The sequence below is a fragment of the Neomonachus schauinslandi genome, chromosome 9 (genome assembly GCF_002201575.2).
Source record: "Neomonachus schauinslandi chromosome 9, ASM220157v2, whole genome shotgun sequence".
NCBI classification, from domain to species: Eukaryota; Metazoa; Chordata; class Mammalia; order Carnivora; family Phocidae; genus Neomonachus; species Neomonachus schauinslandi.
In genome coordinates this window covers 4913972-5026379 of record NC_058411.1, presented here as the reverse complement: position 1 = coordinate 5026379, position 112408 = coordinate 4913972, and the positions used below count along the sequence as shown (strand labels likewise).

The following is a 112408-nucleotide window of genomic DNA, read 5'->3' as shown; positions in this document are numbered from 1 at the left end:
CCAGGCTATATGTGGGACAGTTATAGGGTCTGCCTCACTTCCGGGAAACTCCAGGCTGTAGGCAGGGCAATTGTACGGTCACCTCTTTTGCTTAGCATTTCTGAATGATCACTGTCCCTCATTGTCTGATATCCAATGTCTTCAAAGGCCACGTATAATATATTTTGTCTCCATCTTGGCTGAAAGTAGAAGTTGATGGCACTTGAGAAAAAAAGTAGTTACATAATATCAATAAAAAAGGGCAGAGAAAGCATTTTATAGTAATAGCAGTGATCAGCAAAAGAATGTGGGTAGTGGTTAGGACTCAGATGTCCTTTGGATTCTAACCTCAGAATGTTGTGGTCCCACTGTTTGATAGGAACCTAAAAGAGAAGTCCTACTGTGAGAACCTAAGCATTTTCAGTTTTAATGTCTTCCATGAGCCAAACCCCTCTACTGAATTATCCTGAAGACAGACTGCTACTGTGAGTGTGTTTTAGGAGGTTTTATCTTGGAGAACCAATTACATGGCTTTTGCCCCATTTGTGGATTTTCAACCATTTAAACTTTGTTTTTCTGACTTTCATCCTAACAGTTGAAGGACAGGCTCCCATGCAGGGGAATATTGTCTGAAACTAATGGAAACAATCCAGTCTCGAAGATGACCGGCGTTATGGGGAATGGAGCCCAAAGTACTTAAATAGAAACATGTTATAATGGAAATTATATGGAATTTAATGGAAATTAATAGAAAAATAATAAGATAAGGTTAGCTTTTATTTTATTCTTTTTGCTAAATGTTTTAAAACCATCATATCAAATAAAAGAATTTTTTTAAGCTTTTATTTATTTATTTGACATAGAGAGAGAGAGCACAATCAGGGGGAGAGGGAGAAGCAGGCTCCCCACTGAGCAAGGAGCCGGATGTGGGGCTCGATCCCAGGACCCTGGGATCATGACCTGAGCCGAAGACAGCTGCTTAACTGACTGAGCCACCCAGGCACCCCTCAAATAAAAATTTATTGAAGCTACCTTTTTAGATACTTTTTTGTTAAGTCCATTTAGGACCTGACCACATGGTATCTAGATGTGGACAACAAATGTGACAAGTGAATATTGCAATAGTTTCCTTGTAAAATAAAATTTAGATGACAGCTGTAGATCTCTTTCAAGTTCTATGCTATGCTCATTATTTTGTCTGCCCTCCCCTTCCCCACCTCCATATTTTTAACCTTTCCTTTTGAGGTTGGGATTGGCAATCCTGTGTGATTTCCTTCGGTCCTTTTCTTCCTCCTCCCCCCGCCCAGCTGTCCCGGGGACTGGCTACACCCTCCTGCCCTCAGTGCTCCTCACACTGCTGGACTTCAGAGCAAAGGCCAAGTTTTAAAGCACATCACTTCACATGTTATTGGGGGTTTCTTTTCTGCTCAATTGCAGGATCTCTTGTTTGCTTTAAAAGTGTAAAGTGGAGGGGCGCCTGGGTGGCTTAGTCGGTTGAGCGGCTGCCTTCGGCTCGGGTCGTGATCCTGGGGTCTTGGGATCGAGTCCCACGTCAGGCTCCCTGCTCAGCGGAGAGCCTGCTTCTCCCTCTCCCTCTGCTGCTCCCCCTGCTTGTGCTCTCTATCTCTGTCAAATAAATGAATAAAATCTTTAAAAAATAAAAAATAAAAGTGGAAAGTGGAAAAAAAAGAATTAACAACCTTAACGTATCTAGGTCTTTTAGTTTCTGGCAGAAACAAGAAACAAAATTACTTGTAAAGGTAGGGGTGTGTGTGTGTGTGTGTGTGTGTGTGTGTGTGTGTGTGTGTGTGTGTACTGTTAATCCTTTCAGAGATTTTAGGGAATCTCAGAGCTTCATGGGAAGTCTTTGTTGGCTTGATAACTCTGGTTAGGCAAAATGAAATTAGAGTATATTTCAAGATAAAGTAATTAACCCATTTTCTAAATGCTCAACTGGAGAATTCCAAGGCTGTTCTTCCTCTAAGTGATTGTTCTTATTCATCCTCTTTGCTTCATTCATTATTCGTAGTTGAAGCCCAGCAGCTCACCTGAAATCCTGCTCTTCCTCCCTCACCTGTGTTTTGATGCAGGTGTGTCTGGTCCTCACATTACATCTCCAGCTGGGCTTTTTGCCAAGTTTGGGGTGGCGGGAATGGAGCAGGGACTATTTAATTGCTCTCTCATCTGTGTTCCTTTATTTCTGCAATGGTTATTTGTGGCTCAGTCACCTCTGCTAGACTGAGCGGGCTACATTTGGGAAGGTCGTGGTGTTCATTACACTAGAAGGATGCTCAGGAACACTTATTGAACTGGATGGAAAGTCTGTTAGCTTTAAGCTCCATGTCACTGAAATTCCAACCCCGTCACATGATGCTTCTTAGGGTATTAGGTCTTATATGTGTTTTTCTGGTCTCCAACACCACTCTTTCACAACTGAAGACTCATCAAAGACCTTTATGCCATTGCTCTCCAGATTTCGGAGGCTCTTTAATCAATAGGCAGTGGCCACATTTTTATATCAGTCAAGGACAGCTGTAGAATTCTTTCAAAGTCAAGGATACGAATAGCATGAGCATCCATCGAGACAGGTTTATTGACAGAGAGGGTCAGTTCTTGTAATTTTCTAGGAAGTGGTGAATTTCAGAGTCGGAGCTTAGGTGGTAGGTCCAGCCCAGAGATGAGCAAGACTCGGAGTGCCTGACAGACCCAGGCGATCACAGGAGAACCGGGGGTCTGAGAGCAGAAATAAAGCTGGTGCACTTCAGCCAGGAGTGGTGGACAGGGCTGCGAATCTGACAGCAGAGCTGGAATCCACACCTGAAACTGACAGAGGGCACGTGGCTTCTTATACTGACTGTCTATGTTACTTTTGTGATTGGATGCTCTAGAATGGTTCAGAGTAGGACGGTCAGTCTAACATAATATGGAGAGCCAGCTTTTATAGGAAATGTCTGCCTGCAAATTATTGAGTGAAAGACTGTTATTCCTTACTGCTTATATGATCTAAAATGCTAAAACCTGATGAGACATTTTTCTTTTTTTTTAATTTAGTGCTTTTTATTTAAAGCTTTTTTTTTAAAAGATTTTATTTATTTATTTAATTGACAGAGAGAGAGACAGCGAGAGGGGGAGCACAAGCAGGGGGAGTGGGAGAGGGAGAAGCAGGCTTCCCGCCGAGCAGAGAGCCCGATGCGGGGCTCGATCCCAAGACCCTGGGATCATAACCTGAGCCGAAGGTAGTCGCTTAACCAACTGAGCCACCCAGGCACCCCACAAGATATTTTTCTAAATAGTATTTGTCTAATATTTTAGGAGAGGTAAAATAAAACAAAAATTCTGTATATATTTTACTTAGTACCACACAAGTCCCCCTGGAATTAATGCTTGTCATTTAGATGGACAGCACATGTGGGGCAAAAAGTAGATGCCTTCCAGCTCGCCTTGGTGTGCCACTTTCTATCTTTAGAAGATTTAGAAGAGATGGTTGAGAAACATAACTTCTTCCACCTCTCCTATGGAATGGCGACGACACCTAAGTGGGGGAGTATTGTGTGGACTGGAGATAATGCACCCGAGGTAGAGTGTCTGACAGTACTGAGTGGGCGAGGAAGGGCAGGCGTTATTGTTTTGGTGTTCTCCTTATTGTTTTAAATAATTAAAGAAAAGAGGGGTGCCCGGGTGGCTCAGTTGGTTAAGCGTCTGCCTTTGCCTCAGGTCATGATCCCAGGGTCCTGGGATTGAGCCCTGCATCGGGCTGTCTGCTCAGCGGGGAGCCTGCTTCTCCCTCTTCCTCTGCCTCTCCCCCCGGCTTGTGCTCTCTCTCTCAAATAAATGAATAAAATCTTAAAAAGAAAAGATTTAAAAAACAAAGAAAAGAGAGAACATCTCAAGATAAAGGGGACAGATTCTAAGTTAGCCTTTTAAAATTAATAGTCCCCCTTGGACCTCCAGGAGCATTACTCAGACACCAATATTTCAGAGTCAAGAGACTGTTTCTCTCTACATAATGAGAGAATCCCAAGAACAAGCAACTAAGTGTACTTCCTTTGCCTTTTAAAACAGACAAGTTACTTGATCTTTTTATGCCACTTTTTACTGTAAAACGGTAAATAAACCTAAAAGTCACATCCACAAATGGCTATATGAAGATCTAGGGTAAGGGCAGGGCCACAGGGTCATCTTTCTGCCTCTGGAGCCAGGGATGATATAGGACATACTTGGACCTGTGACCTCTCTCAAAACTCAGAAGCTGGCGTGAGGTGAGGTTCTCATGAGAGTCAAGTCAGAGACGGGGCTGTGGATGTAATGCTCAGTCCATCCTCTGGCCACTCATTGTGGGCTGTCATGGGAGAGCTCGTACGGGACTCTGCCTGACCTTAAGGTCAATGTCGTATTTCCTCAGCTTGACCCGAGGCGCTCCAGAGGCGGAAATGGTCCCTTTCACTCTAGTGCAGGCCTCTCTCGTGGACCAAGCGCTGCACAGTACTTGCAAAAATTGCACAGTAACTGTTGTCAATGCTGACTTCACTGAAGGTCTGTGTTTGCTTTTGCTATTATAAACAGTAGTACTAACAGCAATGAACTGTAGTGATATCTTTTATGACTTAGAAAACACATACTACTAATCAAACACTAATTTCTAAACTACCATTCGTGTTGAGCATTTGTTTGCCATCATTGTGTTAGATGTTGGTATACGTCAACATTTATCCTCACAAGAACTTCAGAAGACAGGTGGTGTTACTGCTGGAGCGACCAAGTCCTTTGCCAAGACTACACAGCTAATAAGTGGCACACCCGGGCATTGAACCCTGCCCGATTTGAACTCCAAAGCAGTGCTCTTTCTCAGGTCCCGGGGCCCAGGCAGTCCAGAGCAGGGTTCCCTGAGCGTCAGCCTCCCCGAGGACTAGTTTTCTGAGCCGTGTTTGGACCTTGACAGAACGCCAACATGAGGCTGGGATCCATGGCCCCGAGGAGGTCTGCTCTGGCCGAGGATGCAGAGTGTCTTTTAGAGCAGTTGGCCCACTAAGACATCTGCGCTGCGGGCCTCACACCACCGTGGGCTGGGTTCTACCTCTGATTACATCTTGTCTGTCCCTTTGCCCATTCCGTCAGTTTGTGCAGCCTGATCACTGATGGTTTCCTGATGCCGAGATAAAGGGACTCTCTACTTGTCCTGTGTAAACTGATCCCCGGGCCTTCCTAAGGACGTGAGCAGGTGCCATGGACCCAGTTGCTAGCTCCAGTTCATACAGAAGTTTAAAAAAAACCCCAGAGGGGAAAATATAAAGTAGATGGTCTTTTTCGACGCCCCTCCCCCCCGCCCCCGAACTGCACACAGTGCAATGATGCTGGACAAGAATGCAAAAATTCTGAAAAAAAGATAAAGCCATTCTGTTGTTAACACTGTTTTAATGACATCCATGGGTAGATTTTAGAGCTACAGGAACAAACCTTATTTTAGAATTCATAACTCGCTAAGGTGTTACTCATGCTGGATTCCCAATCGAATAAGTTTTCTCTGATGGAATTTAGAGGCGCTCTCTCATCTTGCGCTATGGAATCCTGTGAGTTTTCCGAGGCTGGAAATGGTTTGTGTTGGTTAGACCGGGCTTTGTGTTTTGTTTTTCATTATGCCAATCCGTTTTTTTGCCAGCTGAATTTGAATTTGTAGAGTCATGTGAACAACGCTGGCCTTTTCTATATGCAGGAAGGTTAAGAACTACAGACAGCTCACACTGCTGCCAAGAAGCCTTCCAGTCTGTTCTTGAGAGTAACGAACCGAGGAGCAGAAGTAGGAGAATCCATTGCAGGTTAGGGCAGGATTTGCAAAGCACGGGGATGATGTCACAGGGACAACTTCAGCAAGTCTTGCAAATAGAGGTTCTCTTAAGCTGACGAAACTTTTCTGTTTTTAATCGCTTGTATTTGAAGGCAGACATTGAGGTGGTTGGGGTTTTGTGCTTTGAGTTTTGGGGTTTTTTTGTAAAATATTAAAAATCGATTTTTTTTTCTTATACAAATTTGGCAGTATAATTAAAATACAGTCTGGCCGATGCACTCTTATGAAAGGCATCTCTAGAGCCAACCAAGGCCATAGTGATGCTATTTTGCATTGTAAGTTTTTAGACCATGGAGCAGGCCTGCCTTGCCTTACTTCATATGCTGTTATAATATTTGCTTGACAATGCAAGGTGTGTGATTCCAGCCGACTTACTCCTTTTCAGTGCCATGCTGGCCCCCACAGTCAGTGCGCACCCTCTCTCGCAGCTGCTGTCTGCTTCAACAATCCCCAAATCCTAGAAGTGCACGATTCTATATGCCAGATTTTTTTATGACTTAGAAAACACATACTACTAATCAAACACTAATTTCTAATTAATTTTCCAGTGCTATTTTGCATAACAGCATTCAGACAACACACATAGGAATTTTGAAGGAAATGTTAAACTCAACTTTGGTGATTTTTATCAGTAATTATAATTAACACTAACAGTGACAGTAGCCCAATTGTACCTTGCATTTATAAAGCATTTACCATATGCAAAAATATATCCTAAGTGCTCTACATACATTAACTAGTTGAGTATAACTACCTGTTGAGGTAGATAACTGTTGTTGTCCCTGTTTTACAAATGGGGAAACTGAGGCACATGTAGATTAAGTAATTTGCTCTAGATCATACAGCTTGTAAGTAGCAAGGCTGGGATTTGAACCCAGCAACCTGACTGTCCAGAGTCCACACTCTCCGTGACTAGAGTATATCCCCCCAGCTAACTTAGTTCTACGATGGCTTCTCCCAATCCATAGATCTCTCCTTGCCTTCTTCCTGGGGCCGGAGACCTTCCCAGGTAGGTCTGCCATGGCCCCGGGCCCCCAGGCAACAGCTGCTACCCAGGCTTGCCCTCCTTCCTTTCATTCACGTGTTAAAAGATTTTATTCAGCTGTTTCCCTGCTTCTCTGGAGGAGGATACCTTTGTATCTCCCCCCTCCTCCCCTCCATTTGGCTTGACCTGGTCAAGTGGTGCTTTCTTGCTTTCCTATCCAGGTCAAAGGACAAATGGAGAAATCACACAGAACTGCTGTCTATATACAAGAAGTTATGTAGAACTTAAGGACGGTCTCTTTCCAGTGAGCAACAAGTATTCAGTTTGGAATATTTCTTTGCTGAGATCTCAAGGTATAATGGCAACCAACCTCCGCAAGCCAAATACCAGCAAAGCCAAGGGGCAGACCTTATCTCCCTTGGACTCTCAAAAAGTTATTTTATTTTTTATGTTAGCATTCAACAAATCTGCTTTTTGGAGACAATTCTATGTATTTTATTTTATTTTATTTTTTAAAGAATTTTTTTTTTTATTGAGACAGAGAGATACAGAGAGAGAGAGAGAGTAGGAGCAATGGGGAGAGGCAGAGGGAGAGGGAGAAGCAGACTCCCTGCTGAGCAGGGAGCCTGATGAGGGGCTCGATCCCAGGACCTGGAGATCATGACCTGAACTGAAGGCAGATGCTTAACGACTGAGCCAGCCAGGTGCCCCCAATTCTATGTATTTTAATACAGTGTGGATTTGTGTAATTATCACCACCGTCAGGATCAAGAACATTTCCATCTTTCCCCAAAACTCCCTAGTGCTGGGCCCCCACCCCAAGCCTTGGCAGCCCCTGATCTGTGCTCCTTTCACTATAGTTTTGTCTTTTGTAGAATGTCACATCAGTGCAGTGACACAGTGTGTCACCTTCGGAGACTGGCTTCCTTCACTCAGCAGAGTGAGCGATCCACCCAAACCACGGTATCAATAATTCCTTCCTGTTTATTACTCTGTGGACGCAGCCTATCCGTTCACCAGTCGAAGGACGTTTGCGTTGTTTCCAGTTTTTACCAAGTATGAATAGAGCCGCCCCCAACTTTGGTGTACCGGCTTTTTATGAACATGGGTGTTCATTTCTCTAGCAAGTACTCAGGATTGCTAGGTCACAGCTATGTGTGTGTTTAACTTTGTAAGAAACTGACAAACGGCTTTCCCGAGTGAGCCTACCATCTTATGTGTCCCCCAGAGACATAAGAGAGTTTCTGTGCCTTATATTCTGGCTGCATCTTGTTTTGTTGGTATTTTGGATTTTAGCCATTCTAGGAGCTGTGTAGTGATATCTCACAGTGGTTTGAATTTGCATTCCTCCAATGGCCAGTGACACCGAGCATCATTTTCCTGTGCCTGTTTGCCATTTGGCGAAATGTCTGTTCAACTCTTTTGCCTATTTTTAAATTGGCAATTTAAATCTCGCTTTTAAATCTCGCTGTTGGGTTTTTTAAAGTTGTTTATATGTCTCCATCCACAGGGAGAGACCAGAAAAAAAAAGATACACTCACCAGTATTCCCAACTGAAACAGAATGAATCCTCCATTTTAGGGGCATAGAGATTGCAGTTGGTAGTTCTTGGAAGATGAGGGGTGTGTGAAAGGTCATTTGCAAATTCGTACCTCAAGTTTGATTTCTTTAGAGAGATAGGTCTGTGAAATGTTTTTAAAAAGTTATACAATGTTTTCTTCTTACGATCGTAGCAGTTTTACACATACATGAATGCTTGATGAGTTCTCTGGGTTGTTGGGAACTCTCTCAGAAGTGCCGTAGACACACTTGAGTAGTATTTCTGTGTATGAAACAATGATCTATTACCTAGAATGTTGACAGAACCTGAATTTAGGGGCACGGCAGATTTATATCCAGTAAGCAGAAATTACAAAATGGTAGATTTCAATTTCAAAGGCCATGATTATCTGACTACTCATTATGCTTCCCTGTTTCCATGTTTTTGTTTCAAGTGTTTCCATTGCCTGAACACTATTCTTCTTGCTTTTCTACTTAGATGATTTTGTCCATCAAGGCCAACCCCTACTGGCTCCTGTTTTGCCAAATAGAATCAATATCCCCTTCTCTATGTTTACTAACCACTTTATGTATTTCTCAATTATATAACTTACCAATTGTCTTAGAAATTTGTGGACCTGTGTCTTCTTTACTACACAGAGAGCTTTTGAAGAATAACTGTGTTAATATAATCATCGTTATATCCCCAGCAACTAATTTGATGCTTGCTTTGTAAGAGATACCCACTTACCCATCTATTCATTCATTTACCAAATATATATTGAGTTCCTAAGAGGTGTTACATAGTGGGAAGGTAGAGCAGTAGACCAGCAGAAAAAATTTCTGCTGTCATGGAGCTTATGTTTTATTGATATTTTCAGAGAGCTGGCTTCTGATTTCATTTATTTTCTTCATTGTTTGTCTATATTTTATCCCATTGATTTCATCTCCTTGTTATTTCCCTTCTTTCTGCTGGATTTTGTTTTAATTTGCTCATCTTTTTCTAGTTACTTAATGCAGAAGCTGAGAATCATTGATATGAGAATTCTCTCCTTTCCTAATAAAGAGATTTTAAAGCTATGAATTTTCCTCGAAGACCTGCTTTGCTGCAACCCAACACATTTTGATATGTTACATTTTCACTATCATATAATTAAAAATATTTTCTAATTTCTCCTGTGATATTGTCTTTGACCTAATGATTATTTAGAAGTATGTTGCTCGGGGCACCTGGGTGGCTTAGTCAGTTGGGCATCCAACTCTTGATTTCAGCTCAGGTCATGATCCCACGGTTGTGGGATAGAGTCCTGTGTTGGGTTCCACACTCAGCACAGAGTCTGCTTGTCCCTCTCCCTCTGCTCCTTCCCTGCTCATGCTCTCTCTCTCTTTCTCTCTCTCAAATAAGTAAATGAATGAATAAAATCTTATTAAAAAAGAAGTGTATTGTTTAATTTATAAGTAGTAAGGATTTTCCTGGTTCTCTTACTGTTTTCGATTTCTAATTTAATGCCACTTTGGTCAGAGAACATACTCTTTTAGTTTTAACTTCATTCAGGTCTGTTTTTTGGGTCCAGAACATGATGTGTCCTGGTAAATGTACCATGTGTACTGCCATTGTTGGGTGTAGCTTTCCATACATATCCAGGAAGTCAAAGTGGTTTATAATGCTGTTCCAACTTTCTATTTCTTTACTGATTTCTTAAATTAATTGTCCTATCAGTTGCTGAGAGAGGAGTGATAAAATCTTCAGGAATAATTGTGGAATTGGCTATTTCCCACTTTAATTCTATTTTTGCTTCATGTATTTTAAACCTCTATTATTATGATTGTCTTATCTTTCTGATAAATTGATCCTTTTTTCATTATGAAATGGTCCTCTTTATCTCTGGTAGTATATTTTATTTGGTATTTATTTTATCTGATTATTAATATTGGCATTCTAGCCTTATGCTTACTGTCTGCATGCTATATCTTTTTCTCCATTCATTTACTTTCAACCCGTGTCTTTGTATTTAAAGTGTATATCTTGTAGATAGCGTATTGTTGGGTCTTGCTTTTTTTTCCCCTGACATTCTTGGACTTTTAATTGATGTGTTGGTTTCCTTTCTTTCTTTTTTTTTTTTTTTTTAAGATTTATTTATTTATTTTAGAGAGAGATGAACACGAGGGAGGGGGAAAGGGCAGAAGGAGAGGGAGAGAGAATCTCAAGCAGACTCCCCGCTGAGCATGGAGCCTGACACAGGGCTCAATCTCAGGACCCTGAGATCATGACCTGAGCCAAAATCAAGAGTTGGGCTCAACCAACTGAGTCACCCAGGCACCCCTTAATTGATTTTTTAATGCAATTATTGCTTTACTGTAACATTTAATGTAATTATTGCTATGATAAGTTTATATTTATCATTCTATTTTTTCCTATTTGTTTATTTTCTGTTCCTCTCTCCCTCTTTTCCCTCCTTCTTTTGGATTATTTGAATATAGAATTTCAATTTAGTATTTCTGTTGGTTTTTTTTAGCTATTCTTGTTTGCATTATTCTCTGGTAGTTCTGTAGGGATTACAATACACATCTTTAACTTTTCACAGGTCCCTTATTGTTGATAATGTATAATATTAAAATCTTATGTAAAATATTAAAGCCTTATAGATCCATATCTTCCCCATCCTTTATGTTATGGTAGTTACATGTCTTATATATACACACTTATGAATTCTATCGGTCAATGTTATAACTTTCATCTTCAATGGTTTAAAGGTTTATAAGAACATTAACAGGAAAATGCAAAAAAAAAAAAAAATAAGTTTTGAACTCACTCAGATATTTATCATTTCCAGGGCTCTTCATTCTTTCCTGAGTGTCTGAGTTTCCATCTTATATAATCTCCCTTTACCCTGAAGAACTTCCTTTGGTACTTCTTGTAATGTTGATCTGCTGGCAATGAATTCTTTCAGTTTTCATTTACTTTTATTTTTTTTTCTTTGCCTTCACTGTTGGAGGATATTTTTGCTGGATATAGAATTCTGGATTGAATTTTCTTCATTCAGTACTTTATTTTTTTTAAAAGATTTTATTTATTTATTTCAGACAGAGAGAGTGCACACACACAAGCAGGGGGGAGGGGCAGAGGGAGAGGGAGAAGCAGACTCCCCACTGAGCGGAGAGCCCAATGCAGGGCTCGATCCCAGGACCCTGGGATCATGACCTGAGCTGAAGGCAGACGCTTAACCGACTGAGCCACCCAGGCGCCCCCATTTAATACTTTAGAGATGTTCTGCTGTCTTCTAGTCTTCATGGTCCTTTCCCAGTATATACTCTGTCCATTTGCTCTTGCTGCTTTCAATAAGTGCACTTCATCTGATTTTCAGCAGTTTGATCATGATATACCTTGGGGTGGGGTTCTTCATGTTTATTTTGCTTGGTGTTTGTGTAGCATTTTGTTGTTTTACATTTCTCTCCTTCACCAAATTTAGGATATTTGGGGCCTTTATATATATATATATATTTTAAAGATTTTATTTATTTATTTGACAGAGAGAGAGAGAGAAGAGCAGGGGGAGAGGGAGAAATAGGCTTTCCGCAGAGCAGAGAGCCCAATGCAGGACTTGATACCAGGACCCTGAGATCATGACCTGAGCCAAAGGCAGACGCTTAACTGACTGAGCCATCCAAGCACCCCTCGGGGCCTTTATATTTTAGATAATTTTTTCTGCCTCATTCTCTTTCTTTTTATATTCCAGTGTAATGTGTGTTGGACTATTTGGGATCATCTAACAAATCCCCATCTGACTTGGTTAATTTTTTTTTCTCAGTTCTTTCCTCTGTGTTCTTCACCCTGGAGACGTCCTCTGCTGAATCTCAGTTTTACTTGTCTTTCCTCCATCACATCCATGCAGCTGCATCCAGTCAGTGAATTCTTTACTCCCAACATTGTATTTTCAGTTCTAGAACTTCCATTTGGTTCATTTTTATTATTTCTGTTTCTCTGCCAATGCTTCCCACTTCTCTGTTGAAATTTTCATTCATTGGAAATATCTCATTTTCCTTATCTGTTAGTTCCAATATTTTGTTCATTTTGGAGTTGGACTCAGTGTATTTCCTTTTCTCTTGAGACTCTGTTCCATTTCTTGATTCTTAGAACGTTGAGAAATTTTGGATTATATCCTGGACATTACGAGTCTTAAGTTGTGGGGATTTTGTCTTCTATTATTTTCCTCTGAGAAGCGTCCTTTCCTTTGTCTTGGTGGCTGCGTTCCTTGGCTGGACTTGAACTGCACACTGCGTCTTGGGCAGAGCCTCCAATCTGAGTTCCACTCCTCTGCTGTTAGTGGCGGTACTTGAGTCTGTTCCATGCAGATGCGATTCCTGGGTCAGCGAGAGCTGGGACAGGCAGAATTTGGGAATCCCCCCTCTGGCATCTTCCCTTCTGGAATTTCCCCACTCTCCTCAGTGCTCACAGTTTTTGGACTTCACTTTGTGGTTTTCTTCAGACAAAATGGCTACAGGGTTTCCCACATGTACCCTCACCCCCTCCGTGTAACACTTAGATGTGGCTAGAAGCCACGCAAAAGGGATTTACTTTTATATTTTTCCAAGTGAGTGTAAACTCTCCCCCCCCCCCGAGTCTATATACCTGTGTTTCCTCTCCAGTACTTTCAAGTAGTTGGGGTTTTTTGGTATAATTTCCAGGCTTAAAATTGCCTTCTGTGGGCAGGAGTGGGGGTGGTGCTTTCTAGAAGGGGTCTGTTATACCTGGAAGCAGCAGCAACTCCACGATGCTTACATTGTAGTTGGGAGATAGCAGATAAGCTAACAAGAGCACAGTAATGCTGTGGAAGAAATAAATAAGGTTGAGGTGATCCAAGTACTGGCCTTAGGTTAGGTTGTTAGGAAGGGACTCTGAAGAGTTCTGGTTGAGTTGACACCTAAAGAACAGAAGAATTTGGTCATGCAAAAAGCTTGTTGAGAAATGTTTCAAGAAGGGGCGCCTGAGTGGCTCAGCCCATTGAGCATCCGACTCTTGATTTTGGCTCAGGTCATGGTCTCAGGGTTGTGAGATTGAGCCCTGCATCGAGCTCCTTGCTGGGCATAGAGACTGCTTAAGATTCTCGCTCTCCCTCTCCCTCTGCCCCTCCCCTGCCTCTCTCTCAAAAAAAATAAAAATAAAAATAAAAAAGGAGATGTTTCAAGTAAAAGCAACAGCACATACCAAAACTCTTAGGGCAGTTGCGAAAGGTCAGTGTGACCAAAGCACAGAGAGTGAAAGGAGGAATGACGTGAAATGAGTTTCAGAGGCAAGGAGACCGTGTGGGACCTGGAAGGCCTTGATAAGGAATTGGCGATTAACGGCTCTATACAAGAGACTAGGCTTGCCTTTGCTGTAAGGGGATGCTTACCAAACAGATTTGACGACTAATGTTGCTTTGTCCGAGTAGCCAGACCTTAGCAGGCATGACTGATACATAGTGTAGTCTTGTTTGTTTGTTTTTAATGAAATAAAAAATTTTATTTGTATGGTCTTAGATTCTGCATTGCCACTAACTTTTATAACGTTACCATCTATCATGTTTTGACTGAATAACAAGATTATCCATAATTACCTGAAGAGGCTATTAAAATACTTCTTTCTTTTCTTCCTTTTCCTACTACATGTCAGCATGAGGTCAAATTTTCTTCATATATTCCAACCAAAATAACATATCACAGCAGATTGAATGCAGGAACAACTTCAGTTATTTTCTAATAAGTCAGACATTAAAGAAAAATTTTAAATACTCAATGTCAATCTTTTCACAAAACTATTTTTGTCTTGAAAAACAGCAATTTTCCATAAAAATGTTTTATTGAACATGTCATGCTTTGCTATTTTTAAATAGGTCATGATTAAATATTTATAAATTGCCTGTTTTAATTTTCAATACAATAGATATTGATGGACATAATTCACAAATAAGCTATTTGTGGTCCTCAATAATTGTTACTAATATAAAGGAGTCCTGAGACCAAAACATTTGATAACTGCTATGTTAAAGCTATTGTACATGGAAAAGATGATACATTAACTTTAAGTACATAGTGAAATCATGCAAAAAGTTTTTTTTTCAAATTTTTATTTAAGTTCTAGGTAGTTAGCATATAGTGCATAATATTGGTTTCAGGAGATGGTGTAGTCGTATGATTATCTGACCACCCTGTCAGCTAGCATCGATAGCACAAAAGCTAGAAGGCCATGCGGTGGATTTCTGCAGTATGTGTGAAGTTGAAGTGGGTACATCCTAGCCGCCCCCCCCACCTCTGAGGTCTCTGACGTCATAGGAAAGAAAATACGTTGCCTTGTGTTAGAATAATATAATGACAATTAAAACCACAGCTAAGGGCGCCTGGGTGGCTCAGTGGTTAAGCGTCTGCCTTCGGCTTAGGTCATGATCTCAGGGTCCTGGGATTGAGCCCCGCATCGGGCTCCCTGCTCCGCGGGAAGCCTGCTTCTCCCTCTGCCCCTCCCCACCACTCATGCTCTGTCTCTCTCCCTCTCTGTCTCAAATAAATAAATAAAATCTTAAAAAAAAAAAACCCTCATAGCTAACAAGAAGTGAAAAGCACAAGCAGCACGAGAAAGACTGTAGCAGAATGAGGTGTAGTGGTTCTGGGTAGTAAGTGCTGTCCCACATGGTTTCTGCCTAAGAGCGGTTGCCTTCCGTTGATAAATACTGTTGCGTTTTAGCCATGTGCGCGTGCATGGGTGTTGGTCTAATTTCTCTGGGGAGTGCTAAAGAGTCACGGGTTCCTCTCCTTTGGTTCAGATGACAGCGCTTCGGCTGCCAGTAGCATGGAGGTGACAGACCGCATTGCCTCCCTGGAGCAGCGTGTCCAGATGCAAGAGGATGACATCCAGCTGCTCAAATCGGCGCTGGCGGACGTGGTTCGGCGGCTGAACATCACGGAGGAGCAGCAGGCTGTGCTGAACAGGAAAGGACCTACCAAAGGTGGGCGTCTTAGATGCGCAGGAACAGCGGACAGCTTGGTCTCATAGCAGGTGTTTGCCCCTAGTGCATACACGACGCACTCCTCAGTGCTGACAGAGACCGGAGACTCAGAGCATCGATGAGCTGGTCTCGGCGTTGCCAGAATCATCACACAAAGCGGGACGGGGTTTTTTCGGCTTGATGTTAGTGAGTTGTTCAGCCCAGGGGTGTACACGTGTAGGTGATCAGTAAATGCTCAGAACCACCCACGGTGGACTGTTGGGAACAATTGTTTATCATAGGATGGAAGGAGCTTGCGAGGCAGAACCTAGAACCAAAAACCCCACGATCCTTTGGGCATCCTGGAGGCTGTTCCAAACTTCTTGATAACTCTCCTCTCTTTCTCTGTACTCAGCTTGTCTGCTACCATTCAGTTCAGCACAGCCAACACTTAATTATCCTATGCCACAGTGAAGCTCAGAGCCAAGAACTGGGGGCCCAGAGGACAGGCCCTTCCCTGAGGAGCTCAGAACCCACACGTTCATCACTCACTGCCCCCCCTTGTAGCTAGTAAGCTCCTCTTGGGCATAGCCTCCTGTTTCTTTCGAATCTCCTGCTCTGCTGTCCAGGAGAACGTAGTCTACTGCAGAATTCCGTACCTAGTGGGTTTCCAGCAAATTTAAATCATTTCATTTCCCTGTGGTGCCTATGTGTGAAACATAAAAAAAGCAATATTTGTGTTGGAAGTAACTTTGTAGTGACCCTCTTCTTAAAATTTGGAAGTACAACGCCTCGTTAAAACTTCTGCCCTACTAGTCATAGTCAGTCCCCTGATGTCTGCTTTCAACCCATATACATTGCTCATCATTTGCCAGGATTTCTGTTCCTTGTGGCTAACTTTAGAAACAGAACTCATCTTGGCTGTTAAATTCCTTTTATTAAAACATTTGAGATCACACTGGCATGTAAATGTCCCTTTAAAATTAGCTTTTTTTTTTTTTTTTGGTTGTTTGGATTTAACAAATTATTTCACAGTTACCATGTTTTTCTTGGAGTCAGGAGAGGGTACTGTTTGATGTTGCATATGTTACTTTTTTCTCAAGTACTTGGCTACATTTTCACATATCCGTGGAGAGAAATCTATTTCTTTGTCCTTCTGGGTAATTATCACCAGCTCCATGTAAGAGATACATGCTGGGCAATGTCTATATATTTTTGTAATTTTTTTTATCTGAGTATAGTTGATACACAATGTTACATTAGTTTCAGGTGTACCACTTAGTGATTTAATATCTGTATGCCCTGCTCACCACAAGTGTGGCTGCCATCTGTTACCACATAACACTACCTCTTGAATAATCCTTTTATTTATTTATTTACAAGGTTTTATTTATTTATTTGAGAGACAGAACACAAAGAGGGAGAGGGAGAAGCAGGCTCCCTGCTCAGCAGCCTGCTGAGGGGCTTGATCAGGACCCCGATTCAGGACCTGAGCCTAAGTCACATGCTTAACCAACTGAGCCACCCAGGTGCCCCTTGAATAATCCTTTTAAATCATGTTTTTTCCTCCTCCTAAGTTACAGAATGATTAGGGTATTTTAAATAGAAACCAGGTAATTTAGGTATTCTTGACCTGCTCAGCTTTCCCAAAATAAAGCCGATGACTACTCTACCCTAAAAGGTACATTCGAAGTTGTTGCTTCGTATAAAACATGAGACTTCCAAAACTTCTGTTTTAAAAAAAATTAGGGAAAAAATAATACAAGAGACCTACCAAGGAGTTTTCTTCTCTTGATTAAGAGTAAAGTTTGGTTTTTATAAAACTTCATCAAAAAGAAAAATTTGTTTTCATAGTGAGCTCTATTTCTGTATAATATTCTTTTCGTAAGTAAAAGTTAATCAGAACATAATAGCAGGGGGTCACCCCAAGAAACAGAACGAAGGTCAGAAGAAAGCTGGTGAGTGGGGTGGCATCCCCTGGATGCAATGGGCCACGGTTTCCCCCAAGCACTTAATTACAGGACAGTGGAAGCGGAGGTGGGGAGGTGGAGAAGGGGGCCTGTCATAAGCTCTGGGTCGCTGCTTCCCTTCTGGGGAGAGTCGTGTGGGTGCACAGACACCTCTAGCTGGATAGCTGTACTCAGTAGCCGCGGCTCAGTTGGGGGATCTTTCAGACAAGATGGATCAGGGGCAAACTTGCTTTGGTTGTAAAAGGCCACATTATTATTATGATCACACTTTACATTATTTTGGCCTGCCGTTTTGGCCTGATACAGACTTGAAGAAGACAGGACACACGTCATTCTAATTGTTAAACATTAAGTGTTGTCGGGCGCCTGGGTGGCTCAGTTGGTTGAGCGACTGCCTTCGGCTCAGGTCATGATCCTGGAGTCCCAGGATCGAGTCCTGCATCGGGCTCCCTGCTCAGCGAGGAGCCTGCTTCTCCCTCTGACCCTCCCCCCTCTCATGTACTCTCTCTCATTCTCGCTCTCTCAAATAAATAAATAAATCTTAAAAAAAAAAAAAAATTAAGTGTTGTCAAAAGCTTAGGGTTCAGTGTTTCGAGCTTCGGGTGCACATCGAGCTTTGGGTGCACACCTGCCCAGTGACAGGGTTGGCTGGCCACCACGAAACAGGCCACACTGGTGGGCAGTGAGCTTTCAAAGCGCTCAGCGTGGTTCAGCTCGGAGACGGTGCATGGGGGCTGCCAGGTCTATGTGCAGTCACCCCAGGCTGGTAGACGGCAGGGGCCACACAGTAGCCCCAGTGTTGCCTGTGAGGCCGTCCATCGTGATTCTAATCCCTTTCCACGACGGAGCTTCGCTTATGTGTAGGAAGTTATCGTGACCTCTCAGCTTTGACTTACTGTATTATTCTTTGTATGACTCACTAGCATAACAATGAGAACTGCAGTCTCGGGAAAATAATTCACTGACAGATCGAGTTCATGGCTTCCTGAGACACGGGGCAGATTGTGGCCGACCCATCCGACGCCGGGCCTGTGGACGTAGAGTTCATGTAGAGGGAGCTCCGTCTCAGACCACTGTTCCTTGGCAACATTCTCCTGTCCCTGGGTTTTTAACCAGTGATACCGCCCTGGGTCTTAGGAGTTACTCAGTCTCTACCTAAGCTCCCCAGACTTCGTTATTCTTGTTTCCTTTTGCCTTTGGTATTTTTTTCTAAGTATTAAGAACTGGTTGCCCTGTCATGCATCTTAACTCAAGAGAACCTTGGCCTGCAGAGTTTGCTTTGTTTATGTTAGATTGACTCTCAGATGGGGAGATTTGGCATTTTTTAAAATTATGCTGAGCTTGGGTTACCATAGAGTGGAGAAAAGAGAATCAAATGGTTTGTGGAGGCACATATTGAAAAAATTCTCAGTAATAAAGTTTTTTCGGTATTGTGGATGGAGCAGGGCAGTCCTCACTGGTCACTAGCAGAATTCAGGGACAAGACCCCCTTATAGATCGCTGTTGTGAGTATAAATACAGAAGAGCGCATCACAAATAAGAGCTCACTGCCACATCATGCGTGGTGGAGGATAAATGGATAGAAAGGAATGGAAGGAATGAAAGCTATAGGGGCATGGCTAGAGAACCGCAGCCCTTTGTAGGCTTGAGTACGGTGTCATCTGTAAAAATGTCTGTGTTATTTGTAACAGGGAAAGTGCTGTACATTGCATTAAGAGTCAAGAGCAAGACATAAAACTGTATATATGGCATAATTCAAGTAAATAGACAAAATCTGTGCAAAAAGATGGGAAAGAGCTATACCAAGAGTTATCATTGATGGTTTTTTGGGTTTTTTTTCCTGAGTGGTAGGATTGTGATTGCGTTTCTTGTATACATTTTAGTTGGTTTCTAAATATTCTTTGGTGTCATAAGCAGAAGAAATTTGTGTTTTAAAAATGACTCCTTTCTTGGGTGCCTGGGTGGCTCAGTCGGTTAAACGTTTCCCTTCGGCTTGGGGTCATGATCCTGGGGTCCTGGGATTGAGCCCCGCATCAGGCTTCCTGCTCAGCAGGGAGTCTGCTTCTCCCTCTGTCCCTTCCCCCGCTTGTGTGCTCTCTCTCTCTCTCTCAAATAAATAAATAAAATCTTTAAAAAAATTTTTTTTAATTAAAAAATAAAAATTATTCCTTTCTTACCCTGAATCTGATCTTCACTGCACTGAGAACAACAGCAGGGCTCAGAGCAAATGTCTGGAGGCTGGAGTTGGCTCACGTGTGTTCTCAAGAAGACAAGGAATCATGGTTTGGAGTTAGATTCATAATAGGCCCATTGTGTACATGCATGGCTAGGGGAGTGCTATAAGATTTTACTGTAAAATGTAGATTAAAATATTGTCATTGTCCCACGTATCTGGGATTGTCTGCTTTGTTATGCATTAACGAGCAAGTAATTCCTATTCATCATTTTAAATTTTGCTTGTGTGTTCAGACCGTAATTCAGCAGCTTGCCTTTTGTGAACTTTAATATACCTTTTGCAGCCTTTCTTATTGGTTATATTCAGAGCCCCATTAATTAACATATCAGAGAATTACTAAATATAACCAAAACTTTCTAGTAGAGATGCTTATATGCAAGTGGGTCCTGCTCTTCTGAGACATCAAAACCTTCCAGTATCAGGACTTAGCCTCCGAGACTGCTGTTGAAAGCAGACTACAGATAACCTTTCAATAGTCTCTGCTATGTTGACACTTACTCCTAATGTTCAGAATGATACTCATAGCTACCATTTATTGATTGGCTGGGTGCTGGACATTGCAATAGATATTTTGGATATATGAGCCCATTTCCCCTCTCCACAGTTCTTTGAGGTAGGTGCTATCATGCCCATTTTACAAATGAGGAAACAGCCTCTAGGAGATTCGATAATTGACCCCAGGTCACACAAATCTGGGACTGGCCCCCAGGGCCTGGCTGGACATGCCTTCTTTCTACCATCTATGTTGCTTTGCTTAGCAGTATTATTTAAATTCACATTATTCAAATCAAGCCAAGTATTTAGGAAATGAGTAACCAAAGGACTTGAAATGAGGGCTCTCTTCTCAAGGTTTAACTTGATTTGCAAAGTGTCCCAAATAGCATAGATCGTATTTGGCACATGATTGTGTGAAATATTATGTATGGTCCCTTCACAAATTTTATTAGGGAGGGACAAATAACAAATTAAAATTTTAAGCTCTGTGCAATGAATGAAAGTAACAAATAATTAGTTCTTTATCCTGTCTAACTGCAGTTAGCAGTTTGTATCCCTCTCTCTCTTACACTGTGTTTTCTCCTTGTCTTTCACCTTACAGATGGCTCTATTACAGAATATAACTTCTGGGTTTTTTTTTTTTAAGACGGAACACACTGTAGTCTCTCCCATTTTTCCCATTAATTGCCCTCCCTTGTTTATTTTTTTTTAAAGATTTTATTTATTTATTTGACAAAGAGAGACAGAGTGAAGAAGGGACACAAGCAGGGGGAGTGGGAGAGGGAGAAGCAGGCTTCCCGCCGAGCAGGGAGCCCGATGCGGGGCTCGATCCCAGGACCCTGGGATCAGGACCTGAGCCGAAGGCAGACGCTTAACGGCTGAGCCACCCAGGCGCCCCGCCCTCCCTTGTTTAGACAGGCATTATTTAGTGAATTCTGGAGAAGGTTTAGTAGATTTATTCAGTTTCCCAGAGACTAAGGATTGTATTCAAACTTTATATTATGATGGTGCGCCTGGGTGGCTCAGTCGGTTAAGCGTCCAACTCTTGATTTTCGCTCAGGTCATGATCTCAGGGTCGTGAGATCGAGCCCCACATCAGGCTCTGCGTGGAGTCTGCTTTTGAGATTTTCTCTCCCTTTCCCTCTGCCCCTCCCCCATTCTCTCTCTCTCTAAAATAAATAAAATCTTGGGCGCCTGGGTGGCTCAGTCGTTAAGCGTCTGCCTTCGGCTCAGGTCATGATCCCAGGGTCCTGGGATCGAGTCCCACATCGGGCTCCCTGCTCAGCGGGAAGCCTGCTTCTCCCTCTCCCACTCCCCCTGCTTGTGTTCCTGTTCTCGCTGTCTCTCTCTGTCATATAAATAAATAAAATCTTAAAAAAAAATAAATAAATAAAAATAAAATAAAATAAATAAAATCTTTAAAAAAAAACTTTATATTATGAAATGTCCCCATGTATAAAAAAGTAGAAAGAAAAATACCTTTTATTTTTTACCTGGCTTCATTATTTATCAACATGTTGCCAGTTTTATTATCCCCCCCCCATGACTTACTTCCCTCACCCCATTAGGATTATTTTAAGGCAAATCCAAGACATTGTATCATTTTATCTATAAATATGTCAGTATATATGATATAAGGATTCTCTTTTTTAAAAATCCATAATACCCTTATCACAAATTTATTATTAAAAAGTAATTCCTTAATATTAAGTCAGCATTCAGATTTTTCCAGTTTTCTAATGAATGACTTTTTTATAGCAGCCTATTGAGATATAATTCACAGAACATAAAATTCAACCTTTTAAACTGTTTTTAGTATGGTTCACAAAGTTGTACAGCCATCCCTACTCTCTAATTTCAGAACATTGTCATCACCCCAGAAGTTACCCCCTCTCATGCCCCCCCGCCCTCCCTCGCTAGCAACCACCAGTCCAGTGTCTCTGCGGATGTGACTGTTGGGGACATTTTGTGTAAAAGGAATCACGCGGCATGTGGTCTTTTGCCGCTGTCTTCTGTCACTTAGCAGGTCTTCAAGGTACATCTGTGTCATAGCAGGCGTCAATACCTTATTTCTTCTGATGGCTGAATAATACTCTGGTGCAAGAGATGCAACATATTGCTTATTTGTTCATCAGTTGACGGACATTCGGGTTGCCAATAAATGACTTTCCATAATCAGTTCATTAATGTCTTTTTTGCCCATACATATTTCCATTATATTGACTATTCAGCATTAGAGGATTCTTATATTACCAGACCCACGCCCAGGAATTCAAATAACCCGTGATACCAGAGAGAGCCTCATCTACCCGCCAACACTATATTAAAACTTGATTCATGTGTAGTCTGATCATTTAAAAAACTTTTTAAAACCATATAAGAAGAGGGGCACCTGGGTGGCTCAGTCAGTTAAGTGTCTGCCTTTGGCTCAGGTCATGGTCCCAGGGTCCTGGGATCGAGCCCCACATCAGGCTCCTTACTCAGCGGGGAGCCTGCTTCTGCCTCTCTCTCTGCCCCTCCCCCCGCTGTGCTCTCACGCTCTCTCTCCCTCTTAAATAAATAAAATCTTCTAAAAAAATCATATAAGAAGAGTTAAGATTTTAAATCTGCTGAAGTCCTCAGGCTTCTGCAGAGCAGTTAAGGCAGTTCTGTACTTGCTCTTTCCACCGCAGGGTAGAGATATCTTCCCTACTACTCTTATAGCACACGCCGCGGGGGGGAGGTGGGGGAGGGGGGGATGCCCCGCAGTTGACTCCAGCATCCCCTGTGGGTGGTCTTTTGTTTTACAGGTAATGCCGCAGTGGTTGACCTTGTGCATGTGGCATTTTGCGTTGTTGCCAGTCTGTCTTTAGGACAGATTCCTAGAAGCGGGATTGCCCATCAGAGGATGAGAGCGCGTGTGACTTTGCTGGGTGTCAGCAGCGGGATTTTCCACAGAACTTAAGTAATTATTACCCACTTGTCTCACAGCGTAGTGGACACAGTTTGCCTCTTCCAGTTCCAAACGTGGACATCTCATAAATTTTGAAATGGATAATTAGGGGGGTCCCGAGCTCAAGTCCCGCATTGGGGTCCACACTGGGTGTGGAGCCTACTTAAAAAAGGTAAAAAATAAATGAAGCCTATAAATAGATTCCTTCCAGTTTGGGGCACCTGGGTGGCTCAGTCGGTTAAGCATCCAACTCTTGATCTCAGCTCAGGTCATGATCTCAGGGTCGTGAGATGGAGCCCTGTGGTGGGCTCTGTGCAGGACATGGAGCCTGCTTGGGATTCTCTCTCTCTCTCCCTCTCTCTAAAAAAATAAATAAATAAAATAGATGGATAATTAGGAATTCTAGATTCATAGTGGTCAGATATGCTAAAATTAAACTTTGGATTTCTACACATAACCACATACATAGTCACGCTTTGCACAATTAAGTTTATTTCAAAACCTAATGCAATGTTTTACTTATCAAATATTGCACATTGAGTTATTACTATGATGTGAGTGAAAAGGGTTTCTTGGTCTTTAGGTTGTAACAGCTCATAATAATAAGCATTGGTAGGTTCAGCTAGCTATACTCGAATTTCTGTATTTATATCAACTCTAGTTTTGAAAATATGTCATCAACAGTTCTTCAAGTGTGGATATTCCAATCCTACCACCTAGAAAGATTGAAAAAAATTTATTTCAGGTTTAATTATGAATGTTTTAGACCCGAGATTGCGAATACTTTTGTTAGAGCCAGAGATTTTCAGCTACCATGTTGTGGAGTCATTTTGCAGGAAATTTAACTCCTGGTAGTTTATCGAGGACCTTCTATGAAAGAGTATGCCAGGTAACTACTAGTCATCAGTCCTGCACATGTGGCCGGACCAAGGGCCTGTCCCCTTCAGCCTCGTGATTCAGCTCCCTGGTGGACTGTCGAGTCTGTCTACGAACTGACTCGGGGTGGCGACGTCATAGAAACTCAGGACACTCTTCCCGCATGAATTAGGATCTGATTTCAGGGTGGGAAGAGACATCCTGAGAGTGCATTTGGACTAAAAATGGGGCCTAAGGTCACACTGCCAGTTGGGGACACACTGGGCCTAGAGCTCTGGCCTTCACGCCCAGACCTGAGGTCCTGCCCCTACCCACACTCCCCTGCCGCCCTCACTTTGCCAGGCGTCTGCCTCTGCCCGTCCCTGGGTGTGCTGGATGCGGCTGAGGACACTCGCGTGGGTCTGATTCCGCCGTAGGTGCCTGTGAACGTAACTGACACGCTACGCTAATTCTACTCACATCGTGTTCCGGGGGCTCGATTGCACCCTGATGTCCAAAAGCATTTCATCATCTGGATGTAGCCATAGGGTAAGAGCCCCCACTTCTCGTGTGCCTGCAGCATCCTGGACACGCCGCTAACAACTCCCACTGCTCATTCCTGATCCTCGCAGCGCCCTGCAGGCTGGCCGCTGTTACCCGTATTTCACAAAGAAGCTGGGGCTTGGAAAGGTGGTGACTTCTCCGAGGCTCCATAAGTAAGCCGAACTGAGAGTGAGGCCAGTCCTGTCTGAGCCCTTCAGTCCTCTGTGCTTCTCAGTCTCCCTTGAGATTTGAGATTCCGACCGTCCTGATACCGCTCCCATGAATGCATTCTAAACACACACCATTTATCATTCATTCTCCTTTTATTTGAGAAATCCTCCTTTCGTGCCGTGGGTCTACATTTTGCCCCTAGGAACAATTAAAATGTTATTTTAAAAATCCCTTTTATGAACCAGAAGAATGTCTCATCTCTTAGTGTCATGTGGAGGCAAAGGAATCATTTATCTTCGCACCTGATGAGCGGGAAATTGTGTTTGAACCTTTCCCTGTGCTATTTCTCTTCCACGGTTTTAAAGATCGCTTGTCTGAAAATGACTCATTGTAGCGGCTCTTGTGTCCTTCCGTCCTCCCGATCCAGGCTGGTACTCGTCACACTGGACACCAGGAGGCATTTTTTTCTTCCAGAACTTTCCCTTTATGGTGGCCGCCTTTTTTCCTTGAGTAGCTAATCACATCTAGATGGGGAAACATGGAAGCAACCTGCTGAGGTGTCATGTGCACAAAGGGCACTTAGTTAAAGGCATTTTGGTGGCAGTTGCTGTGCTATTGACAAAGTCAGTGGTGAGGAACCCCGGGGGATGTTACCCAGATCCGCGTGTGGCCCTAACGGATCTCTCTACCTTCCCTGTCACTCCGAGGGCAGTCACCGTGCCCCCGCCCCATCTTCGGTTTTTCTTTCATGATTTCTCATCAGAACTTTAAGGATTCTTTTCGCTTCTGATGATGCTCTGTCACAACTTAATTTTTTTTTAAGATTTTATTTATTTGTTTGTCAGAGAGAGAACAGAGAGAGCACAAGCAGGGGGAGCAGCAGAGGAAAAGGGAGAAGCAGCGTCCCCGCCGAGCAGGGAGCCCGATGCGGGACTCGATCCCAGGACCCTGGAATCACGACCTGAGCCGAAGGCAGACGCTTAACAACTGAGCCACCCAGGGGCCCTCTGTCATAGCTTAACGTACAAGATCTGTTACCCCCAGTCAGAGAGCCTGCCGCACGCAGCTGATCTTTCATGGGCTTCTACAGTCCTAGTTTCCCTTCTGGGAGAAGGACAGAACTAGGTTATTAGGAGGCTGAACTTTGAAATTATGACTCAAGAAAAAAATAAAAATTTCACAATGGCCCAGAAATGGTACCATAACACCTTCTCTTGGAAGCAGGGCTTTTGTTCTTGAAATTCAGTGCGGTGTGACCCACAAATCCCGGTTGAACACCTTCTGTGGAGGCATGCCACCTTCAGGGAGCCTCCCATCGTCCATGGAGTGGGCAGGCGAATAAACAGACGGTTGCCGTGTGGTGTTCTGGGGATGGCAGCACAGGCCAGGGCTGTGGGAGCAGGGAGGAGGTCACCCAGCCTGGTTTGGTGGCAAGCGTGGGGGTGGGGGGCGGTCCTGGGTCAGGGGCCCAAGAGGAGCCGACATCGTCCGTGAGCCCCTCTGGGTCCTTTGTTTCCCATCCTGCAGGCTCTGCCCTGCAGGCTGACCTATGGGGACCGCACTAGCAGGCCCTTGCCCTCCACCTCCCAGTTAGCTTTGGGCATCAGGAGCCCTCGCTGGGGACTGGAAGAAGGGGAGAGAGGGAGGTCGGAGTATGTACTTCCTTGGCTCCTTCCAAGTCCGTGGGGCCTGGGAGGGATGACAGCTGCTCTGCTATCAGCCCAGAGAGACAGAGCAGTCCACCCGGACTGGCCACCTCTGGAGCTAGGCATGCAAAGCACATGGACAGATGGCACCCCTCCCAGCACCAGTGTCTGCCGCCCACTGTTACTCTGGAAGGTGAGATTAGCCCACCTGGAACAGCAGTGATAAGCAAGGGCTAAATTGTAAGGTACAAACTGGCACGGGGTGAGCTCCAAGAGGCCATCCGGGAGGGCAGGAATGACAAGGAGGGGACAATGGCATAGCCTGTGGGTCTCAAAGTGCGGTCCCCAGAGCAGTGGCAGCATGACCTGAGAGCTTGTTAGAAAGGCAGATTCTCAGGCTGCACCCAGACCCAGCATCGGAAACACTGGGGCTGGAGCCCGGAGGTCTGTATTGTAACACGCCCTCCGGGTGAGTCTGTGCACACTCAGATTTGTGAACCCGACAGAGGCAAAGCTAAGGAAGTGGCATCGTTTTGCTTGTTGGTTTGTGTGCGGGGAGCGCAGTGAAGAGTCTGGGCACATAGTGGGAGAAATAAAGCCGTATGGACAGAATGAGAGCAGCTTAGAGGTTATAAAAGACCAGATCCTGACGGGCCTGGTGGCAGGGAGGCGGGCTAACCCCGGGGTCGGGACCGTGTCCTCTCCTCTCTGGGCTGGTTGTGAAGTAGGAGCCCCTCACATGTGCAGGTCCCAGTAGGCCAAGACAGCACCCTTCCAGTTGTCCCACTCTGCCCAACAACGAGTATGTGTAACACTGTGCGGCGGCACCCGGGTACTGTTGGAGATGGTGGTGAGGGACGTCAAGGTGAGGGCCACAGGGAGACGCGCCTGGACAGGTCTGACCAAACGCCCAGGAGACCCACCCTCGGGTCTAGGAGTCATGCTTCAGAGACCGGCTGGACAGGCGGGAATAGCAGTAATGGAAGGGACAGCCAGGCTGACATGAGTCATTCTCACCTCCTAGGGCTGCTGTGACCGATGACCACCAACTGGGGCCCGGGGGGCCTGAGACAGCAGACTTACTCTCTCACGCTGCTGGAGGCTGGCAGTCCGAGACCAGTACACTGGACTGAAGTCAAGGTGTGGGCAGGGTCGGTTCCTGCTGGAGGCTCTAAGCGAGACTGTTCCAGGCCTCTCTCCCAGCTTCTGTGGCTGCCGGCCATCCTTGGCATTCCCTGGCTTCTAGATGCTTCGCTCCCAGCTCTGCATCCACCGTCGCCTGGCCTTCTCTCCTGGGGCCTCTGTGTCTCTTCTCTGCTCCTCACAAGGACACCATCACTGGGTTCAGGGCCCATCCTCATACTGTGTGACCTCATCTTAACTAATTACATCGACAAAGACCCTATTTCCAAAAAAGGTCATGTCCCCAGGTTCTGGGTGGACGGGAACATTGAAGGTCCATGTATTTAAAAAACAAAACAAGGGCGCCTGGGTGGCTCAGTTGGTTAAGCGACTGCCTTCGGCTCAGGTCATGATCCTGGAGTCCCTGGATCGAGTCCCGCATCGGGCTCCCTGCTCGGCAGGGAGTCTGCTTCTCCCTCTGACCCTCCTCCCTCTCATGCTCTCTGTATCTCATTCTCTCTGTCTCAAATAAATAAATAAAATCTTTAAAAAAAAAAAAAACAAAACAAAACCAGAATGGGAACAGAAATGGTGGACGAAGCAGAGAGAGAAGGTAGAGTAGTGAAAATGATGGTGACGATGCATGTCCTCCTGGCGGGAGAAGGGTCCCGTCCGGGAGGCGTGGCAGATGTACACGAGAGAAGATGGGGAGTCCCAGTTCGGGAGCCGCGGTGCCTCGCTGAGGAACGCTGGCTCCCAGCACACTGGGCCCTCGGGTGGGCAGGTGCTCAGGAGGTGAGGCAAGAGAGCGCGTGGAGGGTGGCGGAGGGAGGGGTTGGTGCTCTGGCTGGGGCATTGCCTCTGCCTTTTGCCATTTTCTGTCACGTTTGAAAAAAAAAGGAAGCCTGGCCCCCTGCCTTAGGGACCGAAAATTTTCGGTATGTTAAAAACATTCTATGCAGTTTTGTCATTGTTTTTAAGAACCTCAGTCAAGGCGGGTTTAATTCTGTGATGCGCAAAATAAATTCTGCTAGCATTTCAAATCAATTTTTTTATTTCAGAGTAGTGTTAGAGTTATAGAAAAGTTGCAAGGACCGGGGCACCTGGGTGGCTCGGTCGTTGGGCGTCTGCCTTCGGCTCAGGTCATGGTTCCAGGGTCCTGGATTGAGCCCCGCATCGGGCTCCCTGCTCAGCTTCTCCCCCTGCTTGTGCTCTCTCTCTCAAATTAATAAATAAAATCTTAAAAAAAAAAAAAGAATACGCTCTTCCCAGCTTCATACTTGGCATAGAGCAAAATTCAGATTGCCATACCAACATTAACTTTTTATCTATAAAATTTGGATAAGCTCATACCTTTAAAATGTGCCTAACAGTGAAGTTCTAGATATTGATGTTGTCTGTCGGAGCATAGTTTGCTCCTAATATTTCTATAATTTCATGATTGTCATATTAAAATTTCATATATTATATGTCAGCCCACTTGCCTTAGCTTTTAGGCTCTAGAAAATTAAATACATGATGATAATATAGTCTAGAAAACCTTAAAGAAATTCTTGTGTGGTGATACCCCCCCGGCTTGTTACAAGCCCACCGTAGAAGCTCTTAGGGCTCATTACAATACTGACTGCCCAGCAGGTGCCAGGTTAGGGAGCGTGAGTATGCTCTGCGTCATGCTGGGGCCACCAGTGGGCTCTCAGGTGTTGGATCAGATGCTGGGCTGTGACTTGGAGGAAAACGTAGCGATCCTATCTTCTCTTTCAAATATGTAGTGTTTGTACTCTCCCTCAACAAGCAAATTTTCATTGTGTTTTTATCAGATAGTTTCATGTACTTATTGTTTGCGAATTTTAAGAAAATTGATTTTGCAGGGCTTTTTAAAACTTAAAAAATGGGGGCGCCTGGGTGGCTCAGTCGTTAAGCGTCTGCCTTCGGCTCAGGTCGTGATCCCAGGGTCATGGAATCGAGCCCCGCATCGGGCTCCCTGCTCCGTGGGAAGCCTGCTTCTCCCTCTGCCACTCCCCCTGCTGTGTTCCCTCTCTTGCTGTGTCTCTCTCTGTCAGGTAAATAAATAAAATCTTTAAAAAAAAAAAAAAAGAAAAGAAAGTTGCAAGGGCGGTACAGACAGTTGCCATCTACCCCGCACCCAGCTTCGCCAGCGATTAACATTTTACATTAGTATGCCACAATGATGATACTTTTTTTATTTTTTATTTTACCTCTTTTAAAAAAAGATTTATTTATTTGAAAGAGAGTGCACGCGTGGTGGGGAGGGGCAGAGGGAGAGGGAGAAAGAATCTCAAGCGGACTCCACACTGAGCGCAAAGCCCAATGCAGGGCTCAGTCTCACCCACGAGATCATGACCTGAGCCAAAATCAAGAGTCACACGCTTAACTGACTGCGCGACCCAGGTGCCCTAGTGATACATTTTTTATTAATTAGAGGCACACTTTATCTGGATTTCCTTAGTTTATCCCTAACATCCTTTTTATGTTGTTCCAGGATCCCATCTGGGATTATATTTGGCCATCATATCTCCTGAGGCTCTTCTAGACTGACAGTTTCTCAGATTTTCCTTGTTTCTGATGACCTTGACAGTTTTGAGGAGCCCTGGTCAGATAGTTCATTGTCTTTCGACTTGGGTTTGTCCGGTAGGTCCTGGGTTTTAGGGAGGAAGACCGTAGAGGTAAAGAGCATTGCTGTCACATCCTGCCCGGGGTACATACTCTCGACGTGACTTGTCACTGTGACGCTGGCCAGGATGGAGTTCGCCAGGTTTGTCCACAGCGAAGTGAGTCCCCACCCTGCCTCCGCCCTGCGCCGTGCAGAAGGCAGTCACTATGCCGCCCACACTTACGGAGCAGAGGACCGTGTTCCACCTGCTTGAGGATGAAGCATCTATGTAAATGATCTGAAATTCCGCATGGGAGAAATGATCTTTTCTTGCCCATTTAATCATTTACTCAATGATTCTATCAGTCTGGACTCCTGGATATTTGTTTCATACTTCGGGCTATAATCCAGTGCTACTGTCTATATTTTGTTGCTGAAATTGTCCCAGCTCTGGCTACTGGGGGAGCTCTTTCAGTTGACTCCTGGGTCCCTGTGACCTCACCCCATCAGTATAGGGTTTGGGGTTTTATTATTGCTTTTGAGCACTTCCTTACTCTCTGGCAATACAGGATGCTCCAGGCTCATGTTGTATGTGCCCTGCCCCAGCCCCAGGTTTGGGCATTTCCCCAAGGAGTCCTGATTCTTTGTTGTTGAGGAATCGTGTTAGAAACCAGGGTTTGGGTGCTGGGTGTCCTTGCTCTCAGTACTCTCAGCAGGCAGAGCTAAGGAATGTGTTTATATTGGGGCACCTGGGTGACTTGGTCAGTTAAGTGTCCAACTCTTGGTTTCAGCTCAGGTCATGATCTCGTGGGTTGTGGGATTGAGCCCCATATCAGGGTCCACGCTTGTGGAGAATCTGCTTGAAGATTCTCTCCCTCTGTCCCTCCCCCAACTCGCATGTTCACTCTCTCTCAAATAAATAAATAAATCTTAAAAAAAAAAAAGTGTGTTTATGCTAATCCATGTTTACATACATAGGTATAATTTGTATCTGTAGCTATATCAGGCTAAACATGGCTTCATACGGAGACCTACCCCCTGGCTCATTCAACGCTATCCCCCTTGCTTGTCTGTAGCCTCCCTCTGCAACAGTGAGAAGCCTGATTCCCACCATCCTCCTTGCGGTTCCTTAATTGTTCACTGCTAGGGCTCATGGTTTCAGAGGTGTTGACCATGCCCTGTGGGAAACAATGTTACTGACCCGAGCATAGTGCTTAGATGTGCTCCTCAGTCTCTCCCCATTTTCACGGCACCTTCCTGTCCTCCCCCTTCCATGAGGTTAGAGCCCATACTTGAAGTATATATTTGATTCTTGTATCCGTCATGGGTTCCCCATCTCCTGCCTGATTTTTATCTGCATACATTAAAGTTTGTTCTTTGTGCCTCAAGAGTCTGGAGGTTTTAGGGCGCCTGGGTGGCTCAGTTGGCTAAGCAACTGCCTTTGGCTCAGGTCATGATCCTGGAGTCCCGGGATCGAGTCCCGCAAGGGGCTCCCTGCTCGGCAGGGAGTCTGCTTCTCCCTCTGACCCCCCCCATCTCATGTGCTCTCTCTCTCATTCTCTTTCTCTCAAATAAATAAATAAAATCTTTTTAAAAAAAGAGAGGGCGCCTGGGTGGCTCAGTCGTTAAGCATCTGCCTTCAGCTCAGGTCATGATCCCAGGGTCCTGAGATCAAGCCCCGCATGGGGCTCCCTGCTCAGCGGAGAGCCTGCTTCTCCCTCTCCCACTCCCCCTGCTTGTGTTCCCTCTCTCACTGTGTCTCTCTCTGTCAAGTAAATAAAATCTTTAAAAAAATAAAAAATAAAAATAAAATAAAAAATAAAAAAAGAGAGCCTGGAGGTTTTGACAGATGCATGGTGTCACATAGCATGATCGGCATCATACAGAATCATTTTACCACCTTAACATGCTCTTGCGCCTTACCTGTTCAGCCCCCCCACCGCTGGCCAACCTCCGGCAACCACTGATCTGGTTTTTGTCTCTGTAGTTTTGCCTTAAATGGAATCATAGAGAATGTAGCCTTTCAGCCTGGCTGCTTTCACTGCGTAGCCTGGATTTAAGACTCGTCCCTGTCCTTGCGTGGATGGCTTCCTTGCTTTTTTTTTTTTTTGCTGAATCATATTCCATTGTCTGGATGGACCGCAGTTTGTTTATCCACTAACCAATTGAAGGACAACTTGGTTGCTTCCAGTTTTTGACAATTATGAATAAAACTGCTATAAATAGTAAATGCAGGTTTTATATAGACATAAGTTTCCCAATCAGTTGAGTAAATACCTAATGTCACACAATGACTGGATCATACTGTAAGACTACATTTAGCAACCGCCAAGCCATCTTCCAAAGTGGCTGTACCATTTTGCATTCTCACCAGCAATGAATGAGAGTCCCTGTTGCTCTGGTCCTGGCCAGCAATTGCAATTTTGTTTGTTTTTTGGATTTTAGCCACCCTAATAGGTGTATAGAGATATCTCATTATTGTTTTAATTTGCATTTCCCTAATGACAAAAGATGTTGAGCATCTTTTCATATGCTTATTTGCCATCTGTAGATCTTCTTTGGTGAAGTGTCTGTTCAGATCTTTTGCCCATTTTTTTAATTGGGCTGCTTGTGTTCTGACTGCGGAGTCTTAAGCATTCTTTTTTATATTCTGTATACAAGTCCTTTATCAGATACATGATTTGCAAATATCTTCTCCCAGTTTGTGGCTCGTCTTTTCATCCTCGTAACATTGTCTTTCACGGAGCAAACATTTTTATAATCTTAATGAAGTCCAGACAATCATTTTTTTCTTTCATGGATTGTGCTTTTGTTGTATCTAAAAAGTCACCAAACCCAAGGTCACACAGAGTTTTCTTCTGCGTTTTCATCTAGAAGTTTTATAGTTTTGCATTTTACGCTCGGGTCTTCGGTCCATTTTGAGTTCGTTTCTGCATAAGGGGAGAGATTTTGTCTAGGCCCATTGTTCCAGCATCCTTAGTTGAAAATCTCCACTGAATTCTCTTGACACCTTTGTCAGTTTCGCCAGCATTTTAAAATTGATGTCCTTTGCTGTCCTACCCGTCTTAAGTTCCGTAAAAAGTCACCTTGACAGAGGGGAAAGCTCTGATTGCGTTTTCTGCTTATCTCACAGCAAGACCACTGGTGCAGACCCTGCCTTTAAGGACCACTGTTAACAACGGCACTGTGTTACCAAAGAAACCTAGTGGCTCTCTACCATCCCCCTCGGGAGCCAGGAAAGAAACAGCTGTGCCCGCCACAACCAAAAGGTATGTACAGAGTGCCTTAACCCACCTCGAAAAAGAGTTCCATCTCAGGTTTAAAATAAATATTGCCTTTTTATGTGACACCTCTTAATTAAAACTCATAAAAGTACAATATTTGGTGTGTTGCCGTATCAGGACCTATATACATTTATTATTCTGCTTTTTTAGACTTTTTCTTACTGTCTTTGAAATCTCATTGGCTAACACCACGGTGTGCTATTTTGTATTTTTGCTTGAGGGTCTCTTGAAAACACAAAAGGGAGTGTAACCTGTGTTAAAACGAATATGCTCTAAAAAAAAAAAAAAATGAAGGGGTGCCTGGGAGGTCCAGTCAGTTAAGCGCCTTTGGCTCAGGTCATGATTGCAGGGTCCCGGGATTGAGCCCCACATTGGGCTCCCTGCTCAGCTTCTCCCCCTGCTTGTGCTCTCTCTCTCAAATTAATAAATAAAATCTTAAAAAAAAAAAAAAAAGAATACGCTCTTCCCAGCTTCATACTTGGCATAGAGCAAAATTCAGATTGCCATACCAACATTAACTTTTTATCTATAAAATTTGGATAAGCTCATACCTTTAAATTGTGCCTAACAGTGAAGTTCTAGATATTGATGTTGTCTGTCGGAGCATAGTTTGCTTCTAATATTTCTATAATTTCATGATTGTCATATTAAAATTGCATATATTATATGTCAGCCCACTTGCCTTAGCTTTTAGGCTCTAGAAAATTAAATACATGATGGTAATATAGTCTAGAAAACCTTAAAGAAATTCTTGTGTGGTGATACCCCCCCCCGGCTTGTTACAAGCCCACCGTAGAAGCTCTTAGGGCTCATTACAATACTGACTGCCCAGCAGGTGCCAGGTCAGGGAGCGTGAGTATGCTCTGCGTCATGCTGGGGCCACCAGTGGGCTCTCAGGTGTTGGATCAGATGCTGGGCTGTGACTTGGAGGAAAACGTAGCGATCCTATCTTCTCTTTCAAATATGTAGTGTTTGTACTGTCCCTCAACAAGCAAATTTTCATTGTGTTTTTATCAGATAGTTTCATGTACTTATTGTTTGCGAATTTTAAGAAAATTGATTTTGCAGGGCTTTTTAAAACTTAAAAAATGGGGGCGCCTGGGTGGCTCAGTCGTTAAGCGTCTGCCTTCGGCTCAGGTCATGATCCCAGGGTCCTGGGATCGAGCCCCGCATCGGGCTCCCTGCTCCATGGGAGGCCCGCTTCTCCTTCTCCCACTCCCCCTGCTTGTGTTCCCTCTCTCTCTGTGTCTCTCTCTGTCAAATAAATAAAATCTTAAAAAAAAAAAAAAACTTAAAAAATGACATTCTTAACCTTATGTTGTATCTGTTTAATACTTACCTGAATCATTTATTTCTAATCAAAGTAAAGTGACCTTCTGCATGCTAAATGGCAGCAGTCGATCTGGACTATCTTTTTTTTTCATCTAGATGTCGAAGATTGCCAAGGCTGACTTTATTTGAGGATTCAGATTGCTATCTGTTATAAAACACATAACATGGGCGCCTGGGTGGCTCAGTTGGTTAAGCAACTGCCTTCGGCTCAGGTCATGATCCCGGAGTCCTGGGATCGAGTCCCACATCGGGCTCCCGGCTCAGCGGGGAGCCTGCTTCTCCCTCTGACCCTCTCCCCTCTCATGCTGTTTCTCTGTCTCTCTCTCTCTTTCTCTCAAATAAATAAACAAATAAAATCTTTAAAAAAATAAGATAAAACACATAACATTAAATTTATCATCTCAACCATTTTTAAGTGTACGGTTCAGTAGTGTTAAGTACTGTTGGACATTGTTGTGCAGCAGATCTCAAGAAACTTTTCATCTTTTCTTTCTGTTTCCTTTTAAAATTATTTATTTATTTAAATTTTAATTCCAACACAGTTAACATACAGTGTTGTATTAGTTTTGGGTGTACAATATAGTGATTCAGCAATTCCATACAACACCCAGTGCTCATCCCAACAAATGCCCTCCTTCATTCCCATCCCCTGCTTCCCCATCCCCCCAACCCACCTCCCTTCTGCTCACCATCAGTTTGAAGAATTTTTTCATCTTGCAAAACTGAATCTCTATACCCATTAAACAGTAATTCCTATCCCCAGCACCTTTCTACATTCTGTTTCTATGAGTTTGACTACTTTAGATACTTCATATGAGTGGAATCATACAGTATTTATTTGTCCCTTTGTGGCTGAGTTATTTCATTTAGCATCATATCCTTGAGGTTCATCCATATTGTAGCATATCACAGGATTTCCTTCTTTATTAAGGCTGCATAATACACACACCCACACCCACACCTGTACACCCCACATTTTGTTTATCCATTCAACTGTTGATGAACATTTGGCTTGTTTCCACCTCTTGGCTGTTATAAATAATGCTATAATGAATGTGGCTGTGCAAATAGCTCTTCAAAATCTTGCTTTTAATTCTTTTGGATAGATACCCAGAAGTGATATTGCTGAGCCATAAGGTAATTCTATTTTTAATGTTTTGAGGAACCGCCATATTATTTTCCATAATGGCTACACCATTTTACATACCCACCAACAATGCACAAATGTCCTAATTTCTTCTCATCCTTGCCAAAAACTTATTTTCTATTCTTTTGCTAATGGCAATCCTAATGGATATGAGGTGATATCTCATTGTGGTTTTGCTTGGCATTTATCATATGATAAGTGATAATGAGCATCTTTTTTAAAAGTAATCTCTACATCCAATATGGGGCTTGAACTCACGACCCCTAAGATCAAGAGTCACATACTCTACTGACTGAGCCAGCCATGTACCTGGATATTGAGCATTTTGTTATATGCTTGTTGGCCATTTGTATATCTTCTTTGGAGAAATGTCTGTTCAAGCCTTTTGCCCATTTTTAAATCAAATTATTCATTTTTCCGTTATTGTTCCTGAACTGTAGAATTACCTTACATATTCTGGATATGGACCCCTTATTAGGTATATTATTTGCAAATATTTCCTCCCATTACATAGGTTGTCTTTTTACTCTATTGATTGTTTCCTTGATACACAGAAGTTTTTAAGTGTGATGTAGTCCCAAGTGTCTATTTTTGCTTCTGGTGTCACATCCAAGAAATCATTGACAAATACAAGATCCCAAAGCTTTCCCTTTGTGTTTTCTTCCAGGAGTTTGATGGTTTTAGGTCATACATTTAGGTCTTTAATCCCTTTTGAGTTAATTTTGTTTATTGTCTAAGGGTCCAACTTCATTCTTTTGCATGTAAATATTCAGTTTTCCCTTTGCCATTTGTTGAAAAGACTGTCCTTTTCCCATTATCTGCTCTTGGCTTCCTTGTTGAAAATCATTTGGCCACATATTCAAGGGTTTATTTCTGGGCTCTCTATTCTGTTCCATTGATCTATTTTTCTCTCTTTGTGCTAATGAAGATACCCTACCAACTTGATTACTGTTACTTTGTAGCATATTTTAAAATGAGATACTTTGAGGCCTCCAACTTTGTTCTTCTTTTTCAAGGTTCTTTTGGCTATTTGGGGTTCCCTTGACATTCCTTTTAAATTTTAGGATTTTTTTTTTCTATTTCTGCAAAAAATACCATGTTGATAGGGGATGCATTGAATCTATAGATCATTGTAGGTACTATAGACATTTTAACAATATTAGGTCTTCCAATCCATGAAAATGGGTTGGGTTTCCACTTATTTATGTCTTCTTTGATTTATTTTAGCAGTGTTTTATAGTTTTTGTGTACAGGTCTTTCACTTCCTCGGTTAAATTTATTCCTGAGTATTTTATCCTCAAATTTTGATTTTACAGCAAATGGGATTTTTCCTTAATTTCCTTTTTTGTGTTCGTCATTGTTAGTGTATAGGAATGCAACTGATTTTTGTATCCTGCAACTTTGCTGAAATTGTTGATTAGTTTTAAAATGTTTGTGTGCGTGGAATCTTTAGGGCTTTCTACATGTAAGATCATGTCATCTGCAAACAGAGATAACTTTATTTCTCTCTTTCTAATGTCAATACCTTTCATTTCTTTTTCTTATCTAATTGTGCTGGCTAGGATTTCTAGTACTGTGTTGAACAGGAGCGGTGCAAGTGGATCTCCTTGCCTTGTTCCTGATCTGAGAGGAAAAGCTTTTAGTCTTTCACTGTTGCATATGATGTTAGCTGTGAGCTTTTCATATATGGCTTTTATTATGTTAAGGTAATTTCCTTCTATTTCTAATTTGTTGAGAGCTTTTAACATGAAAGAATGTTGAGTTTTGGGGGCACCTGGGTGGCTCAGTTGGTTGAGCGACTGCCTTCGGCTCAGGTCATGATCCTGGAGTCCCAGGATCGAGTCCCGCATCGGGCTCCCTGCTCAGCGGGGAGTCTGCTTCTCCCTCTGACCCTCCCCCCTCTCATGCGCTCTCTCTCTGTCTCATTCTTTCTCTCAAATAAATAAATAAAATCTTTAAAAAAAAAAAAGAATGTTGAGTTTTGTCAAGTGCTTTTTCTGCATCCGTTAAGATAGGGATGTGGTATTTGTCCTTCATTATGTTAATGTGGTGTATTACATTGATTTTCATATGTTGAACCATCCTTGCATTGCAGGTCTAGATCCCATTGGGCTATGGTATAATGGTCCCCTCTTACCCATGGTCTCACTTTCTGCAGTTTGAGTTGCCCATGGTCAACCTCAGTCCAGAAGCACAAGACCCTCCTTCTGACATACCACCAGAAGGTCAATAGTAGCCTAACGTTATGTCACAGTACCTACCTCATTTATCTCACTTCATCCTATCACGTAGGCATTTTATCCTGTCACATGATCACAAGAAGAAGGGTGAGTAGAATATAATGAGATATTTTGATAGAGACCATAGTCACATAACTTTTATTACAGTATATTGTTCTAATTGTTTTTAGTTTATTATTAATTATTGTTGTTAATCTCTTACTATGCCTAATTTATAAATTAAACTTTATCATAGATATGTACTTATAGGAAAAACTGTATAAATAGGGTTTGGTACTATCCACAGTTTCAAGCATCCACTGGGGGTCTTAGAACATATCCCCTTGTGGATAAGGGGGGACTCCTGTAATCCTTTTAATGTACTGTTGAATTCAGTTTGATAGTGTTTTGTTGAGGATTTTTGCTTCAAGCTTCATCAGGGATATTGGTCTACAGTTTTTCTTGCTGTGTCTTTGCCTGGTTTTGGTATCATAGAATGAGATTGGAAGAATTACCCCCCCTCCCCTGTGCCCCCTTCAATTCTTTGAACGACTTTGAGGAGAATTGGTATTAATTCATCTTTAAATGTTTGGTAGGATTCTCCAGTGATGCCATCTGGCCCTGGGCTTTTCTCTGTTGGGAGATTTTTTTTTTTATTATTACTGTTTCAATTTCCTTCTAGTTATTGGTCTGTTAGAGTTTTTATTTCTTCATGATTCAGTCTTGGTAGGCTGTATGATTCTGGGAATTGATCCATTTCCTCTATGTTATCCAATTTGTTAGCATATAATTGCTCATAGTAGTCATAGAATTCTTTTTACTTCTGTGACATCAGTTGTAATATTCCCTCTTTCATTTCTAATTTTAGTTATTTGGGTCTCTTTTTTTCTTAGTCTAGCTGAGGATTTGTCAGTTTTGTTGATCTTTTTGAAAGAAATTTATAGTTTCATTTATTTTTTTCTATTTTTCTATTCTCTGTTTTATTTTTGCTCTAATCTTTATTAGGTCCTTACTTTTACTAACTTTTGTTTCAGTTCTTCTTTTTCCAGTTCCTTGGGGTAGAAAGCTAGGTTGTTGTTTTGAGATCTTTCTTCTTCTCAATGCACATCTTTACTGCTATAAACTTCCCTCCTAGTATTGTGTTCTCTGCATCCCACAAGTTTTAGTGTGTTTTGTTTTTATTTTCATTTGTTTGTAGATATTTTCTAAATTCCCTTGTGATTTCTTCTTTGACCCATTGATTGTTCAAGAGTGAGTCCTCTCATTTCAAGAATAACATTTTATTTTATTTTATCTTATCTTATTTTATTTTATTTTATTTTTTTGAGAGAGAGAGAGCACACAAGTGCACTTGGAGGGGGAGGGCAAGAATCTTAAGCAGGCTCCATGCCCAGCGTGGAACCCAACGTGGGGCTCAATCTCACAGCCCCGAGATCATGACCCAAGCCGAAATGAAGAGTTAGATGCTTAACCAACTGAGCCACCCAGGCGCCCCTCAAGAGTGACTTTTTAAAGTAGCAAATTATTGTGGTGCCTGGCTGGCTCAGTCGGTAGCGCGTGCAACTCTTGATCTTGAGGTCATAAGTTTGAGCCCCACACTGGGTGTGGAGATTACTCAAATAAATAAATAAATCTTTTTTAAAGAATAAATAAAGTAATAAATTATTAATGGAAAAATGATATTCTTTCCCTTTATTCTTGGATAAAATGGAATTTTATCATTTATACCTCTTATATATTTGGAATTTAAATAAAATTAAAAAAATTTTCAGAGCAAAAAAAATGAAAGTAAAAATTGAAATGCAAATGTAATTTCTGGCTTTCAGTTCCTTTCATGAGAGCTTATGTCCAGCATTCTTGTTCTTTGATTTTGTAGAATTTTCTATGGTTGGTCCAAAGTAACTTTGATGTAGTGTGATAATGCCCTTCACTTTATAGACTATTTATGGCTTTCTTAGATCTCACAGGGTTAATTGGCATGATTGCTAGAGTTCCTGGCAAACTGTAGTTTCAGTTCTAGTGTTTGAAACATGTATTCAGGGTAAGGTAAAGCTGGGGAATGAGGTTTCTGAAACTGACAACACCAGTAAGGCTGGGCTATGGAATCAGATGGACACTTTCCCCAGGGTGTGAAAAAGCACAGGCATCCATGGGTACTTTGGGCCCCCTGTAAGTCAGTGATCATGGCAGAAATCATTCTTCAATAGTAATAAAAGCCTACAAAGTACCAGGTTTTTAATATTGGTATCACTAATCCTCAAAATGACTTGCAAGGTAGATATCGGTATTTCTATTTTATGAGAAGACTGAAGCTCAGAGAAACGAGGTAACTTTCCCAGGTCCCACAGGCACAGAGCTGGGAAGGGGCTCAGACCCAGGTTCACGTGCATCCAGAGCTCGCGCTCCTACCGCTGTGCTAGGCTGCTTCCCGCAAGACGTCCAGGTCAGCACTTACATCGGCTCATAAAAAGTGCTTGATATAATTCCTGTTTGGAAATGATCCCTCTTGTATGCCCCTGCTTTCTGCATGCTGCTGTCAGGAGCAGCGATGTTCCGAGATGCCCCCCTGGGTGCCGACAGGAGAAGCATCAGAGACTTCTGGCAGCAAGTCTGAGAGATAGGACTGGCAGCTACTTAGGGGCTGCAGGGGCTGGACTCCAAGGACGGAACCGGCCATGTGCTGTGAGCAGAGGCCTGGGTCCTCTGCTCCCTGTGTCAGCCCTATAGGCGAGAGCTTGTGCTTAGTGACTGCTCTCAGCAAGATTATCTTAGGAAGAAAGGAAGGAAAGAAGGGAGGGAGGGAGGGAGGAGGGTTGGTTATTTGTAGCCATCATATTGTGTGCATGTATACGTGTTAACATTTAAACAATAACCTTCCTTCCAGAAATATTCTAAGGCCTCTGTAGATGCTTCTTTTTAGTTTATAGAATAATCAGTTTGGTTCATCTGATAAACTGTTGTCGAGCAGCCAGCCAGAAATACGTGGTTTTCTGAGTGTCCAAGACTCTTGGATTTCAGGGTAGAACATAGTGATTCATTAATTTTGTTTCTCTGGCTTTCATGGGCGTCTATGGATGTGAGTTCACATCCACTCGGGCGTTGGAAGCCCAAACAGTAGCATCTAGTTATTCCTCTGTGGTCAAGTTCCTATAGATCTCTCATTAGGAGAAAATTCTGAAAAGAGAAAGAAGCACGCTAGGCATCCTGAATATTAGGAATAAAATAGCTTCCAGGACGTTTCAAATGTGTTTACAATCATGCAGGAATTTTTCTATAATCAGAGTTCCAAATTAACCAAGTCGGGGCATCTGCAGAGTGTGGATGGGTATATGTTTGTTTTCTTTCCTCTGGGGTTTTTTCAGCCTAGTGCTTAAGAACAAAATCTCCTTTGGAAATTGTCCAGCACCCAGCAGTTGTGCTTTGTGTTGCCAATTAAGACTTCGATTGGGGGCTTGATTTGGAATCCTTGGGAAAAGCTTTGTTTCCATTAGTCAAAGGAAAAAAGGCAGAAAATCCGGGGAAGACATTGTAGGTCATACCTTGCTCAGTGGGGATGCTGAAGCTGACAATAGAATAACATTTCCACTGGCTCAAAACAGAGACAATCACTCATTCTTTCTGCTCCTAAGTAGAGTTTTACAATAGGGCAGAGCTGTGAGAAGAGAGATCAAAAGAACAAAACTGGTACAAAACAGAGCATTATTTTAAAAATGCTCTGTTCCAAGTGCGAAATAGGGTGGTAAACATCTATTGCTTCCAAATAAACAGCTGACAGTCCTTTGGAAAAATGGTTACACTTGTTAGAAAGACCCATTTGTAAATGCACCAGTCAGTGCTGGACATGCACACAATTTCAAAAGTAGAAAAGTGAAATCTGATTTTCTGGGGTTTTTTTATTATTATACTTCTGATATATTTCCTTATCACTCAGATCCATTGAAACGTTTTGAGTCTGTTTCTGTAGCAAAATAGAGATAGAATCATTCTGCCATCGAACGGAGGAAGTTGAGTTGGCACCTATCCCTTTATCAGAAGTGATGCAGTCACCCCTCTGGGCTCAGGGAGTTGGCTCCGCATGGTAGAAGAGAAACTTCTTCTGAAGATCCATCAGATTCTCTAAGATAACCAGCCTTCCTAGACAATGACTTGGTTTCTGCCACAAAGATACAGAGGAAGAGAGGGAGATAAGAGCATTTTGTAATTACTGAAGTGAGTGATCTCTAAGAATTGTAACTTGCAGGGGCGCCCAGGTGGCTCAGTCGGTTAAGCATCTGCCTTCAGCTCAGGTCATGATCTCAGGGTCCTGGGATTGAGCCCTGTGTTGAGCTCCACATCAAGCCTTCCTGCTCAGCGAGAGGTCTGCTTCTCCCCCTCATTCTCCTTTTGTGCTCTCCCTCCCTCTCCCTCTCTCTCTTTCTCTCTCAAATAAATATAATCTTAAAAAAAAAAAAAAGGAATTGTAACTTGCAGGACAAATGCCAGATTGGTCCTGGTCCCATGTTGACTCACCAGTGCTCAGCCCAGCACCCAGTGTACAGTCACTGCCTCATAAGTATTTGTAGAGTGGATAATTGTTCTAATCAAGCATCATCACCCCGGCTGTCATGATAGACGACATCATCAGAAGATCCCTGGTGGTACACACAAGAGCTACCTGTCTGGTTTCTGTTTTTTTTTTTATTATTATTGTAAATGTTTGGGATCTTGCACAATTTTGGAACCAATCCTTGATTCCAAATCACATAATGAGAGAAAGACATAATTGTAGCTTGTTATGCTTAGAGTTACTCTCTAACCATAAGAAGAAGGCTTGTCACCAGTCACCCTTGCATAAACTTCTATGAAGTCTAAAATTTAGTTTAAGTTGGCAAAAACCATCGAATGGGTATGGAATGAAATGTAAAGAACCACTGTATTTTCAGAACCTAGAAGGTTTTTTGGTTTGGGAGTAGAGACCAGAAGGGAAAAGAAGAAATGATGGTGTCCATGCATTTCTACACCAAAAATATTTTACTTGCTTTAAGCACTAAAAAATGTACTCCATTACTATACAGTCTCTCACAAGTCAGTTCGTCTACCACTTTTAAAATGAAGAGCAGTATTTTCCCCTTGCTGTCCAGAGGGAACATAACTTCTTTGATATTCCCTGCTGGTTATTGAAGGAGGCTTCTCACAGTGAGTATACTCCTTCTGGCTGCCCTTGATGCTGTGAATATCTGTTCTTCCAGCTTTATTTGCTGTCCTTCACTTGGAGTCCTGGTAAATCCTCTTTAATTCATAAGAGCTCTTGGCTCTCAAAAGGAAACATCTTGTTTTTTCTATGTATACAACAATAGTGGATTTTTTTTAAAGCTTCACATTTTAATGCAAATGGGCAGATGACAAATATCTGGGAATAGCTGTGATGAATTATATCCCAGTCTGTATATGCAGACGGAAGTGTTTTCCATTTTGATGTGTGGTGTGTGTTCTGTTATTTATTGAAACTTACCAAAATGTTTTTCCCACGCTTTTGTTGTTGCTCTCGGTTTCTTCCGCTTTGTCTCCGTGACTCTCACGCGTAGATCAAACAGGTCTGTGAGTCTCCTGAAGGCATGCAAACCAAGTAGATGGACTCACAGGTGAGGGGTCCTTAGACTTATTTCACAGCTCGGGAGTGTGAGGTCCCGTGAACACTGCAGCATAGTGATCTTCAGTGTCTCCTGTTGGTCCAACCTCAAATCCTGTAACCATGTTAATTATTGACGTTTGTTGGCCTTTGAGATGTTCAGCAGGCCCTCAACCCCGTGCACGTGGGTGTTCTCATGAGCCGTACACAGTCCTGAGTAGGAAGCCCAGCAGAGAGAATGAGGAGCAGAGTAATCCCAGACGAACTGCTGCATCCCTGAATGTGTGTCCTCGTCTCTATCAGGGGGATCACGCTGCCTTTGCAGGGGACTAGATTAAATCACTTACACCAGTTGTGAAGTTCTTAGCATATGTGGCCCATCACTGCCACCTGCTAGTTCCATGTTTCCATCACCGGTGTACCCTGGTAGCTCTTTAGCCGCCAAGCTCAGTCTTATTAGAAAATCGGTTAATGTTTGCTGTAATTGATGAATGGTCATGACTTTTCCAGATCTGTAAGAGTGTTTTATACCAGTCTTTAAGTTGCCATGAACTTGCCATGAACTCCCCTAGGGACACCACTCGGGTGACGCTCCGGGCCGGTGGTTGCTGCTACTCTCCCAGGGAGCCACCAGGGGCCAGGTGGCACGCCTCCGAGCCCTGTGCTAAATGCTTGGCAGAGAAAGATCCCGTGAAATTAAATCAGCTCGGTGTTTCTCGTCTCTGGAAGAAATTGAAGTTTAAGCAGAAAGGTTTCTATAAATTTAGACCTCAGTCCCAAATTTCAGAAATGCAGTGCTCTCCTAAGATCTGTAATTTCCTTGTCCCCACATTGAGTGTTCTAAAAACGCACGTTTTGACCTTAAGGCATGCCTGTTCAGATCCCAGTTGTAAGATTCTGGTGCTGTAAATCCAAAGCTTCCTCAGTTAGCCAAAAAGCCTGTGCAGAAAGCATATTCATGTCATCACGATTATGGTCACGTTATTTATATTTGCTCACCCAGAGAGTGAGATGGTTTTTCAAAAGCTGATACACCATGCAGGTTTTAAAAACATGCTAAGAGATTCTTTGCTGAGTGATGGGCGGTTCCAAAGGGAAAGGGACTGAAGCTGGCCTGAAGGAAGGGGGCGAGGACAGAGGAGGAAGAGTGGGTGGGGGGCTACTGAAAAGCCCCAGTGTGCAGCTGTGCTATGTCATTAGGAGAAACGGGGGGGCTCGGACCTTCCCCCCGGGAGTGTAGCCTTGGTCTCAAGTCCCTTGTCTCGCGCGTCCCCCGGCTGAAACGTGGTCTGACCTGCCAGCCTCCCTGGGCCCGTGCTCTCGGCAGCCACCTGGCACTTCTGTCTTGTCCGCATCTCCACCTGTAGCCCCAGCACCGCCTGCACCCCACTTCCTCCCTCCTTCAGCCCCTCTCTCCTGGCTTCCTCCTCCCCGCCTCTCTGGCCTTCTCTGCGGCCTGGCTCGCACGCCCACCCCGGGCAGGCCCTCCACCCAGAGCCCCAGCCTGGGACTGTCACCGCCAGCCAGTCCTCTCCTCCTTTCTTACAGAGCAGGTGCTACGTTAGAGCACCTCGTGTCTCTTCCTGTGACAGGCTCACAGCACGATAGTCCCGTTTTCTGACTCACTTATTTCAGTCTTTTTCACGGAATAAGTATCAAGCTTCTTTACCGGGCTCCCGAAGTATGTAAGAATGATCCATTAGATAGGGTCCCAAGGAATGCGCGGCCTAGTGGTGAGGAAACGAACGTCACAGGGATGCCTGTGATACACATAGGTGCTCCAAGAGCAGCCCGTTCCACCAGCAGCCCGGGTCCTGGCTGAGATACCCTGCATGCCGCGTGGGCCTTCCTTTTCCCTGGAACATCTCTTCCTGATCATGTAATGACAACATATTCAAGCCATTCATTTCATCTCTCCCAGAAGTTCACAGTCTTCAGGAAGTCTCCCCAGACATCGCCCCCAGACCCCCCACCAGGCTAGCTCCCCCTGCTTACACTTCCATGGGCGCTACCTCCAAACTAAGGCATCACACATGGGGTGGAATGTTTCTGTCATTACCAGGGACGTCCTGTTTGCATTTGTCCCACGTGTGCCTGTAGACCAGCGCTCCTCCGTATCCGCGCTGTTGACTTCGGGGGCTGGATTGCTCTTTGTTGTGGGGTTGTCCTGGGAGTTGCAGGATGTTTCGCAGCATCCCTGGCCTCTCTACCTACTGGATGCCATTAGCAGCCCTCTCCCCCTAGCTGTGACCATCAAAAGTGTCTCTAGACATTGCCAAATGTCCTCTGGGGGTGTCACCCCTGGTTGAGCACCCCTGGTTTAGACCGAGGCCTCCTCTGGGGCAGGCGACTTCCCGCGAAGCCGCTGGAGTGCTCTCGGAGAGGGCTGTTGGGATCTTCCCTTTCATTTCTGCCATGACATTGAACTGTGTACCAGTTGCCCCAGTTCCAAAGGCAGCGAGCAGAGGCATTGATCCCAAGTGACATTCTGCAGTTAGGAATACGTACAGACATACTCACACACACGTAGAGACAGACATTCTGTAGTTAGGAGCCAAGCTCTTAAATATCCACGTGGAAGTAGGATGTTCTATGTAATATATTTTTATACTCGGCAATAAAATAAAATCACCCTATTAAGAATTTCATCAACCTTTACCTCTCGCTGCAGTACCATCAAGAGGACCAGCTCCTCCGAGCGAGTATCTCCTGGTGGCCGAAGGGAAAGCTATGGGGATTCCAAAGGAAACCGAAACCGCACGGGATCCACAAGTAGTTCTTCCAGTGGCAAGAAGAACAGTGAGAGGTAAGGGGCATCTTCTCTGCTGGTCCTGCTGTCCGGATGTTTTGTTACCTCTTTTCCCCAGAGATCCCATGATACGCACACAGCTCTGAGCTCTCTCCAGCGGATAGACCTTCTCCTGGGAGTGTTGTGGGCACTCATCCAATGGCCGTTGGAGGCGGCCGCTTATCCTAGTTCCCACCGATCATTGTCCAGGTAAAAGGTGAGAACTTGAAATCCCAGCACCCCGATGCAGACAGAAATAGTTCCTGAGAATTTGCTTAGCACCAAATCCATGGAATGGGGAAAGCCATTCTGAATTTCCGTATGGAGCACTTTATACTTCTAGTACGTTCTGCTGCCATTTTGAAATAAATTTCAGTGGGTTGTTTAACTTTGTCAACAGTACTTTTCAAGGTTGACTGGGTGAAAAGTTGAAGTTTTATCACTTGTCGGAAACCATTTTTAATACTGAGCTGACACCAGAAATAGGACCATTTCTTTCTGGTTTCACGAAATACGCTTCTAATTTTGAATTTTCCCTTTGATGTTAACTTCTAATGGATTATGATAAATACCTATACAACTAATAGTAACCTTTTATTAGGGAAAGCTAATCATTGGTGTTTTAATGGCCTGTTTCCCATTTACGAATGTGTGGGGCATAGGAGGCTGGTTTCTCTGGACAGATACCTGATGCTGTACTTTATTCTCTCTATTTAAACATTGTGCTTTAATTTTACTCTCTCTCTATTGAGCAAGGCTGAGGAAGGAATTGCAGCTTCACAGGCTAAACATGGCTTTTTTCCCCCCAAATGTTTATGTAAGGAGACTTAGTCATAAAGCAATCGGCTCCAACCCACAGGCTGTAAAAATTCCAGGTTTGTGAATCCACTCTGAATCAGTCCTGTAAGGACGCTTAAATTCTTTTTCAGTTTTATTCCTAAAAGATATCGTTTGTAGAAAAGATGCAGGCACTTCCCCTGCTGTAGCAGGTTAGGGCCACCCACCGTCGAATAACAGCCTCAGAGACCACTGACACGGTCTTCTGTCTTCTAATTTAGACTGTTAGTACTTCTTATCAGAAGATTATGCTAATTGGACGATAATACCTTAGAAATAAGGCCACGTGGCTTACATTGGCAGTAGAGTGTAAATGGGTCATGCCGCGGGGCCTTCGGGCTTCTCTGAATTTAGGGTAAGCTTGGAAGTTGGCCTGAAATGTCTAGATCTTGGCAGTTCTTAAAAACTTGGCTCCTTCTGTGCACATCTGATGTTTATTAAGAATTTCCAAAAAAGAATCTGCATTGTGCAAACTCCAGATCTGTTTTATCTTTCAAACGCTATGGCGTTGATAAATGCACCGGGTAAATATTTCCATAAAAGATATTTGCAAAAGGTTTCGTTTGGTTTTGTTTTGTGTTTAATTCCACGGTAGGAAATTTTGATTTGGAAATGAAGGATGGGGAAAATCTACTCATTTTCTAAAAATAACTCAAGCAACTAAACATGTCCATTTAAAAATGAATCCTTTGTTTTGTTCGGACCCAGGAAAAGTTGAGGTCTGTGTACCATTGAACAGGTTGAGTTGCACACACCTGAGAAAGAAAGTTCTTGCCTTCTTTTTTTTTTTTTTAAGATTTTATTTATTTATTTGACAGAGACAGAGATAGCGAGAGCAGGAACACAAGCAGCGGCAGTGGGAGAGGGAGAAGCAGGCTTCCCGCAGAGCAGGGAGCCCAATGTGGGGCTCGATCCCAGGACCCTGGGATCATGACCTGAGCCGAAGGCAGACGCTTAACGACTGAGCCACCCAGGCACCCCGAAAGTTCTTGCCTTCTTGTAGGTAATTGCTGGTACTGGCAGATACCTTCAGGGGCCCTGGGAATAATAGCCCAGTAACTGAGACAGGAAGAAGCAGCCCCAAGAAGCAATAGCAGTGAAGGTCAAGCTGGTGATTCAGTCTCTCCCTGACTCTTTCCTTCCTTCTTCCTCTCCCTTCACCCATGAGCAGCCCCCCTCCTGAGCTCTGTTGATCTGGCTCCAAAGCAAAGCTGGAGTCCCCAGGACCAATGCCCAGTGGCCCGGACTTAAAGCACGCAGAGAAAGGTGTAGGGAGGTGGCCTGAAACAACCCTCTTGAAACACCATGGTCTTTAGTAATCTAAGATGGTGTGATCTCTTCCTTATCATCCGATGTCTGTCATTCCATGGTTCCAGGATGCTGTCCTACATTTTCAGAGCTTGTCTTGTTCGGTTACTGGGGGCAGCAAGACCAAATGGAATGGGCGCAGGCTCTGGAGTAAAAGAAAGGTCTGGGTTTGTAAACCAGGAAATTCTCCGAGCCTCAGCTTTTGCCTCGGTGCATGAGGGGTCGCATACCCAATCGCCTCGAATCTTATCATCGAACTGACTGGGAGGAGAACCCCCAGCCCAAGGCTTGGCACCTGGTCCTGGGCATCACGGCAGTGGCAGGTGTGAGAGAATGAGACCTGAGCAGAGCACAGGACAATAAGTGACGAGGCTTTCCCAAACCGGGAGCTTTCTTTCCCTCACTTGTAAGATAAGGGAGTTACATGGTGGTGGAAGCGACTAGTCTTGTTTCTGGTCTGACACACATTCACTGATGTTCACGTGCGTGACACAGTCCCAGGAGTGCAACCTGAGTTCTGGCAAGATCTAGAAGCACTCGGCAGGGAAAGGAAGGGTGACACGTCCGCATGGTTGTCCACATCACACCAGAGTGAGCGGGGCTGCAGGCGAGCTGGCCAGGATGCAAGGGAGGGCGAGAGCACAGGGGTGACTCTGGATGGGTCCCGCTTTGTGCAGGAGGCACATCGTGCACCCACCCCGGGGCTGTACCTTGGGAGAAGCAGACCCTTGGCCCCAGAGCTCACGTTACCACACACCATATGCAGAGCTGTCTTCAGTACATGTGGAACTCTTACGAAGATTGGAAAAAGCCTCCTCTCACTCCAGAAAAACAATCCCACGTCAGCATATATAGTTCTCAATAATAATTACAGCAAATATAAACGACTCCATATACATTGTCCAAATCTTCATGTCGAACATAAAATAAGAGTGCTTTTGAGGTCCTCAACATTCACATTTTCCAAGATAGACTAATTTACTTAGAAATAATGGTATGTTTTGCTTTCATAGAAACCATATTCTTTTATGAGTTTCAATGTTCCTGCACCTACATCTCATTTTCTCTGGAAATGGCTACTGGATTTGATGGTCGTTTTTGTGACATTGTAGATTTTTGTCTTAGAGTGCTTAACACCTTAAAATACTCTGCTTGTAACAACAGCACTTAATCTTTACACTGACAAAACTTCTGTAAAAACAAAAGCAATATATGGCCATGTAATATTTCCTCTATGTATTATTGATGATAAATATTAACAGTTATATAGTGATTTGTGTCATAATGAAGTACTTATTAAATTTAATAGGAAATCAACAGTAACATTCTGAGGAACGACCTGTGTTATCTAATGTAGCCGCTGTACTAACCCAATAGGGATTTTTTTTTAATTAAAAAAAGTGTTCTGTATCAGACAGAAAAACAGCTACTACTTAGAATGCAGTTTAATGTTAGATGTTGCTAGAATGATTAAGTGTTTCAATTAGAAAACTGGTCCCCCCTTTGTAATTCTGACTGGAGTGACATATATCAACTTTGTAAACTAGACACTTTGTTTCCATCAAAAAGTTGTAATGGGCTCATTTTGTTAGAACAAGAAATGTTTCAGCTGGAAACCTTGTAGGAACACTTACTTAAAAAAAAAAAAAACAACAATACATTTAAACTCCCCATCTTTAGAGTCAACAAAAGTGAAAAAACACTTCAAAATAACTTCAAGATGTGAAAATGTCCCCGTTAGAGGCTCTTTTGTGTTGAACCACCTCAACTCCCATACCAGCTGTTTTATCCAGACTATAAGGTCCAGAAGCCTGAGCTGGAGACTCTGAGCTCCATCCTTCCTAAAGCTCTAGTGTTCGATGAAATAGTCTTTTCAATGACACCTTGAGGTCCTCAGGGTTCAAATTTGTTCTTTTATTTCAGCATCACTGAGAGTGTAATCTGAATCTTAATCCTCAGCCTGTGTGCAAGGCCCCTCATCTGCTGGCTCCCCATCCTCTCTTGGGCCCTGATATTCATGCCTCTCTAACACCAGCTCTCACTTGTCCCCAGCAAGAATTTTTTCTTTGAGATAATTGATTTATTACACAAGTAACATGTGTGCCCCAATGATCAAACCCAGTCTTAATTAAAGAAATGCGAATCTAAGTAAGAAGATAGTATATTTAGAAAAACCTTTATTGTATAGGGGCACCTGGGTGGCTCAGTCAGTTAAGCATCTTACTCTTGATTTCGGTTCAGGTCATGATCTCATGGGTCACGAGATCAAGCCTTGCGTCGGGCTCTGGCGCTGAGTGCGGAGTTTGCTTGTCCCTGTCCCTCTCCCTTTGGACCTCCCCCCCCCACTCTCTCTCTCAAATAAATAAATAAATAAAATCTTCAAAAAAAAAGAAAAATCTTTATTGTATTATAAAACACAGATACAAAAAAAAAAGGAAAAAAACCCCCACACAAACAAATATATAGCTTAATGAATTACACCTTCTAGCACTTAGCAAGTGGAGGGTTTTTGCCTTCTAACCTGAGTGACGTGTCTATGTCTGGAGATTTGGCGGGGGTCAATGGTTGGGTACATTTGGAGGAACTCCAGCAGATCCTTCAGGACCCAGCTCGGGATGCCCCCTTCTCTGGGAAGCCTGCCCTGGCTCTTTGGTCTGAGTCAGTTGCCTTTCTGATTGCTCTGTACCTGCTTATTCGCTTTATCTGGAACTCCCTCCCCATGCCCACGCATGCCCCTTGCCCTCCCTGTAGCTTTGGGAAGGCAGAAGCTGTCCCTTATTATTCTTTGTATCACTAGCACCTCACACAGGGCCTGCCACATAGAAACTGCTCAATAAATATTTGTGGCATGAAAGAAAGAATATATATTTAACTTAAAAAACAAAAACCAAAAACCGTAGTCATTTAAGAACTGTGTCAACAGCACCACCTATTGGTAAATAGGTTTGACAGTACACTTCAGATTCTGAAACCTTTTGCACTGGAAATGAGGTGGCTTAAGTTAAGCATCTTCCCTTTACAGAAAGGGTGGTTTCACTCTCCAAGCCATGGAGTCATTTATCTTTTAATAAGTGTCAAAGTAATAAGTGCTAATATTCTGTATGCTGTTATAGTTAGGAGGCTGGTAGGCAGAGCGCCTGCAAATAGGTGTAGGTTCTTATCAGTGAAATTCGGAGGAAGAGGGAAGTGACATTAAGTAATCACCATGTCCTAGGCGCTCTGTGACACACTTTATCTGATCTGGCCTGTACCTGACAGTGGATTTAGTCCCACTTTGTAGATGAAAGAAAAGACTCACGGAGGTAAAGCAACTTGCCCGACCTGAATGCACATCTAGCTGACTTCAAAATCTGGGCTCATTCTACCGCATCAAGCTGGAAGTATTGGTTGAAAATGTCTGTGAAGCAGTCTTTGTCCCCAGTGAGGTCTCCAGTGACATCTAAAATCTTTTAGATGGTTCCTAAATGACCCTCTTTCTAGTAGAAAGCCGCTTAAGGGCATTTATATGGAGAATCATTACTTACACGGTGAAGTATTTTGATTTCCAGTGGAAATGTTATTTCAAGTGGGGTCCTTTTCAAAAGGACTCATGGCATGTGTGCCAAAAACGACAATTTTTATAGGCGAATAAATTTCAGGGAAATAACACGTTTGACTGTGGAATGGTGTCCTCCTTGATCGAGCCTTAGTAATCATTTTCAGAAGCAAGTACGTCTCCTCAAACAGCATTTGATGCCTGTTGGCTCTGCTCTAGTCCTGGTCACCCAGCGGTCCCTGTCACACAGAGCACTCATGTGTCAGACCTGCAGTGTGCAGGACCTGGGCCCCTGAGCTCTCTTTCTGCACGTGGGGCAAATTAGGTAACAGATACAGAAGTGCTGAGTGCAGATCCCACCGCAGAGGAGGAGCACGGTGAATATGGGTTGAATCGGAGTCTGAGCAAGTTCCCCACCAGCCTCCCCTCCTTATACACACCCAGCCTACCATGGGGCAAGGTGAGTGTTAGCAGATGAAAAGACAGACAATCACTAGGAGGCTGGCCCTGTGCCCAGTCCACAGTGAACGTTATTGGAGTGTTGGTAATGCGCCACTTGGACTCGGGTGGTTGTAGATGCTGCATGGGTGTGAGCTCATGGCTCAGAGCAGGAGCCTTTCCTTGGGTCAGCTGTTTGGTTTTCTCCAGCCGCTCGTCTGGCGAAGGCTCTCGGCTGCCTCGCATCCTCCGTGAGTCCCCAGGTACTGCTTATAGCTTCTAAGAGTCCCTGAGATAGTCTGAGCCAACCGCTCAGGGAAACATACAGCCAAACTCTTTCAGCGAATCTTCCTGCCAAAACAGAGCAGTAAAAGCCATACCCAACTGCAACACTGTTCATTTTGGTGGGAGGGCCACTGCCTGGTGCGGCTTCAGCAAGAAGTGAGGGTTCGCCCAGCAGAGGGGCATCCTTTCTCTCCGCGGGGCTTACGTCTCTCGTGGGCTTCAGGGGAGGGTGGGGGACATCTGCATCAGCCTCCCCCCTGGAGCCACACTCACATGTCCCCACTTAGCTCACACTAAGGAACAGGTCATCAGAGACGAATCACACAACACTGGACAGGCAGTCTCCTCCCACAGCAAGCGAACCTGCAGCCCAGGCAACAGCGTCGGGTTCCAAGGGTCCATTCTCAGTGTGTCGATGGCGAGTTTTGGAAAGGACAGGTGTTCAGCGTGCCACTCCCATGAATGGACTTTGACTGGAGACCACAGTGTCTTTAATCTTGGATCACTGTCCTCACTGCACCTTCTGGGGTTTCCTCTGTTACGAGTTGGGAAGATTCACTGTCGCTTCATGGGTTTGTACTTACAAGACTGGCACACAGGAGTGGGACGCCCTCTTCCCTGGCACTCTGGTGCTCTTTAGGAAGGGTGCTGGTGCACAGATAGGAATAACGGGTTCACAAGTAAATAGAGTATATTTTTCTATAAAAATGTAGCTTTCTAAAATAATGAAACACAGCACTAGTATCCTTTCTAAATATAATAGACACAAAATGTGTTGCCTAGTTCAGAGCAAAATTTAAGAACTATGAGCAGTCTGGGTGCCTCTCTCTGTGACCTTCGCTTGTCAACCCTTACACTGCCGTTTCTAGTGTTTTATTTGTTTTATTTTTTAATAAACATTTATTAGAGAGAGCACGAGCTGGGAGCGGGGAGCAGAGGAAGAGGAAGAAGCAGGCTCCCTGCCGAGCAGGGAGCCCGATGTGGGGCTCGATCCCAGGACCCTGAGATCATGACCTGAGCCAGAGGCAGACGCTTAACCGACTGAGCCACCCAGGCGCCCTCATTTCTAGTGTTTTAATAGAGACATTTGATTTTTCCTCTAATGTTACAAGCTCAGCCTCAAAAGTCCACAGGCCTTCTTGCATTTGGAATTCAAACTGCCCTACGGATCTCTCATTCTGAGAAGAATGTAGTTCGTAATTGCTCTTTTCAGTCTCCAGGAAAGTTTCTGGTTCCTTATTCCTGTGTTCGTGGCTTTATGTCTCCCTACTTCTGTGATCAAAGTCATGATGGAAAAATGGGCTTTCGTGTCTTCTGATTCCCTGTCATTATGTTCCCATAACCAGTAGGCTTGCTCTGCAGTCTTGCGTTTCAGCTTTAACCCCGCGTGTCCTCACCCTGCCTATGAATCTAACAATATGTGAGAAAGTCAGAGGTAAGATTCGTGCTTCAACTCAGACGATCACAGGAGTGTCGCTCCCACTCCGACAGGGAGCACAAACCGGCGATCTGAAAAGCATGGCTATTTTAAACCCACCCTGCAGCTGAGGTCACAGAGTAATAATGCTGAGCTAAAATCCACAAAGTGACAAGCCTGTCTTGGGAGAGACAGGCCCACGGCTGTGTTCATCTCGGGCAGAGCAGCAGGAGGTGAGGAGCCTTCCTGGATGCACATCGGAAGAAAGCAGCCGAAAGCTCATGGAATAGTTAAGCTGAGTGTGGACTGGCATGGTCGTTTGGAAGTCTTGGGAGCCCCCAGCACAGGGGGACACACACACACACACACACACACACACACACACACACTCCCCTGCCTCTGCGCGCTCGCGGGGCCCCCCCCCCCCACACACACTCTCTCCTGCCTTTCTGCGGACTTGCAGTGAGCCGGTGACAGATCAGGAGCAGGTCAGGAGTGCAGAAGGACATCCTCTGTGAGGCACGGGCATGGCAGGAGCTGGCACCCCTGCAGGAGGGACGGGAGAGCCCACAGCCCTGGAGGTGCAGTGCATGGTGAAGTCGAGGACCCCACGGGGAGAGCCGAGGGAACCCTGCCGCACACCCCGGCCTCACCAGGAGCCCAGCAGGGAGCAGAGCAGAGGTCCCCGCCCTCTTTAGGCACCTACCTGCGGCAGGGGGGACACAGCATGGAAGGACTTGGCTCAGCAGTGCCATGGGGAGATATACTGCTGGCTGGGGCGTGGGGAGGGTCGGAGGCAGGGCCAGAGGAGGATGCAGAGCGGAGCGGCCCACAGGCCTCTCTGGGAAGCAGTTCAAAGCACAGACAATGCAGGGGCCGTGGGACCTGTGTCCAGGAGGAGGGGACGCTTGGGCAGATGCTGACACAGGAGCTCTGGGCACGAACGAGGGCCACCAGGGACAGGGCAGCTAACTCAGTGACCAGGGGACAGTAACGGGAGACACGGACAGAAGAAGAGAGTTGTCATTAGGGCCTTAGAAGCCAGTGTAAGACTTGGACTGTCACATTAAAGGTTGTGCTGTGCTTTCAGAGTAGTTTTCAGTGACCAGAGGTTAGAGTCGTGCAACAGGTCCAACTATTTAAAACACATTTGAGCGGAGCGCAAAGCACTTCTAAAGCATCAGTCCAGAGCCCCCCCATCCCCCGTGGCACTGCATAAAATTATCTGGGAATGAAGGACATTGATAATATTATTTATTGTATTGTGGGTTTACAGCTAATTTTTCTTTTTAAGATTTTATTTATTTGAGAGAGAGAGACGGTGGAGAGAGGGGCAGAGGGAGAGGGAGAATCTCAGGCAGACTCTGTGCTAAGCGTGGAGCCTGACTCGGGGCTCGATCCCACAACCCCAAGATCATGACCTGAGCTGAAATCAAGTGTCGGTCACCCAACTGACTGAGCTTCACAGGCGACCCCAGGTTACGGCTAATTCTTACTAGTGGTGTTTCTCAACGTTTTTCAAGAGAAATGGAGGGGAAAAGTCATATTAGGACTATATCTGCTCAGGTACTTTTTTAAAAATATGCACGCACACACAAACCTGTGTGCTTCCGTAAGCTCTCTCAGGGGTGGCTTTCATTTACGTAGTCTGTCTTGTTCTGAGTCTGAAAGCGGGGGGTCATCCAGGAAGCAGGGTGGTACAGGGGAAGACGGTGCGGCCACTGGAGTCTCGCAGACTTGGGATCAAGCACTGACCCTGCGTTTGAACAGGACACACCAGTTGGCCTGCCCGAGAGCCCCTTCCCTGGTCTGGCAGGCAGGTGGTATCCTGTCCCTGCAGGTGCCTGTGGTGGGAGGTAGCAGGCACTCCTGCCCCGGGGGCTTCCTCGGGCGAACTCATCCCCTGGAAGCCTACCCCTAGGGATGACCTTGAATGCTTTGGGGGTTTGGTTTCCCCAGGCACAGTCAGGGGGTGGTCTCAGCCTGGCCAAAATCCGCAGTGGGGTCCCCACGGCACTGATGAGATCAATGCACCCCCGATATTCCTTATTTTTGTCCTCTTTTTCTTCTCACAGTAGCCCTGCTAGGAGCTGGGCTCTCAGGGTCCTTACGCAGAAAACCCTGTGTCAGGAATTTGCTGGTTTTAAATAAATTCTTTAAATAATCTATCGGAAGAGCATGGGGAAGAAGCAAACCTTTACACATTTAGATGAGGCCATTCCCATCTTGGTGAAGCACGTTTTTCTTCCTAGACCCTCACTTGCTCTGGTAAAAAGCTTGGTTGGGGTGATAAAGCTGGATTACAATCTCTTGCACCTGCTTTTAGACATTCTCGTTTACACGTGTTCCTTTTTGCCGTTGCCTGGTTTTGTTTTTCTCATTAACGAGCATCACCGGTGCAGCATCAGGGTGGACTGGCCTCCACATGGACGAGGCTAACCCCTGCCCCCCCAAGCCTCCCTTTAAATCTGTCTCTCTTTCATCTCCACAGCAAACCCAAGGAGCCCGTCTTCAGTGCAGGTAAGTCTGATTTCATCTTTGTGCAGGTGCCCCTCACCCCCCTCAGGACTCGGGGGACAAATTAGTAGCTTGTCACCTATGGTGTCCGCATGGGTGGGGCTGACAGGTTGAGCGCCAGGAGTCTGTGCCCGGGCTCCGAGGCTCGGACTGCAGAGACTGGACCCTTTATTTACGCCCTTAACCCCGATTTAAGATGCGCCCACAAGGAGGAAGAGTAAAATGCCACCACATAAGCAGAAGCAGAACTTCTAGGTGAAGACACTGTGTTGCCTTTGTTATTCTTCCCTGACCCGTGGGGCTTCCGGCTCAACATCTGCATCTCTCCGAAAGGGAAGCTTTCTGATGCGTTAAGTTATAACTTGGTCTAAAAGTAGCTTTTTTTCTCTCTTTCTGCCTTTGATTTCCTAAACTGCAAACTAATGTTCATATGTACCTTTTCATATACCTTTTCTTTAACACATTTTATAGTAAGGGAGATGCTATTTTTAGGATATTAACCTGATTTAAAAGCACATTTAAAATGCAAAATCGTTGACCAGTATGGCATCAGTTAAGTAAAATCACTTAATTTTAACTTTTCCAGTTTTTTCCCTTCGATTCAGAATCGAAACCTCTATAAAAGCCAGCGTTCTGTATTCATCAGCACATGCTTTAGTATTCATTTCATTTTCAGGAAGCATGAGATCATGCACTGAAAATGTAGTTGCCCCAAAAGCCTGCACAGCCAGGCGCCGGGCGCACTGGTCCGAACGGCTGCACAGAGGGCAGGTTCTCCTGCGGGGGGCGGGGCGGCCGCTCCGACTGAGAGCTATCTGCCCCCCCAGTGAGAGCTGCTCCCCCCAGCGAGCGGGCAGGCCGGTCCCTCTTGCAGTTCTTGCCATCTCTTTATCTAGCGCTTCTGTCCCTGTCTCCGAAATCACAAGGGAAACGCCGGGTGACACACTGCAAAGGTAGGCGGCATTTCTGAAACCTCATAGCTCTCTGAGCAAAGCTGCTACCCAGGCTGCAGAAACTTTTTTCATACAGGCACGCAGGTAATATCCTCGTATGAAAATGTTTTGGGCACACGAGCCACTCCGACTTACTTTAAGTTAAAAGCATTCCTGCGCATTTACTTGGATGGGTTTTAATAAGTAGCTTATACATTCGATCTGGCTTGATTATTGGCTGATTGCAGGACCTTTGAAAAATCTGTGTAAACCTTAAGAGCGCTATAGGGCAGCCCTGAATGCCCCACTGCTTGACCTGGTATCTTGCACCGCTGCTGGCCCCTCCATCTGCGCCTTTGGGTTGGCAGCTGTGAGCTATTGTCCTAACATGCCTGGAAAATACTGTTGCTTTCCCTTGCTGCATTTTGATTTGATTTTATTTTTTTAAGATTTGTTTATTTATTTTCAAGAGAGTGAGGGGAGGGGCAGAGGGAGAGAATCTCCAGCAGGCTCCACAGTGAGCTCAGAGCCCAACACAGGGCTCGATCCCACGACCCTGAGATCACGACCTGAGCCGAAACCAAGAGTCGGTCGCTTCGCCGACTGTGCCACCCTGGTGCCCCACGTTTTGATTTTAAATGTAGAATGTCTGATTTACCAGTGCAAAACAGTGCCAAGGCAAGATCCAGGGCTTTTTTGCCTCAGTTAGTGATTTAGAATTGTGCTAAGCAAGCCTCCCTCATAAGGACTTAGCCAGCACCAACTGTAACAGACTCCGCATTCACGCACGCTGATCATTACGGCCACAGCGGAGAAGCTATTACAGCCTCTTTATGCCCATCCACGTCCTGTGCCTCCTCCCGTACAAAGAATGGATGCCACCGCGCGTCCTCCAGCTCCATGCTCGCACGTGCCTGCTTTCTTTTCCCTTCTGTCGTCTGCCGGGGGCTCCTGGGTCCTGCAGGTGTGGCGGCCACGCAGTCCGATGAGCTCAGATTTGGGTGAGGGATTAAGGAAGGGAAGAGGTTTCAGGTGAGGACGAGCGCAAGGGCAGAGGCCCAGAGCAGGGTGCTCGAGACACATCTGGCCAGACAGGCGGCTGCAGGCCGGGTGCTCGCGGCCGGGGAGGTTACGTAGCAGAGAGCAGGCAGGGCGCTAGACGTTTGGATCAGCAGGTAAGACAGTGGGCAAGGGATTTTGTGTGGAGGAAGAACTGGTGAAATCCACTTTGGGCCTTGATGGGTTTGGCAGCAGAATGTAAAATGCCCCAGGGAAGCAGTAAGAGAGCCTGGGGTGCCAGATCTGTGATGGGCCGGTCCCAGTGGATCTGGGGAGGACAGAGCCTGGTGGCAGCATCCTCACGGGAGGGTCCACGGAACTCCGCGCCTGGCACACCATCCGTCTGCAGGATGAGCATGTGGGGGTTCTTGTTCAAAAGTCAGACTTCCTATGCAGAGTGGAGTGTGCATCACACGCATGCATGTGAGACCAGAAATGCACGCACACGGTAACCTAAAACCAGGACGGCCTCTTAATTTGTAGGCTATATTGCATGTGGCATTGTTTGAAGATCCTTAGGAACAAGACTTACATAACTAACCTGTAAATGTGGTGCTTCTGGCGGTGTGATTACTCCGTGCCTTCTCCTCACCTGTTTCCCCTGCGGATGATTTTTCTGTTGAGTTCTGTGCTGGTTCCAGCTGCCCAGTTTAACGGCCGCGAAGGCCTGGGCCTTTGATGCGCAGTGAGTTCTAACAAAATTCACCAGGAGCTCACAAGACATTTTCTCTGGTCTTATTATCTCCTAAAAGCCAGCAGAAAACCCCAATTTATTTCTTTTTAAAACGGCACTTGTCCCATATCAGTGGGTTTTCCTCTTGCCCCATAAGTTCTTGAAACACCAGAAGCTATTTTATTATAAAAATGTTTGTTCTAGAAGGTTCTATTTCACAATGCCTCTCTCTAATGGGTCTTTTGTTCTTTTATTTTCTCTCTAGCTTTTCCTTGAGCATTTTCCTTCTTGCGTGCACCCTAGCATGTACTTTTGCCGATTTTGTGTTCTTTACACTTGAAAAATGTGTCCAACATAAAAGATACATAAAGTTATATTTTTACATTGCAATATAACAAACCAATTAAAATACTGAAAGAAATCTTATGAATTTTGATACTGAAATTGTATATACATTGAAATCAATAAAAAAATTTTAGTGGATTTCTTGTGTTAATTGTAATTTTTTGAGGTGGCATTTTCCCCCCTCCTGATGATAAAGAAAACGTAAGCACCAAGTCTCTTGTGGAAAAATAATGGAATCTAGTTTTTCCCTGCCTTTTACAGTTTCTCATATCTTTCATGTACTTAAGTAAGCAGCATGTCAAACATAAACGGGGTGAAAACTTTTGTTTTAAACTGTTTAACGTTATGTTTTAGTTCTTTTCCCCCAACACATTAGAAATCACATGAAGGGTAAAGTTTGCGCTTTTATGTTAAAGGGCTAAAGAAAAGATAACATTTGTTTTCAGCTACATTGGGCACTGAGGTGTCTTACTGATCTCTTTGTTCTTTTTGTAGAAGAAGGATACGTAAAAATGTTTCTTCGTGGACGCCCTGTTACCATGTACATGCCCAAAGATCAAGTGGACTCTTATAATTTGGAAGCAAAAGTAGAACTACCAACCAAGAGACTGAAGCTGGAGTGGGTGTATCCTTTATTCACTGACTGGACCTGTCACGAGGTTTAAGTGGATTCATGCCCTGAGCTTAAAGTTTAACTGTAGAAATTCATAAAACTTAAGTTCTCCTAAGCATTTATTTATTTATTTAGAGAGGGGTGGGAGAGGGGCAGAGGGAGAGAGAGAATCCCAAGCAGACTCCATGCTGAGCACGGAACCCGACATGGGGCTCAATCTCGTGACCCTGAGATCATGACCTGAGCTGAAATCAAAGAGTCGGAGGCTTAACCGACTGAACCACCCAGGAGCCCCAAGTTCTCCTAAGCTTTTTAAGAAAACCAAAATATTCTATTCTCACTTAAAAAAATTAATTTAACAAAAGGGGCCGTATGTTAGCACTCAGTCCAGTGTTCTCGCAGAGGAGGGCTCCTGATTGTGGGGGACACTGACTTATCAGTCCTGAAAGAAAGATTATAGTTCCTGCTCAAATACGTATACCTTACTTTCCTGAAAAGAAAGTATTCATATGCTGGACAGGGTTTGTTTGTTTTTGTTTTTGTTTTTGTTTTTTTTTAGAGAGTCGTGGGAAAATGCATCACTTTCTGGCCTGAATTTTAATCTTTTGACAGAATAAATGTCGTTAAAAACTAATAGAAAAGCAAGCTTACTGAAAATAATCACAAATGGGTAGAGTTTAGGATTCTAATGAAATTGAAAGAATGGATTGTTTTTTTTTTTTTTTAAAGATTTTATTTATTTTTTGACAGAGAGAGAGACAGCGAGAGAGGGAACACAAGCAGGGGGAGTGGGAGAGGGAGAAGCAGGCTTCCCGCTGAGCAAGGAGCCCGATGTGGGGCTTGATCCCAGGACTCTGGGATCATGACCTGAGCCGAAGGCAGACGCTTAACGACTGAGCCACCCAGGTGCCCCAAGAATGGATTGTTTTTAACAGTAACTGTCATAGGCTCAGACAGCTCTGTGGGACAGATGGAAAATCCAGGAGTTCTATGTGCTTACCTGAAAACCGTGGAAAGGCAAGAAGACACCGAACTTACACACTTAGGAAAATGAGACCATCAGAAATTGAACTAAACTCTACAGGCAGGAGGTTCTCACACCCAGACAAAGAGTGATAGACACCCTGGAAGGAAGGACAGGCACTCCCCCCTCAAACCAAGTGGGGGCTTGGCCAGCCTTGGGAGAGTAATTGAAGGAGTAACATCAGGAATACCCCAGTACTAAATGAAGGGAGTCCAGTGAAGGTGTAAAGAAAATCGACATGAATGCTACTTTAAGAGAAAGAAAAGTACCCGCCCCCCAATCTAAGCCACAGAAATCCGAGTCAGCCCTAGGACTAACGTTCTTGAGATAAAGCTGCTGGAGCCCTCATACTATGAGATTTGGAAAAGTGAACAAGCTCCAAGGAGAAAAAAACCCGAAACACAAAGAAATAAAGCCTATGAAAAAGGGTGAATGAAGTGTTGGGGCTTTTTAAATTTTCCTTTTTTTCCCCTTATTTTATTCTGTTTATTTTACTTTAGAGCAAGCCTTCCAGTCTATGCGATTTTAAGACAAAGAACAAAAAGCCTTTCTTCACCGTCAAACAAATTTTTATTGAATACCAGTTTGATGCCAAGCCCCGAATATAAATTCTAAGAAGTTGGTTTAAATCAATGCCGTTGTCATTTCGGTCGGAAAAATTGCTATTTGAAATGATGATATCATATTCTTTGGGTATATGTTTTTTACATTTTCAGACTCAGATGTCCTAAGCATTTACGTGCAACTGTTTTGGCACATGCAATCGAAGTGATTCAGTTAAGTCAATAATGGTTTACATTTTAGGTTCAGTCATAGCTGGAAAACATTATTCAAAACATTTTTTCAGCCTACTCTATTCATATTTTCAAGATGTAAAGTGGTAGAATTTACTTTAGATAAATGGGACTTTTGTTAGATTAGTTTTTCACATCTAAGTTCAAGTGATGTTTTGCTCCCAAAATAGTTTGCGGGGTTTGAAAGTATACATACGAAAATCTTAATGGAGGTCATATCTCCAAGGAGGTGGGGATGGTTGTGGCAAGGAGGATCGCAGTTTTTTTTACCCTTTCCATATGTATGTGGGAGTGTTGTTTGCACTTTTTACAAGTACTTTTATAATGTAAATTAAACAAATTTAAATAGAAGATTTAGCTCCTAGAGGACAGTAAAAAATAAAATTGACTCAAAAACTAAAGTCGATACAAGTCAGCATCTTAAAATTTATTTTTAAATACTATAAAATATAAGGAATGTCAGAGTTCAGAGGGTTTTTGGAATAGTCCTTTTGACCCCACACGGCTTGGTAGTTGCAACAATGTAGTCCCCTCACATTTTCAGATCTCTTTTGCATTCCAGATGAGTTACAAATGCCACAGCCTGTCATAGGGATTTGATTCATTTCCCAGCCATGATTCTAGAACGAGAGCGAGTCCTCTGGTGAAGCCACAGAGTACTGGTGATGTCCGTCCCCAAGCTGGACGATGGCAGGATGGGCTAGGCAGTTGGCAGCCAGCTGGCCCCATTCTAGAGTCGGGCCCTCACCTGTAACAGACCAACACTCGAGCGGGAAGGAGAATAAATACACTCTAGACCTCGTGGTACTGAAGTAGATCTGAGCAGGTGGTATGATAACTAGAGGAAAGGGAAAACGAATTTTGGAGCAAATTATTCCAGCATTCTTGTGAAGGGTCAAAATACAGCTCCCAGCTGATTTTAATTCTCGAGTCAAGCTGGCTAGGGTAGCAGGCCTTCCAGAAAACCAGCTTGGCAAAATTTATTTATTTTTAAAGATCTTATTTTTAAGTAATCTCTACACCCAATGTGGGGTTTGAACTCACACCCCAAAGTTGAGAGCTGCACGCTCCACCGACTGAGCCAGCCAGGCTGCCCTTGGCAACATTTAAAGGCAGACTAGTTGTGAAGAAGACAGGCATCCACGGAAAATCCAAACAGTTCAACAAAGAAGTTTGGCCCTGGCTATTGCTCCCAAGGTCTATGATTGATTGGCTCAATTCAAAAGAGTTCGCTTTCTGGTAACTTCACAAATGTCCGCTCCAGTTACCTTTAGTAAATAAAATAATAAGTTACATTTTTGATCCAGCTGAAGAAGTCAGCTTTCAAAAATATAATACATCATTTCTAAAAACAAAGCACCATCTGTTAAAAATACGTATTAACCTCAACTCAATGGCCATTTCCAACCCGATTGCCTGCCGGTTGAGTCACATTTATGATCTCATGTCATTGAACCAAGAGAAGGTGATGGGAAGAGTCTTACGGAATTGTGTTGTCTGTCCCTGTTGAATAAAGCTGATGTGTTGTCAGCTCTTAGAGGAAATCAAGTTTCTCTTGACACATGAAAAGCTATGGGTACCGGGGCCGCGACTGTCGGAACAACCTGTACTTGCTTCCGACGGGGGAGACGGTGTACTTCATCGCCTCGGTGGTGGTGCTGTACAACGTGGAGGAGCAGTTCCAGAGACATTACACCGGCCACAATGACGACGTGAAGTGGTGAGTCCTCACCCTCATGCAGGTAACATCACAGGGAAGGGGCTGGGACTGAGAACTAAAGAGGAGAGAAGAGGTCGGAGAGAACAGGATCTTCTGGAAAAGCTCTTCTTTATGTTCTGCATTGTCATAGCTAGTGGTTGGCTAGTTACCTGGCTCCCTAAGGTGCTAGAACCTAGTTTAGGTTCTGTCCATCTAACACATAATCTTAACCAACCGTATCACCCAAACCAACACTTCCCATAGATCCCCGTTGGAGGCCTTCTTAGCACAGATGCTAACAGTTTCTGATTTGCGTCTTTTTTAATTCATTCATAATTCATGTATAGCTTTTGATAGGGATTTTATGTATCTTGGAAGGATGGGTGGCTGAATAGGTGACTCTCCCTATTTCTATTTGTCCTAGATCCCTGGTCAATTATAAAAATCCTGTTGGAAAAGATGATATTTTTGCTGTTTAACATAGTTAATAAAGATTGTTGTAGGAGACTTGGTATTTTCCAAGCAAAGGATGATTTCTCCTTGAGTTTGGAAATTCTCAAGAAAGGATGGAATGAAATAGGCACTAATTGTCCAAGGTTGTTGGGGTGCTCAGGGAGTTTGTCATGAGTCTGTGAGAAGTCAGGCACCCTATCGTTCTTGTATTTAAATTTTTGACTAGATTATATTTGGCAAAGAAAAGAGTAAAGCTTGTCTTTAAAGTGGTTGTTTTATAAATACCCTTTTTTTTAGCCTAGCAGTTCACCCTGACAGGATCACAATAGCAACGGGACAAGTCGCAGGCACATCTAAGGATGGAAAAGTGAGTTACATTATCTTTTCATATTTTTTAATGAACTGTTGATTCGATATCATCTTCTGGAAACATTTCGCGGATGAATAAGCCTGCCTAGACATAGTTAAAGTATCTGAATGCTTCTTAATCCCTCAGTCGAATATTTTGTTGAAAAAAAATTTTTTTTAATTTTGTTTTTCATTTCTTAGAGAGAGCATGAACAGGGGGAGGGGCAGGGACAGAGGGAGAAGCAGACTTTCTGCTGAGCAGGGAGCCTGACACAGGACTTGATTCCCGGATCCTGGGATCATGACCTGAGCCAAAGGCAGACACTTAACTGACTGAGCCACCCAGGTGCCCCGCAAAAAAATTTTTTTAAAAATAAATTTTACTGCAGATTTTCTTACAGTGACCTTAAAAATGTCTCGAGCTTGCCTTAATTTCAGCCAATTTTTAAATAGCATTGTTCTTGCCTACGAATTCAGCCATTCTCAAGATACTTAAACACATGAAAAACATTAAAATATTAAAATATTAAGTGCACATTTAATAAGGAGAAGTCATGGGGCGCCTGGGTGGCTCAGTCGTTAAGCGTCTGCCTTCGGCTCAGGTCATGATCCTGGGGTCCTGGGATCGAGTCCCACATCGGGCTCCCTGCTCAGCAGGAAGCCTGCCTCTCCCTCTCCCACTCCCTCTGCTTGTGTTCCTGCTCTAGCTATCTCTCTCTCTGTCAAATAAATAAATAAAATCTTTAAAAAAAAAAATAAGGAGAAGTCATAATGAATAAGCATTTGGATAGGGGGCATTTTGCCTCTTCAGCAAACTTTAGACCCTTAGCCTGAAATACCCTGTATTCCTGACGTCACCCCAGAGTCCTCAAAGGCAGCAGGAGAGTTTGGGCACAAGTTTTATAAGCACCTCAGCAAGATTTTAACTTGAATTTTAAGGAATCAGAGAAGGAAGTAGTGGACTCTAACAGAGAACAACGCAAAACTGTCTTCCAGTTGGTTCTTGACCGCAGTCTGTGGTCCTTGCCATGTCTTACCCAAAACTCCTTGTAGCTTTTTTGATATCTATTGTATAGCTTATTCTTGCACCATATATGAAGCAAACCTCATTACATGGAGCACGTCCATTTTTACCAGCATGTTTTCTTCCCAAAAACATGAATGCTGCCATTTTTCAGAAAATATTTTAATAACATGATATTTTAAATATTAACTCTATGCCATTTCCCATTAAAATTATACACTTAAAAAGAAGTAACAGGGTAACAGGGATGATGGAAGATGGAAATCAGTTTACAGTTATGTAGATACCCATAAATGGAATAGGGTCTTCATCTTTTTTTTTTTTCTGGATTATTATTTTTCTTATTATTATGTTATGTTAATCACCATACATTACATCATTAGTTTTTGATGTAGTGTTCCATGATTCACTGTTTGCATATAACACCCAGTGCTCCATGCAGAACCTGCCCTCTAATGTTAAGTGGCTTTTAAGTCTTTGACATTAGTAGCAAACCATGTGTTCCTCCCTCTAGTGGATTAAAAGGGTATTTCAGTTTCTAGCATTTGAAATTGAATCAGAACTTTAGAGCCAGGGAAGATGGAATGGCTCTCTGAGCCAGTCCTTCAGCTCAAGTGCAGAGAGACTCAGAGAGGCCACCTGACCATCTGCAGACACACAGCTACTCAGAGCAAGTCCAGGCTAAAACCCACCCCACTCTGTCCGCCTGGTATGATGCTAGTCCTTTTCCTGATCCACCTGCTGATGGTTCTAGGATGCTTTCTTCTATTGAGGGAGAGAAAAATTAGGACCATTCACCTTGGAACACAATTGAGAGGGTGTTGAACTAATGGTAACAATTCTTTTTTTTTTTTTTAAGATTTTATTTATTTATTTGAGAGAGAGAGCACATGAGAGGGGGGAGGGTTGGGAGGGTCAGAGGGAGAAGCAGACTCCCTGCCGAGCAGGGAGCCCGATGCGGGACTCGATCCCGGGACTCCCGGATCATGACCTGAGCCGAAGGCAGTCGCTTAACCAACTGAGCCACCCAGGCGCCCAATGGTAACAATTCTAAATTTCATCTGTGCGTAACAGATTGCCCGTTTTGCTCCTCTGAGGCCCAAGAATGTTAAACTCTCAATACTGTTTGGTGGTGTCCGACTGTTCAGACTTTACAAGAATAGCCCTTGTGTGAGATTCCACTTTCCTTGTCATTCTTCATTTTTAAAATTCGGATTCATCTGGATGCCCAAGGGAGAACATCAGTTCCTGTGGAACAGTTATGAAGAACTGGCTATTCAGAATGTAAAACCCAGTGGCCCTCCCTGAAGTTAAGCTGGCCACGGGGGCCGTGATCTCCTGCAGCCACTGGGAATGTTTCCTTGATGCTGAAAGGCAGAGTCTTCAAATTTTTGAGCAGGAAAAGACCTTTTGTTTTGACAGAACTGAAGTAGTCTTGTAGCTCCAAGGTAAAGATCAATCTGGATGCCCGTCACAGTCGGTGTCTCTCTCTCTGCATTTCCTTCTCAACAGCAGTTGCCCCCACACGTGCGCATCTGGGACTCCGTGACGCTGAATACACTGCACGTCATCGGGGTCGGGTTTTTTGACCGAGCCGTCACCTGTATTGCCTTCTCAAAATCTGTAAGTGCGAGCCCCGTGGGCACGGGAGCCCTTGTCCGTGGGGAGGAGAGAAGCAGCTCAAGGTGGAAGAGGGAGGAAGTTAACGCACTCACTGGCTGCCTGGGCGCGTGTGCGGATTTGAGGCTGACACCGTCCTGCTCCCCGGGTCCCCTCATTCAGAGGTCACACGTGTCCCCTCGGGGTCACACACGTGATGGGAAGAGGCCCTGCAGCGCTGTCTGCATGCTCTCCGAGACGGTTTTGCCCGCTCTGACCTTGAATTTCACCTGCCCCTTGCTAGGCGGCTCCAGTGTGTCCCTGCTCTCCCCACATGGGCTGCCTGTTTAGCAGGAGTCCGAGGTGCCTCGTGGTCGCCCAGATTTCCTCAGGATGTGCCCATTCCACAGATCCACCCTATAAACCACTGTTCTAGAAACTTACACATGAGTGCCCATGTTCACATGAGAACGCCACGTGCCTCGGCCCCAGGGTCTTTGCTCCTGCCCAGCCTCCCAGTCACCCTGCCTGTCAGTCACAGACTGTGCTGTGCACCCTCAGGCACCGGCTCGTCCAGGAGGGGGCCCTGCAGCCCCTTTGGACTTAATCTTAATAGAACCAATGAGGCCGGGCCACCCCGGACCCCTCTCTGCTGCTCCGGTCCCTTCCTTGCCGCACGTTCGTCTGCTCTCCCTGAGTGGCCAAGAAAGCAGGTCTCATCAGCAGTTCATACATTCTTTAACCAAAATGGGCTCTTTATTAAAAGTAAAGTTAATGTTCATTGTTAATCACTTTTAACCTGTTTTATTCTCAAATGTAGTCTTCCTGGGAATACCTTTTTTTCCCCCCCAGAATGGAGGAAGCAATCTGTGTGCCGTGGACGACTCCAACGACCATGTGCTGTCTGTGTGGGACTGGCAGAAGGAGGAGCGGCTGGCCGACGTGAAGGTCTCTCTCCAAGCCCGATGCGGGGCTCCGCTGTAATTTCCCCGTGTGGAGCCTTCTCCTCCAGCTGGCTCCCAGGCCCCGGTCCCACCTCTCAGTGGGCCACAGGCTCCCCATGCCCGGTGCGGCCCTCAGGCCTGACACCAGCACCCAAGAACCCCGAGCCTGCCCATTTCCCCTCCCAGGGTGCGGTGCCAAGTCCTGGCAGGGTCTCTTCCCCTCGTCAGGACACCTGTAAGGTTTCCTTCTTCCTCACTTTACAGCCCCTCCCCTGCTAAGCCACTCCCTTGCTCACTGTTCCCTGCTGCTTTGTTTCATTCCACAAATGTGTGCTCTCGAGGTCAAGGGGGCTGCAAGTGGGGTGGTACCCGAGATGTCCTCCCTGCGCCGCCAGGGAGGGCATGGGGGGGGGTGGGGACAGGTCAGGAGCAGCTGAGGGAGAGGTCAGCATGGCCAGCACAGGGCTTGTCCAAAGCTGAGGGGCCTGCCGGATCCCAGCCCCTCCCAGTGGGACTCTTCCTGTAGGGGGCTGCGCTTGGCTTCCCTGGACCACCTCCGATCCATCTTGTGCGATAGGTCACTGAACTCTCCTTAAGCTTTCTTGTATTTTCCTCCTATGAAAATCATGAATGGATCCCAGTTGTTACAGAATTGACTTCAGATTTCCCATCCTGTCCTCCATTAACCTTAGATCACCTTCCTTCCCGAACATTAGGATTGCCATCGGATTGCCTTATCTTTCTCCCTTGAGTGTCCGGGATGCAGGGTCCGTAGTCTAACCTGGCATGTTTCCTAACACCTCTTCACATGCTATAGCCCTGCCTTCTAATATTCCGGTCGAGTATTTAAGTTCTTGCTAGGTGGCTATGTTGAAAGTAATCAGAGGCAAATCATTACCCAGGTTTAAGGCATATAACTGAATTTCAAGCAGAAGGAACACTTAGGGTCTGATTCATCTGACCAAAGTGCAGGTGCTGGAAGTCCAGAGAACAGGGTCGGGGGTGGTGCAGCGGAACCCAATAGCCAGTCCCCAACCCTGGAACCGCAGCCTGGTCACCAAACCACCGGCAGAGTCCTGGGAATTCAACCAGGAGGGAATCCCAGAGCAAACAGGCAGCCAAAGTCAGCCAGGAACCATGGAGCTATATAAAATCCAGATTCCGGGCCCCTCCCAAAGATTCCAGTCCCTAGGTGGGGCTGAGGCCTGACGTCCACGTTGTAACACACGTCAGGTGATTCTGTTGTTCAGCCTCAGCTGGGAATCTGTGACGGGAGATTGAGAGCAAATTCTTGGATTCTTAAGTTTCCACCCACCCCTTCAGCAGTAGCGTGTGGCATGCCTGCCCCCCCCCGCCCCCCACCGCATAGAGAGGAGCCGTGGTCCCTGTCCTCAGGGCTGTGGACCAGCAGGGGAGACAGACAGACAAGGAGAGGTTATGGCACCCAGCAAACATAAGTTGAGCGTTTATGGAAGGTGAGTTCAGCGGGGAGAAAAATCAAGAGGCTTAGGGCTTAACCTGGATGAGTTATTTGTAGTTCGGATGTCATTTATTTTCTGAAGTGTCATTTATTTTCAGAGATTTGAGACATTTGATTCTCCTGTTTTGCTCAAAGTGTTCTAACGAAGCCGTGTTTGCTGCGGATTTCCACCCCACGGACACTAACATAATAGTTACCTGTGGAAAATCACATCTCTACTTTTGGACATTAGAAGGAATCTCCCTTATTAAGAAGCAAGGATTATTCGAGGTAACGTTAAATTACATTTGTTTTATTCTTCACCGAGCGGTGCGTGTGGTCAGCTAGCTTCTACGGGAGCGGTGAGGCTGCCACAGTCTAAGAATTTGCTGTAATTGGCAAATCAGGGAGTCTTTCTGGGGGTGTAGTGATGAAGAGTATTTCCGGGGATCCCTAACAGAATTGTGGAGCCCCTTGTGTCTCTGTGGGTAGCCTTGGTGATGTCCGGAAGGAAAGATGGACCATCACAAGGGACAGTCGCCCTGGGGGCCAGGCGCCCCCTCCCACGCGTGGTCCTTGCAAAGAACAACCAAGAAGGCACTCGGGCCTCGTGAGGACGAGGAACAGCGCCTCCTTCCCTGTGGGGCCTCGTAACACTGGCCCCCCATGAGGCCTAGTTAGAGGACCACTTTATTCCGGTGCCAGGGCCCTGTTCCTGAGGCTCTAATTCTGATCACACAGCTCACCCCACAGCCCCTCCGACACCCTCCTCTGCTCCAACTGTCTGCAACTCTATAATTACCAGAAATTTCTCTATTTTAGAGCAGGTAATCTCATGGCATAAGTTATATAACGGTAGATAAAAATGAAAGGCATATGCAGCTTGGGAGCCCCGTGCCTCTAGGTTGTAGGAATACGAATAAGAGGATGTCTTGACTAATACGAATGTATATTTACAACATCCTGCAGAAGCAAGAAAAGCCAAAGTTTGTCCTCTGCGTGACTTTTTCTGAAAACGGTGACACCATTACTGGAGATTCAAGCGGCAACATCTTGGTGTGGGGAAAAGGTAATACAGGCTTGTCCCCAGAGCAAAAGCTTGGGGGCGAATATTATACGAGGTCAAATGCGACTTCTCTAAGAATTGTCTATGAACATAATTACACTGAATCCCAAGTTTCATAGGTACATACGTGCATGGGTGCATGTGTAACTTGAAACCTTAAAACTAGAACAGAGGAAAACAAGAATAGCCAAGAACTGTTCACTTTCTATCACTGCAGAAGACTCTTTAAGCCCAGAATAGTTTGGTGGAATAGCTTTATTAGGAGACCTATTAACAAATTATAATGGTGAAGGTGTCAATGACTATACATTTAGCTATAAAACACTTAAATAACTTTCTTGGTTCCCATGGCTTCGGGCAGATAGTTATTGAGAACTAATGACGTGCAAGACAGCCTGCTAGCCACCGAGCACGGCGATGATCCTGAGGCCCTGCCATCAGGGAGCCCACAGCCTGGTAAAGAGGAGTTGTTACTCAGGAAAAATCCATCCAGTTAAGTTCAATGAGCATTTACAGCAGGAGGAAAGGAAAACCACACCATCCCTGTCCTCAAAGGGCTTAGAGTTTGGGTTGGGGGTGAAAGTGGAAACGGACCCCTAGATATGATTTCAGGGTAACGTGAGGACTTCTCTAGTGTCCCCAATACTGTGGGGGCAGGTGTGTCCCACGTCGATCCATTTCACCCTTAGCAGGATCCTGCAGGATAAGCAGGAGCCCCATTACCGACAAAGGGGAAACCGAGGTGTAGGGCAGTGAAGTCACTTGTCAAGGATGTGAACTCAAGCCCCTGTTCTTCACCGTGTGTAGTCCCGCCATGCTCTCTCCATCCTCGGCTTCCTGTGAGCATGTCCTCCTGCATCATAAAGTAACCCAGGGCATGCTTGTCTGCTGCTGCGTGAGCTTCTAGAAATTGTGTCCTTTGTAGATTCACGCTGCAGAGATGTCCTAACCGACAAGATCACATTTTTAGAACCAAAGTGAAATGGGATGGACAGAGGCGAGCCTTTTGATAACATCCTGAGGATGGTTTTCTTGGTGTGTTTAGGTACGAATCGGATAAGCTACGCTGTTCAAGGGGCCCACGAGGGTGGCATTTTTGCACTTTGTATGTTAAGGGATGGCACGCTGGTGTCAGGAGGAGGGAAGGACCGCAAGCTCATTTCTTGGAATGGAAACTATCAGAAACTTCATAAAACTGAGGTAAGATAAAGCAAACAGCATTATCGAAATTCTTTTTTTTTCCCCAAAATTCATTTTGAACCTCCTAAAACTGTTAAACTAACCAGTTTCCTTGTTAGTTTGAAATCTTCAGCTTACCATTTTGAAAATAGTTTAGATAAAATTTTGTTAAATAGGGTAACATTTTATTAAAATCATTGGAAGCGGTTTAAGTGTAATTACCAAAATGGAATTAGGTTTGTAAAATTTTAGGTTGTAACATATTTCACATTTAGAATATCTTTATAAGAGAACAGTCTCACTTTTCCAAGGGAATATTATCCACATTTTGATTTTTCATTCAAATCTTTCTTCTTGGGGCACCTGGGTGGCTCAGTCCATTGAGCATCTGCCTTCGGCTCAGGTCATGATCTCAGAGTCCTAGCATTGAGTTCTATGTCCAGCAGGGAGTCTGCTTCTCCCTCTTCCTCTCCCCCCCACCCCTCCCCCTGCTCATGCTCCCCCTCCAAACAAATAAATAAAATCTTTTAAATAAAAAAAAATCTTTATTCTTTTTCCACTTTAATTTCCAGGTGTGACTTTAGGGACATTACCACCTGGAACTAACATTTACTGAGTATTTATCTTGTACATGGCTGAATGCCAACATAGTCTCTCAAGCTCTATCTCCTTTTGGTATCTATTTTACTGCCTTATTACCCTGCACACCAGTAGAAACCACAGGCAAGAAGTTTAATCTGTCTCATACACACTCACTGAACTCTCTCCCCCAGGCCCCAGGGAGTTAGGAGCAGACAGACATCAAGGTGGGCATTAGTGTGATGGCTGGTGGTCTTCATCCCTAGCGTCGAGTGGACACATTATAGACCTTCTCCAGCTTCTGAGTCAGATGTGTACAACACACACAACACGTTACATCCTGTAGCCCATTCTGTCGGAGAGCAGCATGGCCCAGTGCTTTAGCAGTATGAGATATGGTTCTGTTGGTTATTGCTCTTAATAAAGGAAGGCCGCTGGGTGAGGTTTGGAAATCGCTTCCCTGTTCATGGGGATTTTAATTGTGATGCCATTCTTTATCCTAAGATTTGACCAGCATTGGGCTGAACAGGCACCCATGTTAAATCATAACTGCGGGCACCTGGGTGGCTCAGTCGTTAAGCGTCTGCCTTCGGCTCAGATCATGATCCCAGGGTCCTGGGATTGAGTCCCACATCGGGCTCCCTGCTCGACGGGAAGCCTGCTTCTCCCTCTCCCACTCCCCCTGCTTGTGTTCCCTCTCTCGCTGTGTCTCTCCCTGTCAAATAAATAAATAAAATCTTAAAAAAAAAAATCATAACTGCAACAGAGGCTTCAAAGCCTCATCCAGTTTCATAGACAGTACTTGTCATTTTTTTAAGCATCCATACCTTCCTCTTCCTTAGCACGAATTATCTTCACCTTTTCCCAAATCTGTGCCAACAGACCACACTGGAGGTGGAAAATTTGTAGAGAGCAGGCAGCTTCTTTCCTTTCTAGAACTGGAGTGCCCAGAGTCCCCCAGCGGGGTCTAGCTGCAGTCTGTTCCTTTATAAAGTACAAGAACCTCTGTTTATCTTATCACAGCAAATTGTTCTTGGCTGGCACATTTTGAAATTCTTTGTCTTAAAATTTAGGTAATTCCATATGTTTACCGATATGAACAGTGGATTTCAAAACTAAGTCGTGTGAAGTTGCCAAAGAATCTACCAGTTTAAGTTACAGTAAATTTTAGGAACTCTTCTTATGCCTTGTTATTCTTGGCTTTCCAAATTTTACCTGCTGCTGCTGTCCAAAGCCACAAGAAGAAAAGAGTAAACTAACCAGTGTTATTTCTTATTTTTTAATCCTATCAAGAAAAAGACACTTCATTTTTTATTGTTTTTTTTTTAACGACCTTACACTTGCCGATTGTTTTAAGGTACATACGTGTTTAGAGTTTAAAAGTCAGATGTGGGGTCCTGGCCGTGGACCTTTCTATCTCTCCATGTTATGGGGGGCGGGTGCGGCGAGGGAGGGAGGGAACTGTCATCATGGTATATAAACACATATTTGGAATGGTGGAGCTAATATTTAAGGACATTTTTGATGCTTTCTTTTCAATGCAGATTCCAGAACAGTTTGGCCCAATCCGGACAGTGGCCGAGGGGAAGGGTGACATGATCTTGATAGGCACAACTAGAAACTTTGTTCTGCAGGGCACTCTGTCAGGGGACTTCACACCCATCACTCAGGTATGCTCCAGCCCAGCCAGCCCACTGAGCACTTTCATTTGATGCGATATCAGAATATCAGAAAGCATTACAAAGAGATGAATCCTTTGTTTTATACCAACATAACCTTCCTTAGCGTCAGAGTTTCATTTGCTGTCATGGCTTAAGTTGGCGGGAAGGGAAACCGAGGAGGGCAATCGAAAGCATGCAGATGCCGTGGGCACCCCGCCCCCGAGACTCCCCGAGTGTTGACTGGAATGTTTCAGAGAGCTTCATCTGTCTTGGTCCTTTGCAGGGTCACACTGATGAGCTCTGGGGACTGGCCATCCACGCCTCAAAACCTCAGTTCTTGACTTGTGGGCATGACAGGCACGCCACTCTCTGGGACGCTGTTGGTCACCGGCCCATCTGGGACAAAATAATAGAGGTAGACATGCACATTACATGGCGTTTTTCTTATAAAAGTTCATCTGGAACACGTTCGTTTATGTTTTTGCATGCAATTGATAGTCCCAAAGTAAAGATTGTCCCAAAGTAAACGTCACCCAGTTACCTCATTCGGTCGGCATTGTTTTAAACATGGCCTGAAGTGGTCCCATCCATGTCATCCTGAAGTTTGCTAGTGAAGTTTTCAACAGCAGGCTAGCCTTATGGAGTTGGTGTTGGGGTCTCCTGAGTGCAGAGTTCCTTCACTGGCTTCCATGCTCAGCAGCCCCTGCCGTGAGCCTGTGCACCATTTACAGTGCGCCTCTGGAATGAGAATTTACGCATCCAGCGTAATTTATCTCTACAATTGCTTCAGTTTTCCAGTGGGCATCGCTGTGATCCTCACAGAAGGAACTCTGATTATGTACTGGAGTGCTGGGACGTCCTTGTCCTGCCGGCATGGGGCCAGCAGCGATGTAGTTACTAGTACCGGGCGCTGGGCACGTACGAGCCGTAATCCTGGCAGCACCCAGGGTACCATGTTACTGGATTGGAAACTGAGGCTTAGCCAAGTCAGCTAGCTGGCCATGGTCGCTAGGTCAGCAAGTGACAGAGCCAGCGCTTACACCCAGCTCAGTCTGCTTCCCCAAGCCACAGTCTTCCCCCACATGTACTGCACTGAGTCTAAAGTACAGTACGTCCTGTGTGTATAGCCTCTGCCCTTGGTAACATGTCCCGCCCCGTGACAGGGGCAGCCCCTCTGTAGCCCCCACTCCTCCTCGCAGCCCCCACAGAGGTCCCGGCACTTCCTGGCATGCCGGATCTGCATTTCAGCCCCCTTGCCCTTTATCCCCCAAGAAGGTCACCAAGGGTCTAGAGCTGACCATCCCTGGTAGAGCTGAGCACTGAGGCGACAAGGCCCGAGCCGCTCAGAGGGAAGAGTGGGTGCGGCCCAGGCAGAAGGACGGGCTGAAGGAAGCGGTGTCCCTGTGTTGGACCTGTCCCCCTGGGGGGCTTGGAGGAACAGATGGGGGGGACACAGGGGCATTGGCATCCAGGAGGGCGGCCTCCCCTACTGCTCCTTGGCGCAGCCCCCCTGAAAGCAACTCCAGAGGCTCCATCCCCCTCCTCTGACTGGTCATCCCTCAGCCTGACAGAAGCGAAGGGGCTCAGAACCAGGCACTGGAAAGATCTGTGGTTAAGTCCTCGCTCCTTAACCCACTGGCCATGTGGCTTTGGGCAGGAAGCTCCCTGTGCCTCAGTGTCTTCGTCTGGCAAATGTTAAGAGCCTGAGTGAATTAATGACACGGTAAACATCAGGTAGAGGTGATTTCTCTCTGGGTCTCAGCGGCAGCCCTGAGCTTAGTCACAGCTCCCACCTTGAAGAAAGCATTGCCGAGAACAGAATCAGTACCTTAAGGCTTCTGGTGTCTTATTATTTTAGTTTACCCAGTAGTGTCTCGATGCCTTTCTATTTCCATTCCCACGGGTACTTCTTTCTCAGTCTCCCTGTCACCAATCCCCTTCCACTTTGGTCCGTTCTAAGCAGTTCCACCAAGGGATCTTCTATCTAAAACACAGATTCAATCATATCACACTTTTTTTTTTTTAAAGATTTTATTATTTTTTAAGTCCTCTCTATTCCCAACATGGGGCTCGAACTCACAACGCTGAGATCAAGAGTCCCACGCTCCGCCTCCTGAGCCAGCCAGGTGCCCCAATCATGTCACTGTGTTCTTGTTTCCGGTGATCTCGGCCCTGACCATGGTGGCACAGCCTACATTATTCGTGTCGTCTGCACGCCTTCCAACCCACCGGGACATTCTACCTTGTAACACCCTCTCTACCCGCCGTTCCTTGAATATGCCCCACTCTGGGTCACTTCGACCTCTTTGATCACACTGTTGTCCCCGTAACACCTGATCCAAGAAAATACTGAGTGGAGTGTCCGCTCCGACCTTTTCCACCCCTGATCCTTCCTGGACCAGAAGGCCTGATTCCAAGGGTCTCGGCACCAGGAAGTCTCCGCCCAGCCTCCCTGTCAAGCTTCCTCTAGCTCTCCCTTTCCTGTGACTTGACGGCTTGCTTTTCCCTCTGTCGTCCATCCCATTCCACCTTGTGTCAGAGTTAGTGACGGACACGTTAGTAATGAACACTAGATCCAAACCTGAACATGCCTTACTCGTCTCGAGATCCTTCCAGGCCTGCCGAGGGTGCTGCGTGTGCCCGGGGGGCTGTCATGCAGTGTTACCACTCGCATTGGGCACAGTGGTCCTATTTCCACGTGCATCAAGCACACCATTCGGCAGGCTGACCATTCAGCATGGGGGTCAACCGAAGGGGCTCCCAAAACTGGGAGGAAGAGCATTTACTTGCTGGTCTGTCATCTGATTCCTGTAGGTATGAAAAGATATTAAATAGACAGAAAGAGAAAAACCTCTAAAGGGATCACCATTTAGTATGACGGACACGTGACCTTCGCCCGAGTAGGAAAACGTTTTCCTCTCTTGGAGAGAAAAGAGCCTTGTTGGTTTAAATGGGGCACGTAGCCCCTTTGGAACAGCTGTGCTTGTGTGTTTTCTGTGGTAGCACTGTGTCTGGCCATCAATTTACACTTCCTTTAAAATGTTTTAGGATCCAGCTCAGTCTTCTGGTTTTCATCCTTCAGGGTCTGTGGTTGCAGTTGGAACACTGACTGGGAGGTGAGTCCGTGTCAGCACTGAGGTCTGTGTTTCCCCAGGGGCAGGCGCGGGGTCGCTCCTCCTGCCCCGCTCGGCTTCTAGCCCCTTACCGAGAATTAAGCCAGAACTCAAAACTAACACGGAAGACAGCGGTCCTTCGCATTCGGGACTGTGGGAAAATCTGACAAAGATATAGACCCTTCTAGAAAAGCCGCTCCACCCGCCCACGCACAGACGTGCACGTGCATGCAGGCGCGCCCACACACACACACACACACACACACACACACACACACACACACACCTGGCCTACCTACAGTTTTGGGGGATTGTGCAGCTCCCCAAGCCCTGATCTTCAGGCTGTGGGAGGAGCCTCAGCTTTGGAATCGGGCGAGAAAGCATTTCAAAGCGCCGAGGATTTAAAAATGCTTATCCTGCTGCCCTTTCGAAATTTTAGAAACTGCCCGGATCCCGAGCCTCGTGCTCAGATTCCGCTAACACTTACTTACCAAGCGCCTCCAATAGGCCAGGCAGTAGGCCTGCACTTGAATCCCCACTCCGCCCCTCGGCAGCTGTGTGTCTCCAAGCCGGCTAGACAGCCTGAGTTGTTTCACTTCTTAAACCGAGACAGTATCATCCGCCTAGACACAGGGTGCTGATGACTGAAGGAGATGGCGTGTGAGGTGTTTTCCGGGGTGGCCTGGCACTCGGTGTTGATGGCTCTGGTGATCACTCTTTTGTACATTTTGCACTTTTATACTGTTTGTCATAGTACCTTTATGCTTGTTGCGGTTTAATTCAGATATTTTTGGTGATTTCCTCCCATCCTTCCTCTCTGAAAAGCAAACCATTTAGACTCTGTTGTGTTGCCTGTGGTTTATGTATAAGAAAAGAGGAACCATTTATAAGTCACAGGTCACAGTATCTTAAGAGTTGGGCACCTCATACCCAACAGAATTCTTCATGAAGATGTTTTGCCGTGTGTGCATGTCCACACACACATGCACACACACACACGCACACACACACACACCTTCCTTGTAACTCTCCCGGGGACAGTGGAAGCTTCAGACTCAGCAGGCTCTGATGAATGGCTGACAGCCAGTGATGACCAGACCCACTTGCTGACTACGCACAGTAGGACAGGGCCTGGGGACCATGCCAGGATGCTCAGAATCACACACAAGGTCCCATGGGTGGAAGAGAGTCCTTCCCTCCATGTATGCCTCCCATATCTCTGGTCCTCGCACCAGCCTTAGCTCTGGATGGGGCTGTTCGTGGGGCTTCGGAGCATAGCCCGATCAGCCCCCGCCTCTCTGCTTCTTATGTTCTGGCCTCTGTTCGCGTTCAGTAGCATGTTAAAGGTAAATGGTTGTTGAAGACACAAGTCGAGAAGCCAAATCCAAATTTCAGGGGCCAGCGAGTCCCATGAAGTGGGCCGTGGGGAAACTAGCAGTGCTCACTGGCCGTGTCCGTGGAATGTACACCGTCTGGGCTCCCCTGGGTCTGAAGCTGCCACAGCAGGGCACCCCCAGGCCTTTTCATCCCTGAAAACCCTGGAGTCCTCTTCCTGCCACCACCTGCAAACACACAGGCCGGAGAGTACACATACCGAGTACCGTGTCCTTGCCGGCAGATACGAAGCACATCTGTATCCCTTAGAGTTTGCTTTAACACTGGGCCTCCTCGGTGGACTTGGCCCTTATTCCCATTTTATAATCGAGGACACGGAGCCCAGACCAGTCCTGTGGCCGCCCTCCCACCTCTCTCTCCACCCTGGCTTTCCCCTGGCTGGCGCCGCCAGCATCATTCTCAGCAGGCTAGACACCCCAGGGCTGTCCCAGCTCACCCCCTGGGACCCACCCCGCTGCTCTGGGGCCAGATCTCTGGGTAAAACCGTGCAGGCAGCCCCTGCAGCCTCCTTTGGCCACGGGCCCGGCCTTAGGGCTTCCTGTCCTTTGACACGTAAGTGACAAAACTCAAACACCGAGGACCCCATCACCACACGGGAACCAAATCATTTCCAAGGGAAGCCAGCATGCTGCTTCTTTCTTTAGGAAATGCTCATATGAAGGAACTTTTCCTTAAGGAAGAGCCGGGAATAAGCATTCTTGTTAAGCCAACACAGAGTATTTCTTAAGCCCCGAGAGGAATAGTTTTTAATAGTTACTGTTAAGTGTACTAGGCTCCCTTTATTTTCTCACCAAACAACTTACCGTGCTTTTTCTCGTTTTCACAACAGGTGGTTTGTGTTTGACACGGAAACAAAAGACTTGGTCACTGTTCACACGGATGGAAACGAACAGCTGTCCGTCATGCGTTACTCACCGGGTGGGTGAGAGCTGCTGTTTGCTCGCCATACAGTTATGACGGTTATGAAATCCTGTGTAGATGTCTTTTAAGGAAGAAATCTCACAAGCCTCCTGGGCGGAGCCAAACTATACTGCATCTAACTGTCAGACATAGACAAAATGAGACTGATTTGCATAATGAATCCCCATGTATTCATCACCCAGCTGCAGAAATACAGACGCTTAGCCGATCTGGCTCATCCAGAGCCCCCCCACCCCACCCCTCCGAAGCACTTCCCAGAACTTAACCCTTCATCTGTTAATATTACTGTCCAGATCTTAAAAAGATGAGGCCTCTTTATTTTTTAACAGCTTTATTTAGGAGTAATTTACATACAATACTTTCCCCATTATAAATGGACTCTCAGTGACTGAGTGAATTCATGCCATGTATAGCCATCATGACAAATCAATTCGAGAACCTTTCCATCACCCCCAAAAGTTCCCTCCCTGCCCCTTAGTGATTAAGCTCTACTCCCACCCCTCAGCCTTCGGCAACCACTGATCTGCTGTCCTATAAACTGCCTTTTCCGGACATTCCATATCAATGGAATCATATACTACGGAGCCTGTTGCATGTGACCTCTTTTACCTGGAATACTGTTTTTTGAGACTAATTCAGGTTATTATGCATGTATCCGTAGTTGATTCCATTTTAACTGCTAGATAGGATTCCGCTTTGTGGATGTACCTCGCTGTGTTTATCCGTTCATCACTCAGTGGTCATGGGGGTTGTTTCTGGTTTCTGGCTATTACGAAGAGCGCCACTGGAAACATTCACTTATAGGTCTCTTTGTGGTCATTTGTTTTCATTTCTCCTAGGTACATTCTTAGGAGTAGGACTGATGGATTGTATGGTAAAGCTGTGTGTAACATTTTATGAAACGGTGCCAACCTGCTTGCCAGAGAGGCTGCACAGTCTCGCATTCCCACCAGCAACATGTGAGGGTTCTGGTTTTTCTCTGCGTTTCTACCAACACTCGTTATTACCTGCCTCTTTTATGACGGCCTTTCTGGTAGCAGTGGAGTCGTATCCTGCTGTGGTTTTAACCTGCACCTCCCCTGCAGCCGTAAGAGATGCTGGGCCTGTTTGCCTGTGCCTGTCGATCACTCCTGTATCTTTGGTGAAATACCTTTTCAGGTATTTTGCCTGTTTTCTAGTTAGGTTTTCTGTCTTACTCTTGAGTTGTAAGAGCGCTTTCTATAGTCTGTGTATAAGTTCTTTACCAGCTATGTGAGTTGCAAATGTTTTCTCCCAGGGTGTGGCTTATCTTTTCATCTTCTTTTGAAGCAAAAGCTTTCCATTTTGATGAAGTCCAGTTTCTCAGGTTTTTCTTTGATGGATCATGCATTTAGCGTCGCACCCAAGTCATGAAGCTTCTCCCCTCTGCTTCCTTTCAGAAAGGTGATTGTTGGGGCGCCTGGGTGGCTCAGTTGGTTAAGTGTCTGACTCTTGGTTTTGGCTCAGGTCATGATCTCAGGGTTTTGGGATCGAGTCCCACGTCAGGCTCCATGCTCAGCGTGGAGTCCACTTGAGATTCTCTCTCTCTCCCTCTGCCCCTCCCCTGCTTCTTTCTCCCTCTTTAGATTTTTTTTTTTTTTAAGATTTTATTTATTTATTTGACAGAGACAGAGACAGCGAGAGCAGGAACACAAGCGGGGGAGTGGGAGAGGGAGAAGCAGGCTTCCCGCCGAGCAGGGAGCCCGATGCAGGGCTCGATCCCAGGACTCTGGGATCATGACCCGAACCGAAGGCAGCCGCTTAATGACTGAGCCACCCAGGCGCCCCCCTTTCTCCCTCTTTAAAAAAAAAAAAAATTGGTGATTGTTTTAGCCCTTACCTCCAGGTGATTCTTGTGTATTGCAAGGGGTGAAAGTTTGATTTGTTCTGCATGTAGATTATCCGCTTGTCCCAGCATCATTCATTCAAAAGACAGCCCTTTCCCTATCAGATAATCTTGACACTATTGTCACAAACCAGTTGACCCGTAAAATAAAAAGGGCTATTTTTGGATTCTCAGTTCTGTCCCATTCACCTAGATGTCCATCCCTGTGCCAGCACCATGCAGTCTGGATTACTGGGAGTTCAGAGTGAGTTTCAAAGATGAATAGTCTAACTCCTCCAACTTTGCGGTTCCTTTTCAGAGCTGTTTTGACTACTTTAGGTCCTCACCATTTGTACATAAATTTTATGACCAGCTTGTCCATTTCTAATTTTAAAAAGCCTGCCAGGATTTTAATAGGGATTTAATGTTGAACTTGTAGATTGATACAGGGAGATTTGATGGCTTGGCCATGCTGAGTCTTTTGCTCTTTGAACACAGAATATCTGTCCGTTTATTTAGGTCTCCTGCCATTTTTCTCAGCAATGTTTCATAGTTTTTGGTGCACAAGTCACACTTCCTTTGTCAAGTTTGTTCCTAAGTCAGTTCTCTTTATGCCATTGGCAATGGAATTATCTTGACTTTATTTTCAGAATGTTGGTTGCTACCATAGAGAAATAAAATCAATTTTTGCACATGGATCTTATATCCTATGTCCTTTCTAAACTCTTTTATTGGTCTTAGTAGTTGTGTGTGTGTGTGTGTGTGTGTGTGTAAAATCCTTGGGATTTTCTTCCTACAGGATCATGTCATCTGCAAATAAAGACTGTTTTATTTCTTCCTTTCCAATCTGGGTGCCTTTAATTATTTCTTCTCTCTTGCATTAGGTAGAACCTCCAGGACAGTGTTGGACAGAAGTGGCAAGAATGCATCCTTGCCTTGCTCACAGTCTTAGGAGGAAAAGCATTCAGTCATACACCATTAAGTATGATGTTAGTGCCCTTTTAGCATGATGAGGAAGGTCCTTTCTATTCCTAATTTGTTTAGGGTTTTCAGCATGAATGGCTGTTGGATTTTGTCAAATGCTTTTTTTTTGGTCAAATATATTTATTAAGATGATCAAGTGATTTTTTTTAACAAGATTTTATTTATTTATTTGACAGCGAGAGAAGGAACACGAGCAGGGGGAGTGGGAGAGGGAGAAGCAGGCTCCTGGCTGAGCAGGGAGCCCAATGTGGGGCCGATCCCAGGACCCTGAGATCATGACCTGAGCCAAAAGCAGATTTTTTTTTTATCCTTCATTTTATTAATATGGTCTATTAATTTTCAGATGTTAACCCAACTTTGCATTCCTGGGACAAATCCCACTTGGTCATGGTGTATCAATCCTTTTTATATATCACTGGATTCCATTTGTTAATATTAAGGATTTTTTTCGTCCCTGTTCCTGAGGGATATCAATCTGTAGTTCTCTTTTCCTGTGATAGTTTTGTGTGGCATAGTTATGAGAGTACTGTTGCAGAGTAAGTTGGGAGGTGTTCCTTCCTTGCTTATTTTCTGAAAGAGTTTCTTAAGGATTGATACTATTTCTTCATTAAATATTTGGTAGAATTCATGTAAATTTAGTGAGCCATCTTTTCCTTGTGGGAGGGTTTTTAATTACTAATGCAGTTTCTTGTTGTAGATCTATTCAGAGTGTTTATTCTTCTTGAGTTAGTTTGGTAAATTGTCCATTTCTGCTAAGTTGTCTACTTGGTTGGCATTAAATCATTCATAATATTTGCTTATAATCCTTTTAATTTTTCTGAGGTCAGCAGTGAGGTCTCCTCGTTCATTCTTGATTCTGGAAACTCTGTCTCTTCTCTTTTCCTCTTGGTCAGTCTGGCTAAAGGTTTGTCAATTTTGTTGATCTTTTCAAAGAACCAACTTTTGTTTTCATTGATTTTCCTTTTTCTTTTTTTTCTTTTCTGTTCTGATCTTTATTTATTTCCCTTCCCCTGCTTGATTAATATTTAGCTTGCTCTTGAAGTTTAGGTTACTTATTGGAGACCTTTCTTTTCTGGTAGAGATGTGTAAAACTATAAATTTCCCCTCGAGGGGTGTCTGGGTGGCTCAGTTGGTTAAGCGTCCAACTCTTGATTTTGGCTCAGGTCATGATCTCAGGGTTACCCCATAGCATGGAGCCTGCTTGAGATTCTCTCCCTCTCCCTCTGCCCCCACCCCCCCCTTTTTTCCCCCCCCCTCTCAAAAAAAAAAAAAAAATTCCCCTTGAGCACTGTTTCAGTCACATCCCATAAATTTTGATATATTGTGTTTTCATTTCCATTCCATTCAAAATATTTCCTAATTTCCTTAATGATTTCTTCTTTGGCCCATGGGTTATTTACATACGTATTGTTTAATTTCCAAATATTTGGGGGATTTCCCATATTTCCTCCTGTTGTTGTTTAACTCACCTCCATTGTGGCCTAGAATGTATTTTGTATGACTTTAATCACGTTTACATCGAGACTTGTTTTTATAGCCTGGCACGTGGTCTATCCCAGACGATGTCCTGGGTGTGCTTGCGGAGAATGTGCGTCGTGCGCTCTTGGGTGCAGTGTTCTCGATTGGTCGGCTGGGACAAGTTGGTGGACAGTGTTCAGAGCTGACTGATGTGTTGTTCGAGTCATCTGTGTCCTTGCCGCTACTCTGGCTGGTCTAGCAGCTGCTGAGAGGGAAGGACTGAAATCTCCAACTGGTCCCGTGGAACCGGTTAGTTTCTCTCTTCGGCTCTCTCGGTTTGACTTCATGCATTTTGGATGGAGGACGGGACAGAGTTGCGCTCAAACACCTCCAGCCAGGAAGGCTTGCATCCTGTGCCGGCGGACGCGTGTGCAGGTAGAAGGGCGCGGCCGGCGTTCAGGCCGGTTCCGGGGCTGCCCGGCTTCTGCTGCCGCGGGCCCTGTGGCATCCTCCCTGGGCATGCGTGCAACCTCAGCGTGGCCACGAGCGTCTGGGTAGCCGGGCTCCTCTCCTGCCTGCCCCCCGCGTGCGCGCGCACGCACGTGCCTAGCCTCCCATCACCAGGAGTGGGCGCGCTCCGGCCTCCACCGTGACCGCGGGCTGCTGGAGCCAAGGGCCCTCTCTGCTCACCCGCCCTGGAGATCATCACTTCTGTCCACAACGCTGCTGGGTGGGCATAGGCGTCGCCCAGGGCTTTGTGTGGAGTGAGCCGCCTGACCACGGAAACAAAGCCGCTGGCGCCCACAGCCGGCTCTGCCCGGCCGCACCCTCTGAGCCCGCCGAGCCGGTGGGAGGGGAGAGCGCAGCCCCGGGCGAGCGCACCGGGGACTCCTACTGTCCTCATCCCGAATTCAGCAGCTTTTTAAGTATAAACACTTCTCAGATGGATTTACGTCTTTGATCAATTTCCAGAGTGCGGAAGTGGTTATTTTTGTCAGTTTTGTACATCTTTTTCATTGCTTTATGGGGAGAGGATTCACCGGGCTCACTGGGCCACCGCTGGAAGCCCTGCCCGCTTATTTTTAATATAGCCACAGTGTCACTGTCACCTCCTCAGCCCAAATAGCATTAACTTCTTAATATCATCAGGTATTCGCATAGTCAGTATTCAAATTTTCACTTGACTTTTTTTTTTTTTAAGATTTTATTTATTTATTTGACAGAGAGAGAGACAGCGAGAGCAGGAACACAAGCAGGGGGAGTGGGAGAGGGAGAAGCAGGCTTCCTGCCGAGCAGGGAACCCGATGCGGGACTCGATCCCAGGACCCTGGGATCATGACCTGAGCCGAAGGCAGACGCTTAACCACTGAGCCACCCAGGCGCCCTTCACTTGACTTGTTTTTAACAGTTTCAATTGGGATCCAAAAAAGGCTGTCCTGTGGTAATTATCTGATATATCTCTGAAGTCCCGTTTAATCCATCATTCCTTGTGCTTGTTCTCTCCCTCCCTCCCCCACCCCCTTCCCCACTCTCTCTTGTGTGCACTGTTCACTTACTTGTTGAAGGAACAGGCTCATTTTCCCCCGTAGTGTTTTCTCCACTCTGGATTTTGCTGAGTGCATCCCCGTGGTATCCTTTAACATGTTCCTCTGTCCCCTGGACTCCCTCTGATGTGATGTTTGCATCTAGAGGCTGGATCCCATTCAGGGTCTGCATGTATTGCTGTCTTCCAGCTACCAGAGACTCACATCTGCTTCTCTCACTTTTGGTGATATTAGTAGCTGTTGGTGCCCAATGCCCAGATTCACGAGGGACTACAAATGAGTGGTTTGCCAATGTTAGATTTTCTTCTTCACTTATTAGATATCCTATTTCTATAAAGAAAAACTGCTAATCATCTACTTTGTTATCCAATAGCATGGTAGCATTCATTAAGGAAAGTCAAGATAAATGCCTGATTTTTTTTTAAGATTTATTTATTTGAGAGAGAGAAAGAGAGCAAGCAGCAGGGAAGGGCAGAGGGAGAGGGAGAGAGTCTTAAGCAGACTGTGCTAAGCGTGGAGCCTGATGCAGGGCTCGATCTCACAACCCTGAGATCACAACCTGAGCTGAAACCGAGAGTTGGATGCTTAACTGATTACACCACCCAGGCGCCCCTGCCTGATTTCTTTTGCTTTATATACCAATTTCCAAGATAGTGAATTTGTTCTCTGTACTCCTTAACAGTAAGCAGTTGGTGTTGGTGGGTTGGGTGCCATTGTGAACTGACGTATATTTGCTCAGTTTTCTCATCACGGGCCAGTGGAAGCCACTGGGGTTTGGCGGCTGAGTCCTGACAGTGTGGGTGCCAAGAGTGCTCATGGCTGCTGGGCGGGCCCTTGCTTTTAGGCCTGGTCGTTGGATGCTTGTGTTTTAGGAAATGCTATGTTTCTGTGATATGCAGGATATTCAGCTATGTGAACGCTCTCGGAAATAGCAGTTTTGTCCTTGGAAATACTTGGCCAAGACTGAGCTGCTACTGCTCTGTAGGAATCCTCTATTTTCTAAGCTGATTGGCAGCAGTCTCTACCTCATGGTGGAGCTGTGTTCTTAATCTCCACAGGTCTCATTAGAGAAGGAGCACCCTTCCAGGGGTGTTTTCCTTGTGCCCGAGCAAAGTTCACACTTCTCACCCTAAACAGACAACCCCCCAGACACCTTGGAACCTTTTTTTGATGTTGAGAAGGTGCTTACTCAGCTCAGAATGCCTTTCATTCTTGATGTTTTAAGTATCATATTTTATTATTAATTCTGGCCAATATTCTGCATTCTTCTATGTGTTTTATGTGTTTCGCATCATTTTCTTGTGATTCTGAATGTCTGTGAAGTGCAAGAGGCCCTCGTCTACACCCTCTTTTCTAGAAGGCCCTGAGATATCTATCAGCTCCAGCTGACATGAGCAGAGTCCTTCAGGGAGTATATTTCTTGTCAGTTATACTCATGGCCATTCCCTGGAGACCAGAGAGCTCTTCTTACCAGCAACTCTGCTTCTCGGGCTTCAGAGCTTTTCTTCATTAACCAGGTGACCCTTGCCTCAAAGAGGCATTTGTACACCATGTTCATCACATTATTATTCTATAATAATTATTCTTAACTGTGGAAGCAACCCCAGTGTCCATCAGTAGATGGATAGATAAGCAAATTATGGTATAGCCATTCAACAGAATATTATTCAGTCTTTAAAAAGAAGGAAATTTTAACACATGCTATAACACAGATGACTCTTGAGGACGTTATGCTGAGTGAAATAAGGCAGACACAAAAAGACGAATATTGTATGATCCCACTTACAGGAGGTACTTAGAACACTCGAAATCCTAGAGCTGGGGCAGTCAGAATTATAATAAATGGTTCCATTATGAGAAAGAGTTAACAGATGATAAGGTAGTTCTTATCTTGAGATCATTGGCTTAAGAATATACAAGCCAGCATGCCGACACATCACGTGGCAGGCTTTACCCTTAATCTGTGTCACAGGGGCAGCAGAATCAGCAACAAAATGCTCCAGGCTCTGGAGTCAGACTGCCTGGGTTCGAATCCCAGCTCCCATAAACCTGTGTGACCTTGGGCAAGTTACTTCGCCACTTGTGCCTCAGTTTCCTCTCCTGAAAAATGGGCATGATATCTACCTGTCTGTAGGGTTTATGAGGATGAAATACGTGAATACAGGATGGTACCTAGTGGACACTACATAAATGTGGACTGTTATAATTTGATAATAATTATGGTTAACCTTTAGTGTTCATCATCATCATTATTGTCAGGGCCCGGTCAGTTGGGGGAATCAAGGGTGGATGGTTTCCCATGGAGCTCTCCGGCCTTCCTGAGAACCATCAGCCATAGATGGTCTCCTTCTCCAGGCCTCCACTGTCCTTGGCCTATTTACCCCATCCCGCCAGGATTCCCACATGGGACAGGCTGACTTGGCCTTGCCAACACCCTTATTTTGACCTGGCCCAGGCTAGGACTTCCTGAAACACCATTTCCCGATGGTGTCAGGCCATGTTGTTTCCTGTAGGACTCCTTACCTTGGGAGAAGGAAACTGATGACAGTGGTTGGGGGGGGGGGGACTTTTATTAACAACTAACGACAGCCAGTGACCACCGGGACCTTTACAAACACTGTCCAGGGAATCCTCTGAATTGCTGTGAAAATTGCCGTGCTTTGCGGACAGAGGCACTGGTGCTCGGTGCGAGCAGGGACGCATCGCAGTCCCCGAGCCAGTGTGCGGAGACCCCGCTACTCTGTGTTCCATTCTGTGCCTCAGGGTGCCCGCCCCCCACACGGTTCCTGTCTCCTTCCTTTTGCTTCCTGGCCTCAGGAAAGTCTGACCTCCTCTGGATTAGTCTCTCAGGCCTTGTTTCCTTCCCAGTATATCGTGGATCTCCCCGCTTTGCCTTCACACTTGGCAAGTTCCTCCGCTGGCTACAAAGGCGGGCTCTGCTTTTATGTTATATTGAGCTCCTTCCCTGTGTTTCCACACAAGCACCAAAGCCCCGTTCCTTAGGCTTTCCTGAGGCCAGAAACCTAGGCAAAAATGGTAACTGATGGCCTATTGGAAGAGAGGTGGGAAGGGCCTTCCAGGTAGGGCAGGGGTGGGAGGGAGGACAGTGTGCACAGAGGTGAGGTAGGAGGGGCCTTCCAGGCAAGGCAGGAGGTGGGAGGGAGGACAGTGTACACAGAGGTGAGGTAGGAGGGGCCTTCCAGGCAGGGCAGGAGGTGGGAGGGAGGACAGTGTGTGCAGAGGTGAGGTGGGAGGGACCTTCCAGGCAGGGCAGGGGGGTGGGAGGGAGGACAGTATGGCAGAGGTCTGAGAGAGCCTGGTGCTCAGTAAGGAGCGATGTGGCCGCATCCTGGAGGGAATGAGTCTCGGTCCTTCCATGTGGGAGTGGCAGGGATGGGGCTAATAAGGGGAGAGAGCTGGTCAGGAGTGGATTTCCAAAAGACAGCTTGGGAAGTGGCGTAGGACTTCCTGAAAAGCAAACTCTTCTCTTTGAGTTAAGTCACTGATTTGGCTAATTTTTCTAAATCTGTGATGTCACTAACATTACCCCTTGTCATTGATAAGTGTTTATTTTTAAAACAAATGTCATCTGCATATTTCTGCAGACGGGACCTTCTTAGCCATCGGCTCCCATGACAACTGCATCTACATCTACGGAGTCAGTGACAACGGGAGGAAGTACACGCGTGTCGGCAAGTGCTCGGTAGGCGCTCTTCTCATTTTCTCAGGATGTGTGTGGTCACCCCATGTCCCTCGTGCCGGGAATTTACGAGGCATGTGAAACACATCCTGCTCTTCTCTCCCAGGGTCATTCCAGCTTCATTACTCACCTGGACTGGTCTGTGAACTCCCAATTCCTCGTGTCAAATTCTGGAGACTATGAAATCCTTTACTGTGAGTAGCACCCCAGGGCTTGTCTGGGTTCGGATCACATAGAACGTTCACTCTGAGACCAAAATGGGGTCTCCTGCAAACCCCACTTCCCCTACTGCCTCGGCACGTGCTGTCATCTCCAGGCCTTGGTTTCCTTTTCTATAAAACAGGGGAGTTGGGCAGGGCCACCTCTAAGACCCTTCCCGCCACTGAGATCCTTGGGGGCTCGGGCTGACGTGGGCCCCTGCGGAGCAGAAGATATGGGACTCCAAGAAGGAAAATGCCAAATCCTGGAGGGAGAGGCCCGAGGGGGGCAATTGGGGCAGGAGAGAGTGGGGACCCTTGTGAAGGCATCATCCCAAGCAGGCAGACACAGTGAAGTCTCTCCTGCCTGGGGGGACAGCAGCCCCTAGGACCCCTCCTGGCGGTGTCTGTGTCCAGGCAGGACCTGAGAACACTGAGGATAGTAAGGCCAGTACTTCCTGAGCACTGGCTCCTCACACGTGGGTCAAGCACCTGTCGTGTGCCCAGCTCTGGGCTAAGCACAGGGGATCGTGGGGTATGAGGAGGGCCTGGTGTCCACCCTGCTGGATGGTACTAAATAGTGCAATACTAAAAAGTACCAAAAAGTTTACATACATTTTCTGTCATTATCCATAGCTCTTCCAGGCTTATCCCATTTTGTAGACAGGAAGTGTGGGCTCAGATACGAGGCCGTAGGCATCAAGAGCCAGTGGGGAGGTAGGGAGGCAGCCATCCACTTGCTGAGGAGCTGGACAGGTAGAGCTGCTGGAGATGGAGGAGAGAGGGAACTAGCATGTGCCAGGTGGCACCTGGTCTTCCCTCTCCGCCCTCCCCAAAGTCCTGCCTGACACAGGGCAGAAGAAGGGGGATGGGTTTCAGAAACAGGCCATGGGTCTACAATCTTCTCAGACACGGTCTCATACTCTAGGAGTGAGAGCTCATTTGGGGAGCAATCAAATCACCTGGGTATGACTGGTTTCCATGAGCTTCCACTCCTAACTCAGGGCTGAAGGGGTGTGTGGTGGTGGTGGGCAGGGGGATGGCTGGGGAGCCTCACATGAACAGCAGGTGGCAGAGCTGAGCTGTTCGAAGGCTCTGTGGGTGGGCAGGGGAGGGAGACAGTGAGCATTTGAAGGCAAGGTACCCATGGATGGTCAAAGGAAAGAGAAGCCAGACTGCAGGAAACAGACCCAAAGAGGGAGATAGATGGGAGGTGGTGCCCATGGAGGCCCCGGGGCCCAGGCACAGTTGCAGTCGTGAGCCTGGCTCCCACGGGGCTGGGAAGTGGAAAGGGTCCCACTCCACATGGCTCTGACGCTGGCGGGGCAGGGCTGTAAGGGCCAACCTTGTCAGGGGAGGAGAGGGGCCTTCGGCTTAGATGTCACCAGACTTGGATTTGCTTTTTCCAGGGGTTCCCTCTGCTTGTAAGCAAGTCGTAAGTGTGGAAACTACGAGAGACATTGAATGGGCTACGTACACCTGCACTTTGGGGTTCCATGTCTTTGGTAAGTTTTCTGCAGCTTTCATTCAGTTCACACATAACATGTATCCACTTTTAGAACATTTCTCTAATAGTTATGAACTCTCATGGTCACTGGTTTTGTCCAGCTGCTCTGCTGCCACATGAACCCTAAAAGGACACGCTCCCTGCAGCTCCCAGGGGAGGGGCCAGGCAAGAACCAGAGAGATAGGTTTAACCCTTTTCTATTGTATGAAATAAGTCCTGAGATAATGCTCTAGAATCTTCTCCTTTGAGGTTGTGCCAAACTTCTTAGATGGGCCAGATGGCACTCAATCTATTTCTTTATCATTTGTTAGAGTTATTATACTTTTTTTGGTTCTTTAACTAAATTTTTCACTTCCTTTAAAGTTGAGATTGGAATATATTTATAAATGGTGTAAAATAAATTAAGACAGTTTAGTAGAATAAAAAAGAAAAGACAGTACCTATAATCTCTTTATGTAAGACTCTAAGTCAATAAGGTGGTCAAAATTTCACAAATCTCTTTAGAGCTGGCATTTATCAGTTTCTGGTATAAATGCTAGGAACTCCTGGGTTCACTCTAGATCTGCCAGCTGAGAAACTAATGTACATTCAGCTGTCTCAGATCCAAAGTTACTGGAACCAAAATGTTTCCCATAGCAATGATCAGGAGACACTGCCCGCCCAACCAGACTCCAGATCCATGGCAGGCGGACACACCTGCCGGATAGACCAGGCAAGCAACAGCCACAAAGAGCCGATACCAAGAAACACCTGAGGGGCGTCTGGGTGGCTAATTCTGCTGAGCGTCTGACTCTTGATTTTGGCTCAAGTCATGATCTCAGGGTCGTGGGATCCAGCCCCAGGTCAGGCTCCACGCTCAGCGCAGAGTCTGCTTGTCCCTCTCCCTCTGCTCCTCTCCCCGCTACTCTCTCTCTCTCATACATAAATAAAATCTTAAAAATAAATAAATAAATAAATAACCCTGAAAGGCACACACAGGGTTAAACACTCCTTTGGAGAGACTCACATATAGAGTTACCCCAAAAAACCCAAAAAGTTAGGAAACTGTAGGCTGAGGACTAGCCAGCTTCCACTCAGATGCTTTGGGGGAATAAAGAAAAGGCACTGTGTCCAGAGCCACGGTTTCTGGCACTCTCTCCGCTGTAGAGCCAAGAAGGAAGGGGCCCCCAAAAGTCGTGGGAGCCCAGAGAGTCTGCCGGAGCTCTCCCCTCGGGCGGGACGGGTGATCTGGGAATCGCCCCGGCGGAGACGATCGCCGGCAGGCTGGGAGCTCCTCTGGCCCCGGCTTCGAAGCCAGGGACTCCGGGCGAGCTGATCTCCATGAGAGCTCAGTGGCGGGCCCTGTGCAGCGTGGCCTAGTGTCTCTGGAGTTTCAGGGCTCTGTCTGTGGTTTTCATTTTAGGAGTGTGGCCGGAAGGCTCGGACGGAACCGACATCAATGCCGTGTGTCGGGCCCATGAGAGAAAGCTGCTGTCCACCGGCGACGACTTCGGCAAAGTGCACCTGTTCTCTTACCCTTGCTCACAGTTCAGGGTACGTCTTCCTCACGGACCTTGTCCTCAGGGCGCATGCGTCACGGCCTGTGCCCTCGGGGGGCGCATGCGTCACGGCCTCCGCCCTCGGGTGGCGCATGCGTCCTGGCCTCCCCTGGCGGTCTGGTGATTGACTGGCCAGGCTCTGTCCGTGAACCTGCCAGTCACGCATGCAGACTTGACCCCGCCGTCCCGCCACCCTGGAGCTCTTCCGGGCTCCGCGCTGCTCTCCGGGGAGAACCCCCTTCCACAGAGCCCTTCGAGCTGGCTTGTCTGCTACCGTGGCTTCCTTCGTGGGCCTCACGCTTCTTCCCCCACCTGCTGAGCTGAGCCAACACCAGTGCCTAGAACACCCTTCCCCGCCCTTCCCCCTCGACCCGTGGCACCTGGTAGACCCCTCCTCTGGGTGGCCCCACATCCGCTACAGCGCTCTGGCCCTGAACGTGTCCCAGCCCGGGACAGCGCCCTGCCCGTGTCTGTCCCCCCCCCCACCAGGCCAGATTGTCGGGGTACGGGGAGGGCCTCCGTGTCGTTTGAACGCCCCTCCGGTGCCTGTGCACAAAGCAGGTGCGCCGGCGAGAGCTGCTGAGTGAGGGAAGAATGAGCGTTAGAATTCCAGCACCTTCCGACCCCACGCAGCACGCTCTGCGTTAAGCTCGCTCTCTGTCGTTCTTCCCCAGGCTCCGAGCCACGTGTACAGTGGGCACAGCAGCCACGTCACCAACGTCGATTTCCTCTGTGGCGATAGCCACCTCATCTCCACGGGCGGCAAGGACACGAGCATCATGCAGTGGCGGGTCATTTAGTCCCAGCAGGAAGCGGGGAGCAGAACAGGGGCAGGCACAGACTCGTGCGAGGCCCCACCACTGTGATTTCTGTTCCGTTTGAGAAGTTCTGACAAACCTCAGGAAAACCACTCCCTCTACCAGTTACCTTAGCTTAGCGAATCAGTGAGCGTCACACCGGAGCAGTGGTTCACGGTTCTCCTTTGTTGTACAGTATATAAAACAGTGCACATTTAATATTAAAAAAAATATGCCAGGGTTTACATTATGGTGACATCAACAGAAGTGACTGGTATATCCTTCGTAACTTTTCTACGAACCCTTCAAAAATGGTCACAGAATGCCTTTTAAAATATTGTACATAGGCTTTACTATTTCCCCATCTAGCTCGCTAAGTCAAATATTTATGATGATAATGAGGTACTGAATTGTGATCGCTATTGATGAATTGGTCCTGAAAGGATAAATCGATGGAGAAGAGCGTGGAGGACTGATTTGCACAGGTGAATCAGGAAATGCAAATGTGACTTTATTTGGTTTCATTCTCTAAGGGTTCGTTCAGTCCTCCTGGAGGGAGGCTGACGGGAAAGGGGTTGTATTCTTCTTGTGTTAAGCAGATTGTACTCCAGATTAATTTAAATATTTCAGCAGGGTATGCAGGCACCGTAGAGTTTCAGTGACGCTGTCTGCCTAACCCAACGCAGGCAGCCGCTTCACTCCCTTCTGTCCCGCGCTCACGTGCCCAGAAGAGTGGTGGAGACATCTAGCCACCTTCTTCTGTATAGGAGTTGGCATGATCTGGTATTGTACTTGTATAGGATTGTAGAAATTGATCATAAAGATGTAAGGCTAGGCTTTACTATTTTATGCTTATGGACATTGTATATTTGTATTTTAAGACCAAGTAGACCAAGTCGAAACGGTATCTCTTAAGTGTACAATAAACCTGCGGCGGGGAGAAGTCTGGGAGGCTCCACTGGGTACTAAGGGCAGCTTCTTTTCCTGTCTTTCGTGCATGGATGGCTCCCTACACTACAAAATAAGATCGCATTCTGATGAGTAAAACAGAGGTGGCATACATTTGTCAAGAAGGCCTTACCCATTTTGATTGTGTGACAGATTGAAATTTATTGTTTACATTAGGGAATGTATCTCAGATTTTAAAATAGAAGAGTAATAAACAGACTTAAAAACAAACACTAAGATTTCTACTTGTTCTAGGCAAGTAAATGAATGGAATTATCTGAACTCCATGGCGCGGGTTGTTTAGAGTGGCTGATTAAGCACAACGTTTGGAAGCATGTTTATTACATCGCCAGCCTGCTGAGCAAATGTGGGACACCAGTAGACACGTGTATTAAAGATGAATCTGTTTGTATGTATCCTTATCAAATATATTCTATAATGAAATTAAATCTGAAAAGGATTTCTTATTGACCTATAATCATGAAAATATATAAATTAAAATATTTAAAATTAGATATGATTCACACTATATTCTGTTTCATAGACATATTTTTTGTTCTCACCTGGGTCATTTGCAAATGGAACTCTAGCTTGCATGGTGTGTAAGGATTCATCAGATTCAAAGACTATAAAGAATTCAGCTTAGGGGTGCCTGGGTGCTGTAGTCAGACGGGCGTCTGACTCTTGGTTTCAGCTTGGCTCATGGTCTTGGGGTCGTGGGATTGTGCCCCATGTTGGGCTCCGCATGTGCTCAGTGCAGAGTCTGTTTGGGATTCTCTCCCCCTCTCCCTCTCCCTCTGCCTCTCCTGCTCATTCTCTCTCTCTCTCTTTCTCTAAAATAAATCAATCTTTAAAAAAAAAAAAAAACTCAGCTGAGGGGTGCCTGGCTGGCTCACTTGGAGGAGCATGCAGCCCTTGATCTCAGGGCTATAAGTTTGAGCTCCATGTTGGGGGTAGAGATTCTTAAAAAAAAATTAAAAACTTAAAAATTTTTCAGCTTAATTACCATACCTAGTTGTTATTTTACTCGGTTAAATACTGGCAAAAACAGTTACTTTTACATTAATAATTAAGGGAATCACCAGCTCAAGGAAGGGGAAAGGGACCCATTATTGATCTTATAAGATCTTTTTTTTTTTTTAAAGATTTTATTTATTTATTTGCGAGAGAGAGAATGAGAGACAGAGAGCACGAGAGGGAGGAGGGTCAGAGGGAGAAGCAGACTCCCTGCCGAGCAGGGAGCCCGATGCGGGACTCGATCCCGGGACTCCAGGATCGTGACCTGAGCTGAAGGCAGTCGCTTAACCGACTGAGCCACCCAGGCACCCAAGATTTTTTTTTTTTTTTTTTTTGACAGAGACACAGTGAGAGAGGAAACACAAGCAGGGGGAGTGGGAGAGGGAGAAGCAGGCTTCCTGCTGAGCAGGGAGCCCAATGTGGGACTCGATCCCAGGACCCTGGGACCGTGACCTGAGCCGAAGGCAGACGCTTAACGACTGAGCCACCCAGGCGCCCAAGATCTACTTTTTTTTTTTTTTTTAATTTTTTTTTAATTCTTATGTTAATCCCCATACATTACATCATTAGTTTTAGATGAAGTGTTCCATGATTCATTGTTTGTGCATAACACCCAGTGCTCCATGCAGAATGTGCCCTCCTCAATACCCACCACCAGGCTAACCCATCCTCCCACCCCCCTCCCCTCTAGAACCCTGTTTGTTTTTCAGAGTCCATCGTCTCTCATGGTTCGTCTCCCCCTCCGATTTCCCCCGCTTCATTCTTCCCCTCCCACTACCTTCTTCTTCTTCTTCTTTTTTTTCTTAACATATATTGCATTATTTGTTTCAGAGGTACAGATCTGAGATTCAACAGTCTTGCACAATTCACAGCGCTCACCAGAGCACATACCCTCCCCAGTGTCTATCACCCAGTCCAAGATCTACTTTTATTTCTATATAATCCCACTCTTTTCCAGGCTCATAATGGAAAAAGGATATTTATATAAGCTATTACTGTTATTTTCATATTTGTCTATTTTTTATTTTTGTTTATTTGAGGGGGGAGGGGCAGAGGGAAAAGGAGAGAGAGAATCTCAAGCAGGCTCCACACCCAGCACAGAGCCCGTCGTGGGGCTCAATCTCACGACTCTGAGATCACGACCTTCCAAGATCCAAGACACTGCTGGGACAAGAGGCCTGGAAGCAGGGGTGACCGCTAGGCCTCTTCTTCCCAGTGGCCCGAGGCCCTGTCAGCTTAGCTGGGCTGTGAAGAGTGACAGCTGAGGGGCTGTTGCATTAATCTCCATGAGGTGCTGACAGTGTGGACCAGGCTGCAAGCGGTGGATGCGGAGAAGCGAAGGGATGGTCCGAGGGAGGTTTAGAGGGGGAACGCCAGCAGGTGAGGGATCGCCTGCGGGCAGTGGGTGAGGCTCGGGCCCCTGACCGTTCTCTGGTCCAGTGGCCGTGCCATTGGCCAAGATGCAGAGCACTGCAAGTTTGAAGGTGGATGATGCCTGGGACAGGATGAAGTGAGGTGAGAGGCCTCCGTGACATCCAAGTGCAAGTGCAAAAGTAGGCATTCGGCTAGCAGGCTCAGAACAAAAATCCAGCAGCAGGTGCCACTGCGGGGCTCTCCACAGAAGAGCACCATGTCTGGCACCGGGGTGTGGCTGAGATTGCGGGGAGCTGGTCCAGCTGGGGAGGAGAGGGCGTCCACCCCAGCTGGGGGCACTCAGAAACCCAGGGCAGCCAGAGGAACACCAGCTCGGCAAGGAGAGGGTTCACTCAAGACCCCACACAGGCATCTTCACCACCCCCCAACTTTTTTTTTCTAGAGAGAATGCAGTGGCGGGGAGGTGTAGAAGGAGAGGGAGAGAGAATCTCAAGCTGACTCCATACCCAGTGAGGAGCCTGACTCGGGGCTCGAGCCCACAACCCTGAGATCATGACCCGAGCTGAACTCAAGAGTCAGATGCTCAACCAACTGAGCCACCCAGGCACTCCTAACCCCCCAACTTTTTTGAGTGACTACTTCCACTGCCCGAAAGTTATACATTGCACCCATTGATCAGTTTTTCTGTGATCTGGGAACAGACTACCATCATGTGATTTCTGAGGCTTCTAGAAGAGCACATAGAAGAAACAACGTTTGAGCCCCTCCGGCCTCCTCAAAGGAGGGCCATCTAACGGCACAACTGGGGAGGCAGTTGTTTGGTGAAAATGAACAAGAAACATGTATTTACTGTGAGATAGAAATTGATTCACTACGATTTTGCTTTTTTTTTTAACTTTATGGGCAATTTCGAACATATGCAAAAATAGAGCCTCTCACCGAGCTTCAAAACTTATGGACATTCGGAGAATCTTGTTTCCTCTGTCTCCCCTAATCTGGGGGACAGAGAGGACTGGAGTGTTTTCAAAGCAAGTCCAAGTCATCATGTCATTCACCTGTAAATGCCTCAGTCTGCCGCTCCCACGACAACAGTTTACTTCATGTAACCACCCTAACAAAATCGCAACTGACCAACTGAACAGTGATTCCTTATGGTCTGATACCCAGTCCACATTCGAGTCTCTCGAGTTGTCAAACCAGCCATGTCTCCACGCCAAGCACCACGTGGGGACGCCACACAACCATGCAAAGCACGGGATGCACAGCCCACCTGGAAGCCTAGCTCACGAGGCTCAAGCACACGTGTGCGGCTGAGTTCAGGACCCTTCTCCAGAACCCACTCTGACCCCCAGCTCGCTGCCCCTTTGCACCCTGCCCCTCCCCACACCCTGCCTCTGGCCCCCTGGGGAAGCCCCCCTTCCAGATCACCCAGCCTGGATCCTTCGCACCTTGGCTGGCAGGTGAGATGGAGACCAGACGCATGGATCAGCTCAGAAACCTTCTCTCCCCTTTGAGGGAGGAGCCTTGTTCACAGGGAGCAGGAGCTCCAGCCCCTCTCAGAGGGTCCCAGCTGTTCCAATTTGGCTCCTCCACTCCCCTGCGTGGGTCTCAGTAAGAATGGGACACAATACTCCTACCACCCGAGGGGCGGAACCTGGGAGGGCTTCCGGGTGGCATACATACTTTCCTGCTATCTTTGGTTACAAGAGCACCCTGCCCTCAGGAAGCCTAAGGGAGGGGTGAGGTTGGGGGCTCGTGAACACAGATTTTGCCTGAGCTCAGAATGTGGATGAGTTAGCAACAAATTTGGTCATTTGGACTTAGAGCAAAGCAGGTGTCGTAGCACCTGTAGGATGACGACTGAGAAGGTAAGCCTCAACACTAGGTTTAAACTAACCCCCGCCCCGCCCCCTCCCCCCCCGCCCGGGGCTCAGCTGGCTGCAGGTGCGCCACCTTGTGGCAGAAAACAGAGCCGGCTTCTCTTGCTGGCGCTCCAGTAACCAACCGGGTTCTGACCTCTGTAAGCTGGGAGAGTGGGGCCAGGGCAAGGAAAATGCGTGTGTGACTCCGACCGACTTCCACTCACTGGATGGGGCAGGTGTTTCAAGCGACCCTCCTCAGGGAGCTTTCGGAGGTTCTTGGGGACCCCCAACATTGCAGATGGTCTCACCTTCAGTCCCCTTCTACTGGATAAGGGTGTTCTATGAGGTTCCGCCCGCCCCCGCCCCGCAGCCCCTGAGCGCAGCGGGGGTCGATCCCCAGTCATATTTCGGTAGGAGTTCCCCCGCCCTCCAGGAGGCCCTGCGGGCAGAATCCCAGATGACCCCCCACACACACTCCAGGCTTTCTACCGCGTTCAGAGGAAACCTCTGTGCCCCAACCCCCCCACCAGTGGAGGGAGGCTCCTTCGTCCCCCACCCAGCCTTCTCTGGACATCTGGCTGAGAACCACCTCCTGCCTTTAGATTTTCAGCCAAACATCAACCCACCAATCGCAGGGGACACACGCCGAGCTGTCCAGAGGCTTGGGGTGAGAGAGGAGCAACCCCACCCCTCCCTCTTGGGAGAAAGGGGGCTGGAATCAACAGCTCAACTTTGCCCCAAAGAAATCCCCCTTACAAATACTTTTTTAAAATTCTACTTCCCTACACTTTTTTATACCCATACCATGGATGAGGGAGGCTAAGCGGTCTCTTGGGATCGTCCTTGGTAAATTCTGCCCGTGGTCCAGCAGCACCTCTGGGCAGTCACACCCATTGGATCTTGGCTCCTGGGCTGAAATGTCGGCTCAGCATCTGGTGACACAAACTTCTCCGTCAGGATTTGTGCAGTTTCTTTGTGCATCTGAGCAAGAGTTTGGCTTCACTGCCTGGGAGGGGGACCGCTGGTTTTCAAGGGCACGCACCTGCTCCACTTCTCAGATTCTGCCCCGTCTCTACCCTGGGCTGTGGCACCAGAGGCGTTCCTGCTACTTGGCCAAAAGGCATCTGCAGAGCAGCTCTGAGAGGTAGGATCACAAGCCCCCCCCCCCACCCCGACAATGAAGAGACAGAGCGTTAGAAAGATAGAGGTGCTTGCCCCAGGCTGCTGAGCCCAGGGTGAAACTCCCAGGTCTCCCGAGCTGTGTTCCACGCCAGCGTCACCGTTCTCAGACTGACTCCCTGCAGAGCGCCGTTCGAGAAGTTGCTCATGCAGGGTCTCCGAATGACTTTAGAAATGCCCCGTACTATATATGGTGTGTCGTAGGTAGAGACTCGAGTGCAGTTTGCCTCTCTAACACATTGGAAATTCTCTAATAAAGAAGCCTGTTTACACTGACATTTCCCATACTCGAGCATTGGGCACTTTTGCTCCCACGATGCTGATTATTGGCCAGGATCAATGTTCCATGGCATACCATCTTGGGAAACACTGTGGGAGAAGGTTAGTCATGCAGAAGCTTAATATAACAGAGAAGTGAAAGGGAACCCAGATGCCAAACAATTCTCCACGTCCTCCTCGCCCCCCTCCCTGTTCCTGCTAGGAAGGGCTTCAAGGCCAGATTGGCGACAAGGCACAGGGGGGCTTTTCTGTTATTCTGGAGTTCCTGGCCAGTTTCCCTCAGCTCTGTGCACCTCCCTCTAGAGCACTCAGCCTCCGTGATGTATAATATCAGCTGCTGGAGACCGTCAGGGTCCAAAGGAGAACATCCAGGGGCATTGGAACAAGCATCCCAGACAAGGGAGGATCTTGCTCTTTTTTTTTTTTTTAAGATTTTTTTTTTTTAAAGATTTTATTTGGGGCGCCTGGGTGGCTCAGTCATTAAGTGTCTGCCTTCAGCTCAGGTCATGATCCCAGGGTCCTGGGATCGAGCCCCGCATCGGGCTCCCTGCTTGGCAGGAAGTCTGCTTCTCTCTCTCCCTCTGCCTGCCACTCCCCCTGCTTGTGCTCTCTCTCTCTCTGTCAAAGAAATAAATAAAATCTTTTAAAAATAAATAAATAAAATGAAGTTCACTGTATTTTTAAATGAAAAGACATACTTACTATAGCAAATTCAGGACGTCCTGTCATATTCCCACCACCTAGAAGTAGCACTACTAGGTTCTTGGTGCATCTCCTTCCCGTATTTTTTTCTCTGCATACATTTCTGGATGTGCTTCCGTAGTTAGCAGAGTGCATAGACCATGCTTTATGTTGCTTTTCTCTTGCACCTTTATAAACATTTCCATTGTCATTACAGACTTGTTATAAATAATTCCCATCGGTTCTGTAACAGGCTGCTGCGACTGTCCAGTCCTCCCACACTGATGATGGTGATGAAGACAAGAAAAACAAGGCCACCCTTACTGAGGGCCTTTGTCCCCGGTGCTGCGGGCTCTGCCATGGCCCCTTCCCATGGGCCACCCCATCAGCTCCCAGATCTGCCACCTCTCCAACACGGATAAGACCCAGATCCACATCTCTACGTCCGTTTCCTTAGCTTCACCCAGTTGTCCATCTGCTCAGCCATGAGTGCCTCGATCTCATGCCCCAAACCAAATCTACCCACTTCCTTCCCCAAACCCTGTACTCCCAGCTCCCAGCAGCCCAAGCCAGCAATGCGCGCATCCCTCCAGACCCCTGTCTCCGACTCACTGCCCGGATCAGCAGCACCAACACCAACACCATCACTTACCCCGTGCCGGTCACCGCTAGGTGCGCCTCACACTCGGGGCCCCGCAGTACTCCCAACAACCCTGTCACGGGGATCCTCCTTCCACAACGAGGAAACTAAAACAGAGAGGTTAGTTAGCTTGCTAAGGGCTACACAGCACGTAAGTTGGGATTTGAACCCATGCAGTCCGGTTTCAGAGTTCATACCCAACCACTGCACCCCTCGGCCTCTCTCCCCCAGACTCCAGGAGCGATCCCTCATGTGCCCATCTCCTCCCACCCGCGCTGCTCTGCCCGGGCCGGTGGATCACTGCTGACCCCCCTGCAGCCACACCGGCCTCACCCCACAGGGCAGTCGGGGCGAGTTTTCTAAAGGCATCACTCTCTTGCTTAAAATCCTTCAAGGGCTCTTAAGAAAAAGCTCCCCGCGTCGCAGACAGGGCCTGTTCCCTGGTTTCCTGATTCCTCTGCAACACCATCTCCCTCTGCTTCCATGGCTGAGCTCTCTATCCCCACACCGCAGCGCCACCTGGTCCTGACACACGCTCTCTGCCCCCAAGTTCTTCCTCCCATTTTTTCCTGCCCAACCACCGTAATTTTCTTTTTTTAATTTTCTTTTATTTATTTATTTGACAGAGAGAGACACAGCGAGAGAGGGAACACAAGCAGGGGGAGTGGGAGAGGGAGAAGCAGGCTCCCCGCTGAGCAGGGAGCCCGACGTGGGGCTCGATCATGGGACTCCAGGATCAGGACCTGAGCTGAAGGCAGATGTTCAACCGACTGAGCCACCCAGGTGCTCCCAACCACCGTAACTTTCGTAAGACAGCTCACAAGTCACTTCTTCCAGGAAGCCTTCCTGGAGTGCCTATTCTGGGTTCTGATCCCTCCCATGGATCCTTCTCTTATCACACTGAGCTGTAAGTGGAGTCTACTGCCTGTACCCTTTCCACTGTAAGCTCCCCGAGGCATAAATGCTCGGCATCATGTCCCCTCGTCTTAGCACAGGGCCTGGTACGGTAGAGGCGCAAATCGATGGAGCCATGGGCAGCAAGGGGGAGCATGTGGACTTGGCTTAGATTCCTAAACCTTTGCCCTTAACCCTGAGTGTCTTTCCCTGCTTCCAGTGATTTACTATTGCAAACGACACTGCGGAGAACAGCTTGTCCGTGGAACCTTTCTCTTAGACTTGCTTCTCCAGGGCAAAATCCCAGAAGTGCAATTACTGAATTTGAGAGCAAAAACATCTTTATGACCCTTGATATGTTTTGCAGAAGTGAATTCCAAAATTATGGTAGCAATTTGGGAGGCTTTTTCTTTTTTTAGCAAACGAATCCTTCCTCCGTTTCTAAATGTCTTCCTGGCAAAAGCCGCACAAAGCTATTTTTACCTAAGGGCTGTAAACCTCATCTTTCTGAGAGGAGAAAGTTGGGCATGCATGTGGAAACTGGCTGCCCGCCTCGCCGCCCATCAGCCCCTGCGCGCTAACCTAGTTCTTGGTCATTTGGGAAAAGCACGTTTAAATTATGTTCCAAAGGAAGCGGTGGTTTTTTTTAAAGAAGAAAAACACACGGACATACACGCACACACACACGCACTCATACCCATCTCTGGGAACTAAATGATGAACATCTTTACAATTCTAAGAGCCCAGACAGTTATCAAAGCAAGTGGATGCTGGGAAAGGGTCAGGTCTAAAAGCAGCCCTGGGGGTTGGAGGAATCACCTGGTTTTCAAACTTTGGGGAGCAACAGCTTTCTTAGAATGAAATCTTACAGGAAAATCCACTCCATGACGTGACTGAGAATGCCCCTGCTTTAGCAGAAGCAGTCAGAGGGTGGAGGTGACCAGAAACACTCATCCTGTGTCCAAACCCCCCACCTGGTCCACCTCCCTGAACATGCCAACCACCTCCCCTTTCCTCCCCACCCCACCCCCACCACCTCCAGCTCCCACGTGGGGCTCCAAAGTCCACTGTCCAGAATCCAGCCCTGGAGGACACCCATGCCCAGCAAGAGCCATGCAGTGAACGGTGGCAGAGCAGGGTCCACCTGCCCCACACCTAGCCCCGTCCAGGATGACTCTCCACCTGCTGTCTTGCTGGGAGCCAGCTCAGTGGCCATTCACAATCACAGTGCAGAATGTCCTCCGAGCAGGTCCCGGAGACGGCTGGTGTCCCAGCGCTCACCATCCAGGTGCCCCAGACACCAGCATGGTTTTAGCATTCAGTCCCATTTAGGTTCTCCCATTACCGGCATTTCCCCTGATTTGTTTCTTAAGAAAATCATCCATTTCATGTAGATTCTCAAATTTATTGAAATAAAACCGCCATAATATTCTCTTGTAATTATTTTCTTACGGAAGGGTAGCTGACATCCGATGTTACATTAATGTCGGCATACGACACAATGACCCAACAGTTATATACGCTGCAAAGCGATGCAATTATTTTATTCTTGTTCACCCTGCAATTATAAATTCCTTCTCACGCCTAGTGCTCTGTACTTTTGTTTTCCTCCCTTTTCCTTCTTAGTCTTTGCGGGTTTTCCATTTCCTTTCCTCTTGAAGAAGTGGATTTTACTTTCATTTCTCAGTATTTATGTTTCTAATTCATTATTTTCAGCTTTCATCTTGATGAGTTCCCGCCTCATAATTTTTAAATGTATTTTGTTGTGTTTTAAGCTGAATGCTTCATGTATGTATACTCTCTGGTGTATAATGAAAACATGTAAGGGATGCTCTTGCTGTATCCCATAGGCGTTGCTATGGCGTTTTCTCATTTTCATTAATTTCTTATTATAGTTTTCACTGATTTTTTCTTTCAGCTAAAAGTTATCTAGAGTATTGGTATTTTCACATTTCCAAGCTAAATTTTTATTATATTTTTTACGGTTATTTAGGGGTGTCCCTGGACTCCGTTGAACTTTCCAAACTCCAACAACAATAAGAAACCCCCTTCAGCTTCTGGGAGAAAAAAAACAGATTGCCTGTGTGTGGAATGCACACACTCAGGCCACCCTAAAATGTCCATTCCTGATCTCTGGAACCCATGAATATGTAGGTTCCATGGCCAAGGGGGAAATAAGGTTGCAGGTAGAATTAAGTTTGCTAATCAGCTGGCTTTAAAATAGGGAGAGTACCATGGATTACCCAGGTGTGCCCAATATAATCGCAAAGGCCCCTAACTAGAGCAGAGGGAGGGAAAAGAGGAGGTGAGGGAGATGTGAGTGCGAGCCAGAAAGCGCTGACCTATACTTGATCTGTCCTTGCCACTGGCTTTGCAGATGGCCCTTCCTGAGGGGCCACGAGCCAAGGAATGCAGGAAGACTCTAGAAGCTGGAAAAGGCAAGGAACAGATTCTTCCCCGAAACACAGCCCCGCAGACACCTAGATTTCAGCCCAGTGAGACTCGAGTCAGACTTCCGACACCCAGAACCGTAAGAGAATACATATGTGTTGTTTGAAGCCAGCAAGGTTTGGTCATCTGTATGGCAGTGATAGGAAGCTGATACACCATGTAAAGAGAGACTTGGACTAGTCATTTGGCTTCTTGTCTGCAATTTGAAACTAGAGGTTCGCAGATCCCTGAGAAAAGGGAACTGCAGGCCTAAAATCCTTTCTGGCTGAGGACCTCATCCGTGTGGGAGAGAAGAACAGGCATTTCTACCAGATTGTGTCTAAATATGTGTCTTTCTACACTAATCCTCCCAAACACCTGGTGAGCTCTCTTTTTCCCAACAGCTTTATTGAGATATTCTTCACATCCCATGCAATTCACCCCCACTTCAGGAATGCTATTCAGTGGTTTTTAGTATATTCGCAGAGCTTTGCAACCATCACCACCATGTAATTTTAGAGTATTTTCATCACCCCAAAAGAAACCCCATATACCACTGGCAGTGTATTCATCTCCTAGGGCTGCGACAGAAGAGCTTCCCAGGCTGGGGGGATGGAGGGGGGCCTTAAACAACAGACATTTATCTCCTCACAGGTCTGGGGGCCGAAGTCCAAGAGCCACATGCCAACAGGATTGGTTTCTACGGAGGCCTCTCCCTGTGGCGTGCAGACGGCCACCTTCTTGAGGTGTCCTCACATGGCCTTTTCTCTGTTCTGGCATCTCTCTGGGTGTCCTAATCTCCTCTCCTTATGAGGACATCAGTCAGATTGGATTCAGGCCCACACTAAAGGCCTCATTTTAACTTAATTACCTCTTTATAATTCCTATCTCCAAATACACTCTGAGGTACTGGGGGGTAGGGCTTCAACATGTGAATTTTGGGAGAACACAGGCCAATCCATAACGGGTAGTTATTCCCTAGATGCACTCTGCCCCCCTAGGCCCTGGCGACTGCTGATTACCTTCTGCCTCTGCAGATTTACCTTTTCTGGACATTTCCTATAAATTGACTTGTATGATATGTGGCCTTTTGTGGCTGGTTTCTTTCACTTAGCATCATATTTGCAAGGTTCATTGATATTGTAGCATGAATCGGTACTGCCTGGCTTTCTATTGCCAAATAATATTCCTTTGTATATGGATATCTATCTAATGATAGACCACATTTTGTTTATCCGCTCATCAGTTGATGGGCAGCTGGATTGTTCCCACTTTTTCGTTATTATGAACAACACTGCTATGAACATTTACGTACAAGTTGTTGTGCGGACATATGTTTTCATTTTTCTGGGGCATATGTATACCTCGGAGTGAATTTGCCAGGTTATGTTGTAGCTCTGCATTGAATAGTTTGAAGAAATGCCAATCTGTTTTCCAAAGTGGTTGCACCATTTTACAATCCCACTAGAATGTATGAGGTATTCCAATTTCTCCACATCGCCAACTTAATTTCCATTTTTATTTTGCTTTATCATTATTATTTTTTATTTATAGCCATCCTAGTGGGAGTGAAGTGGTATCTCATTGAAGTTTTTATTCACATTTCCCTGATAGCTAATGATATTGAGCATCTTTTCATATGCTTATTGACCACTTGTAGATCTTTGGAGACACAGCTATTCAGATCCTTTGCCCACTTTTTACTTGGCTTATTTGTATTTATATTATTGAGTTGAAAGAGTTCATTACATATTCTAGATACAAGGCCTTCTTCAGAGATATGATTTGCAAATATTTTCTCCCATTCTGTGGGTTGTCTTTTGACTTTAATGGTATTATCCGAAGCAAAAGTTTTTAATATTGATGAAATCCAATGTATCTGTTTTTTCTTTGGTTGTTGTACTTTTTTATTGGTATCATATCTAGGAAAACTTTGCCTAACCTAACGTTAGAAAGATTTACACATATGTTTTCTTCTAAGAGTTTTATAGTTTGGGCTCTTCCATTTAGGGCTATGAACCATTTTAAGATAATTGTTGCATATGATGTGAAGTATTAAACTTCCTTCTTTTGCCAGGGGATTTCTTGTTGTTCCAGCACCATTTATTGAAGACTCCTCTTTCCTCCACTGAATTATCTTGTCACCCTTGTTAAAAATCAACTACACATAAATGTAAGGGTTTATTTCTGGACTCTTTATTCTATTCCATCCATTAGTGTATATCTATATCTATCTATCTCCATTAGCCAGTACTGTACTTGATTACTATAGCTTTGCTGTAAATTTTGAAATCAGGTAATATGAATCCTCCAACTTTGTTCTTCTTCAAGATTGTCTTAGCTGTTCTAGGTCTTTTGCATTTCCAAATGAATTTTAGAATCAGGTTGCTAATTTCTGAAAAAAAGGGGGGATTTTGAGAGGGATTGCACTGAATCTGTAGATCAATTTGGGGACTATTGCCATCTTCACAATACTAAGTCTTCCAATCCATGAACATGGGATGTCTTTCCATTTATTTAGGTCTTCTTTAATTTCTTTTAGTAACATTTTATAGTTTTTGGTGTATATCTTACACTTCTTTTATCAAGTTTATTCCTAAATATTTTATTTTTTGATGTTATTGAAGTAGGATTGTTTTCTTAATTTCATTTTCAAATTGTTCATAGCAAGTATATAGAAATACAATTGATTTTTTGGATATTGATCTTGCATCCTGCAACCTTACTGAACTCAATTGTTGGTTTTAATAATTTTTTAGTGGATTCCTTACGATTTGCTATGCACAATATCATGTCACCTGCAAATAGAGATAGTTTTACTTCTTCCTTTTCAATGGAATGCCTTTCCACCCCCTCATTGCCTAATTACCTCCAGGACAATATTGAAAAGCAGTGGGGAGAGTAGATAACCTTGTGTTGTTCCTGGTCTTAGAAAAAAGCATTCAGGCTTCTGATAACTCTTTTGACTTAAAAACTCTATTGTGTCCTCAATTATGGCTTCTCTTCCTTCCATTCCTTTTGGAATTCTTACTATTGAGAAGTCAGATCTCTTGAATCTATCATGTATGTGTTTTATTTTGTCAATGATAATTTCCGTTTCTTCCTTTTGTACTCTGTCTGCTTTGTGAAAGTTTTTTCGTTTGATCTCCTAGGGCCTGAGTCAACAGGCCCAATCCAGGCTGCCACCTGTTTTTATAAATAAAGTGTTATTGGAACACAGTCACATCCATTCATTCATGGATTGTCTATGGCTGTCTTCAAGCTACAATGGCCAAGTGGAGTAGTTATGACAAAGACTGAATGACCTGCAAAAAGCCAAAAATATTTATTATCTTGTCCTTTGTAGGAAAAGTGGGCCAACACTGGTTCTAGATCAGTGTCTTTTCTGTTTTTACTGCCTCTAATTAATTTTTTCCATTTTGAAATAATGTTTCTATTCCTAAGAATTACTTTTTGTTGTCATATTGCTCTCATGCAAGATCTTCTTGACTCTTCCTGTAACTTCTCTATCATTCCCTCCATTAGACATGCCATCTGCTGACTGCTCAGCTTGTAGAACATCATGTGAGGGGATCGAAGACTTCAAATTCATCAAGTCCCCTAAAATGTGTGCTCAGAGGCCCAGGCCTCCCAGCCCCATTGTAGGCAGGTCCCCTCCGCCCCGCAAAGGCCTGGCTGTCAGGATCTCTAAGCAGGTGTTAGACAGCTGAGAGGGAGGAGTGGCCAGGGAGTTCCTTCCCCAGGGATGAGAGTGGACACCCCCCCAAGCTGAGACCTGGTCTCCAGGGCTGGGAAGGCCCAAGGGAGGTTGGGCCTCCCTAGGGTGGGGCTGGGTGGGGCATTCTTTCCCAAAGGCCTTGTGGCTCCAGGAAAGGGATCAGCAGCTCTCTCCTGGGTTGCTGGCTAGGGTGGCCTAAGGGATGCCCTTGGCTCAGTTTTCTGAACTTAATTAAGTGGGAACACTCAGGCAGCCTGGGATGGCAGGACTTGGCTCCAGCCTCCTCCAAAAAAGCAGGCCTGCTCCAACCTGGGTCCTCAGTCTGCTTCTCCCATTGCAAAGAGTGGCACTAAGAAGTTGCCCTCTACCAGAAGGGTACTCGAGGTCCTCCCCTCTAGCCCCCCAACATACATACATTTGGCTAAGCTTCCCTCAGTTGGCCCAGGCCTTTGAGACACTCAGCAGGAAACTGGAGTCATCCCCAGTATTACCACCACAGGCCCCTCTCCCAAGAGTTGCCTCTTCCTGAGCTTTCAAAGCGGGTGAAACATGATCTTAAGGAGAGTTGCTTTTTGAGCCCAGGAGCCTGAGAGGTAGAGTCAAAAGAGAAGCTCCAGCTGTGAGCCACAGACCATCCTTGGCTGTGGGGAAGGCAAAATGGGCCAGAAGTAATTTCTGTTTCCTGCTGGATGAAACAAGAGCACGAGCAGGAGCTTGGGTTTCCAAAATGTAATGCTTGCAGGCTTGTTCCCCCCCACCCCCCCGCAGGCACTGCTTGGATGAGGGCAAAGAGTCAGCAGGGTCTCCTCACTTCTGTGCTGTAACAGAGGTGGGGTCAAAGAGGAATAAGACCTGCCTACTGCCCTCATGAAGTTCACAGTCTAGCGGGGGAGTCAGCAGGTCAAAAAGACCATCCCAATATGGGATGGTGAAAGTGTGATGGGGCCGAGCCCCAAGTCCCCAAGCCCCCAAGCAGTATGGAGGATGGTGCCTGCAGCCCTGGGGGGAAGAGGGTGCTCAGGGTTCTGGGAGAGAGGTGACATGTGGGTGGGGGTTGAAGATGGTTTCCCGAGTAGACAGAGGCTGCTGGGCACCAGTGAGGCAGAGACATGTAGGTGCTCAACAAACCTTGGATGAATGAATGATTGAAAACAAACTGTGTTATATTTAAGAAAAACACTGTTGGTAATGAGTGAGTTGGTCAATGAGGTGAATGGTGTGAATGAGGATTTTCAAAGAAAGACAGTGTCACGGGTGGTCCCCAAGGTCTCTGAGACATCTGTCGTCTTCACTTCAGAGAAGCATGTCTTTGCTTTGGGTTCTGGCATGAATTAGTAATTGACTTCTGCTGTTAATATAAACCAGACATGGTCTCATTGGTGAATCATCGAAAGCAACTGTGTTTCTTTTGATTATTTGGGGTGAGTACAGTTTGTTTTAGCAACACCGAGAGAGAGAGAAGATGGTCCACAGGGCTGGTTCCTCAACCATGACCCCAGGCTGGAAAAGCTTCAAGAAACAAGGAGGGAGCAGGGGATAATGTAGGCAGTCTTGAAACTGGGGTCTGCAGGAACGTGTGTTCATCTGGCTCTTCATCTGCTGGCCTGTGTGACTTCTCCGGGCCTTACTTTCTCCCTCTGGACAGGAGGTTAGACAGATACCTTTGAGGACTTCCTGGCTCTATTACATGTCTGTGGCTCTATAACTAGCCTGGGCTAACAGCAGAAAGCCTGTGCTTCCTGCCTCCCCCACAAATGGGAAAACCAGTCCAGGAGGGCCTCCCAGCTGAGCCATGGGTAGTCAGCCTACACCCAGACACATCACATGTTATAAAGTCACTGACTTTGGTGAGCAATCTTTTCACGTCCGAGGAAGGGTGACCTCCAGAGACAAATCATTTGGGGGCCATACATGTCAAAAATAATGTTCCTCTTATCTGAAGAATGTAAAACATGAATTCACGTACTTTTAAGGAACAAAGGTTTTTTCAGTCAATGAGAAACATGTTAAGTAGACTGGTTTCAAAAATGCATGGTTAAGGGAGAGGGGAAGGAGAGGCAAGAGTGAGGCTGCTGGGGGAGGGTGGAAAGACTTTGCAGGAGCCTACGTTGTGCTGTTCCTCAGCAGTGCCTACAAGGATGTAGGAGTCCCATCTGTGGGGTGAGAAAGGGAGGCTCAGAGAGGTCTACACTGCTGGTGGAGCAGCAACACGTGGAGTTCTCCTTCCTAAGCATCCTGGGCTGGGTGGGCAAGACCAACTCCCATTCACGGAGAAGCAGGGCTCAGCTTAGGGCCCACAAGTGGTCCCTACCTGTCCTCCCCAGCCCTTCCTGCTGCTCATGAAGCCCTCTGAGGATCAAACACCGGATCCAAGAAGTGATCTCGCCAGGAGCCCGACAGCTGACTTTGTGAATTCACTGAGTGATGTTGGACCCCTTTCACTTTCTTGGTGTTCCACCCCCATCTCCTACCAACAGAAGGATTGGCAGGTCCCTCCCAGCATCAATATTCTCTGGTCCTTCTGTCTTTATTGTTCCAGGATACTGGTAGTTAGCAGGAAAGGTTGACAGGGGGTGTATGTCTCACACCTTTGGTGCTAATGTTCTATAGTAAATCCACTACCAACATGGCCCAGTGACCCTTTTCCAGTTACAGGATAGTAACTTATCAGACTCCAAGGCAGCAGGGAGGTCAGAGTGGGCCACAAGCTCCAATAACCCAAGCTGAGAACAAACAGGCCAATATCCCAGGGGGCGGGGGTGGTGTTCTCCCACAGTCAGAAATGCACTGACCAAGGGTAACACTGCCTCTACAGAATATACCTGCCTGTCTCCAAGTGCCCTGGAGATCGTCCGTTTTGGTAATTTTTAGTGTCTAACAAGTCTCTTCTGTAGCAGAGAGCCAACCTTGACCCTGGGAAGAGAGGGACAAATAAGGCGAGAAGGAGCGGAAACCCTCTGGACCTGCTAACAGGGCTACAGGGGACCAACGTGCTCTTTTGAGTTTGAAGACTCCAGCTCAAACAGAAAGAAAGGGAAAATGTGACAATCGGTCACCAAGGAACTCATGACAAGTGGATGGTGAAGGAGAGGCAGGGGATACGGAGGGGAAGAAGCCCCTAGAGACCCACCCTGCAACCAGTGAGAACTACATTCAACTGCAGCAAACCAGAATGAATGGGCACCGGGAGTCTGAGTCAGAGAAACCCTGGCTTGAGAACTGGCTCCACCACTTGCTGTATCTTGGGCAAAACCACATAACTCACAGAGCCTCTCCATCTGGGCCAGGAGTAAAATAGGGCCCCTTCCCCGCCTTCTTAAATTCCAAACTTTGCCAAACCCTTAATATGCTCTTGTTTCGACCCAATTTTTAAGAAGGTAGCTATGATTTCGATCATAGATAGGAGAGGGAGCATCAGCGGCAATACTGAGAAAGCACGACGATATGTGTCCACTTAGATATGGGGAGTGGGATCCCGGAAGGTTTCTAGTCAGCAATGAAGATCCCTAAACTTTAGGAAGGATGGGGATTTAACAACCAGTGAAAACCTGGAGCACCTACTTTGTGCTGTGATTTTTCACAGGCTGTGGTTTTGGGGCGCCTGATGAGGCTCTCCTTCGGCTAGGGGAGGTCCTCCACGTGTTGATAAAGCTGCGACTAAGGTCCCAGACCTGGCTATTTACAAAAAGAGGACGCACGGGTTGGTGACCTCGACATCCCTGGATCCCAGCTGCCCCTGCGTCCGAGCAGGTGGGGAGCACTGCAAGGAGAGGGGGAATCCTCTGGCCCACGCGCACCGACGCCCGCGCAGTAAGTGCCCTTGGTGGGTAACCGGGGGCGCCCCGCGCGGGGAACGGGCTCTGCGCTCCACGTGCCGGCCTAGCGCCGCGCCCCGCCCACGACTCCACCTCACCCTCACGGCTCCGCCCCTCTCTGGTCGCCCTCTGTCCTAAGCCCCGCCCCCCGCGGCTCGTCCTCCCCAGGAAGCCCAGTCCCCACAGCCTGGTCCCCGAAGCTCCGGCCCGTCCCTCGCTGGTCGTCCTTCCCAAGAAGCCCCGCCCCTCGCAGCTCCGCCCCACCCCTCGCAGCCCCTGGCTCAGCGCTCCCGGAGGCGCGGGCGGCGGGGCCCCGCGCCTTTTGTGTCGGGCTCGGGCCCCCGCGCGCGCACTCCCCTCGGCGGCCGGGGGCGGAGGGACGCACGCGCGCGCACTCCCCTCGGCGGGCGGAGGGACGCCCCGTCAGTCCCGGCTCGCGGCGGAGCTCACCCGCGCGCGCGCGCGCCCCGCCTCCCCTTCGGCGGTCCCCGCGCCCCGCCCGCGCCCGCCGGGGCCGGCGCCC

The 112408-nt window shown here is 46.0% G+C and overlaps 1 protein-coding gene across 2 annotated transcripts; it reads left to right on the top strand.

The window, feature by feature from the left end:
• The first annotated feature begins 15144 nt into the window (after positions 1–15144).
• EML1 (EMAP like 1) lies at positions 15145–94513 on the top strand. 2 transcript variants are annotated; one of them, XM_044918353.1, is made up of 22 exons: positions 15169–15325; positions 33019–33158; positions 46157–46281; positions 56575–56603; positions 57497–57553; positions 60105–60234; positions 63611–63760; positions 64490–64559; positions 67077–67187; positions 68016–68111; positions 69723–69857; positions 70536–70635; positions 71678–71832; positions 73935–74060; positions 74335–74466; positions 77100–77167; positions 79389–79477; positions 88915–89012; positions 89116–89203; positions 90616–90711; positions 92116–92246; positions 92926–94513. In XM_044918353.1, exons 1-22 carry the CDS (start codon positions 15169–15171, stop codon positions 93049–93051), a joined length of 2409 nt encoding a protein of 802 aa, XP_044774288.1. In that variant the 3' UTR covers positions 93052–94513. The 2 variants fall into 2 exon arrangements, with proteins under 2 accessions (XP_044774289.1, XP_044774288.1); XM_044918354.1 differs by lacking the exon at positions 57497–57553 and having other exon boundaries at positions 15145–15325.
• Positions 94514–112408: the final 17895 nt, after the last annotated feature.

Coding starts and splice junctions, on each gene's coding strand:
- EML1 (XM_044918353.1), top strand. CDS start 15,169: ATGGAGGTGACAGACCGCATTGCCTCCCTGGAGCAGCGTGTCCAGATG. Junction 71,833..73,934: donor AGAAACTTCATAAAACTGAG/GTAAGATAAAGC, acceptor TTTTCAATGCAG/ATTCCAGAACAGTTTGGCCC. Junction 74,061..74,334: donor ACTTCACACCCATCACTCAG/GTATGCTCCAGC, acceptor GGTCCTTTGCAG/GGTCACACTGATGAGCTCTG.